At 39.0% G+C, this 144,179-nt stretch overlaps 9 protein-coding genes, 1 non-coding gene and 3 pseudogenes across 10 annotated transcripts; 9 read left to right on the top strand and 4 right to left on the bottom strand.

Moving 5' to 3' along the window:
• Positions 1-15,789: 15,789 nt before the first annotated feature.
• Positions 15,790-16,727, bottom strand: LOC133067138 (olfactory receptor 10G9-like; annotated as a pseudogene).
• Positions 16,728-30,321: 13,594 nt separating this feature from the next.
• On the top strand, positions 30,322-31,287 carry LOC133067148 (olfactory receptor 10G6). The gene has a single exon (XM_061158337.1). The coding sequence runs from the start codon at positions 30,352-30,354 to the stop codon at positions 31,285-31,287; it is 936 nt and encodes a 311-aa protein (XP_061014320.1). The 5' UTR covers positions 30,322-30,351.
• A 12,321-nt stretch (positions 31,288-43,608) lies between these two features.
• Positions 43,609-44,577, top strand: LOC133068263 (olfactory receptor 10S1). Its single transcript, XM_061159485.1, has one exon. The coding sequence runs from the start codon at positions 43,609-43,611 to the stop codon at positions 44,575-44,577; it is 969 nt and encodes a 322-aa protein (XP_061015468.1).
• Positions 44,578-55,487: 10,910 nt separating this feature from the next.
• LOC133067167 (olfactory receptor 8B3-like) lies at positions 55,488-56,420 on the bottom strand. The gene has a single exon (XM_061158355.1). The coding sequence runs from the start codon at positions 56,418-56,420 to the stop codon at positions 55,488-55,490; it is 933 nt and encodes a 310-aa protein (XP_061014338.1).
• A 3,623-nt stretch (positions 56,421-60,043) lies between these two features.
• LOC133067158 (olfactory receptor 8B3-like) lies at positions 60,044-60,988 on the bottom strand (annotated as a pseudogene).
• Positions 60,989-67,381: 6,393 nt separating this feature from the next.
• On the top strand, positions 67,382-68,246 carry LOC133068270 (olfactory receptor 6T1-like; annotated as a pseudogene).
• Positions 68,247-74,021: 5,775 nt separating this feature from the next.
• LOC133068275 (olfactory receptor 4D5) lies at positions 74,022-74,966 on the bottom strand. Its single transcript, XM_061159511.1, has one exon. It carries the CDS (start codon positions 74,964-74,966, stop codon positions 74,022-74,024), a length of 945 nt encoding a protein of 314 aa, XP_061015494.1.
• A 2,770-nt stretch (positions 74,967-77,736) lies between these two features.
• LOC133041084 (U6 spliceosomal RNA) lies at positions 77,737-77,844 on the top strand. Its single transcript, XR_009689134.1, has one exon. It is a non-coding gene; the product is annotated as a U6 spliceosomal RNA (small nuclear RNA).
• Positions 77,845-85,548: 7,704 nt separating this feature from the next.
• On the top strand, positions 85,549-86,484 carry LOC133068280 (olfactory receptor 8D4). The gene has a single exon (XM_061159525.1). It carries the CDS (start codon positions 85,549-85,551, stop codon positions 86,482-86,484), a length of 936 nt encoding a protein of 311 aa, XP_061015508.1.
• Positions 86,485-98,228: 11,744 nt separating this feature from the next.
• On the top strand, positions 98,229-99,176 carry LOC133068284 (olfactory receptor 6M1-like). The gene has a single exon (XM_061159536.1). The coding sequence runs from the start codon at positions 98,229-98,231 to the stop codon at positions 99,174-99,176; it is 948 nt and encodes a 315-aa protein (XP_061015519.1).
• Positions 99,177-110,031: 10,855 nt separating this feature from the next.
• Positions 110,032-110,979, top strand: LOC133068291 (olfactory receptor 6M1-like). Its single transcript, XM_061159547.1, has one exon. It carries the CDS (start codon positions 110,032-110,034, stop codon positions 110,977-110,979), a length of 948 nt encoding a protein of 315 aa, XP_061015530.1.
• An 8,716-nt stretch (positions 110,980-119,695) lies between these two features.
• On the top strand, positions 119,696-120,643 carry LOC133068296 (olfactory receptor 6M1-like). The gene has a single exon (XM_061159560.1). The coding sequence runs from the start codon at positions 119,696-119,698 to the stop codon at positions 120,641-120,643; it is 948 nt and encodes a 315-aa protein (XP_061015543.1).
• A 16,872-nt stretch (positions 120,644-137,515) lies between these two features.
• On the top strand, positions 137,516-138,460 carry LOC133068304 (olfactory receptor 6M1-like). The gene has a single exon (XM_061159572.1). It carries the CDS (start codon positions 137,516-137,518, stop codon positions 138,458-138,460), a length of 945 nt encoding a protein of 314 aa, XP_061015555.1.
• Positions 138,461-144,179: the final 5,719 nt, after the last annotated feature.

The raw sequence follows: 144,179 nt of genomic DNA on the forward strand, positions 1-144,179 counted from the left end.
CTGATTGGTCCTAATTGGCAAACAGCAGTCAGTGTTAAGCGAAAGCTAATTGGTTGTATACAGGTGGCCTGATAATCTTACCAAGTAGGAAGGCCTACTCCTAATCCAAGCTGCGTTACTTCTGCTCGCCTCACAACTCTCAGACACAGAGAAACACACACAAATATATGTAAAAAAAAAAAAATAGGAGAAATCAATTTTAAATTTCCACTGTTGTATCATAAATATTGCTAGTTCAGTTAAGTTGCTCAGTTGTGTCTGAATCTTTGTGACCCATGGACTGCAGCATGCCAGACTTCCTTGTCCATCACCAACTCCCGGAGCTTGCTCAAACTCATGTCCTTGCGTTGGTGATGCCATCCAACCATCTCATCCTCTGTTGTCACCTTTTCCTCCTGCCTTCAATCTTTCCCAGGATCAGGGTCTTTTCCAATGGGTCAGCTCTTCGCATCAGGTGGACAAAATACTGGAGTTTCAGCTTCAGTATCAGTCCTTCCAATGAATATTCAGGACTAATTTCCTTTAGGATTGCCTGATTGGATCTTCTTGAAGTCCAAGGGACTCTCCACAGTGTTCTCCAACTCCACAGTTGAAAAACATCTATTCTTTAGCACTCAGCTTTCTTTATAGTCCAACTCTCACATCCATACATGACCGCTGGAAAAACCATAGCCTTAACTAGACAGACCTTTGCTGGCAAAATAATGTCTCTGCTTTTTAATATGCTGTCTAGGTTGGTCATAGCTTTTCTTCCAAGGAGCAAGCATCTTTTAGTTTCATGGCTGCAATCACCATCTGCAGTGACTTTGGAGCCAAAAAACAGTGTGTCACTGTTTCCATTGTTTCCCCATCTATTTACCGTGAAGTGATGGGACCAGAGGCCATGATCTTAGTATTCTGAATGTTGAGTTTTAAGCCAACTTTTTCACTTTCCTCTTTCATTTTCATCAAGAGGCTCTTTAGTTCTTCTTCACTTTCTGCCATAAGGGTGGTGTCATCTGCATATCTGAGGTTATCGATATTTCTCCCTGAAAACTTGATTTCAGCTTATGCTTCATCCAGCCCGGCATTTCACATGATGTATTCTGCATATAAGTTAAATAATCAGGGTGACAACACATAGCCTTGGCATACTCCTTTCCCTATTTGGATCTACTCTGTTGTTCCATGTCCAGTTCTAACTGTTGCTTCTTGACCTGCACACAGATTTCCCAGGAGGCAGGTAAAATGGCCTGGTGTTCCCATCTCTTTAAGTATTTTCCACAGTTTGTTGTGATCTGCACAGTCAAAGGCTTTGGCATGGTCAATAAAGCAGTTTTTCTGGAACTTTCTTGCTTTTTCTATGATCCAATGGATGTTGGCAATTTGATCTCTGGTTCCTCTGCGTTTTCTAAATCCAACTTGAACATCTGAAAGTTCACGGTTCACATATTGTAGAAGCCTGACTTGAAGAATTTTGAGCATTACTTAGCTAGTGTTGGTAAAGAATCTGCCTATAGTGCAGGAGACCCCGGTTCGATTCCCAGGTAGGGAAGATCTGCTGGAGAAGGGATAGGCTACACACTCCAGTATTCTTGGGCTTACCTTTGGCTCAACTGGTAAAGAATCTGCCTGCAATGTGGGAGACCTGGTTTCGATCCCTAGGTTGGGAAGAGCTCCTGGAGAGGGGAAAGACTACCCACTACAGTATTCTGGCTTGGAGAATTCCATGGACTGTATCGTCCATGGGATTGCAAAGAGTCAGACACAACTGAACGACTTTCAGTTTGCTAGCATGTGAGATGAGTGCAACTGTGCGGTAGTTTGAGCATTCTTTGGCATTGCCTTTCTTTGAGATTGGAATGAAAACTGACCTTTTCCAGTCCTGTGGCCACTGCTGAGTTTTCCAAATTTGCTGGCATATTGAGGGCAGAACTTTCACAGCATTACCTTTTAGGATTTGAAATAGCTCAGCTGGAATTCCATCACCTCCACTAGCTTTGTTCATAGTGATGCTTCCTAAGGCCCACGTGACCTCACATTCCAGGGTGTCTGACTCTAGGTGAGTGATCACACCATTGTGGTTATCTGGGTCATGAAGATCTTTTTTGTATAGTTCTTCTGTGTGTTCTTACCACCTCTTCTTAATATCTTCTGCTTATGTTAGGTCCATACCATTTCTGCCATTTATTGTGCCCATCTTTGCATGAAAGTTTCCCTTGTTATCATTAATTTTCTTGAAGAGATCTCTAGTCTTTCCCATTCTATTGTTTTCCTCTATTCCTTTGCATTGATCACTGAGGAAGACTTTCTTATCTCTACTTGCTATTCTTTGGAACTTTTCATTTAAATGGGTATATCTTTCACTTTCTACTTTGCCTTTTGCTTCTCTTCTTTTCTCAGTTGTAAGGCCTCCTCAGGCAACCATGTTGCCTTCTGCATTTCTTTTTCTTGGGGATGGTCTTGATCACTGCCTCCTGTATAATGTCATGAAGATCCATCCATAGTTCTTCAGGCACTCTGTCTATCAGATCTAATCCCTGATTTGATCATTTCCACTGTATAATCATAAGGGATTTGATTTAGGTCATACCTGAATGGTTTAGTGGTTTTCCCTACTTTCTTCAATTTAAGTCTGAATTTGACAATAAGGAGTTCATGGTCTGAGCCACAGTCAGCTCCCAGTCTTATTTTTGCTGACTGTATAGAGCTTCTCAATCTTTGGCTGCAAAGAATATAATCAATCTGATTTCAGTATTGACCATCTGGTGATGTCCGTGTGTAGAATCTTCTCTTGTGTTGTTGGAAGAGGGTGTTTGCCATGACCAGTGCATTCTCTTTCAAAATTCTGTTAGACTTTGCCCTGCTTTATTTTGTACTCCAAGGCCAAATTTGCCTCTTACTCCAGCTATCTCTTGACTTTCTACTTTTGCATTCCAGTCCCCTATAATGAAAATGTTGGTAGGTGCCCAATATGCTACTGGAGAACAATGGAGAAATAAGCCCAGAAAGAATGAAGAGATGGAGCCAAAGCAAAAGCAACACCCAGTTATAAATGTGACTGGTGATGGAAGTAAAGTACAATGCTGTAAAGAACACTATTGCATAGGAACCTGGAATGTTAGGTCCATGAATCAATGTAAATTTGAAGTGGTCAAACAGGAGATGGCAAGAGTGAACATCAACATTTTAGGAATCAGTGAACTAAAATGGGCTGGAGTGGATGAATATAACTCAGATGATCCTTATATCTACTACTATGGGCAAGAATCCCTTAGAAGAAATGAAGTAGCCATCCTAGTCAACAGAAGAGTCCAAAATGCAGCACTTGGATGCAATCTCAAAAATGACAGAATGATCTCTGTTTGTTCCCAAGGCAAACCATTCAGTATCATAGTAATCCAAGCTGAAGTTGAATGGTTCTATGAAGACCTACAAGACCTTCTAGAACTAACACCCAAATATATATATATATATATATATATATATATATATATATATGTTACTTAGCACCATAAAACAATTCAAATTATCTGTTTCATTCTTTCTATGGGTCAGGTCACCTGGGTTCTCTGCTTCAGATCTCACAAAGTTGAAAATCAATGCAATCTCATATGGGGCACAAGATCACCTACCTCAGTGATCTTAGTACAACTCATACACAATAGATAAGTAAGATAAATAATGTAAAGTAGTTAGCAAAGTACTGAATGCTTTGTAAGTGCTCAATAATAGATAGCAAATTATATGAAACTGTTGTCCTGTTTTAAAAAGCCATATAGGTATAGATAATATGGAGAGACAGAGACCGTAACAGAGAGAAGGAGGGAGACAAAATAAGTAAATTATCCTGTGCTGTAGAGACTTTGCAGTTTCAAAGCTACAGCTTCAGGGAAAATTTCATCACTGGTATTGATTGCTTCTGCTGTTTTCATTAACACACACCACCTGCTTATGTAGGAAATACTCAGTGCAGTTTAAGAATCTAAACTCCATACAGAATCCCTATAACCTCCCAAATGATCCAGAAAATACCAGCCCTCATAACACTGTTGGCTGCATGTTTGTCTTATTGTAGACTAGACTAACCTTTGTGGTTGTTCAATTACTCAGTCATGTCCGACTCTTTGCAACCCCATGGACTGCAGCACACCAGGCTTCCCTGTCCTTCACTGTCTCCCAGAGACTAACCTTTAGGAGGGTCTGAGAACATAAACTTCATATGTGTTCTCACAACTGTGATCCACTGGGTATAGGCTGGCATCTAATATACTGATGCATATTTCTATCTTAAATATCTAAGTATTTTCCAGTACAGTCTTTGTTAGTGATGATATCCCTCCCCCATCTTCCATTCCTCATACTCATAAAACACAGTGATGCCCTCATAAGAGAAGACAATTCCATCAAGTATCTGATTTTTGTTTAAAATCTACTCCTTGTGAGAAGAAATACAGAACCAACATAAGAGAAAGGGACCTATGTTACTTGAATGTCAAGAAAAGTTGGAATTGTATACATTGGAATGTGAGACAGATGTTCTTAATTTAATCCAAAATATAGTTGATTTCAAGATTGTTACTGTTTTTCAAGAAAAGACTCACCATATAAAAGAAATGAGGTTCTCTGCTCTTAGCAAAACCCATATACAATGGATCCTATCGCCACACAAAGTGCCTTAAGCTACATTAAAAGTCAGTTCAGTTCAGTTGCTCAATCATGTCCAACCTGCAACCCTATGGACTCAGCACACCTGTCCATCACCAACTCCTGGAGCCTACTCAAACTCATGTCCATCGCGTCAGTGATGGCATCCAACCATCTCATCCTCTGTCATCCCCTTCTCCTCCTGCCTTCAATCTTTCCTTGCATATATTATATAATGTATTAAAAATATACACTAAAGGTATATTGCCCAAATAAAAGTGTAAATAACAGAGACAATTACTTTAATCACCTATGTGGATATCAGAACTCAAAAAAGGAACAAATATGTCTCTTAAATTTCTACTGCACCAGTGGGTCCCATCTTCAGGATAAATCACATTTATATTAAGTATGAAATTTTTCATCAGGTGAATTGCAAGGCAGCTTGAAACCCAAGGCAGGAGTATCAGTGAGAGGTTTCGATGTTCAACCTGTATGTTCATGCCATAGCAACTTAGTCGCTATTTGTAGGTCCTTATTACTAGAGAAGATTCCCTGAAGGAGGGCATGGCAACCCACTCCAGTATTCTTGCCTGGAGAATTCCAAGGACAGAGGAGCCTGACAGGCTGCAGTCCATGGGGTCACAAAGAATCAGACGTGACTGAGCAACTAAGCACAGCACAGCACATTACTAACTGCATATATACAGATATGCATATCTGTGTGTATAAACGTACACATACATATGTATGCCATGAGTGTGTGTCTGTGTGTGCGTCTATATATAGAGAGAGAGAGAAAGAGAGAGTGAAAGCAAGAGCAAGAGGAAATGAGAGAAATCTACCTTTCTAAGAACTCACCGCCACTATGTGGTTCCTTTCAATATAAAACTCATTTGTGAGAACAGCATCAAAACATGTACATTATCTAGGGTGAAACAGATCACCAGCCCAGGCTGGATGCATGAGACAAGTGCTCGGGCCTGGTGCACTGGGAAGACCCAGAGGAATCGGTGGAGAGAGAGGTGGGAGGGGGGATCGGGATGGGGAATACATGTAAATCCATGGCTGATTCATGTCAATGTATGGCAAAAACCACTACAATACTGTAAAGTAATTAGCCTCCAACTAATAAAAACAAATGGAAAAAAAAACTCATTTGTGTTTATCCCTCACCCTGCCAAAATGTTTAACTTTCTACATGCTATGTCGAGGCACTTGTTTGCAAGTTAATACTCAAAAAGCTGGTGTACCTGTAGTTGTTTGTGGAGAGGTTCATATCTGTTCTAGGACCCCACTAGTTGAAGGGCAGAGAATGGAAACTCATAAAGCTAGACAGGCAGGAGCATAATTTGATTTACTTTCTCAGGGAATAGGATTACTCTTGAGTTTCCTGGATGATCAGAAAAACAACTGAAAGAGATTAATTAAAGGTTTTTAAAAGTCACACATATGTTTCCCTGTGTGTTTATTATCTGAACACTCCTGAGAAAAGTCCATGTACTTCTGGAGCTTGCAGTTTTACCTAAGAGGAAAGAAGGCTTCAGTGATCCTACCCCCTCATCAGTGTTACAGATAAACTTACAATGGTTTATTCTCAACACAAAATCACACAGAACCCAAAAGTGATCATCTCCTTTTGTACTCCCGTCTTAAATCTCACTCTCTCTTGCACCCTATTATAAGGTGATTTAAAACTGCTGAATTTCTAAACATTTTTAAAAGCTGAATTTATACATAACTATGGCATTCTTTATTACAGTTGTTTAGGTAAAGATATTTTAAAGAAAATAAAGAAGGCTGACCATAAAAAATGATGCATTGAACTATATTGATTACCTTTTATTTGGTTTTGAAACTTTAACGAGAAAAAATATATTAAGCTCAAGAACACTGTGTGTAGGGGGGTTGATTTCATTTTAAAATACAAATTTAGATGTGACATGATAGAGGTGCTAACTATTGATACAATGGCAATTATAGTATGTAAGTATATCAAGTCAACATGCTGTAAACCTTAAATTTACAGTGTTATATGTCAAATATATTTCAAAAGAAAGAACACTTGTGATGTAAATAAATGAATCTTTGAAGAATTACTTAAAACAAATTAAAAAATAAAATAAAAATTATGCAACTAATTTTCTTTGATCTTATGTAATACAGCTAGAGCTTAATAACCATACTACAGGTAGAGAAAAGAGTTGAAACCTTAAACCAGTTTTCTAAATACCACTTTAGTTAATAAGATAATTATAATTATAGTTCCTTATTTTGCAGAAAATACTGACAGTATGCTACATCTAAAATGAAATTAATTCCAGATGAAGTAAAGATTTAAATAAAGAAGGAAAAAACAAAGCATTAAGACAACATATAACAAAACTAGAAAATCTAGGGAAAACCTTCATAATGAATTTTGATATCTGGTCTTTCAAATCTTCAAGCTTTTCCTTCTCTAGGTTATCTATGCCATTTTGTGAGTCCCTTTCCATTTGAAAACACACTATAGGGTCCACATATCTACAGAATAAAGTGATGAGATTATATCTAGAATTTCATTGACTCTGTAAGCAATTTGAGGAGAATGAGAATCTTTAAAATTTTGTCTTTCAAGCCATGAGCAATTTATGATCCATCATTTCTTCAGCAACTTTTATATATCTCTCAAAAAACATTTTTCAGTTTCTATTGTTGTGGTCTTATACATCATTACTTATATTTTTATCCAGATCAAGGTTTTTTCAACCTCAGCACTACTGACATTTGGAGCAAGACCAGTCTTGTGGGGGTCTATCCCCGCGTAGCATCCATGATCTCTAGCCACTAGATGCCAGCCTCTGAGACAATCAACAACTTCTACAGACATTTTCAAATCACAGTTGAGAGCCACTGATCTAGATATTTAATAAACATTTGTTTTTTATTTTGAACCAAAACAGCTGTGCACAAATTATAAGTGCATAAACCATTTTCACATGTGTTATAGAGCACAGATTCTCTTTGCTATAATCCAATGTGTGGCTATACCACAATATGTTTTTAATCCAACAGTACATAGGCTGTTGAATAGCTTCCAGTTTAGCCTGTTAAAAATAGTGCTACAAAAAGTTAGAATATATGTTTCATGTGTATGTACATATGAAATTTTCTTTGGCAAGTCATATAACATATATAGTCTTATATATGTTATATATTGTAGGTTATATGTTATATGTCTTCCTTTTGAGGCTTCCCTGGTGGCTCAGTGGTCAAAAATCTGCCTGCCAGTGCAGAAGACGTGGGTTTGATCCTTAGGTGTCAGGAAGATCCCATGGAGAAGGAAATGACAACACATTCTAGTATTCTTGCCTGGGAAACCCCATGACCAGAGGAGCTTGGTGGGCTACAGTCCATGGGGTTGCAAAAGAGTTGGACACAACTGAGCGAATAAACAAAAACAGTCTTCCTTTTGGGTCCACATTCAGATTTTTATAAGCACACACATGCATTTCTATCAGATATATACCTAGGAATGGAATTGCTGAGTCACAGGGAATTTTCATCATCGTTTTAGTAGATTCTGCCACAGTTTTACCAGTTTATTCTCCCAGTGTCAGGGCATGAAATTTCCAGTTGTTTCACAAATGACCATCATTTGGCATCACTGGTCTTCTCCACTTTGGCAGCTAATGGGTGTGAAGTGATATTTTATTGGGGTGGAATTTTTCTCTTCTTGATGAAAAATGAAGTTGAGTATCTTTTAGTTATTTGATTTTTGGATGATATTTTGAATGTTATCTTTTTGAAATTTCACTACTATCTTTCATTCTTAAATTTATCATTTCTTTTATTACCAAGTCACATTAAGAGGGTGAAAGGCAAGCTGCAGAGTGGGAGATAATAATTGTAACACATATTTTTCACAAAGAACTTAGATCCAAAATAAATTGTATTCTCAAACCAACAAAAAAATAGAGAACCCCCTCCCTCTCAAATTGGAAAACTGAGCAAAGAATATGGATCAGCAATTCACAGTTGATGATTAAAATGACCTTGGAAAAATGAGTAAACTCATTACTAGTCAGTAAAATGTCAAATAACAGAACAGGTTACTAATTCATGCTCATTAGATGGACAAATAGTGAAAAACATCTATTGGTGGCCTGGATGAAGGAAAAAGCTTTATCTTATATATTGTTGGTATAAATATGAATAGTTTTAAGAAAGCAATTTGGTAATTGTATTGAATTTATATATATGTGTGTATATATGTATATATATATAATGTAATCCAGTAATTCCAGTCCAGGAAGTTACATCATAAAAGTAAAAGCACCAGTGCTAAGTATTTGTCCAAATATGTGTTAATAGATAGCTTATATCTGCAAAACAACTGAAAAAGAGTGAAAATTCCTAAAAAGAATGGTTGAATAAATCATGGTACTGCTAAGTCATGAAATATGTAGCAGCTAATAAAAGAATTATTTATAACCACACCAATTAATCTTGAGGGATTTTCATGATATTTTCTAATAGGAGGGCGTGTGGCTATCATTGTGCCATTTTGTAAAACAAACTGACAATGTGTGTATTATAGGAGCATAGAGAGAGGAGTAGAAAGATAAAATCAGGTTATTAATTATAGGCTGAAGAGTAGTGATGATAAAAACAAGCAAATATACTTTTAAGGATGAAATAATAATATGACATGGATAATATAACCTTATTACTTAATAATTACATGCATATATATGTAAAAAGAAACCAGAAAATAAAATAGCTGAATATTGATATGCAGGGATGATTACAGTGCATATTAAGTGAAAAAAGCAAACTTATAAAAGTTTTATAAAAAAACTTATAAAACTGATATAAAACTTATATCAGTTAAAACATACCCCCACATGCACAAACCCAGGTAAAAAGAAACTCAAAAAGCCGAAGAGTCAAACTTAAGGTACAGGGAACATGAAAGCCAGGCAGAATGTTTGCAAAATAATGCCAGAGGAATAACTGGTGAGGGTCCATGTCTGTCTCCATGCAGCTCAGCTCCTCAGATGGCCCACCAGTACTACAAACATAAACCAACCTCCTAAAGCATAGCTGCTACATTGTCAGCCCTTTCAAAATTCTACGTTACCCTTGCCATTTCATTTTGAGTTTATTTGCCAATGAGGAGATGTGGGTTCGATTCCTGGGTCAGGGAGATCCACTGGAGCAGGAAATGGCAACCTACTCCAGTATTCCTTCCTGGGAAATCCCATGGACAGAGGAGACTGGTAGGTTATAATCCATGGAGCCACAAAAGAATCAGACACCTACTGAAAAGACTGTATTTTCTACATTGTATAATCTTGCCTCTTTTGTCATTGTAGAGATGTGGATGGACTGAAAATCTGCCATATTGAGTGAAGTAAGTCAGAAAGAAAGAAACAACTATTGTATATTAATTCATATATGTGAAATCTAGAAAAATGGTACAGAAGAATCCCTTTGCAAGGCAGGAATAGAGAGGCAGATGTATCAAACAGACCTGTGGACACAGAGGGAGAAGGGGAGGGGGGAAAGATTCAGAGATTAACATATACATACCACCATGTGTAGTATCTACAACCTGTATGCAGGTCAAGAAGCAGCAGTTAGAACCAGACATGGGACAACAGACTGGTTCAACATTGGGAAAGGGGTAGGACAAGATTGTATATTGTCTCACTCTGCTCATTTAACTTATATGTAGAATACATCATGTGAAATGCTGGGCCATGTGAATCACAAGCTAGAATCAAGATTGCCAGGAGAAATATCAACAAACTCAGATATGTACATGACTGACACCACTCTAATGGCAAAGATGAACTAGAGTCTCTTGATAAGGGTGAAACAGGAGAGTGAAAAGGTTGTCTAAAACACAACTTTCAAAAAACTAAGATCATGTCATCCGGTCCCATCACTTCGTGGTAAATAGATGGGGAAACAGTGGAAACAGTGACAGATTTTATTTCTTGGTCACCAAAATCACTGCGGACAGTGACTACAGCCACCAAATTAAAGACACTTGCTCCTTGGAATAAAACCTATGACAATCCTAGACAGAGTATTAAAAAGCGTATAGTTAAAGCTACGGTTTTTCCAGTAGTCATGTAGGATGTGAGAGTTGGACCATAAAAAAGGCTGACTGTCAAAGAATTGATGCTTTTAAACTATGGTGCTGAAGAAGTCTCAAGAGTCCTTTGGACAGCAAGGACATCAAACTCGTCAATCCTAAAGGAAATCAGTCCTGTATATTCATTGGAAGGACTGATGCTGAAGCTGAAGCTCCAACACTTTGGCCACCTGATGTAAAGAGCTGACTCATTGGAAAAGACCATGATGCTGGGAAAGATTGAGGGCAGGAAGAGAAGGGATGACAGTGGATGAGATGGTTGCATGGCATCACTGACTCAATGGACATGAGTTTGAGCAAACTGCAGGAGATAGTGAAGGGCAGGGAAGCCTGGTGTGATGCAGTTCGTGGGGTCACAAAGAGTTGGACACAGTTTAATGACTGAACAGCACCTACCATGCGTAAAATAGATAGCTAGTGGGAAGCTACAGTATAGTGGAGGGGGCTCAGGTTGGTGCTTTATGATGACCTAGAGAGGTAGGATGGGGATGTAGGGGATAGAGGTCCAAGAGGAGGGGAATATAAGTAAATGTATAGCTGATTCAAGCTTCCCAGGTGGCGCTAGTGGTAAAGAACCTGCCGCCAGTGCAAGAGATATGAGAAACACAGGTTCGATCCCTGGGTCAGGAAGATCCCCTGGAGGAGGTCATAGCAGCCCACTCCAGCATTCTTGCCTGGAGAATCCGATGGACAGAGGAGTCCAGCAGGCTATAGCCCATAGGGTTGCAAACAGTCAGACACAACTTAAACAATTTATCAGGCAGGCAGGCATAGCTGATTCACTGTTATATATCAGAAACTATCACAACTTTGTAAAGCAATTACACTCCAATTTAAAAAAGAAAGAAAGAAAGAAATTCAAAGAGCATTTTACAGTAATTAACATATGATATTCATATAGCATCTTTTGGGTTCCATAAATGTTTCTTTCAAACTCTAAGCATGACCCCTGGTCACTTTTGATAGGATGGGTATCAAAAAGATGAGAACAATGTTCCTTGAAAATATTTTGCTGATGATAACCTTGATTGCAGAAAATGTCCCCCACATTTTACCAAAGAGGAAGAGATGTATTTTTGTCTTCATTTTGCCCACAGTGAGAAAAAGAGGATCACACTATAAACATTTGAGTTAACACCTTAGTGCAGTCCACCTAATGTTTCCACATGCCCACCACAGGGACAAGACAGGAATGCATCTATTGGCTTCTTGTGGTTGGATGAGGCAGGTCCTGGGCAATATGTATGCATGGTCTGGGCATTGAGATTATCAAAGACAGAGATCTGAAATGTTTTGAATTTAGCCTGTTGTGTCCAAATTTTCTCCCTGGAACTAAAATACTCAGAATGCATTATTGGCCTGCAGAGTAGAAGCTCTGTGAATTTGGGATAAATGCCCAAACACATAAACTGAAACAGACTTTGTGTTATTCATGCCCTACCTGTTATTATTATGATCTTTTATCTTCTATGTAATTTTATTTTCAGACTGTGACTCACTCAACCACCTAACTTCAGTTAGATGCCATGTGGTTTACTATGGCACCACGTATTCACTTTATGACATTCTAAACCTCACTTGTTTACTTATATGTTTTACATTTGGTGGTACACAGTACCAGAGTTTTAGAGCACAAATACTGTCTTGATGTTCTGTATTTCCTGTTTCTTAAATATAGTGGGGGGGGGGGGGGGGCGGTGGTGTGTGTGTGTGTGTGTGTGTGCGCACTCAGTCACTTCAGTCATGTCTGACTCTCTTCAACCCCATCGACTATAGCCTGCCAGGCTCCTCTAGGTCCAGGGGATTCTCCAGGCAAGAATATTGGAGTGGGTTGCCGTTTCCTTCTCCATAGGATCTTCCTGACAAAGAGATCTAACTCGTTTCTCCCACATTGGCAGACAGATTCTTTACCACTAAGCCACAAGGGAAGACCTGTTAGCTATTTACTTTTTATAATTTAACTATTTACTTCTATAATTTAAGATCCTTTCCAAGTACTAATTAACAGAAAATATAGTTTCAAGCAATCAATCATACATATCATGCTACTACAAACAATATTTTAAAATTTCAGGTTAACAGGGGAAGGACAATGATAATGACTCTCGGAGGACAAATTCAGTGCTCCACAGCAGTTATTTCAAGGAGGGACTCAAGAGAATGCATCAAAATATAGCATAATGTGTTGAAAGTTTTGCTCAGCTTTCGTCATTTCCTAAGTGGAAAGCAAACATCACTCTGAATTATTTGATTCCTTTTTATTATCATTAATAATGACATGGTGAAGTGCTTATACAATAAGGTAGCTCTAGTTAATATTTGATAATATAAAGGATTGTTGAAGTATTCTAATTATCCATTACTCTTTGTTTTCTGAGATCTTTCATTCCATCCCACCTCTATCATCTTTACTTATCTCTTCTCTTATCCCTTTTTCAATTGTATAAATTAGAAATGTACAAGGAATGATTATGGGCAGACCCTCTGAGTTTTAGGGTAACTTTTACTGCTTCAATCATAGCACCTACAAGCCAAATGAGGGAAAAGAGGGGGGAAAATTCAGACATAGGAAATTTGATACAATAGCTTTATCTCCTAATGGAAATACCTGACAAACAAGGATTTGAACAAGGAAGGCAGGAACAGCATGCTGAGAAAGAGAAGGCCCTGCTTAGGAGTGACATCTAATATTATGAGTGTGCATCAGAACTTGGGTCCCTCAGAAAGAATAAACATCCTGAGAAATGGAAAGAGCCTGTAACAGGGAGAACATCATAAAGAAAACAGACCAAGATTTCTGAAGGTGGATTACTACACAGGATAAGACAGTGTTTCTCCTTGAGGAATCCACAACTTAATGTGGAACATGTAAATAAGCAGTGTGATGAAGCATTTAGAATCTAAGTCAGGCAGAGGTAGGGTAACTAAGATATTTTTCACAATATATGAGGGAAAGTTGATTCAAAACCTACATTTGATATGTAAACTACACATAACTGTACAAAATTCTGTGTTTATTTATTTCAGTGGTTATTGACGTTCATTGATATTGCCCTGCTCCCCCAAAGTTAAAAGTTTCCTGATATTTAGTGATAGCAATGCAGGGTAGAATTTAACACAATGGGCTTTGGTGTCAGATATCTGGGGTTACGCCTTTACCAAATTCCTTACTAACTGTGAGAATCTGAGTAACCATCCTAATCTTCAGTTTTGACATCTTATGTATCAACAGTACCTATTTTATAAGGTTCTTATAATGGTTAACTTATAAAATGTCCAGTATATCCCAAGCTCAAAAATGTTTATGCTTTTGTCTCTGAATTATTCTGGAATAATCTAAGACCATATAATTTTAATGTTTCATGGATTTTATTATGGTTGAATTATGTGACAACTAGTAAATATGTGAATGCCAAATTTATCAACATAATTATAAAAATTACATTGTCAGTAATGGTGTTAATCATGACAGTAATTTATTATCAGTGATTTAAAGAAATGTATATTCATGCATCTTTCAAATATTATGTTAGTGGCTAGGGAATCATTGAAATAGCTCATGAAAGAAATGATTCTGAAAATCATGCTATCTGACTGGTAGTCCCAGGTTTGAATTTTAAAACTTTAAGAATTAATTGTGAATCAGTATCACTCAAAGCACTTTTACTTCTACTAACTCATTTAATCCTCCTGAAAGTATTGTGAGACAAGATCTTTCACAGATGAGAAATAGAGATACAGAGCATAAAATTATTTCTAAACTTATTTGAGCCAATATTTGCTTTTGTCTGCATGCAGTTATAGCACTGCGTCCATTACACTTGGAAGTCCACTTGTATGGGCTGTGTAGCTATTCATTGAGTTTTTTAGGGTGTTTTTTTTTTTTTACCAGGCCTCATTTTTCTAACTTGTAAAAGAAATATGTTGAAATTTCATACTACCAAGTGACTTAATTGCACTTTAATTTTTCTGCTTTCTAAATAGGAAGCACCCTTGGCTCCCTACAATTTAGAGTGTCCTTGTCCTAGAGAAGGTTGAGGTTTGGTGAATCTGAATTTCCAAGACTGAAATATTGAGAGTGGGTGCTCTCTGAGCAGCATGACCATCACCAACATCAATAGTGAAATGACCCAGCATAGAATGGTTGTGCTGAATATGAGCACCTGGTCCATTAATACAGGAATTTAAGGTCAGATTATGTGATGGAGGCTGGAGGTGTCTGACGGTAGCTTCCTCCTGATCACACTGACCAAACCTGAGAAATTTCAGGGCTCGCTGAAGGTGGTGATGGTTCCCAGTCTCTGAAAGGAGCCTGTCAGAGCCACAGGTTGTCCTGGCAGACCTACCTAGAGAGACAGCAAGCTGCTCAGAAGTGTGGGACTCTCAATGTGGGAGCACTGACCAGGGTCAAATGTGCTGGGAAGAGGACTAGTTACTTTGGGACCTTCATGTACAACTCACACATACATACACACAAACACACACACACACAACCACAAAAAGAATCGAGGAGACAGGTACACAACTGCGACCATGAGTAAGTCACCTCTGATAATTCATGCTATCCTTGAACAGTGTCCCCAAAATTCTACATCCCCAATTTGTGTGCATAAGACGTAAACAAAAAAGTATATTGTCAATGTAAGTATATATAAATAATTCATTCCTCTACATCCAAGATCCAGGCTGAACATTTCCTCCTTAAAAAGGTAAAAATGATGTCATAATTATAAGTCAACAAAACTAGGGAAAAAAGTAAAAAGAAACATGTTGCAGATAAATGAGTGAATAGCATATTCACTGTAACTTTAAAAATTGCAATTTTTAAATCCCTCAAAAAAATCTGTGAAACAAATATTTCTAAGTAGTTTGTTTAAAGTTTAATATTGAGAACTATTGACAAAATACATTTCACATTGAAGAAATTATATTACAATATTATACTATACTATATTTCTATGCTATATTATACTACTTAATACTATATTTTTTAAATGAGCAAGTCTACATTGCAGAGATCATTTGCTCTGTGAATACATTACTTTGTCTTTAAACTTCAACAGAGCTTTCTTCACTTCCTTGTTCCTCAGGGTGTAGACCACAGGATTCAGAAGGGGTGTCAGCACAGTGTAGAAAACAGCCACAATCCTGTCCACAACCTCCTCGGAGCCTGGTCTCAGGTAAATGAAAACAAGGGGAACATAGAAGCAAAGGACCACAGTGCAGTGGGAGGCACAGGTCTGGAAGGCTCTCCATCGCCCCTCTGAAGTGCGGATCTTCAGGATGGAACGGACGATGGACACGTAGGACAGCACAATAAGAAGAAAGCAGCCCAAGGCCACCAACCCAATGTTGACAAAGATCACCATCTCCACGGTGGACGTGTCTGCACAGGCCATTTTGATGATAGACGGTGCATCACAGATGTAATGCTGGATCTGGTTGGGTCCACAGAAAGGCAAACAGAACGTCGGTGTGGTCTGGGCAGCAGAGTGCAGAGAGCCACTGAGCCATGTGGTTGTGGCCAGGATGGCACACGTCCTCCCACTCATCATGCTGGCGTACCTGAGGGGGTAACTGATGGCCAGGAAGCGGTCATAGGACATGACGGTGTAGAGGAAGCACTCGGTGCTGCCCAGAAAGTCAAAGGAGTACGCAGCTGGGCCACGCAGCTGGAAAAGGAGATAGGACTGCCTTCTGGGGACACCAGGGTCATCAGCATTTTGGGCACAGTGACCGTGGAGTACCACATGTCAATGAAGGACAGGTTGGTTAGGAAGTAGTACATGGGGGTGTGCAGGTGGGGAGTCACTATAATCACCAGCATGATGAGGAAGTTCCCCACCACAGTGAGGACATAGATCACCAGGAAGATTCCAAAAAGGAATGTGTCCAGCTCTGGTGTGTGGGGAAGGCCCATGAGGATGAACGTTGTCACTAGGCTCATGTTTGTCATCTCTCCACGCTTTTGATCTCTCTCTATATATATGGGAATATCAAGAGCACCCAGCATTTAGTCGAGAATTGCCAACTCATTCTCTGTATGAAGTCTGCATCACATATCATACATAATTCTAGAGTTATACTCCACTTTGCTTATCACAAGTCTCCTTTGTAAAAGGAGATAGAATGTTTTCATCTTCTCTCTCATTCTCAATGACATAGAGGCATACACAGTTATATGCAAAAAAATTGGTATAAATTCATTGTAAACTTCTATTGGTGTATCATAATTATCACTAACTTAGCACCATAAAACAATGCAAGTTTTCTATTTGGTATTCTCTGTGGGTCATGTCAGCTTGGTCCTCTGCCCCAGGCTTCACAATGTTGAAACCAAAGTTTCAGCCTGTTCTCTAATCTCACCTGAAGCTCAGGATCACCTGTCTCAGTGCAGATGTCAGTACAAAGTAAGATAATAAACATAAGGTATTTAGTAAAGTGCCTATGTTAATAAGTACTCAATAAATGAAAGCAAACTATATGAAGCTGCTGCCTTATTTTTTTAAATATGTAGATATAGATATATGGAGAGAGAGACAGGACAGAGAGGTGAGTAGAGAGGGAGAATAAATTCTCATTGTGCTATAGAGACTTCTCAATCTCAAAGCTACAACTTTAAGGAAGATTTCACCACTGGTATTGGTACTGGCGTCTCACTAACACCACTACCTGCTTTTACAGGAAATACTCTCAGAGCAGGTTAAGAATCTAAACTCCATATAGAATCCCTACAGCCTCCCACATGATCCAGAAAATAGCAACCCGCATAACACTGCTGGCCACACGCTTGCCTTATTTTAGATAGTCTTGTGTGAGGCTCTAAGAACATAAACTTCATATGTGTTCTCCCAACTACAATCCAGTGGGTAGACCCTGACTTTCAGTATATTGACACATATTGCTATCTTAAATATCAAAGTATTTTCTTGTATTGGCTTTGTTAGAGATGATATTCCTCCCCCCACCTTCTACTTCTCATATTCATGAATCCAGGTGATGCCCTCACAAGAGAAGACAATTCCATCAAGTATCAGATTCTTATTTAAAACCTACTGCTTGTGACAAGAAACACAGAACCTTTGTAAAAGAAAAGGACCTATGTTAGCATAACATCAAGAAACATTGGAATTGTGTACTATGGAAAGTGAGGCAGAAATGATGGTTTTCATTTAATCCAAAATATTGTCAAGGTCAAGATTGTTAGTATATTTCAAGTGAAGATTCACTAACATGAGAGAAATGAGGTTCTCTGCTCTTAGCAAAACCCATACACAATGGATCCTGTCTCCACACAATGTGCCTTAAGCTACATTAAAGCTGTATTTCAAATGAAAGAGTAAATAACAGAGACACTGACCCTAATAACCTATTTGGATATCAAAACTCAAAAAACAGAACAAATGCAAAATTTCTCTAAAATTTCTACTGTACCAGTGGGGTCCCATCAAAAGGAAAAATCACATTTAGACTAAAGTATGAAAATTTTCATCAGTTGAATTGCAAGGTAACCTGAGACCTAAGGCAGAAGTATCAATGAGAGGTATCAGTGTTTGACTTGTCTTTTATGCCATAGCAACTTAGTAACTATTCATAGGTCCACATTACTAACTGTAAATATACAGATACGTATATGTTGTGTGTATATATATGCGTGCAGTTTGTATATATACATACACACATACAGAGAGAGAGAAAGAATAAATTAGAGACAGAGTGAAAGACTGACAGACAGGACTTGATAACCACATTTAGAAGGAAATCTAACAATATCTTATCTCTGAATGGAAGCTTAAGAAGGAAAGCAAGGGGAAATGAGAGAAATCTACCTTCCTAAGAACTCACCTGCACTATGTGATTCATTACAATATAAAACTCATTTGTGTTTACCCCCCACCCTGCCAAAATGTTTAATTTTCTACATGCTACATCAAGGCACTTGTTTGCCAGTTACTACTTAAAGAGCTGGCGTACCTGTGATTGCTTGTGGAGAAAGAGCAGTTCATTTCTGTCATAGGACCCAACTAGTTGAAGGGCAAAGAATGGAAACTAATATAGCTAGACAGACAGGAGCTTAATTTGATTTACTTTCACAAGGAATTGGATTACCCTTGGGTTTCCTGGATGATCAGCAAAACAACAAAAAGAATCTAATTAAAAGTTTTTAAAAATCACGTGTATATCTCCCCATATGTTTGTTATTTGAACACTCCTGAGAAGAGCTCATGTCTCTCTGGAGACATGTTTTGCCTAACTGTCTGGAGACAAGTTTTGCCTAAAGGGAAAGAAGGACTGTTACCCTATTCCCTCATCAATGATGCAGATAAACTCACAATGGTTTATTCTCAACTTAAAATTGCCCAGAACCTACAAATTATCATCTCTTATTTCTGCGCTCCATCTCCTATCTCACTCTTTCTTTCAGCACATTTTAAGGTGATTTAAAACAACTAAATTCCCAAACTGTTTTACAGCTATTTTTAGATATCTGTGGTAGTCATTACTACATTTGTTTAGGTACAGACATTTTAAAGAAAATAAGCAAACAAGCCAACCATAAAAAATAATGCTCTGAACTAAATTGATTGCATTTTAAAATATAAATTTTGCAGCTCATTCTCTTTGATCATATGTTATAAAGTTAAAGAGCTTTATAATTATACTATAAGAGAGAAAATAAAACAATTGGGAACTTAAACCAATTTTCTAAATACCACTTCAATTAATGAGATAACTACAACTATAATTCCTGATTATTATAAAATAATGGCATCTTTATATCATATCTAAAATACAGTTAATCCCAGATGAAGTAAAGATTTGAATAAAGGGGAAACTCAAAGCACTAAGATAATACATAAATAAAACTTGGGAATATAGAGGAAACCTTCATAGTGACTTTTTAAAAATATTTTAATGTACTTACTCATTTATTTTTGGCTATGCCAAGCCACATGTGGGGTCTTAGTTCCCTAACCAGGGTTCAAACTCTGGTCCCCTGCAATGCAAGTCCAAGGTCTTAACCTACTCAACCCCCAGGGAAGTCCACATGGTGCCTTTTGAAATCCGGTATTGTGAATCTATTAATTTTTACTTCTCTAGATTATCTTGGCCATTTTGGGATCTCTCTCCATTTGAATATACACTATAGGTAGCGTCCACATGTCTACAGAATAAAGTGCTGAGATTATATTTAGAACTGCATTGAATCTGTTAACAGTTTGAGGAGAATGTGTGTGCTCGGTGGCTCAATTGTGCCCGACCCTTTGTGACCCCATGGACTGCAGTCCACCAGGCTCCTCTGTCCATTGGATTTTCCAGGTGAGAATACTGGAGTGGGTCGCCATTTCCTCCTCCATGAGCTCTTCCCCGCCCAGGGATCAAACCCCAGGGATGGAGACGTCTCTGATGTCCCCTGCGTTGGCAGGCAGATTCTTTAACACTGAGCCATCTGGGGAGCCCTTGAGGAGAAAAACAATTTTTAAAATCTTGTCTTTCAAGCTGTGAAAGTGAAAGTGTTAGTCACTCAGTCATGTCCAACTCTTTGCGACATTATGGACCCGCCAGGCTCCTCTATCCATAGGATTCTCCAGGCAAGAATGCTGGAGTGGGTTGCCATTCCTGTCTCTGGGGGATCTTCCTGACCCAGGGATCGAACCTGGGTGTCCTGCACTGCAGGTAGATTCTTTATCGTCTGAGCCACAAGTGAACCCCGAGCTTTGAGCAATTTATAATCCATCATTTCTTCAGCAACTTTTATAGATCTCTCAAAAATGTTTTGCAGTTTCTATTATTGTGGTCTTACACATCTTTGCTTACTTTTAGATCCAGATCAAGTTTTCTCAGCCTCAGCACCATGGACACTGTGAGCAAGAACAAGTGTCGTGAGGAAATGTCTTATGCATCCGGAGATGTGTAGCAGCATCCATGACCACCAGACAGAGACGCAAGTACCAAAGACAATCCACAATTTCTGCAGACATTTTCAAATCACAGTTGAGAGCTACTGATTTAGACATTTAACAAATATTTGCTTTTTTAATTAGTTTGTTTTAATTGGAGGTTAATTAGTTTGCAATATTGTAGTGGCTTTGCCATACATCGGATGAATCAGCCACAGGTGTGCAGGTGTGCATGGGTCCCCCCCCAACCCAAACCCCGCCACCTCCCTCCCCATTCCATCCCTCTGGGTCATCCCAGTGCACCTGCTTTGAATGCCCTGTTTCATGCATCGAACTTGGACTGGTAATATACACATTTTAATATTTTGAACCTAATCATACATAAACAAATGGACACAAATCATAAATGCATAAGCTCACTTATACATGAAGTTGCAAGGCACAGATTCTCTTTGATATATTATGGTACATTGTGTGAGTATACTACAATTTATTTTTAATTCAACCGTAGATAGGCATTTGAATAGTTTCCAATTTTGCTTATTAAAAACAGTGCTAAAAAATTAGAACATACATTTTGTGTGTATGTATATATGAAATTTTCTTTGGCAAAACTATATATAATGTATCGTGGTGGTAGTATAGTCACTAAGTCATATTGAACTCTTGCAATCCCATGGGCTGTAGTCCACTAGGTTCCTCTGTCCATGGGATTTCCCAGGTAAGAACACTGGAGTGGATTGCCATTTCCTTCTCCAGAGGATCTTCCCATCCCAGGGAAGATCTCCTGCTTGGCAGGTGGTTTCCTGCATTGCAGGCAGATTCTTTACTGCTGATCCACCAGAGAAGCCCCCATAATGTATTACATATAATATTATATATTATATGTTATATAGTGTAAGTTATATATAATATCTCTTCCTTTTGGATACACATTTGGAAATGTATAAACATATACATGTATTTCTATCAGCTATATACCTAGGAGTGGAACTGCTGAGTCACAGGGAATTTTTATCATCATTTTAGTAGATTCTGCCACAGAGTTTAACCAGTTTATCCTCCCAGCGTCAGTGCATGAAATATCCAGTTGGTTCACATACGACCATCATTTGGTGTCATTGGTCTTTTTCCCTTTGGCCCTGTTAAGGTGTGTGAAGTGATATTTTATTGTGTTGTAATTTTTCTCTTTCTGATGAAAACTGAAGCTGAATATCTTTTAATTGTTTGACTTTTCGATGATATTGTAAATGTTATCTTTTGAAATTTCATTACTAGCTCTCATTCTTAAATTTATCATTTCTTTTACTACAAAGTCTCACTAAGAGAGTGAAAGACAAGCTGCAGGGTAGGAGATGGTATTTGTAATACAGATAATGGACAAAGAACTTAAATTCAAAATAAATCATTCCTGGAAATCAATAAAAATGGAGAGCCACCTCTTAACTTTGAAAACTGAGCAAAGAACATGGATCTGCAATTCACAGTTGATAACCTAAATGACCTTAAAAATGATTAAATCATTATTAGCTAGTGAAGAGATAAATTGGAAGATTGGAATCAACACATACACTCTACCATATTAAAAATAGATAATTAATAAGCACCTACTGTATAGCACAGGGAACTCTTCTCAATACTCTGTAATGCCCTGTGGCGTAGAAACCTCCTAAGAGAGAGTACTTGATCAGGAGACAGGAAGGACTCCTTGCATCTCTCTGTGTTTTAATTTCATCATCTGTCAATTGAAGATAATGCTTCCATATCCAGTTATCCTATAGAGGTACTAGGGTTGGAATTTGAATGAACTTTAAAGCCAAAGATGCTATTAATACATGAATGTCACATACTACTTATTGTAAAAATGCCCTTTGAATTTAACTCAGATTGAACTAAAGGTGGCAAAAATACACAGAAGAAAGATACAAAAAAGAGCTCATGACCCAGATAACCACAATGATGAGATCACTTACCTAGAGACAGACATCCTGGAATGTGAAGTCAAGTAGGCCTTAGGAAACATCACTATGAACAAAGCTAGTGGAGGTGATGGAATTCCAGTTGAGCTATTTCAAATCCTAAAAGATGATGCTGTAACAGTGCTGCACTCAATATGCCAGCAAACTTGGAAAACTCAGCAGTGGCCACAGGACTGGAAAAGGTCAGTTTTCATTCCAATCTCAAAGAAAGGCAATGCCAAAGATGTTCAAACTACTGCACAATTGCACTCATCTCACATGCTAGCAAAGCAATGCTCAAAATTCTCCAAGCCAGGTTTCAGCAATATGTGAACTGTGAACTTCCAGATGCTCAAGCTGGATTTAGAAAAGGCAGAGGAACCAGAGATCAAATTGCCAACATCTGTTGGATCATCAAAAAAGCAAGAGAGTACCAGAAAAAAAACCTACTTCTGCTTTATTGACTACGCTAAACTTTTTACTGTGTCCGGCACAACAAACTGTGGAAAATTCTTCAAGAGATGGGAATACCAGACCACCTGACCTGCCTCCTGAGAAATCTGGATACAGGTCAGGAAGCAACAGTTAGAACTGGACATGGGACAACAGACTGGTTCCAAATAGGGGAAGGAGTATGCCAAGGCTGCATATTGTCCCCCTGCTGATGTAACTTATATGCAGAGTACATCATGTGAAATACCAGTCTGGATGAAGCACAAGCTGGAATCAAGATTGCCAGGAGAAATATCAATAACCTCAGATATGCAGATGACACCACCCTTATGGTAGAAAGTGAAGAAGAACTAAAGAACCTCTTGATGAAAGTGAAAGAGGAGAGTGAAAAAGTTGGCTTAAAACTCAACATTCAGGAAACTAAGATCATGGCATCTGGCCCCATCACTTCATGGCAAATATTTGGGGAAATAACGGAAACAGGGAAAGACTTTATTTTGGGGGGCTTAAAAATCACTGCAGATGGTGACTGCAGCCATGAAATTAAAAGATGCTTGCTCCTTGGAAGAAAAGCTATGACCAACCTAGACAGCATATTAAAAAGCAGAGACATTACTTTGCCAACAAAAGTCCATCTAGTCAAAGCGATGGTTCTTCCAATAGTCATGTATAGATGTGAGAGTTAGACCATAAAGAAAGCTGAGTGCTGAAGAATTGATGCTCTTGAACTGTGGTGTTGGAGAAGACTCTTGAGAGTCCCTTGGACTGCAAGGAGATCAAGCCAGTCCATCCTAAAGGAAATCAGTCCTGAATATTCACTGGAAGGACTGATGCTGAAGCTGAAACTCCAATACTTTGGCCACCCGATTGAAAGAACTCACTAGAAAAGACCCTGATGCAGGGAAAGACTGAAGGCAGAAGGAGAAGGGGATAAAAGGGATGAGATGATTGGATGGCATCACTGACTCAATGGACATGAGTTTGAGTAAGCTCCAGAAGCTGGTTATGGACAGGGAAGCCTGGAATACTGCAGTCCTTGGGGTCACAAAAAGTAGGACATGACTGAGTGACTGAACTGAACTGAGGACATTGCACTATTACAGGCTACACCATTTCAGGCAGCACTGTCTAGATCATCCAGTATACAAAGAAGAGACTAAGCTAGATGGAATTTGAAAAACTTGGCAGTCCCTTAAAAATCAAACATATTTAAAGCTTGGACAGCCCTTAGAGGAGTGACCTAGAGCACACCCCCATTTTATCCTTGAAAAAAAGCAACTTCTATAGAGAACATGGACTTTTCCAAATACGAAAGGACATACTGCTTACTTAGTGGGTAAAAATTCCACATGAGGCTATGTAAATGCATTATATGGAGTCCTTTAATTATGATAATAGAGGAATTTGTAGTTCTGAAATAATACTGGGTAATGAATAGATCAATAAATAATTGTTAAATATCTTTTTCAGTATGTTTTATTTACTTTCAATCATTGTTGGTGTGCATTTTTTAAATAAGTCATTTTATTATTATTTTTTCCTTCCAGTTTTATTGAGATATGATTGCATATAGGACTGGGTAAGTTTAAAGTGTACAGCACTGGTGGATGGAGTTGGATCCTAAGGTGGTTGGCTGGGGTTCTAGGGGGCAGAGACTGTGTAAGCCAGGGGGCTGGCAGGGCTGGGTCCCTTGTCTTCTGTTGAACAGAACCAAGTCCTAGGGCAGCTTGGGGGCTCAGAGGGGTCTACTGAGGACTTGCAAGTGGTGGACCTGCATCCCCATGAAACTGGATGGTTGGCCAGAAGTGGTATCAACTGGCTGATGAGATGGGTCAAGCCCCAGCCACTAATAAACTAGAGGAAGGACTACAGAATGATACTTGCCAGCATCAGGGTCCTCAGGGTAGAGTGAGCTCCCCAAAATGGCTGCCACCAGCAGGTCCTCAGTAGCTGGGTGAGTCCCACTTGCCTCCCACCTCTCTGGAAGGCTCTCCAAGATCAGCATTTGGATCTGACCCAGGTTCCTTTCAAGTTGTTGCTTCTGCCCTGGGTCTTGGAGCTTGTGAAATTTTGTGTGTGCCCTTTCAGAGTGGACTCTCCATTTCCTACATCCCTCTAGCTCTCCGGAAAGCAAGTCCCATTGGCCTTCAAAGCCAGATGTTCTGGCAGCTCATCTTCCTGGTGCCAAGACCCCTGGTCTGCAGAGCTTGATGTGGAACTTGAAGTTGTAGCTTCTTGGGGAGAACTTCTGCAATTTTGATTATGCTCCCTTTCATGTGTTGTTCATCTGGGGATATGGGTATATGTCTATACCCCTCCTACACATTTCATTGTGATTCCTTTTTCACATCTTTAGTTGTAGAAAATATTTTCTTCTAGGTGTCAGGTCACTCTGATCAATAATAGCTCCGTAGATAGATGTAATTTTGGTATGCCAATGGGAGGAGATGAGCTCTGGGTCTTCCTACTCCACCATCTTGGCCACTCACCTTTTTCACTATTTTTGTTTTTTAAAATTTTGTATTGGAGTATAGTTGATTTACAATATTGTATTAGTTTCAAGTATACAGCAAAGTGAATCAGTTATACATCTATCCACATGCTCTTAGGAGGACACTATGCTACAGGGACACTACAAGCAAGTAAGTAAACTTCCTGAGTAGCCACAGTTCACATTTCACTGCTAACAAAGCCCACTGAAGCTTATTTCTGGGCAAGTTAATAACCTCTGGAGGGTGAAGCAGCAGTGACATCAGCCCCCTTCCTCCACCCCATGGGGAATACAGGAAGGAAGAGCCTACTTGCCAGAAAGGGAGACTCCAGAGGTCAAAGCCTTCAAAAAAGCTAAAAAGAGGACGGTGAGCCAAGAAACGTGCACCGAACGAGCTCAGTGACAAAGCCAAGAAAGAGCATCTCACAAGAGGGAACCAGGGAACCTGCTGAGCTCAGAAAGGAGCCTCTACAAAGAAGAGCAAAGAGCGTAAAAAAGCTGCGGCAAGCAATGAACAGTGTCCCCGGGGCAGAGTCGCATCCAGGTAGTGGCGGTCAGCAGAGAAGACTCTGGGAGGGAGATAGAGGGCTAGTAACAGAACTCCCTGGGAGACACGCATTTATTAGAAGTATGTTAGAGACTTTGGAAACAGTGCAGACAGCTGAGGTCTCTTCCCAGCATTAGGCTTTACAAGTGAGGGAGGGAGGGACCTTATACTCTGCTCACTGAAGGCCAACTTACCTCTCAGTTTTTAAACCCTGGTAAGCTTCAGGATCTATTTCAAGCCTAGCCCAGTTCATACAGGAAATAAATGGCCAGATAAAGCTAGTATGTGTGTACTCATGTTCTTTTCCCAAGCCTGCTTATGGAAAGTGCTTCTTTTCCCATTACACAGATGAATATAACATACGCTGATAATATAATGTGGTACTGACTAAACTGTTTACACCACAGGACTGGAGCAGTTTTAGCTTTCAATAGGAAAACCACTGATAGGGTATTCTCTCCTTCCAGTGGGAAAATGATTATTGTGCAGTGAAAGTAAGTCGCTCAGTCATGTCTGACTCTTTGTGACCCCATGGACTGTATGGTCCATGGAATTCTCCAGGCCAGAATACTGAAGTGGGTAGCCTTTCCCTTCTCCAGGGGGTTTTCCCAACCCAGGGATCAGACCCAGGTGTCCTGCATTGCAGGCAGATTCTTTACCAGCTGAACCACAAGGGGAGCCTAAGCACACACGCATGCATCTACATTACGGGGAATCTAGCGGGGTTGGGAAGAGGATCTGAGCTATTGTCAGCAAGAGCTGGCAGAGAGGCTGTGTGTTTGATTCATGCAGAGACGAGTAGGATGTTTCACTGTTCTTTCATGTGGCATACAGTATTGTGCAGAGAGAACAATAAATTATAAAAATTAATGAGGACTGAGATGCCAAGGCAACTGGGAGACAAGAGAAAAATTTATAGTACAGAAGAGAATTGAGGCTAGGAGGAAAATTGATTTTCTGTATGTGAGAACAAAACTTAAAGTGTGAACCTTTACTGATATAGAAAAGATAGCTATTTCTTTTCAGGTAAGAATCAGCACAATCTCCTCCTTTCTCTCTCTCTCCACTCCCCCGCCCCCTCTCTCTCTCTTATAAATGAGAAGCCAACATTAGGCATATTAAGAAATTTGCTCAAAACAATATAGTAAGTAGTGACAGTCTCGGTATTGGAATTCTTATGATTTGGGAACTTAGATTATAAGACATAACTGATTGTCATCCCAGATTAAGGGTCTAGATAATAGGGAATCCAGACAAGACAGAGGGGAATCCTTGTTTTCAATAAAACATAAAAATCTTTCTATGCAAGTTATGCTATAAATTTGGTATGAAAAGAAATATGAAACAAAGTCCCTATAGGAATTCACAGCCTGATGGGTGTAGGTCAGGCACACAGAGGGTAAATTGCACCTTGCTCAGTAAGCCTATGATGGAAATGTGAATGAAGTACTGTGGCGGCTACAAAGAATGAAAGGCCTTTGGGGGGAAAGGGAGGCAAGGCTTTACTTAGTACATCACACATGAATGAGATCTTGAAAGATTAGTAGAAATTTTTCAAGCATCAGTGGAACAGGGCCAGTACATATTAAAGGGACTAATGTATAAGAAAATGGGGGAGGGGGGGAATGTTTGACTACAGCACAGATTTGTGGAATGGAGCACAGAGAGAAGAGGCTAAGGAAGCATGTGGACATCAGGTTATGAGTGTCTCTGTTCCATAGGGCATGCCAGTATGTTTGAATTTTCGCCTGGGCACTGTGATGCCAGTAAAGGTTAGTAGTCAAGGAAATGCCCAGGAAACCTCTAAGAATTTCCTCTGAAGTTGCTTCAGAACAGATTCTGTAGCTACATGTGGGGAGATTATTTAATTTCCATGTGGTTTGAAAGAAAGTGAAAGTCACTCAGTCATGTTCTACTATTTGTGACCCCATGGGCTGTAGACCACCAGACTCCTCTGTCCATGGAATTCTCCGGGCAAGAATACTGGAGTGTGTTGCCATTCCCTTCCTTCCCCAGAGGATCTTCCTGACCCAGGGATCAAACCTGGATATCCTGGGTTGTGGGCAGATTCTTTGCTGTCTGAGTCTATGTGGTTTAGACTCTTACTTAAGGTACACACCTGTCTTGGTTTGCCCTGGACTCTCTTAGGTTTAACAAGGAAAATCTCATGACCCAGGAAATTCCTCAGTCCCCAAAACACCTGTTTTCACTGATGAGTCATCCCTGTGGCACTGATGAAGACTGAAAGGAATAAGGTTATGGATACACAGTGATTCACGGTGTAGAAGGAGAAGATTAAGAGGTCAGCCACAGCTGCCATCTTGGTCCTTTTGCCTGCTAGCTGTCCAGCTGGAAGCCAAATTTCATTCCACACTTTTCAAAGCCTTCTGAGTGATTCTGGGTGACCCCTGAATTCTCAAGAAGGTAACACTGGATATGAGAGTTGGACTATAAAGAAAGCTGAGCGCTGAAGAATTGATGCTTTTGAACTGTGGTGTTAGAGAAGACTCTTGAGAGTCCCTTGGACTGCAAAGAGATCCAACCAGTCCATCCTGAAGGAGATCAGTCCTGGATGTACATTGGAGGGACTGATGTTGATGCTGAAACTCCAATACTTTGGCCACCTGATGAGAAGAGCTGACTCATTTGAAAAGACCCTGATGCTGGGAAAGATTGAGGGCAGGAGAAGAAGGGGACAACAGAGGATTAGATGGTTGGATGGCATCACCGATTCAATGGACATGGGTTTGGGTGGACTCTGGGAGTTGGTGATGGACAGGGAGGCCTGGAGTGCTGCGGTTCATGGGGTCACAAAGAGTCAGACACAACTGAGTGACTGAACTGAACACATTATTTCAGATACTTGCTTCCAGTTGGTAAAAGACTATTAGAGCTAATACTGGTGGGGAAAGGGGACACTTAAGGAGGATACACTTCCCATAACCCCTCGGTGTCTGAAAGAGCTCTAGCACCCTCTTAGCCACTTTCCTGATTTCTTCGTTTCACTGTGGTTGATCCCTGTCACCAGTAGTCCTGGGAGAAAAGCCTCTTTGTGATGCTGCTGCAAATTTTGAGAACTCAAATCTACTATTTGACAACTCACTGAAAGTTACAGGTTCACTTCAGACCTGAGGCAAAAATGCAGTGCCTGAATTTTCTAATACAGAAGCCTGACACATAACAGGTAAAGTTATTGAGGGTTACTGTGAATTACGTAAATTTGTTTAATCCTTACAAGAGCCCCATAAAGTAGACACTACAGTTGTCCCCATTTCTAGAAATAGGTAAAGAAAGATGAAATGGCTTTTCCAAGATCGTTGTTTAGTCATTCAGTCGTGTCTGACTCTGTGTGACCCCATGCACTGTAGCCCGCCAGGCTCCTCTGTCCATGGGATTTCCAAGATTTCCAATGAGTCAGCGTGGAAGAGCTAGGATGTTTAAATCAGGTCTAACTTCAGCATCCATGGTCTTAAGATACAGTATAGAGTATATTATTGAATGGGCATATGAACAGACAGATGCATGGTGGATGGATGGATGGATGGAAAGATGGAGGGCACTTAGGCAGAAGCAGAGAGTAGAGATGACAACAGGTATCCCGGGGCTGAGATTTTGTATTGCTTCACTAACCTGAACGATTTAAAAGGGTTTGTGTATTTTTGAAATAGAATTTATAAAAATAGATATTCCTCACATAATTTCAAAGATTCTGAATATTTTATGTTTGATGTATAAACCAGATGGTGCATTTTTAAAAATACACACAGTTTTCTATTTGGCAAACTTACATTAAGTAATTTAATTCCAACTCTAGTAAATAAATAAGCTGTAACCTACCTCTCTAGTATGTAGATCAGAGGTCAAACTGAAGGAAACAGTCATTTCTTCTTAGACTGGTTTAGGTATTAGATGATTGTTCTTCTTTCTGACATGACTATCTCTGTGTATGGTCTTTCCTTCACTTTCCAGAACTATATACACATAATCTGTTACATGGGTTTTAACCATGGAGAGAAAAGTTGCTGACTGAAACCAAGCAGAATCTCAGAATCAGGGGTTGAGGAGAAAGAATGATTCAGAACAAGAGCTAGAGAAGATGTCTCTTTTGGAGATCCTTTTCGGTCCACATTTAGCAGTGACATAGAATATATATCCCATGCCTACAGAATTTACAGAGCATCGCTTTTTCCCCTCTGCTGCTTCTTTTGGCAGATGTGAACAGCAAGGAGATGCAACGTGGAAATCAGACTTCCGTGTCTCACTTCATCTTAGTGGGGCTGCACCACCCACCACAGCTTGGGGTACCGCTCTTCCTAACCTTCCTTGTCATCTATGCCCTCACCGTCTCTGGAAATGGGCTTATCATCCTCACGGTCTTGGTGGACACCCAGCTCCACCGCCCCATGTACTGGTTCCTATGCCACCTCTCCCTCCTGGACATGACCATTTCCTCTGCCATTGTCCCCAAGATGTTAGCTGGCTTTCTCTTGGACAGCAGGATTATCTCCTTTGGGGGCTGTGTCATCCAGCTTTTCACATTCCATTTCCTGGGCTGCAGTGAATGCTTCCTGTACACACTCATGGCTTATGATCGCTTCCTAGCCATTTGTAAGCCTTTACATTACGCCACCATCATGACCCGCAGCGTCTGTAACTCTCTAGCCATTGGCACCTGGCTGGGAGGCACCCTCCACTCCCTTTTCCAAACAAGTTTCATATTCCGGCTGCCTTTCTGTGGTCCAAACCGGGTAGACTACTTCTTCTGTGACATTCCGGCCATGCTGCGTCTGGCCTGCGCTGACACTACCATCAACGAGCTGATCACCTTTGTGGACATTGGATTCCTGGCCCTGACCTGCTTTGTGCTTATCCTCACTTCCTATGGCTACATAGTGGCTGCTATCCTGCGAATCCGGTCGGCCGACGGGCGCCGCAACGCCTTCTCCACCTGCGCCGCCCACCTCACTGTCGTCATTGTCTACTATGCGCCCTGCACCTTCATTTACCTGCGCCCTGGCTCTCAGGAACCCCTGGATGGAGTGGTAGCTGTCTTCTACACAGTCATCACTCCCTTGCTCAATCCCATCATCTACACACTTCGCAACAAAGAAATGAAGGCAGCCTTATGGAGGCTGGGAGGTTGCAAGGTCGTGAAGCCTCACTGACTCCATGCATCACAGACATGCAGGAAATGCTAAAATTTAGGGTATCAGATGGGACACCAGATAACTGGGGAGCTCTAAGATAGAAATAGAATGAAGAATTCATACAGAGAGTTGAAGACTCCTAGATATGAAGGTGGGAACCTTGGAAAGTTCTACATTGTAACCTACTTTCCAACATGATTTTTCATGTTTCCTCCTTGAATAACAATGGAAATCAATCAAAACACTCAACAAGGATGATAACATGCAGGAAAAAAATCTAAGATAAGCAAACTGTCCACATAAAAACTCTCTCTTTGGCATCCATCTACATGTGTATTACTGCTTCTAACCCCTGAGTTGATACCCACATAGCTTTTTACAGGTTACAAGTAACCTTCATGCAAACCATATAATTTGACCTTGACAACAATTATATGAGGTAAGCATTATTCCCATGTAACTGTGGGAAAACTGAAGTTCAAGGAAGTAAGTGGCTTTCCCATACTCACTCTCTGCCTTTTACTTTGATAAAAAATGGTCCATGGACTCTGACTTGAGAGGGCACTTTCACTGCAAAGTAAGGGAGCCATGATATGTGCACTGCATCATGACCGGAGTATTCTGGCCTTCTGAGCTTGCACAGAACTCTACTTTGGTAAAAATGACATGGGTGTATCAAGGATAAACTTCCTTGTGACTAGATCTCCCTGTTGATTTCCTGGATATTAATTAAACAGACCATATGAGATGGTAGAAGAATGCATGCTACCATATCCTGGCATTTTCCACAACAACTGAGTATGAGTGAGGAGATGCAAATGGGATGGGGCATATACCTATTTGCAAGAAGATGAGGTCTGTTCTATTAGTCCTTTTTTGTGATAATGTTGCCAGGGTCCAAGGAGGGCCCCCCCCATCCCAGAGTACTCAAGATGTTTTGTTTTGATGTTTGAATTTTTATGTTTTGAATATACATGGTTAAGTATAGCCCACGAAATATGATGATATTCTATTCCAAAATCAATTCTACTTGTTAAAAAGCTGGCAAAAAGAAGGAGAACTGATTTATGTGTACCAGACATCTTCTGAGCCTAGATGTGTGTGTTCAGTGATTTTTCTTGCTGTCTGCTCTAACAGCAGAGATGTAAGGTTGAACATCAAAATATGCATGAATAGGCAATTCCATTCAAATCAACAAAACATATTCAGTGTAACTCCAAAATTATAACATTGTCGTCTATTCTAAATGCATCTATGATCTTATGAGCAGAAAATACATTTATACATGAGCATGTAAATAAACTATCAATATATGACTAGAAAGGGCTTCCCAGGTGACACCAATGGTAAAGACTGTGCCTGGCAATGCAGTAGATGCAAGAGGCATGGGTTCAGTTCCTAGGTCTGGAAGATCCCTGGAGAAGTAAATGGCAACCCACTCCAGTATTTTTGCCTGGGAAATCCCATGGAGAGAGGAGACTGACGGGCTACAGTCCATGGGGTTAGAGCAGGACACGACTGAGCACTCATGACATTCCATGACTAGAAATTGAAATTTAAGATTGGTTTATAATTCAGTGTAAAATTAGTACTGCAGTAGTTCAGGAAAAGGAGTTAGAGAAAGATAACTGGACCTGGAATTTATAAAGCTGGCACCCTGGAAAGTATAGGATGATCTACCGTTTTCAGGTCTAGTAAAATCTACTCAGAAAAAAAGGAGTAAATAGATGGAATTTTTCATGTGATAGGAACAATATAAACCCTAAGGATAATCCTAAGAGAAACCCCTAGAGACGTTTAATTAGCTATCTTGGGTGGAGAGGCCCCGGGGATGGGAAAAAGCAGTTAGTTACAAACGCTATTTGACAAACATAAAACACCACAGTGCTACAGGCACCTCAACATCCCACCGCACAAACAGAAGCAGGACTCAGTTAATAAGCCTCCTGGGTCAGAACAGAGACCTGAAAGTTGGATTAAAGCAAACATGGCATCTCTTTTCTCATCAAGACCAATGATACCTCATGCAAAAATGAAGGGTTACATAAAAAACTTAATTTTTTGTTTAACTGTTAATCGAGAAACATAAACTATATCTCATCACTTTAAATTAAGAAAACAGCATAAAAACATAAAATCATTAAAAAAATCATAAAAACAGAAAGCAACAAATTTTACTTTATCCTCTGTGTGTGTGTGTGTATGTGTGTGTGTGTGTGTGTGTGTGTGTGTGTGTGTGTGTGTGCATGCACGTGTGCGCTTAGTCATGTCTCTTTGTGACCCTGTGGACTGTAGCCCACCAGGCTCCTGTATACATTGGATTCTCCAGACAAGAATACTGGAGTGGGTTGCCATGCCCTCCTCCAGAGGATCTTCCCAACCCAGGGACTTTATCCTCTATTCACAGTTAAGACAACTGCAGAGCCAATAAGTGAACTTAAGTCTATCTGAGTCCAAAATTTGAAACCCTCCTTTAGAAAGAACTATGTAGGTTAGTATATACTTTTTATACAACTTCAACTCTTAGGAGGAAATTTCGTTTTCGAGTTCATTTTGAGGTTCTCTAGGCTTAAAAGTGAGAAAAAATAAAGCAGAAGAGAAAAAGTAGTTAATCTGAATATTCAACCAGTGTTGAAAACAGTAATTAAGAACAAGGTCCTGTTTAGAGTTCGAATAAAGTGTGATTAATTTTACTTTGGGTAAGTCACTTTTTTTTTTTACCAAGTTGGTGTTTAAAAATGGATGAATATATATTTGACTTTTTTTTTTTTAATTTTAAAAATTGAGACGATATTCTAGTTTCAGAACTTTGTATGGGCTATTGTAGGAGTGCGCCCTCTCGTGACGTCAGCAAAGACTTGCAAGTGAATAAGCACCTAAGTCTTAGACCTTAACTTAACTTGAGGAATTTCCAGTTTTCCTCTGAAAGTGAGAAAAGAATTGACCCATCTGATTTTAACCTTAAAAAAATAAGCTGCCCTTCAAACGCTTATACCACCAAGTTCAGTTTATCTTTTTTAAAATTTATTTATTTATTTTAGTTGGAGGGTAATTACTTTACAATATTGTGGTGGTTTTTGCCATACACTGACATGAATCAGCCATGGGTGTACATGTGTCCCACCATTCTGAACTCCCCTCCCACCTCCCTCCCCATCCCATCCCTCTGGGTTATCCCAGAGTACCAGCTTTGGGTGCCCTGCTTCATGCATCAAATTTGCACTGGTCATCTATTTTAATATGGTAATATACTATTGGTAATGCTATTCTCTCATATCACCCCACCACTTTTAAAGAAGTTTTATTTACTGGAATCTGTGCAGTACTCTATTACTATAATTGTCAATTAGCTCAAGTTGGTGGACAGCATTGTTTCGGTCTTTATTCTCCTGATTTATTGTTACATTTCTGATTAATAACTGACGGGGGAATGTTAAATTTTTCAAATATAATTGTGGCCTAATGAAAATGGAATTTATGCTTTTGGCTGTCTGAAAAAAATCTTTACTTCACCTTCATTATATAAGATATTTTAGCTGAATAAGGAATTCTAGGTTGATAGTAGGTTTTTTTTCTTTCATTGCTTTAGAGGTGCTCCCTCTTCTTCTGGCTGGCTTAACAGGTTTCTAAGGTTTCATATCATTCCTATCTTTGTTCCTTTAGCATAATGAGTCTTTTCTGTCTCTGTCTTCCTGTTCCGTTTTCTCTTTCTCAGCAAATTCAGTAGTTTGTTTGGGGTGTGTGCCTTCATGTGGCTTTATTTATGTTTATGCTATTTGTTGCTCATTGTGTTTCTCTTATCTGTGGGTCTATTGTTTTCATAAAATTTGAAAATTTTCAGGTATTATTTATTCAAATATTATTTCTACTTTCCTCTCTCTTCTTCTGAGACTCCAATTACATGCAAATTAGATTGCTTAATACTATCCTACAGTTGATCGAGGCCCTGTTCTTTTTAGTTTCCGGTTTTTTTCCTATTCAATCTTGATAATTTCTAACACTTAAAATTCTCTGATCTTTCTCTTCCCCAATATCTAAGCTGCTGTTCATCTTACTATGTATCCTTTTATTTCAGTTGTTATACATTTCACCTCTCAGATTTCCATTTGTTCTTTTTATAACTAGGTAAACAACAGCTTTTATTCTTGATCTCATAAACCCTCAAACTAAGGCACTAACCTTTGAGGATTTTAACCAATACTATATGTATTATGGGTTTCTGAATTACAGAAACTGTCTCCAGGCATTAAGTTCAGACAATCTCAGGACTTACTTCATTTGTTTCCCCTATTCCAGAAATCATATTCCTATACTGTCTTTTGTCCAATGTCTAAAACGAATTAATGTATAGATTTTTGTCTATTTTTCTAGACTTTTACAGTTGGAAGGCATTTCCTGTAGCAGTTAATTTTGTAGTAACAGAGCAGACAGATAGTCTTGATTTTTGAATTGTTGGTTTCATACTAAAAATGGTTGCTAAACTATCTTATTTGCCATAATGAAATGAAAGAAAACCGAAGGGTTATCTTTCATTTTCTTTTTAAACCTCATATCTGGAATAAAAAAGAAAAAAATAGCAAGAAATATTTATAAATCTCCTTTTGCTCAGTGTTATTTTATTAAAAGGAACAATAATTATGAAATATGAAATATGAGGAAAGAACTATCTCACTGAACTTGTGAATATTGGTTCACTCAGATACAGTGCTGTGATATGCATGATAAATTGAAATTAAGCAAAACATTTTGCTTATCAGATTAAACAAGTCAAAGCAATATTCCATTGAAACTAAATTTAACTACCACCTGTCCTATAACCTAAATACCGTATTTTATCTTTCAGGCTTTTCTTTCATTCACCTAAAGAGATAACTATTAGCCAACTGGTTCTATAATGTATAAGACTAAGAACCTATAATGTACCTTTAGCCCCTAACTTGATGTAATTCATAGAGCCTATAATTTTCCCTTTTTCACAATAAATAATGAATTTGTCGCATGTTTATGTATTATTGCACATGCATTATAAACACACAAAAATGTATTTAAACTGACCATTTGCTTTTTATTATTCAATGAATGCATGGAGTATTTATATTTTCTGTAAAAAAAATAGTTCTAATTTTAGAAAGAAGTTTCTTGAAATTTCTCAAAGCAACTGCTGATTTTTAGAACTCAGATACAACTCTTGTTTGTTTCTAAATTAAAAACAAAGTTTATTTCTTTGGCACAATCTTTTCTCTTTTTCCTATTTGATCATGTTGACAAGGATACTTATAAAATGCTAAGTAGTAAAGGATAAAGGAGATGTTCTTGATTTTACCTGACTTTGAGGGGAATACAAGTAAATTGTCACCTTTAAATGTGATTGTCCCTAAAAATAATTGTACCCTTTATTTTGTTTTAAATTATTATTTTACTAAGATATTCTTTTCATAATGACTATTGAGGCTTGTTTCCTAAATTTATTGGGTAATATTTTCTTCTCCTATAAATTTCTTAATGTGGTGAACTACAATGAATTGTTTCCTGATACTAAAATATCTTTATGCTCTATGCAAATATTACTTTATTATGACATGCATTTGCTTCTATTTGATTATTTGCACTTATGAATATAAGTGCAAATGATTCATAAGAATTTATATAAACAAATTCATGTAAATGTATATGAATTAAGTTTATAAATTATAAATTTATATAAATAAATTCAGAAGAATTTATATTCATAAATGATATTAGTCTATAAGTTTATTTTGTTTGCTGTTTTTATTTGAAATTGATATCAAGGTTATGTTAATGTTATAAATAGATATATAATTTTAAAATCTAGTCTCTGTTATATTTTATAAAGTCAACTCTAAGATATCCTAAGCAAATCTAAGACACTACTAGATTTCAAATATGAAGATAAAACCATCAAGGACTTCAACCAAATGATTAAATAATTTACAAAAGCAAAAGAATTAACTAAGACATCAGACACTGAAAAAGCAAAATGCAAAGCAAAGAAGCAATGGTACAACATGTTTTTAAAAACTCAGTGAGAGAAAGTATAAACCAATGATTTTATATGCAGCAAAACTATTCCTTCAAAGATCATGAAAAGATCATGCCTCCTTCAAAGGCAATGAAAAAACACCTTTCAACACATTAAGTACTTAAGGAATTCTGCATTCATCAACCCTTCCTAAGGAATCTACCAATGAAAGAACATCAATCAATCAAAAGATAATTGAGAAAACTTCAGCAAAAAGACGATTGTCAATATTTTAAATTATATAAATGTACACGTAAGACTGAAGCAAAGGAGGAATGAAGGTGGAAAACTCATGCACAAAGGTTATGTATTGTGATAAAGTTGAAATAATACAATTGAAATATGAGAGAAAAATGAAAGGAAAGAAATTAAAGAGCTTATTTTTGTACCGGCAATAGATGTACTTTAAAAGATACTGAAAATAACTAATAAGCCTGACAGTAAAGAATAAAATAATAAAACAGAAGTTTAAACTCAATTTTTAAAATCAGTATAAGAAAGAAAATTGTAGAGAAATAAACTCATAAATGTCAATTCAAAATCACTAAATAAAATATTTGCAAACAGAATCCAATACCACATAAAAGAAAATAATACATCATAACCCAGTGGGATGTATTGGAAGAGGAGGTTGTTTTAATGTTAGCTAATCAATTAATATCATACTCCATATTAATAAGTGTGGGGGGAAAGGTCATATGACTATATTAACAGATATTTAACAAAGTCTTTGACAAAATTCAATGCCCATTATGATCAAAATTCTCAAGAAAATTGACATGAGAAATACTTAACATGATAATATATAATAATATTTTATATGTATAATAAGAAATGCAGGCAGTTTCTTATTTAATTGGACAACACTAGAGGCATTTCCAATTAAAACAAGATCAAAGTAATGATACACATTCTTTTTTCTAATATTTGATGCTATATTAGAAGTATTGGGCTTCCCTAGTGGCTCAGACGGTAAAGAATCCGCCTACAATTAGCTAATACAATTAAGCAAGAGAAATAAATTACAGAACTATTAGGGGAATAAGAATGGGTAAAGAATAACTAGAACTATCTCCATATGCAAGACTGAGATTAACATATACACACTACTATATATGAAATAAATAACTAATAAGGACCTACTGTATAACAGAAAACTCTTCTCAGTACTCTGTAATGATCTTTATAGGAAAAGAATATTTAAAAGAGTGGATATATGTATATGTATAACTAATTCACTTTACTGTACAGTAGAAACTGGCACAACGTTTTAAATCAACGATACTCCAATAAATTTTTAAATATAAATAAAAAATAAAAACTGCATAAGCATTAAAAAAGAAGTATCTCCATATACAAATAATAGATAGGACATCTGGAAAATCCCAGAAAATCAATAATAAAACTAACTCAATTTAAAAGAGCAATAATAAAAAGGGATTTAATATGCAAAAATCAAAGTCTTCATATACACAAGCCAAACAAAATTAGGTCCATATCTCTTCTACCACAGAAAAGAATAAACTACAAACAGATTTGGAATCTAAATGTAAAATGTAAAAACTTACAAATAATAGAAGAAAACATGGGTGAATTATTCTTCCACCACGATATAAGGTAATAATTTTGTATTATGACTCAATAGCCAAAAGCAATTAAAGAAAACAATCTAATATGGAACTGACAAATTTAGGTAATGAGAAGTAGGTTTCTCACTGTTGGAGAGAGAAACAACAAATAAAGAGAGCAAAAGTAGTGTGGGATTGGAATTTGGAAGTATCATTATAAATAAATAGCTTTTAAAATTATGGTGATAAATTGATACAGAAATAAGTATAGATGCATATTTTGGATGGGTTAGTATTCATACATATATTTCCTGTTTGTTGAGGGTCCCTAGGAGTAAAGACATCTCAGTAGCAAGAAGTGCACTTAGAAATCAGATTTGGTTTCTAAATTTTAATGCAATTCTCCAATAGAAAGGCTCTTTAGAGAAGTTGTGGCATCTAGGGTTGGAGAAGGGAAACTACAAGAGCAGCCTGGAATATCCTGTTGTGTCGGGAAACAAGGACATGTATGAAAAAGATGAAGCATATCAATAAGATACTGATGACAAACTGAAGGAGCCCCAAATGGTCAAAATAGAACAACTTGAATAACAAAATAAATATTACACTGCATTATGTTTAATCACAGAATAAAATACATATTCATGAATCTCTACTGATATAAATAATTGAATAAATTAAAAAACCGGAAGAAGAAACTGTTCTTCCACACAGAAGCATTCCAATCATCAATAATAATGTACAGGATTGATGGAATTTTTTAAAATCACCATTAGACAAACAACAAGATAATAGTGTTCCCTGACAAAATGGATGATTCTAAAATTGTTGAGTGAAAATTTGAAGAGATACAAAACATACGCATAGTCTCAAAGTATCTCCCCTGCAAGACATTTAACATAACCAATAGTAAGACATATTGACATCACATACACCCTGAAATGATGTATACCTGGAAAATGATACAATATCACTTCTGTGGTATTGTGCCAAAACTGCATAATCTCAATCTACTCAAGAAAAGACATCATACATATCCAAATTGAAATATGTTATATGAAATAATTAATTGGTACTCATCAAAAGGGTAAAAGTCATTAATTACAAGGAAAGAATGAGGGACTGTCACAGATTAGAGATGACAAAGATCCTCTTTTGGGTCCCGGAAAAGAAAAGTGATATTGGAGAAGCACTGGTGAAATTTCAATGTGGTCTATAGTTGAGTTTATGGTATGGTACTAATGCTAATTCCCTGATTCTTATACTTTTACAGTGGCTTATAAACTGTCAACTTTAGGAGAATTTAGCACAATACATGTGATCTTTTCTATTTTCTAATGTTCTATAAATTTAACACTTCAAAACAAAAACATTTTAAAAATTAGAAGGAATTTAAATACTTTATTATACTATCCTTAGCAAACAGTATCTGTCCATTTATTTAAATCATGTTTTTCGTCACTCGGCAGACTTTCTTCCTTTTGATTTACTTCTTCCTTTTTTAATAACTCATTTTTGTACACCATAAAATTCACCTGTTTAAGTATACAATTCAAAAATTGTTAGTAAATTTACAAACTTGTGCAATATAACACCAATCCAGCTTTAGAGCATTTTCTTCACTTCAGAAAGATTCCTCATGACAGTCTGTATTCATTCCCTGGTCTCACTCCAGTCTCATGTATCCACTAACCTTTCTCTTTTTATAGATTTAAGAGAATGTTTCCTTAAAAGCATACAACATGTGACCTTTCGTGTCTGGCTTCTTGCACTGAGCATCATGTTTTTGAGTACTACCCATCTTATAATCTTCATTAGCATTTTGTTTCTCTGTATTGCTGAGTGGTATTTCAGTGTGCAGATACACTTTAAAAAAAAATCTATTCACCAGTTAATGAACAACAAACGTGATTGTTTCCAGGTGTTGACTGTTACGATTAATTCCATTATAAACATTTATGTTTATATACACATGTTTTCATTTCTCTTGTATATCCCTATAAATGGAAATTCTGGATCATATAGTAAAATTCATGTTTAAGAAACTTCTCAAAACAAGCTGTTTTCCCTAGTGGACTCTACCATTTTGTATTCTGAATGCCATTGTGTAGAGGTTTCAGTTTCTCCACAACCAATAACACTTGTTACTGTTCATCTACTTTAAAAATCATATCCATTCCAGTGAGTGAGAAGAGGACAAATCTAAACCTAACTGGTTGAAACATCCGGCATACATACATACAGCTGATGTAAAGGACATTAGAATACATCAATCTACCCAACACTGGAATGAGCTCTCTTATGAAATAGGGAATACTCCCATTGCTGAATTTGTTCAAGCAGAATCTATGCAATTTTTCATCAGGAGCCTTATAGGAAAACTGAATAAATTAATGAATATGAATAAATTTAAGGTCATATGCTATATGTCCTACTCTATTCTAAGTAAACTAATATCTGTCACAAATAATAATATCCCCATTCAAAATTTGATGAATGGAGGAACCAAGAAATTTAGCACAACTATGGTTCCCCTTCAGCTATTAAGTGATTGACCAGAGACTTAAACTTAAGTTTGTCATCATTGTTGTTTAGTCACTCAGTTGTGTCTGACTCTTTTGTGACCCCATGGACTACAGCCCAACAGGCTCCTCTGTCCATGGGATTCTCCAGGCAAGAATACTGGAGTGGGTAGCCATTTCCTTCTCCAGGGGATCGTCTTGACCCAGAGACTGAACCTGAGTCTTCTACACTAACAGATGAGTTCTTTACCACTGAGTCACCTGGGAAGCCCTTAAATGCTGTTCAGTTGCTAAGTCGTGTCTGACTTTTGCAATCCCATGGACTATAGCCCACCAGGCTCCTGCATCCATGGGATTTCCCAGGCAAGAATACTGGAGTGAGTTGCCATTTCCTTCTAAACTTAAGCTTACAAGCATCCAAATAAACTTGGCTCCTTGCTATTTCAACTTCTCTATACCAAAAACATTAAATAGAAACTTGATAAGGTGCTATATAACACAGGGAGTTCAGCCCAGTGCTCTGCGACAACCTAGAGGGGTGGAATGAGGGGTGGGGGGAAAGAGACTCAAGAAGGAGGGGTTATATATAATACTTATGGCTGATTCATGTTGTCATACAGCAGAAACTAAACTCAACATTGTAAAGCAATTATACTCCAATTAAAAATAAATTTTTAAAAAAGAAACTAGATAAGGCATAAGATATTTTCTCTATGTTCCTCTTTGAAAGACATGATATATGCACATGGAACACTAAGTCCAAAGAAGGCTAAGTCTGAACATTTATTGTTCTAGAAGCCCTTTATAAATATTTTATTTCACATCACCTTATTCATCCATGAAACATATAGTATTTAGGATAATTATTAATAATGCATAAGCATGTATTTTGGTATAATTATTATTAATAATTATCCTAAATACTATATATTTCAAGAATGAATAAAGTAGTGTGAGATAAAATATTATTTATAAAGGGCTACTAGAGGAATTAATGTTCAAAATTAGCCATAGACAGTAGATTAGTGAAGGCAGAGACAAAAAGAATTCCATTCTCATTCTAAGATGGAATGCTGTGATGAGATGAGGGGGAGATCATGGCAAATTGAGAAAAGGTAGACGGCAACCCTAGATAAGAGAAGTTTCTTCCTGGGACTGCAGAAGATAAAGATTTTGTGCTTATAATGGAATCAGTTTGCAGATAATTTTGCATATTGAAAAGAGAGTTAGTTTATGCCTTAGAAAGAGAGGAACAGTAAAGGGGAGAGAGAAATTAAACATGTTGTTTTAAGAAAACCAACAAGTGGAATACAGAACATTTGACATATTAGAGAATTGAGAGTTAGGACATAAAACACCTTTGTGTAAATTTAGGTATGAAATATGCAGAGGAAGCCTTAGGTAAAACCTATAGGAATTGAAGATACAGCAGAAATAAGCAGTTTAAAGAAAATTTTCATATAATTTAACATCTAATTAGGTTTAAGAGATAACAGATTGAAAGAATTAAAGAAAGCTTAAATTTCATTTTAGGCTTAAAAACAAAGGAACAGGAAAACATTTCCCCAAAGGCTGAAATAAAAGTTTACAGGAAGAGCATGAAATGAAACTGAACAATTGTCCTGATAATTATTAACTAAATTCTCTAAGGCTACACCGTCCTACACTTGAGAGTTGATTGTGGGTGGCTAAAGAACTCCCTCTGGATGAAGTATGCATGGGACTGCCGTGTTCCTAGTTGATGTAATAGCTCCAAAACTCTGGACAAGTCTCCCAGAAGATGAGATGCAACTCCCTGATGACTCAAAGCAATAAGAACCTGGTCATCCACATATGCAGTATGGCAGAGTAAATCAGGGGAGCAGAGGCACCACAGTTCCAAACTCTGCAAAAAAAAAAAAAAAAAAATTTATATATATATACATAGGCTCCATGAGAGTAAGATTTATAATCCGTATTTATCTTGCCATTGTTAGGGAGTGTACTTTTTCCAAATAATCCTTACAGTTCTTCATGTGCCTCAAAAAGATAGTGTTTCCCATATTGAAAGACTCATTTTGAAAGGGCAGCAAGAAAACACCAGAACAGGCCAAAAGAGTGAATTGAACATGTATATCCATGACATGGACCAACTGGCTAATGACACTTCAGGGAAGGCAAATGGCTACTTATTCTGCCTGCTGATGTCAGTCGTCTCCTGCCTGAGCAGATGATCGGGGAGACAGAAGCCCCCAACCAGACGGTGGTGGACTACTTCTTCCTTGAGGGTCTGATGTACACAGCTGAACATCCTAGCCTGTTCTTTCTGCTCTTCCTCCTCATCTATAGCATCACCGTGACGGGGAATCTGCTCATTCTCATCACCGTGGGCTCTGACCCTCACCTCTGCTCCCCCATGTACCACTTCCTGGGGCACCTCTCCCTCCTGGACGCCTGTCTGTCTACGGTGACAGTGCCCAAGGTCATGGCGGGCCTCCTGACTCTGGATGGAAAGGCCATCTCCTTGGAGGGCTGCGCGGTCCAGCTTTACTGCTTCCACTTCCTGGCCAGCACCGAGTGCTTCCTGTACACAGCCATGGCCTACGACCGCTACCTGGCTATCTGCCGCCCCCTGCACTACCCGCTGGCCGTGAACAGGCGGATGTGTGCAGGGCTGGCTGGGATGACTTGGACCGTAGGTGCTGTGCACTCCGCCCTCCATACCCGCCTCACCTTCCGCCTGCTCTACTGTGGGCCTCGTCGCATCGCCTACTTCTTCTGTGATATCCCGCCAGTGCTGAAGCTGGCCTGTGCAGACACCACCATCAATGAGCTTGTCATGCTTGCCAGCATTGGCATTGTGGCTGCAGGCTGCCTGATCCTCATCGTCATCTCCTACGTCTTCATCGCCGCGGCGGTGTTGCGCATCCGCACAGCGGCCGGCAGGAAGCGCGCCTTCTCGACTTGCACCTCCCACCTCACGGTGGTGCTTCTGTACTACCTGCCTCCCGTCTGCATCTACCTGCAGCCTCGCTCCAGCGGGGCAGGCGTCGGCGCCCCTGCTGTCTTCTACACCATAGTCACTCCCATGCTCAACCCTTTCATTTACACCCTGCGGAACACAGAGGTGAAGCAGGCTCTGCGAAGACTTCTGGGCCAAGGCGCCAGAGACTCTCCAGCAGACAGCCCACTCCGCTAACCTACGCTGCAATTCTCTTCATTTGCCCGCCAGGAAAGCGTCTATTCCCGTGTCACAATGGGAAAGGGGCATCATTCAAGTGGAAATCAGAAAAACTGAGTTTCAGCTCAGCCAAGAACGTTTTTCCCCTCCCTTCAGCCAACTGACTTGTGTCAACGTCTGTCACAAACTTTTCATCTTTAAAACCAAAGGACTGGGAGATTTCCCTGACGGTCCAGCGGTTAAGACTCCACTTCCACTGAAAGGGGTGTGGGTTCAGTCCCTGGTCGGGGAATGAAGATCTTGCCATGGCCTCGTGGCATGCAGAAAACTAAATGACTGGATTGGGTGATCCCCAGAAAATCTCCACCACCTAGATTTTATGGCTCAGAGGTATGTGAAATGCTATTCACAGCCTCATTTATTTTAGCAAATGTCTCTTTTTTTAACTGTGAAATAGTTGTATTAAATATAATACATATTTTTAAAATACTGATAACAAAAGTATAGGTATAGGCAACCAATTAATGTTTGTCTATGTATCTTCCAGTTTAAGAGAAGAAACCACAGTTTTTAGGATGATAAAATACAACTATTAGGAGAAAAGCAACTTGCCCAAGGTCACTTAGAAAGTGTCATTATCTTTATTTTCCCACTCTAGGTGGTTTATAACTAAGTGATAGAAGGACAATGGATATTGATGTCAAGTGGACCTACCAGTACTCCAATCCTGATTCCACTAGTCATTTGATATAAAATCTTGTGCATATTTTATGATAACTTGGTGTTTCAGTATGTTCTTCTAATGTGGTAAGATTAAAATTAACTACTTGGTAGAATTTCATGTGGGCTAAATAATATATTTATGTTAAACACTTGCTGCAAAATGGATGGTCCCATTTCTTATAAAGCAAACTAAAGAAGTCAAAGAATGCTTATTATACAAGCTAAGGTTTAAACTAAACAAAAAATGCAACTTATCAAAATTTATGCGGTGCTGCAAATACAAAGATCAAAGTGAAATATTCAGCATTAAATGCATATGTATTAATAGGGAAAAATATCTTACTAAGCTTCCAATTTAAGAAACTAGAGAAAGAAAAGTAATTGAAACCTAAAGTAAGCACAAGAAAATAAACAATAAAAATTAGATCAGAAATGAATAAAGTTATAAACAGTAGAGAAAAAAAATTTAAGCAAAAGTTGATTCTTTGCAAAAATCAATATAATTGATAAATCTTTAACCAGGATAACCAAAGGAAGACAGAAATAATCAATATCAAAAATGAAGGAGATATAGTCACTACTGATGATACAGATACCAGAAGAAGATTGTATACAACTCTTTTCCCACATATTTGATAATGTAAGTGAAATGGACTACTTCATATAAAGACACAAAGTACCAAAACTCATGTAGAACAAATGGATAACCTGAAGAGCTCAATATCTGTTTTTAAAATTGAATTCATAATTAATAACCCTCCCAAAAAATCATACCTGGATGGCCTAATTATTAATTCTATCAAAACAGTTAAGGAATAAATAACATCAATTATCTTCAGTCTCTTACAGAAAAGTGGAAGCAAAGGAACCACTTCTTAAATAATCCAGTGAGATCAGGATTATCCTAATCACTAAAGTCAGATAAAGACATTAAAAAAAAGAAAAACCACAAAACCAATAACTCTCATGAATATAAGCATGAAAGCTTCTGAATAAAATATAGGAAGTCAAATCCAACATATTAAAAATATATATATATGTGTATATATATATATATACACACCATGATCAAGTGGGATTTATTCCAGATATGAAAGACTAGTTCAACAGGCAAAAATCAATGTAACAGGATACAGAAGAAAAATCATATAATTGTATCAAGTGACACTAAAAAGGCACTTAACAACATTTAAAACTGATTCACAAAAAAAAAAAAAAAAAAACAGATTCATGATAAAAACTCAGCAAACTAGGAATTAAGAGAGCCTACCTCTCTATACTTGATAAAGAACTTGATACAAGAACAGACACAGGAAAACTAAAACTAATGTCATAATTACTGGCAAAATAATGAGCTTTCTGGCTAAAATCTGGTGGATATGTGACACTGTATTGTTAAAACCCATAGTGATTTACAGTACAGAGTGAAACTTAATGTGTGCAAATATACACATTAATTTAGGAAACTGGAGATTCTAGGAAGGAATGCCCAACATGACAAAACAACCTCTGTTACAGATATACCTGGCAGCGCCACAGGAGGGGACAGTGACTAAACATGCTGACCTAAGTAACTTTGGGAATAAATGTAAGCCGAAGGTTTAAAGCGAAAATTAAAGTTTCGTGAGCACTGTACTCTGGTTAACAAGGTGATTTCCCACAGGGGTAGAAGTTAACAATTCTGAAACCACTATACAAGCATGCTGAGACTGAACAAATCGGTAAATTAGTGGCTGATGGTGAGTCAGATATCCTACCATGAGAATGGCAGAATAAACAAGTTAGGGGAGAAAGGATGGATTATAGATGGAGTCATTAGTATGCAGTCATGTTTAACTTATTATAGCTACAAATGATTACATATAAACATATTTATAGACATGTATATATACATACATTTCCTTGTTCTCTCAGTTTAGAGGGCCTAAAAGCAAGAAGTACCTCTAGTGCTCAGGTATGAAGTTTCTAATAATGTTCTCCAATAATAGAAACCAGGACAGGAACTGGAGAAAGAAAGGTTTAAGAAGAAACTGGAGCATCTTTGCTAGAAAGTAAAGAAGCACTAAAGTACACACACACACACACACACACACACACAATGGGATTATGACACAAACAGGAGCCAGTTGAAAGGGTTCTCAGTGGTCAAAACTGGAATAACTTCACCAATACATTAAATGAAGTGGTATTGGATTATAATTTAAAATATAAAATAACCATGAGTCCATAGTGATATAAATAAATGATTGAATGACTAAATAAGAAAGAAAGGAAGAAAAACAGAAAAATTCCTTTTGCAGAAGCTTAATGAAAATAGAAGAAAAGAAATAATAAGGATAAGAGCAAAAATAAGTGAACAATATAAGAAAAAATAAATGAAAAATAAGTGAAAGGAATTCGCCAGGCTCCTCTGTCCATGAAATTCTCCAGGCAAGAATACTGGAGTGGGTTGTCATTCCCTTCTCCAGCGAATCTTCCCAACCCAGGCATCAAACCTGGGTCTCCCACATTGCACACAGATTCTTTTTTTTTTTTTTTTTAAATTATTATTTTTTTTATTATTATTATTTTTTTTTGGTCATACATTGATATGAATCAGCCATAGATTTACACGTATTCCCCATCCCGATCCCCCCTCCCACCTCCCTCTCCACCCAATTCCTCTGGGTCTTCCCAGTGCACCAGGTCCGAGCACTTGTCTCATGCATCCCACCTGGGCTGGTGATCTGTTTCACCATAGAATAGTATACATGCTGTTCTTTTGAAATATCCCACCCTCACATTCTCCCACAGAGTTCAAAAGTCTGTTCTGTATTTCTGTGTATTACTCAGCCGTTAAAAAGAATTCATTTGAACCAGTCCTAATGAGATGGATGAAACTGGAGCCCCTTATACAGAGTGAAGTAAGCCAGAAAGATAAAGAACATTACAGCATACTAACACATATATATGGAATTTAGAAAGATGGTAACGATAACCCCATATGCAAAACAGAAAAAGATGCACACAGATTCTTTACCATCTGAGCCACCAGGGAAGCTCAATCAAAACTATACTGCAATTTTTTTAAAAAAAAAGCATATATATATAGACAGAATTATATGCTACAACCAAGTAAGGTTTATTTTAGGGAGTCAAAGATGTTCTGTATTTGAAAAATATCAATAAAGGCACTCTATCACAAGAATAGGCTAAAGAAGAAAAAATATATGATCATATCAGTTGAGACAAGAAATATCGAAATCCAACAGCAACTTATAATTTTTTTAAAATCATCAAAAACTGGAAATAGAGGAAAATTTCCTCAACTTGAAAAATAATATCTACAAAAAAGAAAACTCTGGTGAACATTATACTTGATGATGAAAGATTGAAAGCTTTCCCATTATTACTGGGAATAACACAAGGATATCCATTTATCACTTTTATTCATCATACAGAAAGCATTGCTTTTATGCATTCTACAGAAAGCATTGTTCAATGCAATAAAGCAAGAAAAGAAAATGGATTACATACAAGTCAGAAACAAATGATACTGTCCTTAATTTCAGGTAACATAATTTTCGGCGAAGAAAATCCCAATGCATCTGATTTAAAGCTCTTATATTTTAAAACTGATTTTAAAAATATATATATATATACCCTTGTGTTTATTGCACTACTATTTACAATTCTCAATATATGAAAATAACCTAAGTGTCTACTGACAGGTGACTGGGTAAAGAAGATATGTATATACACATACATTCAATGGAATATTATTCAGTTATAAAAAAATGAAATCTTGCCATCATGACAACAAAGATAGATCTAGAAGATACTATGCTAAGTGAAATAGGTCACACAGACAAGGACAAATGCCGTGTGTTCTCATTTATATGGGGAATCTAAAAAATAGAACAAATGAACAGAAAAACAGAAAACAGACTAATAAATACAGACAGGTGGTTGCCAGAAGGAAGAAGAGTGGGAGGGTTGATCAAAATAGGTGAAGTGGATGAAGAGGTACAAATCTCCAGTTATAAAATAAATGTCACGCACATATGGGCTTCCTTGATGGCTCAGTGGTAGAGAATCTGCCTGCCAACGCAGGAGATGCAGCTTCGATCCCTGGGTCGGGAAGATTCCCCTGGAGGAGGGCGTGGCAACCCACTCCAGTTTTCTTGCCTGGAGAATCCCATGGACAGAGGAGCCTAGTGAGCTACAGTCCATAGGATCGCAAAGAGTTGGACATGACTGAAGCAACTTAGCATGCATGGTTGCAAGGAAGTGTAAAATATGTTCATGTATTCTAAATTAGGCAATAAACTGTGAAGGAAATGTCAAGATATTTTACATTTTTCTTAATTTAGAATTTTGCCTTTATCTTTGTTCAGATGCATTTTACTCACTAAAATCATTGTTCACTGATGTCACTGATTTTTGAAAGTATATAGTAAATTCTGTATATTTCTTTAACTTTATACATTTAGAATCAAAACAAAACACCCAAGTCCTAGTCTCAGCTCTACCACTTATAAATTGCAATTTGGAATAAGCATGAACATCTCTGAGCCTGTTTCATCATCCATGAGATGGGAACTAAGATCCCCTTCCCTAATTCCCTCACTGCTCTCCCCTGAGGAACACACTGCCTGACAGATGCAACAATGCAGAGAAAACTGCAACACGACTTCTAAGAGCAATCGTGACACCCAGCAAGTTCTCTCTATTAATGTGTGAAGTGGGTCTACTGAGCTTCATGTCACAGGGAGACTTCAAACAGCCCAGGTGATTCCACCAGCCTCCTACTCACTGAACAAGAGGATGTCTTTGCTTCAGGATGTAAGACTTCTCCACTGAGTGAGCTTTAATGTTTAAAGGTGCTTATTTTGTACACCAGACCCAGCATGTAAAGCAACAACTTCATCTGATTCCAGGCTGACTACACAAGGAAATGTCCCAGTGCTTGAGAGAAAAACCAATTGTGCCAGCTTTGGGAAAACACTGTCTGTCCTCAATATGTACAATACAATATTGTAATTAAATTACAATTAAAATAAATAAATGTATATTAAAAAACAAAATAAAGAAAAAGAAAACACTGTGTCTGTCCTCAATATGTGCATCAATGTACCAGAATCAAATTTCAGTAAGAATTTTGAATGCAAACAACTGATCTCACGTTCAACCCATGGGTAGCCTGCAACTCCACATTTTACAGAGAAAAACAGCCTCGACAACTTTCTCTCACTTCTGACCTACAGCTCACTGTACATATCACCAATAATGGATATTAAATGCGTGTTTTGTTTGTCGTAGTCACATAATCAAATGGGTAAATGAATCAACAGCCATTTCCTCTTGCTGGATGCAGCAAGTAGTTCCTGCTCAGCCTTGCCCCTCAGGCACTGGAGATAAGAACCACTTACCTGAATGAGGCTTGCAAAGATTAAAGGTGGGTTGTGTATCATGAATTGATGTTAGGCAGTGATCTCATAAAATACAAGACTTCAAGACATTGTGTGTGTTGGGGGGGAGGCCGTATAAGGAGAAGTGTGTAATGGGGTTCAGTAAAGTTGGGGGTTCAGGAATTATCAGAATCACTTTTACTTCTGGTTTTCTTTAGCCCTTAAGCACAGTACATCCGCGTCTTGCTCATTCCAAACCTGATCTTGCAACAGTAGCCCACTTACAGAAAGTTCACATTAAACACATTCATGATGTCGTCAGGGAACTTTCTGGTACCTAACTAGGAAGACAACTTTTGTTAAGCCTACAATATCAAAGCTTTTGGGCTGACCTAGAAACAGCTCCATCCTAGTACACAGGCACAGGAGAATCCCATGGCTTACCTGTTTGATTCTCAGCTGTACCAACTTCAATAGAATCATACTTTCCCTCATAACCCCTTTTATCCCATTTCCAAATTCTATGCTGTGTATATAAAATAACTGACGTGCTTCCTCAGACATATCCCTCCCTGTTAAAAGAAGTCCACCTAGCTATATACTACTTAAATGCACTAAACAAGAAATTAAATTGCCTCTATTAAAACTTAGCCACCCTTAACTTTTACAATCTGTAGGTATATCTGTTTTTCTGATTAATATTTGCAAAATAATCTGAAGGAATGAGACAATTTTTTGAAGTATAATTACTCTACAATATTGTGTTCATTTCTGCTATACAATGAAGTGAATCAGCAATATGTATACATATTAATATGTCTCCTCCTTCTCGAGTCTCCCTCCCACCCCACCCCATCCCACCCCACCCCTACCCCACTCTTCCTGGTCATCACAGAGCACCAAGCTGAGCTCCCTGGGCCAAACAGCAGCCCTCCCCTAGCTGTCTGTTTTATACATGGTGTACATATGCCGGTGCTACTCTCCCAATTTGTCCCACCCTCCCCATCCCCCACCGTGTCCACATGTTCACTCTACATTTGGATCTCTAGTCCTGCCCAGCAAGTAGGCTTATCTGTACCATTTTTCTAGATTTCACATATATGTGCTAATATATGATCGCTGTTTTTCTCTTTCTGACTTACTTTACTCTGTATGACAGACTCTAGGTCCATCCACATCTCTACAAATGACCCAATTTCATTCTTTTTATGGCTGAGTAATATTCCATTGTATATATGTACATCTTCTTTATCCATTCCTCTGTCAATGAGCATTTAGGTTGCTTCCATGTCTTGGCTATTGTAAATAGTGTTGCTGTGATCACTGAAGTGCTTAGATGTACAGTCGTGTCCAACTCTGAGACCCATGGATTATAGCCTACCAGGCTCCTCTGGGATGGGATTTCCCATGGGATTTCCCCAGCAAGAACACTGGAGTGGGCTTCCATTTCCTTCTCCAGAGGATCTCCCAACCCAGGGATCAAATCAGTGTCTCTTGCATCTCTTGCATTGACAGGTGGATTCTTTACCACTAGTGCCACCTGGGAAGTTCAAACATTCAGGTACATGTGTCTTTTTTGAATTATTGAAACCTAATTTTAAAGATTTCTTTCTGAGATTGAAACATGTTTCATTTGTATTTTGAGTCTCATCAAATGAAAGATTAACCACCAGTTTTAACCCACTCTTTGAGTCACCTCAAATGCTAGTAAAATATATAACAAATTGAACACAATCTTTGATGTCTACAAAGGCTCCCAAAGAGCAAGATACTATTTGCCTATTGAGATATATTTTTCCTTCAATATGGAAAGTAATTTTATGAGAACAGTTACTAAAAGAAAAGCAAAATGAAAAAATCCAGCCAAGATCAATTATTTCATATACATAGAACTAGTTAAGTGAAAATCAAACATACTAATATTGGATCAGGGGATGGGATATGAATGGTCAGTAAAACTGTAAGTCAAGAATTTAGCAATGCTGAACATCTAAAAACAAGCCAACAATCCAGCTATGCTAAATTTCAAAATATCTAAATATTGAATGGAGACTGGAAAACAATAAAGTAGTAAACATTACTACAGTTATTTTAGAACATGTTTAAATTGTCTCAACACATCATAGTAAAGATTTTTGAGTGGTTTTTCTTTTTCCTAATACCTCAAAAGAGAAAGATATCTTGTTCAAAATTTAGTTTATTTCCCAAATATTTCTTTCATTGTTCTCACAGCGGAAATTTGAGGCTTTTGTACTTTAAAATCCACATGAGAATAGCATGTGGAAGCCAACAAACAGGAATGTGTGTTCAACATTTTATAAGTATCAAATAACTTAAGCTAAAATTTAATCCAGAGAAATCCTGTGACCTCCATAATATTTCTAGAGCCTTCTAGAAAGGAAAAGAAAATCATAGAAAGAGTTTTCTTTTCTCATAATTTTATTCTCTATTCTTTCTTTCTAACTTGAGTTTTGATTACCAATCACTATGTTATCTCCTTAGATACTGTCCTGTCTCTAAGTGGTTCCCACAGATGTGGCCATAGCCATTGGTCTTCATCCTTCAAGCCACTATTAATGTATGGTCATTGTGTATGATAAGTTTTAATAAAAGCTTTATGGAGGAGAAGGAAATGGCAACCCACTCCAATATTCTTGCCTGGAAAATCCCGCGGACAGAGGATCCTGGCAGGCTACAGTCCATGGGGTCTCAAAAGAGTCAGACACGACTTAACCACTAAACAATAACAAGTGATAGCTAGTACTCAATCCTGTCTAGCCAAGACTAGCTTCTGTCTCCAACTCTTAAATTAAAATTCGTTGCAGTGCCAACTTTCCTTCTTTTCCTCTAAAAGCCTCTGATTTTACTCCTGAGCTGGGATACTGTTTGGGTTGGTACCAGAATCTTTTTGCCCCAAATTGCAATTTTTTTTATTCAAAATTAACTCTTTTGCTTTTTTTTTCTTAAAAAGCTTTATGGAATATGGAGGATAATTAAAGTACTCTACAGATAAGGAAACAAATTCAGGACGAAGTGTGACTTCTAAATCTCATTGTCCATCACTACTGAGGGACCTCTTATTTACTGGCCTTGTGTGAGGTACCTCTTATTTATTGGCCTTCTTTATTAGACCATGGAGTAATGACATATTCCTAGGAAACGTTTTATTCCCATGCCTGTTCTCTGAATTATAAGATCCTGAAAATATATATTTTTTTTTGGCAGAAAAAGTCAGTTTTCAAAACAAATGTTTTCTCATATCTTATGTTTGCTGTGCTAGGCTTAGTCACTTAGTCATGTCTGACTCTTTGTGATCCCATGGACTGTAGCCCACCAGGCTCCTCTGTTTATGGGGATTCTCCAGGCAAGAATACTGGAGTGGGTTGCCATGCCCTCCTCCAGGGAATCTTCCCAACCCAGGGATCGACCCCAGGTCTCCTGCAGTGCAGGTGGATTTTTTACTGTCTGAGCCACCAGGGAAGACTTACCTTATGTTTACTAAAGTAAAAATAAAATGAAGTAAACAGAAAGTATACTAGAAAGAGTAGTACATTTGAAATCAGAAGGTTAATAGTTTATTCCAGATTTTTTCAGAAAGAGATTGTGTGACTTTAAGTAAATCATTACACTTCTCTGAGTTTCAGTATTCAGTATTGTATTCATGAAATAAATATATATTGAAAATCTGATATGCTACTTTGAATATAGAAAATAAATATGAAATATTGGAGATAAACATGAAAGTAGCTTAATGAATAGTGTTTACAGCTGCAAAGTGGAGTATCTTTGATAGCCTTTATGGAATCTCCTTAAGGGTGAAACTATGGCATTTGGAGAAATCACATGCCTGACCACTGTAGGGAGAAAGAAAAAGGTAGGACAGATTGTCTGATTCATGCTTCCAGTGGCATAAGTGTCATTTAAGAAAGTGTTACCTTATTGAACATTCAAAATCAATGACTTTAAAGACTTTAAAGTCACACTAGTGTTACTTTATTGATCATTAGCAGAAACATTCATCTTTTTCCAAGTTAAAAAAAAGTCAAAAAAAAAAGTCAATAATAACAATAGGAAAAATAAATAGAAGGGAATTCTCTGGTGGTCCAGTGGTTAGGACTCTGCACTTCCACTGCAGGGGGCAGAGGTTCAATCCCAGGTCGGGGAACTAAGACCCCAAAAGCCATGCTGGGTGGCAAAAAAAAAAATAGGTTAGTTTCTTTCTTTATGTTATCCTTGAATGGGAAACATGAAGAAAAGGAAAGGATATTGCTAAAGTAGTAATAAAAGAAAGATGATCTACTCTAAGAAACTGGAAACAACTTGCTGCTACTGCTGCTAAGCCACTCAGTCATGTCCGACTCTGTGTGACCCCATAGACCGCAGCCCACCAGGCTCCCTCATCCCTGGGATTCTCCAGGCAAGAACACTGGGTTGCCATTTCCTTCTCCAGGAAACAACTTGAGAGAAGACTAAGCTTCCTTCCCTATGATGAGAAATCATCAGGGGTTTCCCTGGTGGCTCAGAGGTTAAGGCGTCTGCCTGCAGTGCCGGAGACCGGGGTTCGATCCGCGGGTCAGGAAGATCCCCTGGAGAAGGAAATTGCAACCCACTCCAGTATTCTTGCCTAGAGAATCCCATGGATGGAGGAACCTGGTACTCTACAGTCCATGGGGTTGCAAAGAATCGGACACGACTGAGTGACTTCACTTTCATGATGAGAAATAAATAAGGTAAGAAGGCTGCTACTACAAATATTGTAAATAAACACACAAAATCTCTCCCATCCTATGACCTGGACATAGAAACTGACTCTAATCAATACTTTCTTCTCCTCAGGGTTTTTCTCAGAGCATTTTTAACATCTTTGTTCCTCAGACTGTAGACTAAGGGGTTCATCATGGGAACCACATTGGTATAAAAGACAGAAGAGATTTTTCCCTCATCCATAGATCCAGTAGAAGATGATTTGAGATAAACAAATGCCCCAGATCCAAAGAACAGAGAAACAGCAATGATGTGGGAACTGCAGGTGCTGAAGGCTCTGGACCTGCCCTCCATGGACTTGATGTGGAGGATGCTGGACAGGATGAGACCATAAGAGACAAAGATGGTGAGACTGGGCACAATGATGTTGATGCCCGCCATGATGAAAACTACCAGCTCAGTGACGTAGGTACTTGTGCAGGAGAGCTGAAGCAGAGGGTGGATGTCACAGAAATAATGGTTGATGGTGTTTGCATCACAGAAGGTCAGTCGCAGCATGCATCCAGTGTGAGCCATGGCACCAGAAAATGCCATCAGGTAGGAACCAAACATAAGGCTGGAACACACCTTAGGGGACATGGCAGCATGATACAAGAGTGGGCTACAGATGGCCACATAGCGATCATAGGCCATTGACGTCAGCACATAGCATTCAGAAACGACAAAAAAACAGAAGAAGTAGAACTGAGTCATGCACCCCATGTAAGAGATAATATTCTCCTTCGATAAGAAATCTACCAGCATTTTGGGTGTAAATACTGAAGAATAACAGAGGTCTGTGAAGGACAAGTTAAAGAGGAAAAAGTACATGGGGGTGTGCAGATGTGAATTTATCCCAATTAGGATTATCAGGCTCAAATTTCCCATCACAGTAACCATATACATTAATAGAAACAGGAAAAACAAGGGAACTTGGAGATCCAGTTGGTCTGTTAACCCCTCCAGGATAAATGCAGTCACGAAAGACCCATTCCCAGGAGCCATTCCTCCCTAAGAAAATCTGTGGACATAGGAGAGATTTACATTGGGAACAGCTCAATCCTTCTGACAATAGCTCATCCTACAAGAGAGTGTACATACTGAGCGTGTCTGAGACTAGGCCAACCTGGGCCCGTAGAATCTGCCTTTACCATGGGCTTTCCATTTCCAGAATCTTGATAAGCTAAATAAAGCAAAGAGCATCACAGACAACCTACAGAGAGAAGGCAATGCTGCCATACAGATACATGCCTCTTGGAAAAACGAAGGGATAAGAGAGAGGGATCAAGTTAGAAAGTCCTTCTTCACTTCACCTTTTCTTCAATTGAGCCTTCTCCTCATCGGTAAAATTGTAGGCAGAGATCCCAGCTACATGGTGCTGGCTTCTGGTGCAGCTTAGAACCAATCTGGTGTAAGTTGGAACCAAGAAGACTGTCTCTAACCAAAGACTAAGGGATCGGAGGCTAGAGGAGGTTAAGTTATTGCCCAAGTAGAAGAGTGAGAGTCTGTCCATAGAAAAGGAACTTACTGACTGAGATACTTCTGCACCTCCTAACCTCTGAAGACTCTCTGATCCCCCTTCAATATAGTCTCCTAAGAGTTTCACTTGAATCTCATGACTGCACAAAATGGTGGGGAGACAGGGAGACAGGAAAATGGCAGATCTTATATCAACAGAATTCAGAAACTCACCCTTATGTGGCCAGAAAACTTATGTGGCCAGAGTTCTCTCTAGGTATTTGTCCTGGAAAGGTAGTGTCAGATCTGAGGCTCTGATTCATTTGAATATAAAATGAAAAGTCTGAGCAGCCCAGACTTATTTTCAGGTATGCCCTGGAAATCTTTCTGAACTACAAATATTAATTTTTAATTATGACTTTGAGTCTTCTCATTCAGCAAGGAAAATTTCACAGCATTGTTATCAGGTTTGCCACTTGATAATACACGGAAGATGGACTGAGTTTAATGATGTAGTACACTTGGTTATAAACAGGGTGGAAGCTTGCTTGGTCTCTCCCCAGGGAATAGATTCTATGTGTAAAAAAGAAGTAAGGGAGTTACATTTACCATGTTCTCTACTTAGGTCCTTAGGGACTCAATATTTTCACCCAGTTTACACATCACTCCAGGGATTGCACATCCCCCAGGGCAGAGGCGAAAGTAAGCTCCCATCTTCCTATCATCTTCATCACTTTAGAAAAATCTATTGTGCAGGTTCTTTCTCTATGTCTTCCCAGACTCTAAGAGGAAATTTTCCAGAGTCTATCTATGGGTTTCTTCATATCTTTACCTAAAATTTTACAAAGCCTCTAGTAACTCACTTCACTTGTTGTCTCTCATTGATTATCTAAAAAAGAAAATGCTAAATGCCTTTCTCCCTACTAAATTTTTTACATTTTAAACACCTACTGGAAATATCTACCTAGGGTTCCAGCTGGGTCCTTAAATGTATTATTTCATTAACTGAGGTCATCAATTATTTCTCATAGTAGAAAAGAGTGGGGGCTATAGAGTTAGAGGGTATGAGTTTGAGGCCTACCCCCATGCTTACTAACTTGGACAGTGATTAACTCTCCATGCCTCAGGTTCATAATTCCTAAAATATTGATGATAATAATAGCATCTCCTTCATTGGGTTATCTTGATGATTAAATGAAAAAAAAATACCAAAAAAATGGTTAGAATAGTACCTGGCATGTGGTATACAGTCAAATAGTGCCAGCTGTCTTCATATATGTTCTCCAGATTTTCTGTAAGTCCTCCATCATAACACCATTTTTCTCTTTAATTCCTATGTCTCCCTATAAATTATAAGTTCTATGAGGACTAACATCTCTTCTGTCTTATTTACCACTTCTCTAGTACTGCTGTGAATAGTGCAGGGACCTCCCTTGTGGCTCAGCTGGTAAAGAATCCTCCTGCAATGCGGGAGACCTGGGTTTGATCCCTGGGTTGGGAAGATCCCCTGGAAAAAGGAATGGATACCCACTCCAGTATTCTGGCCTGGAGTATTCCATGGACTGTGTAGTCCATGGGGGTCACAAAGAGTGGGACACGACTGAGTGACTTTCACTGGAACAGTAGGCCCTGCATAAATAACTCTGTAAGTTACATTGTTCTCTGGTGAAAGGCTTCCGAGTGTTTCTCACATTTCTCACATGCTCAGCGTTAGGGTCTACAGCCGCACTGACTCCCATTCTTTTCCCTCAGCCACCACGCAAGCTAAGGTACTTTTGAGGTTTTTATTGAACCATATGTTGAAATGTAATGATTCCAGTAACAATTCTAGCTTTTCTCACATACTCCCTCTTATTTGGCCATATACACAGCTGTAGGATAAGTTCTGAAAGCACACATCTCTCCCTTCCTTCTTTAAAACTTTCAGTGACCTTCAGTTACCCTGGGACACCTGAATCATTGTAATAAAACTATACGGCAACATTGTAGTAAAAATATAAGTATCAAAACTATGAATACTGGGCATATACCCTTTGAAAACCTAATTGAAAGAGACACATGTTCCCCAGTGTTTGTGACAGCACTTTTTACAATTGCTAGGACATGGAAGTAACCAAGATGTCCATCGACAGATTAATGGATACAGAAATAGCGGTACATATATATATACAATAGAATATTACTCAGCTATAAAAAAATAAGAATGCATTTGAGTCAGTCTTAAGGAAGTGGATGAACCTAGAGCCTGTTTTACAGAGTGAAGTAAGTTAGAAAGAGAAAGACAAATATTGTGCATTAACACATCATATGGAATCCAGAAAGATAGTACTGATGAACCTTTCTTCAGGGCAGCAATAGAGATGCAGACATAGAGAACAGACTTGTTGACACAGTAGGGGAAGGCGAGGGCGGGACAAACTGAGAGAAACATGGAAGTATACACATTACCATATGCAAAATAGATATATTTTACATAAAACAAGACATTACCTTCTTCATTCCTGACTGCTCTAAATGGTTATCTTAGTGTTTTTGTCCTTAGGAACTGAGAGCAAAAGACAGTCTCCCTTTACCATGCTTTCTTAAGACTAAATTGAGAAGATAGAGACAATGGTGAGAGAAGCACTTTTCTATTCTCCTTTTCTAAGAAACAAAGGAATCTACCAGACAAAATCCCCTCCAGCACTTTCAATAGAGGTTTATTAAATAAATGAGTAACTTACTGAAGCTTAAGTCCACAAAGTCCATATGTCCATGACAAAGCTTCACAGGAGTTCTGGACATACCTTAGTCAAAAATCTCACAACCTTACTGTTTCTGGATTCATCACCATTCACCTTTTTCTACTTAAAACCTTATCATCTCTGAAAATAAGCTTAAGCATGAAAGAATGAATTATAGTGTTGGGTTGGGTTGGACAAAAAGCTTATTTTCCAAATGAACTTATTGGCCAACCCAATACTTTCCTACTTTCTGTGAAAGGATGAATGGCTGATTCTCTTCTTCTTTATACTTTTTTTTCTTATAAAGTGGTTTTCATAAAAAATTTAGCTTGTCTTATTATTTAAATCACCTGGTTTTTTATTTTAATTCCTTTCTCTTTTCTCCATATCATCATACATTGTGTGCCCTTACTAAAATTTGACATCAACAGCTAACACAATTTCTATTCAGAACACCCTATTCCTAATAGTCTTACTCAGTGCAACTTGGACATCTTTGTTCCTCAAACTGTAGATGAAAGGATTCACCATTGGCCCCACAATGGTGTAAAAAACTGTGGACACTTTATCTTCATCCAGAGACCCAGCAGGAAAAGGCTTGAGATACATGAATGCTGCTGATCCGAAGAAAATAGAAACCACGATTATGTGGGAGCTGCAGGTACTGAAGGCTTTGGACCTGCCCTCTGCAGAACGGATGTGGAGGATGTTGGAGAGGATCAAGGAGTAAGAAACAGAGATGGTGACACTGGGCACTATGACATTGACACCCACCACAATGAAAATCTCCAACTCATTGATGGAGGTGCTTGTGCAGGAGAGCTGGAGGAGAGGAGGAATGTCACACATGTAGTGATTGATGATGTTTCCATCACAGAAGGAGAGTCGCAGCATGCACCCAGTATTGGCCATGGCACCCACAAGCCCCATCGCGTATACACCCACCGTCAGCATGAGGCAGACCTGATGGGACATGGAGACCTTGTAGAGCAGGGGCTTACAGATGGCCACGTAGCGGTCATAGGCCATTGACGTCAAAATATAGCACTCATCAATAACAAAGAAGGAGAAGAAGCAGAGCTGAGTGATGCACTCTGCATAAGAGATGATGTTCTGGCTCACAAAACTCATCAGCATTTTGGGGGTAATGACAGAGGAGTGGCAGAGATCAATGAAGGAAAGGTTGAAGAGAAAGTAGTACATGGGAGTGTGCAGGTGAGGGTTCAGAGCAATAAGAATAATCAAGCCAACGTTCCCCACCACAGTGACCACATAAATTGCTAAGAAAATGAAAAAGAGAGGCAGCTGGAGTTCTGGCTTCTGTGTTAAACCCAGCAGGATAAACTCAGTCACTGAAGAGTCATTCTCTGGGGCCATTCTTCCCTAGGACATACCTGGAGAACAGGACAGAGGGTAACGTTAAAATGAGTACCCCGCTCTCTCCACCCAACCCCACTCTAACGAGAGAGACCCAGAATGCGAGAAGGAACCCCAGCCCACCCCTCTGTGCCTTTGTTTTCTCTTCTGTATAAAGGCTGAGGGAATTTTTAAAGAAGTGTATCAAAAACACTATCAGGCAAGTTCTACAGGGATAAGATTCAGTGACCCTGAACCTCATGACAGCAGCCTCTCTGCTCCACTTCTGCTCTGACAGTCACCAGGCCCACCCGATGATCAGTGGTCATCTCAGCAGAGAGAAGACGTGTCATTTCAGGGAGTCCCAGGCTTCCACAGATGAGGTGTGGAAGACGAGTAACAGGACAGAGAAAATTCAACACTCACCCTTTTGCACAGAGACCTGAATGTTGGGACTTACTACCTCTGCTTCCTTATTCTCAATGGAGCAAGTGGCTCTGATGAATTTTAGAGATGAACATCCCAGAACAGAAATTCTTCTTTGCTATTGTTTTTGTTTTGAATGAGTTTTGGACTGAGAGAGTCAGAGCACAGACCTCGGTACCCCAGGCTCTGAGGTGCCATGAGTTACAGGTCATGACTTCCGATGGTGGCTCTGCCATAGTGTCCTCTCCAGTCTAGGGGGTGGAAATAGCATCTGCTGGTGCCCAGGGAGCCACCTGCTAATATGACCTAGGAGTTATTGTGAATTGGGAAATCCTGGGGACCTGATTAAAACTTAGAAGTCTTAGGTTTTCATTGTGTTTTCCCCAGAGATATGATTTGCAAGAAAATTACCCACACTGCATTTAAGCCGAATTCACTAGAATAACAGTGTGTGTTGGAAATAACCCATTTTGCATACATTTTGGTTTGTTGCCAAATGGGGCGCATCCTCAAATAGAAAAGCAGTGACTTTTCCTGCATCCACAGCTCTTAAGAAACACTAGTCACTTATTTGTTTATTTGGTGTGTCTTCTCACAACACAAACACATACATTCATACATTCACATTCATTTGAACCTAAGTTCCATAAGGGCAGAGATTTTGTCTGTTTTGTTCAGTACTGTTTTTGTAGCAATGTAAAGTAAAACCACACATATACAGTAGGTATTAAATAAACATTCATTTAATAAAAAATGAATGAATTTAATTAAAAATGAATGAGTGAAAAGTTTGAGCAAACCTTTCCCCCTTTTCCTCATTTCCCTAGGGACCAAGACTGGCTATCACAACAGAAGTACTGCCCCACAGGCAAAGGCTTATATAGGATCAGTGATTTTCCTTGTAGACCTGAGTGTGGGACTGGACAGACACCAGTGAGGTATGTGAAAGTCACGGGTAAACTCTTAGTGGCCATCTATAAGGCCTATAGATCAAAGTTACTGAACTCAGAGAAAATACATAGTTTCTGTCCTCCCTGAATGTCACACAGACGACTTCCATGGCTCCTAGAGAGGCCCCAGTGCCTCTTGGAAGTCTACAGCATAGACTCAGATCAGAAGGCAGATTTGGATCAGTTTGGATCAGTACAGGAGGCTTCCAAATGCCCAGATCAAGGTCAGCTCACTAGGGAGGCAATTAGGAACCGTTCAAAATCATTTCTTTTTTGGCACAGGTTTGAAATACTCAAAGTGCTGACTTAGGAAGAGTAATAATCTGGGCACTGGGAGGACAGACTAGAGTAAGAAGGACTGGAGGCAGGTCAGCGATGGGAGGCAATTACAATAGTCAATAAGTGATTTTAAATGCCCTGAGTTAATACTGCTACTGTCAAAAATTCTAAAAAGCAAACAAATGAGAGAGGAGGGAAGATTCATCAGGACTTCTCACAAAGGGGATCAGTCAGTTCAGTGGCTCAGTTGTGTCCAACTCTTTGCGACCCCATGGACTGCAGCACGTCAGGCCTCCCTGTCCATCACCAACCCCCAGAGTCCACTCAAACTCATGTCCATCAAGTTGGTGATGCCATGCAACCATCTCATCTTCTGCCGTCCCCTTCTCCTCCTGCCTTCAATCTTTCCCAGCATCAGGGTCTTTTCAAATGAGTCAGCTCTTCGCATCAGGTGGCCAAGGTATTGGAGTTTCAGCTTCAACATCAGTCCTTCCAATGAACATTCAGGACTGATTTCCTTTAGAATGGACTGGTTGGATCTCCTTGCAGTCCAAGACTCTCAAGAGTCTTCTCCAACACTGCAGTTCAAAAGCATCAATTCTTTGGCGCTCAGCTTTCTTTATAGTCCAACTCTCACATCCATACATGACTACTGGAAAAACCATAGCCTTGACTAGATGGACCTTTATTGGCCAAATAATGTCTCTGCTTTTTAATATGCTGTATAGGTTGATCATAACTTTTCTTCCAAGGAAAGAAATAGACAAAAAATTCCAAAAGATACTAGGCTAGGTATTTGGATATACTATGGTGTTACTACAAACAGAAGAAAACTCAGAAAAGAGTGAAAATATCCATAAAAATTATACATTTAGTTTCAAACATGGTGGGCTTGAGCATCTAGCAGGACACCCAAGTGAGTGAAAGTCATTCAGTAGTGTCCGACTCTTTGTGACCCCATGGACTAACATGTCCATGCAATTCTCCAGGCCAGAATACTGGAATGGGTAGCCTTTCCCTTCTCCAGGGGATCTTCCCAACCCAGGGACAGAATCCAGGTCTCCCACATTGCAGGCGGATTCTTTACCAGCTGAGCCACCAGGGGACATCCAAAAGCATACAATTGGGCAAATGCCTAACTAAGGCTAAAGTGCTTTGTTGGATGGCATCATTGACTCAATGGACATGAATTTGAGCAAACTTCAGGAGATAGTTAAGCACAGGGAAGCCTGGTGTGCTGCAGTCCATAGGGGTGGTAAAGAGTCCAACATGACTTAGCAACTAAACAACAAAGGCTAAAAGTAAGAAGAGAGGTCAGAACATGAGAAGGTTTGAGAATTGTTTCCATAGAGATTAAAGCCATGGGATTAGGCAAACTCAACAAGAGAAAGAAAAAGAAAAAGAGCAGAGGGTAGAAAAATACTTGGGAAATTCCCCAAATTGTGAGTATTGTACTTAGGATAATCTCTTAAACCCGATCATCACTAAAATGAGTCCCAATCATTTTTCTCAGACCCCTCACAATTACTAGGGGACCAAAAATTCCTCAAGCCAAAGTTGAACTCTATCCTACAAGGTAGACATTCCTTGACCTCAGCAGTGATAAAGAACTTGGAAATTTATTAAAATGTGTTTTCTATGGAAAGTTAAAAAAATCTTATTTAGGCAATACAATAGACAGAAATACTTCCTCTAATTTTATATCAAATCACATTGCAAGAAGAATTATATGCCAGCGTTCTAAGCTAGACTTGAAAAATCATTCTTTCATCTTTAATAAGCCACTGTAAATATAAGCAAACATGGAAGTAATACAGAGAAATTCTGAGCTTATCCTTAGATGGCAAAATTCTCATTCCCTTTCTTTCTTCTCTCTCCATAACCATCAAGTTAGCCTAATTCAGGTGTAACTCTCAAATGGTCACTCTCACACTGAGATATATTCCAAGGAAAGATTCATCAGGACTTCTCAAAAAGATACTAGAGACAGACAAAAAAAATCCCAAAAATAGTAAAATAGATGTTTGGATAAACTGTGGTGTTACTACAAATAGAAGAAAAACTCAGAAAAGAGTGGAAATATTCATAAAAATTATACACTCAGTTTTACTCATTCTTAACTCCTTTTTAAGTATCTCAACCCCAATATGTTCTAACTTGTCAAAGTTAGTGGTAATATAAAATTTATATTATACCATAAAGATGCATAAAACATAAAGATGTCTTTTAACTAAATGGATTTTTAATTGGCAGGATTATGTGACACTAAGCTAACAAGCTACAATCACCCAGAAATATTAACTAATATATTCTCAAAAGTAAAAGTATAACTGAGGTTATAATTTTTAAGCAGAATAAAACAAGTTATCAGATACTAATTTTATACAGATGACTGCTACTAATGTTTTTTAAATATCACAACTATGTCACTGACATTGATTCAGTCAAAATATTGACTGTTTCTACCATGGCCACAAGACTTCTTCGTGTTCCCTTTGATACCCACTTTTTCTCTCATCAGTTCAGTTCAGTTCAGTTGCTCAGTCATGTCCAACTCTTTGCGACCCCATGGACTGCAGCACACCAGGCCTCCCGGTCCATCACCAACTCCCGGAGTTTACTCAAACTCATGCTCATTGAGTCAATGATACCATCCAACCATCACACCCATTTTTCCTTTCATAGCCACGCCCACTTTCTTCCTATCCTATTCTTCTCTAAACCTTTGGCAACCGTGACCAACCAGGATCTCCATTTCTATAAATTTATCATTTCAAGATTTATGTTATATTAATTAATAGAAGCATACACAGTATAACATTGTATCTTCTATTTCTTGGCTGAGGTTTTCTTTTTAAAAAATTTGTTTCACATGCTTGTAATTGCTCAGTGAAGAATTTCTACAATGGCTGCGTTGAAATCTTTGTCAAATGATTCTAACACCTCTGTCATGTAACATGTATTTCTTGTCCTTTTTGCACTGAATTTGAGATCTTCTTTATTCTTCATATAAAAAGTGATTTTTTTTTAAACCTGGGAACTTTGTAAATTATATTATGAGACTCTAGATTTTATTTAAACCTTTTGTTTAGCTACTTTTCTTTGATATTGCTCTGCCTGGAGGAACAAGTCTACTCACTGCTGAGTGAGGGTTATTGTTTTGCTTCCCCTCATGGTCTCACCTGACAGGCAAGGGTGTGTGGGTTAGTCACTCAGTTGTGTTCAATTCTTTGTGACCCTGTGGACTGTAGCCTGCCAGGCTCCACTGTCCATGGGATTATCCAGGCAAGAATGCTAGAGTGGGTTGTCATTCCCTTTTTCAGGGGATCTCCCTTACACAGGGATTGAACCTGGGTCTCCTGAATTGCAGGCAGATACTTTACCATCTGAGCCAACAGGCAATGGGTGTCAGTCACTGCAAGCGGACAATGATAAGAGGCTTGATTCCCCTTAAGTCCTCCTCTGACATGACCTCATGCAGGGCAAGGACTCCCTCATTACTGATGGGTATTGATGGAAGTTCAGGCTTCCTCAATGGCCTCTCACCACGTAGGGAGCTCTTGTCACCCAGCAAGAATCAAAGCCCTGACTCTACATAGCACTCTCTGATTCCACTTTTACCAGAGAAAGTATTGGGGCAATCATTACATCCCATGAGGGAGGGAGTCTAAGGATTCCTGTTTGAACTTTGCTGTCATGGAGGGGGAGCTACAGGTTTTCCCTGGGGTTGGTCTATGGTACGGTGGTTATTGTACTAAAATTTTCTGTCTTACTAGGCTGCGCCTTTCCTGGTCCTTGGACTAAAAAAAGTTGACTTGTTTTTTCAGCTTTATTGAAGCACGCGCAAGTGCATGGTCAGTCACTCAGTCATGTCCGACTCTTTGCAAGCCTGTGGCCTGTAGCCCACCAAGCTCCTCTGTCTGTGGAATTCTCCAGGCAATAATACTGGATTGGGTTGCCATTTCCTTCTCTGGGAGATCTTCCTGACCCAGGGATTGAACCCACATCTCTTAGATCTCCTGCACTGACAGATGGATTCTTTACCACTGAGCCAACTTTTTTTGTTGTTGTTGTTGTTGATGACAAAAACCTTATGACAGGTAAGGGCTCTGAACAGTCCAATCCAATGTGGCTCTTTGGCTGATTAAGAAAAATAAAATCTGTAAAGACACTGAAAACCCAAACTTTTATTCTATTATTTTTATATTAAGCCAGGACACAGAAGGACTTCAAACACTAAAAGAAGAGTTCTTAATACCAATAAGATTTTGTTTGAGGTGTATTTATTCTGTAAGGTGTTCTCTGACCCCTCTACTCTTCTGGATACCCCTAAATCCACAGTACTCATGTGGTCCCCATCCTCATTGAAATAGGTCCAGTACTATGTGTAGTGGAGCCAGAGACTTGGCATGAAATCGTGTCTCTCACTCTGAGTGATCATAAAAGAGTTCCTTAAACTTCAGTCATCCTTTCCTTATCTGCAAGATAAGCACAGCACTATCTGTCTTTAAGGGCAGATGAGAGAGGAGATACCGGCTGTAAATTTCCTAATAAACAATTGGTGCTCAATATCATCTGTGTTATTACTGGTATTCTGGTTGCTATCGCAATCTGTTTCTCTTTTTGTAAGTAATCCACAGGCAAAAATACAGATTAAGTGTCAGAATGTAAGAAATTGCTAGGCACGCAATATTATGTCATTGATTGATTGAAGGATTGGTAGCTGTGGACCAGTTATGAATTTCTGTTCCATTTACCCAGTGGATAACTGGAAATGAGTACTAAAAACTGGACTCAGGTAACAGGGTTTGTCCCCCTGGGTTTCCCCAGGAGCCATATCCTGCAGTTTCTGTTTTCCTAAGGCCGCTGGTGATCTACGTTGTAACTACCACAGGCAACCTACTCATCACTGGATTCAGCTGGATGGACCAACGCCTGCACACACAGGTGTCCTTCTTGTGGACCCTGTCCTTCCTGTAGCTGCTGCTCATGTCTGTTGTGGTTCCCAAGATACTTGTCATCCTCCCAGTGGACCACTCCATCTCATTCGCCAGCTGCATCATCCAGTCCTACTTCTACTTCCTCCTAGGCACCACTGACTTCTTCCTCTTAGCTGTCACGCCTCTGGATCATTTCCTGGCAATCTGTAGACCTCCTGGCCAGCTGGGTTTCTCTGTGTCCTTTGCCCCTCCATCCTCATGGCCAGCCTACCGCTCTGTGGCCCCAGTGGTATTGTTCACTTCTCTTGGGACAGTTGGCCCTCCCTGAGGCTCTCTTGTGGAGACAATTGCCTACTGGAGCTGCTGGCTTTCATGCTATCCGCATCAGTGTCGCTGGGCTCACTGGCACTGACCTCAATTTCCTATACCTGCATTCTTTCCCCTGTTCTCAGGGCCCCCACAACAGTGGAGTGAAAGGAAGCGTTCTTCATTTGTGCTTCACACCTTACAGTGGTGATCATTTCTCACAGCAGCTCCATTTTTCTCGACATCCGTCTGCCAGAGACTCAGTCCATGCTGTTCAACAAAGGGGCCTTGGTCCTGAACTATATCACCATGCCCCTCCTGAAATTGGTCATCTTCAGTCTCTGCAATGAGAAGGTGAAGTGAGCCCTGAGAGATGACCTCAGGTGGAACTGACCCATGGCTGCGAGACACCATGAGGGTCACATGTAAAAGGACATATTCCTACTAGATTGGGCAAATATTTGAAGTTCAGGTCACACAGGCAATATCTTGTACTTTTCTCAGATAATGAAATAGGTCTTCAGCAAATATTTGAAGTTCAGGTCACACAGGCAATACCTTGTACTTTTCTCAGATAATGAAATAGGTCTTCATAAATATGCAATGTGGAGATCAGCCTTCGCTTTCCTCCCTCAAATCTTCCTTATGCCTCCACATTCACACAGAGAAAGCTGATCCATTTGGTCAAATTTCAAACCTCTGGTGATGACATGTTTCTTTTGAGGTGCTTAAACATTTAGCCTCCGTTCATGAAGGCTGCTCCTCTTTTTCCTCACATGTGTGTGCTTCAGTTCAGTTCAATTCAGTCGCTCAGTTGTGTCCAACTCTTTGCGACCCCATGAACCGCAGCACACCAGGTCTCCCTGTCCATCACCAACTCCCGGAGTCCACCCAAAGCCATGTCCATCAAGTCGGTGATGCCATCCAACCATCTCATCCTCTGTCATCCCCTTCTCCTCCTGCCCTCAATCTTTCCCAGCATCAGAGTCTTTTCAAATGAGTCAGCTCTTCGCATCAGGTGGCCAAAGTACTGGACACGACTGAGCGACTGAACTGAAGATCAACTCACTGTTCTAAGTTCCAAATACTGTCACTACCCTGTGGGCAACTTCAGCCGTAACAGTCTATTATGGGAACAAGGGTTATTAAGGATTTTTGTAGGAACAGTAAGGGGAGGGTGTCAGCATTTTGCTTATTGCTTTACCAGCTGTGCTGTACCAATTATTTCAGCTAACCCTAGACAATACATCCCCCAACACTCCCCTCCTAGAAGAAAGAAATGATAGACATACTCCACCTGTCAAGTATCTTCAAAATACTATTTTTATTATTAAAATCTCTTTAGTTTTCTCAGCCTCCTAAATTCCAGTGCAAGTCATTGTGTGCTAAGTTGCTTCAGTCATGTCCGACTCTTTGCATCCCTAGGGACTATAGCCCCCCATCTCCTCTGGCCATGGGATTCTCCAGGCAAGAATATTAGAGTGGGATGCTGTGCCCTCCTACAGGGGATCTTCCCAACCCAGGGATCAAACCCAGGTCACTTAGGTCTCCTGTGTTTGCAGGCTGGTTCTGTACCATTGGCACTCCCTGGGAAGCCAATGCAAGTAAATGCTACCTGAGCTCTTAGCATATGCCAGTAGACATGCTAACACTGAGTAAGCCATTTGCTTCCCATATTATCTCTGTACTCTTCCAGAACTTCTGCCACTCTACTCGGACAAAAAGAAGAACCCTTCAGTAGTACAAAGGGAAAATAGTCTATGAACAATAAGCTGAAGCATTTAGATTCCCTCCTTAAATCACGGTTTCATTAATCTTTCTAATCCAAAGGCTTCCTAATGAGACTCATAGATAAATACACAGAGAAAAAACAGAAACAAAGAAGACATCTATTAGTTTTGATTCTTTTGATCTTTTATCAAGATAATAGTCATGAAATTTGGGTTTGGCAGAGTGAAAGGATTTTCTGTTTTTCTTTAATGTCTCTTTGACACACTGGGATCTAGGCCTGATTACATACCAGAACATAGATTTTCACTTATGAAGGTCCTAGTCAGAAAGAGAAAGAGCAAAATATTAAAAGGAAACAAAAGAATACACAGGTAAAAGAGGCAGAGGGTCAGAGGGGTGTCTCCATATTCCTTCACTGCATTGCCTCTGAGAACAGAGTAAGGGGGATGCCGAGGGCAGAAGCCCTCTTCCTGCTCACGTTTAGGGCATTGAATGAACTGGCCCTACAGGCTGTCCACAAACCAACGTGGTATGTGGTCATGTGAAAGTCATCTGAGAGAAGCAGGGTAGTAAGGCAAAGGATGGGCTGGCAATATCGCTTTTCAAGCACCCTCAAGTTCCTTGTGATAATGGATGGACCCCAAGATCCCGTATGCTGACGAGGAGGGATCCAGTTGGGGTCTGAGCTGACAGTAAGTGAATGTGTCCTAGGTTCACAGTGGCCAGGGGTCACATAATTAAGCTCTGTGGGGTGAAAAATTTAGCCTAGGAATGGGTGGAGAAAGAGCAACAGCCTCAATGGGATCTATGACCCAAACCAGGGAATTAGGTGAGACTAAGCCTCTTGATGAAAGTGAAAGAGGAGAGAGAAAAAGTTGGCTTAAAGCTTAACATTCAGAAAACTAAGATCATGGCATCCAGTCCCATCACCTCATGGGAAATAGATGGGGAGACAGTGGAAACAGTGTCAGACTTTATTTTGGGGGGCTCCAAAATCACTGCAGATGGTGACTGCAGCCATGAAATTAAAAGACACTTACTCCTTGGAAGGAAAGTTATGACCAACCTAGACAGCATATTAAAAAGCAGAGACATTACTTTGCCAACAAAGGTACAACTAGTCAAAGCTATGGTTTTTCCAGTGGTCATGTATGGATGTGAGAGTTGGACTGTGAAGAAAGCTGAGCACCAAAAAATTGATGCTTTTGAACTGTGGTGTTGGAGAAGACTCTTTAGAGTCCCTTGGACTGCAAGGAGATCCAACCAGTCCATCCTAAAGGAGATCAGTCCTGGGTGTTCATTGGAAGGACTGATGCTGAAGCTGAAACTCCAATACTTTGGCCACCTCATGCAAAGAGTTGACTTATTGGAAAAGACCCTGAGGCTGGGGGGGCTTGAGGGCAGGAGGAGAAGGGGGTGACAGAGGATGAGATGGCTGGATGGCATCACCGACTCGATGGGCATGAGTTTGAGTAAACTCCGGGAGTTGGTGATGGACAGGGAGGCCTGGTGTGCTGCAGTTCGTGGGGTCTCAAAGAGTCGGACACGACTGAGCGACTGAACTGAACTGAAGCTCCAATGGGAGCTTCACCCAGCCTGACCAAACAGAGGAACCAAATGTCAGCCTGTCAGTCACAGACTTCAGCATCGGGGTCAGCAAAACATTCAGACATGGAGTTACTCTGGTGTGTCCAGTCACAAGCCTAAAAAGCAGCCCAGGTCAGCTACTCTGTAGCAGAAGACACTGTGTGCATGCAAGGCCTCAGTCTCACTTCAGCCCCATGGGGTCAAGTAAACTGCACTCCTCCTTTGTGCACTTTGGTATCACTTTACAAAATGCCAGGGCTTCCCTGGTGGCTAAGTGGTAAACAATCCACCTGCCAATGCAAGAGACACAGGTTCGATCCCTGGTCAGGGAAGCTCCCATAGCGGTGTAAACCAAACCCATGGACCACATCTCCTGAGCCTGTGCTCTAGAACCTGAGCACTGCAACTGCTAAAGCCTGCATGCCCTGCAGCCCATGCTCTGCAATAAGAGAAGCCGCTGCAATGAGAAGCCTGTGCACCACAACTAGAGAATAGCCCCCAGTCGCCACAAGTAGCGAAAGGCCCGTGCAGCAATGAAGAACCAACACAGCCATAAATAAATAAATATTTTTTTTAAAAAAAGGACAAAATTGGAAAGAAGGAGAGGCCAGAATTCTAAAGGACTGAGTTATTTTCTGGGGAAAAAAAAAAAGACCATTTCTTTTACAGAACTATTTGACTTTATACATAAAAGTAAATGTACTAGACTTGCCTAAATTTTAGCTATTTCCCCCTATTATTGGCTAGAGGACATGTTTAAGAAAATTATATCCATTGTTGAGAAATAAAGCTACATTTTATTTGCACATATAGCTTGTATAATTAAAGTTTGCTACAAGTTCAGAATATAAAACAAAAAGAATTAGATTTTTTGCTACTAAATTAACATACATTGAAAGAGGACTCTGACTTAACATCTCCTGATTCTGAAATTCTCTTTCCATTAAAATACACTCTCTATGAACAGTTTGTTTGCTCTATGCTGTCATGTCTTCTCTTAGAATATCCCAACTTCCTCTTTCAAGTCTGACCCATGATCTAGGCCCTGTTTGCCTTGTGGAGGGGAACTACACTTAGAGTAATTTACTTACTAATTTAACTTAATCAATTTACTTAGTAAGTTAATCAGTCAGTTAATTTAATTAATTTACTCACTAAGCAATGGATAATGACTTAATGCTAAGATCACAGACACATGTCATCCTCATCTCATCCCACATCCATGAAGGGTATCACTGATGGATTAAATACACTCAAGAAATTAAACAAGCATTGCTTTGCTTAGTTTTAAAGTTGATTCTTAGATATGGAAGTGAGATTAAAAATGCACAGGTCTTCTGACATAGATGAGAAGCCGACTGATTACCTTGGTGACAGGAAATGCAGGAGCCTGGATCAAGGAGTTAGGGTACTGGGGGGAAACAGAGATGATGAAGGAGAAGGCCAGAGTCATTTCTCCACACCCTCTTAATTTGAAGTAGAGCTACTAGGTGCGCTTATGTATTATTTTATATCACTCTTTATTTCGCGACCAGAGGATAATCTATCTTCCCACTTTATATCCCAATTTTGCATTCTTTCCTGGGTTTCAGATGTTTGCGCTCAGTCATGTCCGACTCTCTGCGACCCCATGGACTGTAGCCTGCCAGGCTCCTCTGTCCATGGAATTCTCCAGGCAAGAATACTAGAGTGCGTTGCCATTCATATGCTCTCATATCTGAGAGTCTTAGATAGTATCAAGAACTTGGGCTCAGAAGTTAAATAAACAGAAAAATTTCAGAAACAAGCTCTGAGGCTTTAAGTAAATTATTTAATGTCTCTAACCTGCAACTGATTGACTTTTGAAATGCAGAAGGTACCAACTTCATAAGAATGTTGAATGAATGAAAGTAAACAATAAAACTAAATCACTTGGTGCAATGCCTGGCACACAGTAAGCTCTCTTAACAAATACTACTTAACGATGGGGATGACCATGACTTTAAGAAATTGTGAGAAAGAAAGAAATTTGCCCAAGATGATTCCCTTTCTCTTCATCAACATTAAATTCAAACAGCCTCCTGAAATCATGATTTGACTTCTGACATTTATTTTAACCTACAGATCCCTCCTGTTTCCTGGAAGTTTAGAATTATTTTGAGCTCCTCAAATGTATTTTGTGTCCAAGAAGCAAAATCAGAAAAGAAAACCCAGATGCACCACCTCCACGCAAAGTGCAGTTTGAACGTTCTCAGCAGGGCCAACATCATAGGGGAAAGTGCCATCGAAGCTAAACATCATTTCCATGTAGCTCTTGAGGCTTTTTCTCTAGGGGAAACTTGAGAGAAGTTCTCAATTCCACTTTCTTTTTTAAAAATTTGTGTTTATTTATTTATTTTTGGCTGTGCTGGGTCTTCGTTGTCACACAGGCTTTTCTCTAGTTGTGGAGAGTGGGGGTTATTCTCTCATTGGCGGAGCATGGGCTTCTCTTTGCAGTGACTTCTCTTGTCGGCACTCAGGCTTCCATAATTGTGGCACGTGTGCTGAGTAGTTGCAGCTCCCAGGCTCTGGAGCACAGGCTCAATAATTGTGGTGCATGGGCTTAGTTGCTCCACAGCATGCGGGATCTTCACAGATCAGGGATCTAACCCTTGTCTCCTGCATTGACAGGCAGATCCTTTACCAACAGGGAAGCCCTCGATTCCATTTTCTAGCTTTGTTAAAAGTTCAGGTCAGCAGAACTGAGCTGAGGTTAAAACAGTAAAGAAGCAAGAGACTCACTAGTAGCTCTGGCTACTTCATGGGGCTTCTCAGGCAGGTTGCTACACTGAAGCAGAACTCGGATTCTCCCTGCTTCTGCTCATCTCGAGGTCAGGGCTCCAGGGGACCCAGAAGGTCCTTTTGCCTCCTCCGCAGCTTCTTCATGGCCATGATCACTTCCTTGTTTCTCAGGGTATAGATGGCAGGATTCAGCATGGGAGTGACCATGGTGTACAGCACAGAGACCACCTTGTCCATGGGGAATGTCCGAAATGGCCGTGCATAGATATTGACACAAGGCACGAAGATTAAGGTGACCACCACCACATGGGAGGCACAGGTGGACAGGGCTTTGCTTCGGCCCTCCCGCGAGTGGCTTCGGAGCATGACTAGCAGCGCTGTGTAGGATCCTAGGAGCACCAGAAAACACATCAGCGTCACCAGACCATTGTTAGACACCATCAGAAGCTCTAAGGCAAAGGTGTCTGTGCAGGCCAACTTGATCAGCTGAGGCACATCACAGTAAAAGTTATCCAGCTTGTCAGGCCCGCAGAATGGCAGCTGGACAGTCAGCGCAACCTGTGCGATCGAGTGGATGAAGCCCCCCACCCAGGAGGCTGCCACGAGGAGCCCACAGACTGTCCGATTCATGATAAGCATATAGCGCAGGGGCTGGGAAATGGCAACATAGCGGTCGTACGCCATGACCGTCAGCAGGAAGATCTTGATGCCTCCGATGAAGTGGAAGAAAAAGAGCTGAGTCAGGCAGCCACCGAAGGAAATGACGGGCTTCGGCGAGAGCAAGTCAGCCAGCATCCTCGGCGCCGTGATGGATGAGTAGCAAAAGTCCAGGAAAGAAAGATTGCCTAAGAGAAAGTACATGGTTGTGTGCAGGCGTGGGTCGGAGGTCACTACGGCCACAATCAGGAGATTTCCAGTCACAGTCATAAGATACACAACCAAGAAGATGATAAAGAAGAAAAGCCGGAGCTCCCATATCTGAGAGAGCCCCAGGAGGACAAAACCTGTCACCTGGGAATGGTTCGCTGCGGTCATCGGCTTGGTGTGGCCTGGTAAGCAAGCCTGCTGAGGAAAACGGGCACATTCACTGTGGGCTCCACAAGCTCCTCTGGGACAGTGTCTTCTGGCCTCCCTGGGGAATAGAGTTCTCGCCTGTCACTTAATACAAGAAAGTTGTAAGTGTTTCTACGGGACACCAGCATTTGAACATCATGTACTAGTGTAGTCAAACACCAAGACCATAAAAACAGCATAGCACTGATGGTATTTATAGTTCATGAGGATCACAAATCATCAGTCCTCAAAATTTAAAAAAACTGGTACTAGAGGCAATATTGCCAAACGGGGAGTGAATTTTGATTCTTTCAATAACTAGCAGTATAAACAATAGCAATCTTCAGAAATTCTCTAAACCTCACTTCCCACATCTATGATATAAATTAGCCATAATGCCTGAAAAATAACCTATAGTTTATCATTATATGTGGCATTTATGTAGGAAACCTGATAAATTTCCATGGCAGATATTTAGTTTCCTTGGGGTGACAGATTGCTCATTTATATCCCCAAACAAAAAAAAAAAGTGCAAGTTCCCACCATATCCCTGGAAAAGTATTCAGGTTCCTTTTGAGTTAGTTCTAACTTGGACATACATTTCCTGCTTTAGGATTTTCATCCTAGAAGGATGTTAAATCATGGGCGAGGGACAAAATAGAAAACACTGTTCCTCAGACTCACGGACTTGGAGAACGAACTTAAGCTTGCTAGAGGGGAAGGATGGGGGAAGGGAGAGTTAAGGAGCTTGTGATGGACAGGTACGCACTGCTATATTTAAATGTACACACGGCAGTGTCCTACTGTATAGCGCACAGAACTCTGCTCCATGCCATGTGGCAGCCTGGATGGGATGGCAGTCTGGGGGAGAGTGGATACATGTATAAGTCCGGCTGAGCCCCTTTGCTGTTCACTTGAAACCATCACAACATTGTTAATTGACATACTGTATATACAAAATACAAAGTTTTTAAAAAAACAGTGTTCCTCCACATTATAAAGATAATGACCTACTGCTTTTCTAACTTCTGATTAGAAAACATGTGGAAGAAAAGCTTTCTATCATGTGTCTCTGGGAAACCCAGGGAAGTGATAGTCCCCTGGGGAAACAAAAAAGAAGGGTGACTAGAACAGAGTGTGATTATCAATATTAATCTCAGGGTACTTATCTAAAGTGTAATTTCTTATATATATGAAAAGTTTCAGGAGAAGATCACAAATACTGATTTCAGGTTTAAAATCACTACCAAAATACAGAGCTGCCTCAACATTTGAAAACCTTGGAAATAAAAGAGATGTTTCATATATTTAAGCATTGTAAAAGATACTAAGAAAGCTAGCTATTTACAAGGAACCTGGAATACATCTCTTCACATCCCGTAACAGAATGGTCACTTATCAATTCAAGTTAAACTTAACTAGCTTTGCACTAGTACATGTGATCTGGGGAAAGTTACTTAACCTCTCTCAACTTTAATTTTCCTGCCAGTAAAATGAAAATGATGACAATATACCCAGTTTGCCTCACTGAGATATTTTAAGCATAATATGTAAATTAATATATAAGTATGATTTTTCCCCAGCCTTTGTATGGTTTTAAGCAGATTCTGTTACCAATGAGCCTAAGATAGGAAAGAGTGTACTCTCGTTTGTCATACCTGAAACGTTTCTAAATGGGAAATTCTGTGTAATATATCTTATATCTAGCACTGTAAATGTAAATTTTAGATTTTTAACTAATATAGTGGATTGTTCTTTAGCATACATTTTTAGGTATTTTTAGTTACAATTCTAAGCATACATGCAATGCAGGGGAACTGGATTCCACTCTTGGGTCAGGAAGATCCCCTGGAGAAGGAAATAGCAACCCGCTCCTGTCTTCTTACCTGGGAAATCCCATGGACAGAGGAGACTGGCAGGCTACAGTCCATGAGGTCACAAGGTCAGACACAACTGAGCAACTAAACCACCAAACCACCCCTAGGCATACATTTGTGAATTTTCTGTTCACTCCAATTCAGTGATCATTTATTCTCAGAATATTTTATGTAAGCAAAGAGTACTAGCAACTACAAAAATAGTGAAGAAGTAATATGTTATATCTTTACCTTCTTGTATCTTATTTTAGATGGAAAGTTGAGAAAATCATTTTGTAAATTAAGAACAAAGTAAAAATTTTAAATAAATCTAAAATGTGATATAGGTCTCTAAAATGTTGTAGATATAGTGCTATCGGGAGGGGAAAAAATTCCATCTCCTTTAAAGAATAAGCAACTGTGAGACCTCAAGGAGAGAAGTTGATTTCATTCATTTTAGGATCTCTACTTCCAGATACCTATGGTGCTCAATAGCCATAACTTTTGCCAACACTGTAAAAACCAGCTTGGATAGAGAGGAAAGTGTGTTCCCAGCATCACCTGTAGACCTTGGCTTTTGTACTGTGATCTCCTGGTTAAAGAATCTGAATTGTTCTGAATCTAGTGTGTATGGTGTGGGCAATGGTGCCTACGTCGCAGTTTTCAATATTGTAAAATGAGGACAACACTTCCCCTGTAGGGTTGATTTAAGCATGAAATTAGACAATGTATAGAAAGCTTTTAGCCTAATGCCCAGAAGAACACGAGATAACAATATCTTGAATGTAAAAAATAGTAGCTGTACCTTGAAATTTAGAAAGTATTCTTAACTCAGAAACAGGGAGGGAGAGAAATGATACATTTCAGAGGGAAGAGACATTAAGAAAACACACAGAGTGTTCGCTTTGGCAGCACATGTACTAAAATTTGGAACGATACAGAGAAGATTAGCATGGCCCCTGCGCAAGGATGACATGCAAATTTCTGAAACATTCCATGTTTTTATAGAAAACATTTTGTATAATAACTGTGTAACTGTTCTTGTTTGGCTTTTTATATTTTTTTAAGTAGCTAACTAGAAAAATAATTTTGGAAAATCTACTCTAGGACTTCCCCCGTGGTCCAGCGGCTAAGACTCCTTGCGCCCAATGCAGGGGACCCCTGATCAGGGAAATAGATCCCACTTGCCACAACTAAGGGTTCCCATGCTGCAGCTAAGACCTGGTGCAGCCAAAATAAATAAATATTTTTAAAACAAAACTCTATTCTAAAGATGTATATAATGTTGTCAAATATAAAGATGGTAAATGGCAAACCACCAAAAAAAAAGAAAAAGAAAATACACAGAGATGGGACAGTAGGGGGAATGTCTGGATAGAGTCAGAATGTCTTTCTTGAGATAGAAACAGTAGCAAGAGATAACATAGGAAAAGTAGACACAGGACACAGATCATAACTTCAGCTTTAGGTAAATGTCAGGTTAAGAAGTTCCTGTTTTAGATAGAGTTTACAAACAGGGGAGTAAGGAAATCAAAAAGGCATTAGTACTGCTTAGCTGTGCCATTTGAACACCTTATTTAAGTGAACATTTAAAATTTGTGAATTCTCCCTGGTCAGTGGAATTATAGATACTTAAACCTTTTGTTTACTCACTCCATTTAAGTGAACCTCCAAGAAGGAGGGGATATATGTATTCAAATAGCTTATTCACTTTCTTGTACAGTAGAAACTAATACAACATTTTAAAGCAATTATATTCCAACTAAAAAATAATAAAACCTACAAAAAAAAGGAAACAAATTATAAATCTTATTTCTCATCCTAAAAGTAGAGAGACCACAGCATGAAAAATGGTCTTAGACTTTAACGCAAAGTCACTCCAGCAGAGCTGAGGTGCAGAGAAGAAAAATGACTTGGTAAATTCTCAAGGTTGGTTAGTAGCACAGACTAGACCACGCTCTGCATCATGTCCTTCCAATGGAAATTTCAGGATCTACATCTCCAAACGGATGAGAAAAAGCCAAAGAACACATGAAATGGGAGTGGTTCACTTACCTGCAGCTTCCCATTTAAGAAATGCCAATAGCAAGTATAGATTTATAAATATGGGACAAAATATTTGAGTGTAAAGATTCTGCTGAGCCCTTGAGAGGGCTTTGGGGAATGGAACCTGACTGATTTTAGTGCAGAGGGATTATTAGCAGAACAGGAGGCAAATTCCAGGTATGGAGCAGGCAAACCTGCCCGATGCTCTCCAAAGACAAATGTCACTGGAGACCACACCAGGAACCAGAGCTTGGAAGGGCAATGGCTTGAGTAAACCATCCCTGTGGGATAAATGAACTGCTTTCCCTCTGACTTGAAAGATTTTTCTGCATCACCATATCATGGCACCATAATTCAAAAATTAAATTTGCAATTATTTGTCTCCAGTTTTCTGTTGTCATATCTTTCTCATACCCTATTTTATAATGTTTCTTAATTACCATACAGATCAAAGATTTAAATGCATAAAATAAATCAATGTGAGTGTTCACGGAGAAAGTAAGAGTTCAGCCAACTACCACAAACCTGCTGCTCCTCAATCTGACTTTATTGTTCCCGACCAATTGCTTTTTGTATATTGTCCTTGTTAAAGATTTTTAAGTTCATCTGTGTATTGGACAATATTTTATGCACATCAATAAGGCAAAGTATATACTGCATGAGCCCCTCAAATTTGTAGATGTTTTAGAACTCTCAGATATGAAAATTTTACTGAATGCTTGTTATATGTTTATGTTCAAAAAATTTATTCCAATTGATATATGTGATATACATACTCTCAGATATGAAAATTTTACTGAATGTTTGTTATATATATGTTATATATTTATTGTTTATATTTATTTATGTTATTTATTTTCAGAAAATTTATTGCAATTGATGTATTTGAGATGTTCAATCTCACCATATTTTTGCCAACAATAATTATCAATCTTTGCATCATTTTCAACTGAATTTTCTAGAAGTCTGATTTCAACATGCACTTATAAAATAGCAGCATAAAATTATTGAAGATAATTATTTTTTGTCTTAAAAATTCTTCCAAGATATTCATATTGATAGTGGTGTTTCTTTATTCTTTAGCCAGATGTTCCATGCATTATCATTTTTGTAGTTTTATCTTATGTGTGAACTATTTATTAAGAATAGAAATTCTACCTTTTACACTGTTGGTGGGAATGTAAATTGGTACAGCTACTATGGAGAACAGTATGAAGTCTCCCTAAAATCACTAAAAATAGAGTTACAATTTGACCCAGCAGTCCCACTCCTGGGCGTATATTCAGAGAAAAATCATACTTCAAAAAGATACATACACCTCAATATTTATAGTGGCACTATTTATAGTATCCAAGACATAGAAGCAATCTAAATGTCCATTGACAGATGAATGGAGAAAAAAGTAGTAGACAGCCCTCAGATTGGGAGAAAATAATAGCAAACGAAGCAACAGACAAAGGATTAATCTCAAAAATATACAAGCAACTCCTGCAGCTCAATTCCAGAAAACTAAATGACCCAATCAAAAAATGGGCCAAAGAACTAAACAGACATTTCTCCAAAGAAGACACACAGATGGCTAACAAACACATGAAAAGATGCTCAACATCACTCATCATCAGAGAAATGCAAATCAAAACCACAATGAGGTACCATTACACGCCAGTCAGGATGGCTGCTATCCAAAAGTCTACAAGCAATAAATGCTGGAGAGGGTGTGGAGAAAAGGGAACCCTCTTACACTGTTGGTGGGAATGCAAACTAGTACAGCTGCTATGGAGAACAGTGTGGAGATTCCTTAAAAAACTGGAAATAGAACTGCCATACGACCCAGGAATCACTGCTGGGCATACACACTGAGGAAACTAGATCTGAAAGAGACACGTGCACCCCAATGTTCATCGCAGCACTGTTTATAATAGCCAGGACATGGAAGCAACCTAGATGCCCATCAGCAGACGAATGGATAAGGAAGCTGTGGTACATATACACCATGGAATATTACTCAGCCATTAAAAAGAATTCATTTGAATCAGTTCTAATGAGATGGATGAAACTGGAGCCCATTATACAGAGTGAAGTAAGCCAGAAAGATAAAGACCAATACAGTATACTAACACATATATATGGAATTTAGAAAGATGGTAACGAGAACCCTATATGCAAAACAGAAAAAGAGACACAGATGTACAGAACAGACTTTTGGACTCTGTGGGAGAAGGCGAGGGTGGGATGTTTCGAGAGAACAGCATCAAAACATGTATACTATCTAGGGTGAAACAGATCACCAGCCTAGGTTGGATGCATGAGACAAGTGCTCGGGCCTGGTGAAATGGGAAGACCCAGAGGGATTGGGTAGAGAGGGAGGTGGGAGGGGGGATTGGGATGGGGAATACATGTAACTCCATGGCTGATTCATGTCAATGTATGACCAAAACCACTACAATATTGTAAAGTAATTAGCCTCCAACTAATAAAAATAAATGGAAAAAAAAAAGAATATGATAGGATATATTCTTAGAAATGTACCAGCCACTAAACCCCAGAGATCAGAATCCCCTGGGGGACGCTTGTTTTTTCTATCTCTAGGCATAAAATAATTGAACTGAGAACAGAAGTCACATTCACTTAAACCTGCTTCTTCATGTCAAGATGAAAAGGTACAATTGACTCATTTTTATTCTTAAAGTGATGAGAACGAGGAGGAAGGTGAGTTTCACAATTACAGTGCTCATGTTGTATAGGTATTAAAATAAACAGGTTTTAAATTAACTCCTGATTTTCCTGCAAACTGGAGGTTCAGGCCACCAAGACACAGGAAGGGAGAGAAGAGCCTGTGGACACCTATCTCAGACTCAGACTCCTTATCTGAGTAGTCTAGGGTCTAATGTGTGAATTAACCTATGAAGTCATCAGCTTCTAAAGTAGGAATTACAATATGGCCGTCTTTAGAAGTATTTATTATTTTTTATAGATTAAAACATGAAACTCAGAGACTCTCTGCTGAGTCAAACGTTACACTGTGTTAGAGTTAGTATTGAAACAAAACGTATTTGACTCATGATTCGCTGTTCTTTCTGCCACTCTGTGTTAATGCTTTCCTTCTTTAAAGGGGGGCAATTTTTGAAAATTAAATCCAATTTTTTAAGATATATTCTAGACCTGAGCTGTCCAATGCTATAGCCACTAGCTGCATGTGGCCCCTGAGCATTTAAAATGTAGTGTATTGAGGTGTATTGGTAAGTCAATCAGTGTTAGTCGCTCATGGACTTTGAACCCCATGGACTATAGGCCTACCTGCCCTGTCTGTCCATAGAATTCTTCCAGGCAAGAATGCTAGAGTGAGTTGCCATTCCCATTTCCGGGGGATCTTGCCAACCCAGGAATCGAACCCAGATCTGCTACATTTGCAGGCACATTCCTTACCATCTGAGCTACATTATAAATTTCAAAGATTTATACAAAAAATATAAAATACCTCATAAGAATTTTCATATCATTACATTAAATGTAATTTTTTTTGTATATACTAAATTAAATATAGTAGTAAATTGACTTTAGCTATTTGCTTTTGCTTTGTAAAAAAAGGGGGGGACTTCTAGGATATTATATTAATAAATCACCCTTGTGACTGCATTATCTTTTTTTTTTTTTTTGCATTATCTTTCTATCGAGCAATGCTGACCTAGACTTTACCTTTGAAAAAATACTATCAATTGTTTTAGTTTTAATAGCACTGTATGGTGCATGGAAATGTTTAAAAACTTACATTTTGAGTTGCTAAACTGAGAAAAAAATAAATTGCTAAATCACTTTTGAATCCAAAATTTACGTAAGGCCTGAATTAGCTGAGTCAGTGTGGTAGATTATTTCAAGGGGGGGTCAAACATACAACATAAAAACCTTTAACCCAGGCCTAGTAGAATTTACTGCTTAGTAAATGGTTAAATAAAGTCAATACTGGTTAGCATTATTCATTTTTATGTGGATTAAGATGTAATCTGTATAAAAATTCTTCCTATAAACAAAACATCCCAATTCTATGTGTTGTAATAAGCCATTGGAAGGCATATTACACTGCCATGGAGTCTCTGAGACTACGTGAAGGTGGAAAAACACTGAAATGTAAAATGGTACAGCTCTATCCTCCATCCAAAAGGCCCTTCTTGAGAGGATGTTTTCAAGAATGGGCTTCAAATGATCCTATAATGCTTTCTGGCACAGAAAAGAAGCAGAGAGAGGTTCGGAGGAGAAAATATGAACAAAGCAAAATGGTTCCAGTTCTAGGAGACAGAAACCTAGAATAGCACCTCTCCAACTTCAGTGTGCGCACACATCACGTGGGGATCTTGCTAAAATGCGGATCCTGACTCAACTGGTATGGCTTAGGACCTGAGACCATGCACCAAATCCCCAATGTGTTAGTGATATTCCATGTTGAGTAATAGGGACCCACAGCACAGAAATGTTTGGGAAGGAGAGGACAGAGAAGTGAGCTGGATTGAGTAGAGGGGAGACAGGTGCAGAGCCCTGGAACAGAACAAGGAACACGGGCAGAATGGCAGACATTTCACTGTGATTGAGAGCCCGGTAAAGATCAGAGGGCATGTGGGAGAATTAGACACATGAGGAGAGAGGTTAGTGAGGTTTTGACACTCAGGGCATTCTGAAGGCATGCTTGAAAAGACCTTATGGGCAAAAAGCTGAGTATTGGGTCTTCTTGAACATTCTTTTTCTGTTTCTGTATGTGGTCTCTAGGACTAGACTACACCTGTGTGTGTTAGTTGGCAAAAGTCAAAGGGGAAAGGAGGACTCATGAGTGTTTTAGCAACAGGCTCAGGGCAACTGGACAATCTCTCTTCTTCACATGGTTCCCCTGTCTCCATCCGTCAGGAGAGGAAAAGAAGAGCAGATGCAAAGTGTTCTGTAAAATCTGGCCACCTTGCTCAGAGGACAGCTGTTCAGTGTTAGGAAGCTCCTTTGTTTTAAACAGATTTGGGAATGCATGTGGCCAAAGGAAGTGTGCCCTGTCCTAATATGGCAGTAATGGATGGAAGTAAGAGACACAAGAGTTTCCTTAAGAGCCAGGGAGAAAAGTAGATCTGTGCCTGGCAAGTTGAGAAGATACTAAACCAGATGTCTGAGCATTGCCCTGTATAGCCTCTAGGTAGATACAAGACTGCAGACTGTAGGCAGCCCAATACCAAAAGAAAACGGGTCTGATTTTTCAGAGGTAAGGCCTTTTTTGACCCCAGGACAGGCATCTCCAAGTGGAGTGCCCTCTTTGCCTCCTTCTGGGGGAAGTGTGGGTGAAAGACAGGAAGCACTACTTGAAAGCCTCCAATGAAAACTGAAACCCCCAAATGGCAGCACCAGCAGTACTATATTGTCTTGCTCAGTACCCTTGGTGATGCAGGGAGGCTTAGCTCAGAGGACTGATAGAGGGTCGCAGGCAGAAATAACTGTAGGAGTGCTGCCATTCCACCATCATCAAGCTTTACCGAAGTATTAGAAGAATATGCTTTCTACCTGGAAATCAGCTTGTGATTAGATTACAATAGAATAGCAGAAATGAAAATACAGTTTCCTGAAACATGTTCTGAGCCACACTGGAGCTACAATACGATTGTTTTAAAGTGGAAAGGGGGCTGATACATGTCAATGTATGACAAAACCCACTGCAATGTTGTGAAGTAATTAGCCTCCAACTAATAAAAATAAATGGAAAAAATTTTAAAAAAAATAAAGTGGAAAGGGGATTCTATCATCAATTTAGTTTGGAAAAAATTGTTTGTTGTAGAGCTGTCCAGGAGAGTCTGAAATAGTCTTGGTTACAAAACGTCTTTAACTTCATGTAATTCTGCATGTCTGAAACCAGTATGATCCTAACATACTTATTTCATGTACACCCTGGAATTAATACTCTAGAACACCCCTGAAAACCTTGATGTGGACATTACAATTAATTTTAACAATAAATACCTTCTTTATAGGAAATCCTGGAGGCAGTTTCAGCCCTAGGCAACTATGTTATTAGTAGAAGTATTTTCTAAGCACATAGCTCTTCTTTATGTGCTCTTTCAACTGATTTGCTTTAGAAAAACCCTCCAATTTTCTTTAGCATTAGACTTATTTTTAATGCTGAAGTTAAAGGTTTTATACTTTGCTAAAAGAATTAGAGACAGTCAGGAGGATGTGAAAATTTATATATGATTCCTAAAATCTATGGGGGCTTCCGCAATGTTTCAGCAGGTATAGAACCCGCCTGCAACGCAGGAGATGCAGGTTTGATCCCTGGGTCAGGAAGATCCCCTGGAGGAGAGCATGGCAACTCACGCCAGTATTCTTGTTGGCAAAATCACATGGACAGAGGAGCATGGCAGGCTACAGTCCATGGGGTTGCAAAGAGTCAGACACAACTGAACCTACTGAGCACACAGAATCTACAGGGAGAGGATACTTACTCTCTTTTGTCTGAGACCTGACTTTTGATGGGTGTCTACCCATCAGTGGAAGCACAGGCTTAGTGTCAAAGGGTAAGAAAACCGGGGTGCAGTGTTTTCACAGAAAGAATATCTGGATTGTGAAGAACTGGAGAGGGGCTGGGACTGCCTGTCTAATTTGACTCTTCCCCTTTATCTCCACAGATTTCTCAGAGGAGAATGGGTGTAAGAAACCAATCCACAGTGACTGAGTTTCTTTTCACAGGATTAACGGACCAACCAGAACTTCAGCTGCCTCTCTTCTGCCTCTTCTTAGGGATTTATATAGTCACAGCCATGGGAAACCTCGGCATGATCCTGATAATCAGGTTGAGTTCTCAACTCCACAAGCCCATGTACTATTTCCTTAGTAGTTTGTCTTTTATAGATTTCTGCTATTCTTCTGTCATTACCCCCAGAATGCTGGCAGGGTTTTTATGCAGAGATAAAGCTATATCCTATTCTGGATGTATGACCCAGCTGTTTTTCTTCTGTATTTTCATCATTTCTGAGTGCTACATGCTGGCAGCAATGGCCTATGACCGCCATGTCGCCATCTGCAGCCCCCTGTTCTACAACGTCATCATGTCCCCCAGGGTCTGTTCTCTGCTGGTGGCTGCTGTCTTCTCAGTAGGTTTTACTGATGCTATGATTCATGGTGGCTTTATGTTAAGGTTGACTTTCTGCAAATCAAACATCATTAAACATTATTTCTGTGACATCATTCCTCTCATTAAACTCTCCTGTTCCAGCACTTATATTGATGAGCTTTTGATTTTTGTCATTGGAGGATTTAACATGGTAGCCACCAGCTTGACCATCATCACTTCATATGCTTTTATCCTCTCCAGCATCTTCCGCATCCATTCTAAAGAGGGTCGGTCCAAAGCCTTCAGCACCTGCAGCTCCCACTTGACAGCTGTCCTTGTATTTTATGGGTCGCTCGTGTCCCTGTATCTCAAACCTGCTTCCAGCAGTTCACTCACCCAGGAGAAAGTGTCCTCAGTATTTTATACCAATGTGATTCCCATGTTGAATCCTCTGATATATAGCCTGAGGAACAAGGAAGTAAAAAACTCATTGATGAAACTCTTAAGAAGAAAAATATCTCCATAATGAAAATGTTTTTTAAAAATTGATTGAGGTATAGTTGTTTTACCATATTGTATTGATTTCTGCTGTACAAAGTGAATCAGCTGTATGTTTACATATTTCCCCTCCCTCTTGGATCTCCCTCTCACCCTCCATCCCACCCATCTTAAGATTTATTTCTGTATTCATAATCATATGTGCTTGCTTGTATTTATGTCTTTGAGTCTTTAAAAATAATTTGAAATGAGGTAAAGTGGTTTTTCCAGTAGTCATGTATGGTTGTAAGAGTTGGACCGTAAAGAAGTTCAGTTCAGTCCAGTTGCTCAGTCGTGTCCACCTCTTTGCGACCCCATGAACTGCAGCACACCAGGCCTCCCTGTCCATCACCAACTCCCAGAGTTTACTCAAACTCATATCCATTGAGTCGGTGATGCCATCCAACCATCTCATCCTCTGTCATCCCCTTCTCCTCCCACCTTCAATCTTTCCCAGCATTAGGGTCTCTTCAAATGAGTCAACTCTTCGCATCAGGTGGCCAAAGTATTGGAGTTTCAGCTTCAACATCAGTCGTTCCAAAGAATAGTCAGGACTGATTTCCTTTAGGATGGACTGGTTGGATCTCCTTGCAGTCCAAGGGACTCTCAAGAGACTTCTCCAACACCACAGCTCAAAAGCATCAATTCTTCAGCAGCTGCACAGCACTGGAGCAGCAGAGAGGAGATACCCCACGTCCAAGGTCAGAGAAACCCCAGTAAGATGGTAGGAGGGGAGAATTCACGTTTAGAATCAAACCCCATTCCCGCCACAGACGCTCAGAGGGCTCAAACAAACCTTGTGTGCACCAAGACCCAGGGACCCACAGAGACTGAGACAGAACTGTGTTTGAGCGTCTCTGTGGAGGGACGGGTCGGCGGTGGTCTGCCACAGGGACAGGGGCTCTGGGTGCAGCAGACTTGGGTTTGGCATAAGCCCTCTTGGAGGAGGTCGCCATTAACCCCACCACAGAGCTGCTAGAACTTACACAGGACTGGGAAATAGACTCTTGGAGGGCACAACAGAACCTTGGGCACCAGGACCCAGGAGAAAAGAGCAGTGACCCCACAGGAGACTGTCCCGGACCATAAAGAAGGCTGAATGCCAAAGAATTGATACTTTTGAACTGTGGTGTTGGAGAAGACTCTTGAAAAGAGTCCCTTGGACAGCAAGGAGATCAAACCAGTCAATCCTAAAGAATATCAGTCCTGAATAATCATTGGAAGGACTGATGGTGAAGATGAAGCTCCAATCCTTTGGCCATCTGATGCGGAGAGCCAACTCATTGGAAAAGACCCTGATGCTGGGAAAGATTGAAGGCAGGAGGAAAAGGGGATGACAGAGAATGAGATGGTTGGATGGCATCACCAATTCAATGGACATAAGACTGAGCAAACTCTGGGAGATTGTGAAGGGCAGAGAAGCCTGGTGTGCTACAGTTCATGGGGTTGCAAAGAATCGGTCACAACTTAGTGAATGAACAACAAAGATTATATATATTTATCATATACGATATTATATACATTCAGATTACTAAATATATTTACACACAAGACTAATAAAATGTAAAACAAGTATAAAAGTAAGAAGTAGCAAGTATTTTCAACTTAAAGTTTAATATCATTCCTGTGATTGAAACTCAATTTCTATCCTTTAGAAATTCAGTTCCCTGAATCTAAGCAAAAAGAAAACAAAATCTTGAAATACTGTATAGTTATATCAGAAAAAAAAAACACACTAAATTCTTGTAGTATGACAAAGTCTTTCCTCTTATTTATTTTACTCAAAAGAGATTTTTCAATAGCAGTCTGCATAGGAAACATTGAACAGTATGGTAAAAATGATTACAACAACTTTGTAATAAATGAGGAAGAACTTTAATTTTAATAATTGGCTTATAAAAGGCCAATATTAAATCAAAATGCAATTTAATGAAGAAGACCGAGCAAAAGGCAAAGCTAATACAGTCCCAATATTTGGTCTCTGGTGATCAAAGGATAAAACTTAGAATATCTAGATTGGATATTTTTTTTTTTTACAGACTTATCTAAACATCCTGCTTTTTCCTGTGTGGCCAGTACACACGCAGTATTTTACAACTTCATTTGAGTTGTTTTTTCTTTCTAGGCTGTAAACCAGATGCCTTTAATTTCTTCCTTAGAAAATGTTTTGAATTAAACATAATGAAAAAGATTATGGTTTTCACTAATAAACTCATACACAGTAGACCAAGATAATGCACTGTGTGGGGAAAACGTGTAGAATTTCTGATCTTTTAAACTTGTTAAGGTGTGTTTTATGGTCCAGAATGTAGTCTATCTTGAAGAAAGGTCTCTGTGAGCCTCAGAAGAATGTGTATTTTTCTGTTTGGGGTTGAAATAGTCGGTGGATGAAAATTATACCTGGTTGATTAGTGGTGCTATTGAGTTCAACTATATACTTTTTCCTGGCTTGTTGGATTTCTTCATTTCTCATAGAGGGTTTTTTAATTCTCCAAGTATAATAGTGGACTCATCTATTTCTCCTGGCAGTCCTATTGGTTTCTGCCTCACATATTTTGACACTCTGCTGTTGTAGATAGGCATATATACAATAACAATTGTCATGTATTCTTTAGGTTTGACCCCTTTATCATTATGTAAAACTCCTCTTTGTCTTGTCACTCTTGGTTGAAATACCCTGTATGTTAGTTGAATCAAACTATTAATTGTATTATTCAAATCTTATTTATTGTTTTGTCTGCTTTCTATTTCTTAAGAAGCCATCTTATCTCTTAAGCATTATTAAACTTCCCTCTACAAATATGAGTTTGTCTATTTCTCCTACAAGCACTGTCAGCACTTGCTTTGTATATTCTGATGTCATAGTTTTGGTAGGTACAGATTTAGAATTGTTATATTTCAGAATATTCCAGTATAGCTCTAGTAACTTCTTGTCATAAAGTCTAGTTTAACATTAATGTAGCTACACTTACTTTTTTTCTTAGAGTTTGCATTATATATCTTTTTCAGTTCTTTCACTTTCAACAAGCCTGTGCCTCAGGCTGTGTAGCTGTGTATAGTTGGGATTTGTAACCAATCTGAAAATTTAGATTTTTAATTAGAAAATCAAACATATTTACATGTAATATCATCACATATTGACATATGTATGTCTTTAATTCCATTTCACATAATTATGATGATGAGTTTTTATTATAAGTATATTTAAAACTTTATGAAACCACTATAATTATTTTGTAAAGTCTAAATTAATTCACATTGCCCACCTATTTAACTTCTATGTTGTTCTTATTTTCTTTCTGCATATCTAAATTTCTCTTCTTCAATGTTAGTAATAATCTTTAGGTTTTTTTATGCAGATGTGCTGGCAATAAATATGTTCAGGTAACTTTTTATTTGAAAATATGAATATCTCTATTTCATTTTTTTGATGAATTTATTTTGGGACTTGGCCTCTAGGTTGACAATTGCTTTTCTTTTTTTTGTTTTGTTTCTTTTTTTCTTTTAAATACACATATACATTGTTAAAAGCAAAAATGAGAAATATTCACATTCAGTCAAGCCCATTTTTTCAAGTTCCCTGAGATGGCATATATAGATACACAACATAGCTCAAAGTAACAGCAGAAAGTCAATCATTTACAAAGATCATTTAGATTAAAGCCAAATTTCTTTTTCAACAAACATAATCTACAAGATAAATTATATCCTGATTGGGTTATTGCTATAAATCTATTCAAATCAGGAAAACCCGTCATATTTAAAGCTCTCCAAGTAAGTTTGGCACAAGTCAAATCTTAAAAGTTTTTTAAGTCCCTGAGCTCTTTAAAAGGCTAGCTTGCCTTCAGCCTGTTCCCCAGCTACCTTCCCCTACAATGCCTTGCGACCTGCCCGAGTCTCTCATTAACTGTAAGTCCAGGCTTAAGAATACAGCCTTTCTAACCGACCCTGCTCTGCAGAGGCAATAAATATGTTCAGGTAACTTTTTATTTGAAAATATGAATATCGCTATTTCATTTTTTTGATGAATTTTTTTTTTTGGACTTGGCCTCTAGGTTGACAGTTGCTTTTCAATAGCATAGGAGTCAATTTGATCATGTTATGATACATTAATAAACAACCCCCCAGATTTCATTGGCTAACAAAAAATAAGATTTAGAGACTTCCCTGGTTGTCTAGTGGTTAAGGCTCCAAGCTTCCAATTTCGGGGCCATGGGAACTGGGAAGTAACATCCCACATGCCACACAGTGCGGCCAAAAGATAGATAAGAAAGAAGATGTGTTTCTCGACCACATTGCATGTAACTGGCTCCCGATGTTCTTTGTCTTTGCCCCACATATGTCCTTATTCTGGACTCAGGAGAAAGCAGCAGCCTCTGTCTGGGACATGCCAATCTGGGACAGAGGGAACTGAGCAACAGCTCAAACTTTAGCTCAAGCCTTGAGCACTGCAGGTCCATTCATCTGCCATTTTCTAAAGCATGTCACAAGGCCAGTGTGAGAATGAGATGTGTAAGTGGAGACATGTAATCATCTTATAAAGAAAAGGGGTGCAAAATGATTAAGAACAATAAAGCAATCTACCAAAGTTGGTTCATGTTGCCTTGTGTATCCCTTTTCTTTCCCTTTATTTTTCAATCACAATTTCTACTTCTATTTTAGATGCGTCTCCAGTAATTTAAATGTAGCTGGATTTTTTTAACTAATCCAACAATTTCTGACTTTTAACAGTAAGCAGAAATGCCAAAGTGTCTAGGCTTTGACAGAAGGAAATGGAGGAGTCCCAGAAACTAAGCTTGTGATGTGAGCTAAATGGAGTGGACAAGAGGTACAATATGAAAAAATACATGGAAGAGTCCACTGGCTGACAGTAATGCCACATGGACACCTCTCTATTTCATGTCTGGCCTCTTTGGAGGGTTTCTACCCACTATCTTTTAGAAAGTACATTTGATCAATCTAGAAAAAGCCTGTGCTCACTTACTGGCACCTAAACTTACTCCAAATCACAGCCTCAGGATTTTTAGACTAATTTAAGGATGAGGTATACACAAAGAGGAGAGTGAAAAGGTTGGCTTAAAGCTCAGCATTCAGAAAACTTAGATCATGGCATTCGGTCCCATTACTTCATGGCAAATAGATGGGGAACCAGTGGAAACAGTGACAGACTTTATTTTGGGGGCTCCAGAAATCACTGCAGATGGTGATTGCAGCCATGAAACTAAAAGATGCTTACTCCTTGGAAGGAAAGTTACAACCAACCTAGACAGCATATTAAAAAAACAGAGACATCACTTTGCCAACAAAGGTTTGTCTAGTCAAGGCTATGGTTTTTCCAGTAGTCATGCATGGTTGTGAGAGTTGGACTATACAGAAAGCTGAGTGCCGAAGAATTGATGCTTTTGAACAGTGGTGTTGGAGAAGACTCTAGAGAGTCCCTTGGACTGTAAGGAGATCCAACCAGTCCATCCTAAAGGAGATCTGTCCTGGGTGTTCATTGGAAGGACTGATGTTGAAACTGAAACTCCAATACTGTGATCACCTGTTGCGAAGAGCTGACTCATTTGAAAAGACCCTGATGCTGGAAAAGATTGAGGGCAGGAGGAGAAGGGGACAACAGAGGGTGAGATAGTTGGATGGCATCACCAACTCAATGGACAATAGTTTGGGTAAGCTCCGGGAGTTGGTGATGGACAGGGAGGCCTGGCATGCTGCAGTTCATGGGGTCACAAAGAGTCCAGACACTACTGAGTGACTGAACTGAACTGATACACAAAGATGCTTCACAGGTGGCTCAGTGGTAAAGATGCAGGAGATTCAAGAGACACATGTTCAATCCCTGGGTCGGGAAGATCCCCTGGAGTAGGAAACGGCAACACACTCAAGCATCCTTGCCTGGAATATTCCATGGATAGGAAAGCCTAGAGGGCTACAATCCATGAGATCGCAAAGAATTAGACATGACCAAATATGTGTGCATAGTCAAAAATAATAAATGAAGACAAAGTCATCCTTTATTGGTCCTGGCAAGAACAAAAAAATTTTCTTCCATTTTAACAGAGAAAGAAGGGCACACTTATCATTTTCATTTTCAGAGCATTGGAATTGCCATTATTGCCCCATTCCTGGGAAAGGAAAACCTGGCATAACTTTGTCAATTATTTGAAAGCATCATAAATTACTCAGCCTCTAAAGAGAATGAAATAATGCCATTTGCAACAACATGGATGGACCCAGAGATTGCCACAGAGTGAAATAAGCCAGACAGAGATGGAGAAATACTGTATGTCATCCTTTATAAGTGGAATTTAAAAAGAAATGACACAAATGAACTTACCAAACAGAAAGAGACTCACAGACTTAGAGAGCTAACTTATGGTTGCCAAGGTGAAGGATGAGAGGAAGGGACAGTTAGGGAGTTTGGGATGGACATACACACACCCCTGTATTTAAAATAGACTACCAACAAGGACCTCCTGTTAGCACAGAGAACTCTGCTCAAGGTTATGTGGCAGCCTGGATAGGAAGGGAGTTTTGGGAGGATGGATACATATATATGTATGGCTGAGGTCCTTCCCTGTTCACTTAGAACTATCACAACATTGTTAATTGGGGTTACCCCAAATAGGAAAAGGAGTATATCAAGGCTGTATATTGTCACCCTTCTTATTTAACTTATATGCAGTGTACATCATGAGAAACACTGGGCTGGAGGAAGCACAAGCTGGAATTAAGATTGCCAGGAGAAATATCAATAACCTCAAATATGCAGATGATACCATCCTTATGGCAGAAAGCGAAGAAGAAATAAAGAGCCTCTTGATGAAAGTGAAAGAGGAGAATGAAAAAGTTGGTTTAAAGCTCAACATTCAGAAAACTAAGATCATGGCATCTGGTCCCATCACTTCATGGCAAATACATGGGGAAACAGTGGAAACAGTGGCTGACTTTATTTTTCTGGGCTCCAAAATCACTGCAGATGGTGATTGCAGCCATGAAATTAAAAGACACGTCCTCCTTGGAAGGAAAGTTTTGACCTACCTAGACAGCACACTAAAAAGCAGAGACATTACTTTGCCAACAAAGGTCCGTCTAGTCAAGGCTATGGTTCTTCCAGTGGTCATGTATGGATGTGAGAGTTGGACTATACAGAAAGCTGAGTGCCAAAGAATTGATGCTTTTGGGTTTTTTTTTTTTTTTCATTTATTTTTATTAGTTGGAGGCTAGAATTGATGCTTTTGAACGGTGGTGTTAGAGAAGACTCTTGAGAGTCCCTTGGACTGCAAGGAGATCCAACCAGTCCATCCTAAAGGAGATCTGTCCTGGGTGTTCATTGGAAGGACTGATGTTGAAGCTGAAACTCCAATACTGTGGCCACCTGATGCAAAGAGCTGACTCATCTGAAAAGACACTGATGCTGGGAAACATTGAGGGCAGGAGGAGAAGGGGACAACAGAGGGTGAGATGGTTGGATGGCATCACTGACTCGATGGGCATGGGTTTGGGTGGACTCCAGGAGTTGGTAATGGACAGGGAGGCCTGGCATGCTGCAGTTCATGGGGTCACAAAGAGTCAGACACGACTGAGGGACTGAACTGAACAATGGAAAGTTCAAAAAAAAATTTTTTTTTTAACATCTCCATGTGGCTTGTGGGATCTCAGTTCCCCGACAAGGGATTGAATCCAGGCCATGACAGTGAAAACTTGGAATCCTAACCACTAAGCCACTAGGAAAGAAAGAAAGTGAAGTCGCTCAGTCGTGTCCGACCCTTTGCGTCCCCATGGACTGTAGCCTACCAGGCTCCTCCGTCCATGAGATTTTCCAGGCAAGAGTACTGGAGTGGGTTGCCACTTCCTTCTCCAGGGGATCTTCCCAACACAGGGATCAAACCCAGGTGCCCCGCACTGTAGGGAGACACTTTACAGTCTGAGCCACCAGGGAAGCCTAAGCCCCGAGGGGACTCCCTCAAAAGTTTTCTGTGTTTCAGTTTCTCTGAAACTCTAAAGCAGGCCACCAAAATTTTATCAACTGAATAAAGCAAAAACATGGTGTGATTCCCCTAGAGGCCTCAACATGTGTATCTGGCATCTCCAACTAAATTTGTAATTGTAATTGTTTTTCAGGGTTAAAATTCTTTGATTATCATAATAGTAATTAACCTCTTTTACCTCATATTCCCAACAGTCATTCTCAATTAAATTCTTAAGAGCAAGCAAGAGCTTCAAATATCACAGCTTATTCATGGCCTATTTTCACAGAGAAAAGGACACATCACATCTTAGAAAAACTTCAAAGTTCCATTTATCTTATAAAGGATTTGGAGTTTCAGAATAAACACATGAAAACAACTGGTAAGCAGATTTCAAGTCAAAGTAATTTTGGATTTTGTGTCAGAGCTTAACAAAGATGTAATAGGCGATGCACAGTAGGTCTCAGGCTAGAAAAACAGTTGAAAAGAATGCTTATATTTAGCCCTTGGTAGAACTGTGTGTGTGTGTGTGCTCAGTCATGTCCAACTTTTTGTAACCCCATGGACTACAGCCCACCAGGCTCCACTATCCATGGAATTCTCCAGGCAAGAACTGGAGTGGGTAGCCATTCCCTTCTCCAGGGCATCTTCTTGATCCAGAGATCGAACCCAGGTCTCCTGCATTGCAGGCAGATTCTTTATTGTCTGGGCCACCAGAGGTTGCTTTGGTAGAACTACCTCATCCTAAATATCCTTTCCAATGCTAAGACTTTTCTGAATCTAAAATGTTCCAGTTACTCAATTATTCAAAGTAGTAATGAAAGAGGAAACAGACAAAACAGGCTCCATCTTGAAAGCAGGACTCCGTCTTGGGCTGGACTGTGGACTTTGAGCTGTATGCCCAGTAGCTATGGAAATGACATACCAACTGGAAAACAGGCCCCCTGGAAGGAAGAACCCCATGGCTTGTACCTAGACTCTCCATTGCCTAAAAGAATACCCTGATTATCTGTGTAACCGAATAGAATCATGCATTCTATTATGCTTATTGGGATATGACCACAGACCTATTGACAATTGTCCAGTTAACTACCTAGACTTAAGGCATATGAATCACGGGTTAACTTTGATTGTATCTTTCTTTTCCTTTGTTCAGACTAGTTTCAGGGAATTGGGGGAGGTGGGCTTGGGCACGTACACTTAAGGTGTATAAGATTTTCACAAAAACTGCTCCGGGTCCTTGGCTAAGAGGAGACTCTGCCTTGGGCCCACCGGTGTAACAAACTGCACTCCACTATCTGCATTGTCCTTCTGAGTGGGTTTGTTTCCCGGAACGCGTGGCTACAACAGTAAGAACAACATTCCCAAATACGGAACATGGCAATGAGAGTAACATTTTTGCACTAACTAAACTAGAGAAGTGAGTCTTGATCCAGGCTTATGTAACATATCATTTAGACCGTAACTGGGGCCTCCCTGACCTTTTTTCCCTCTCTACAAAAGTGGGAATAAGAATCCAGATTGTGACTTTTACTAAAGAATGCATCTTTGGATCAGATAGAACTGGAACTGAATCTGGCTTTGTCACACATTAGCTGTGTGACAGGAAAATTATTTAAATTCCGTAAATTTCAAGTTTTTCATGTGCAGAAGGTAAATCGCAACATCTACTCCCTACTTCAAAATGTTGCCAAACATACATATATGAAACAGCAAAACCTTGAAACAGATTAAAACAGCTACTGACAAAATGCAGGAAAATGATGACACATTCAACATCAATTATAGGGATGATTTAATAGTCACCTATCAGAAATTAATAGATCAAAACAAAAGACGATGTGGAAACAATTAGCGCAAACCTAAAAATCAGCAAGAAAATTTTGCATCTAAGTAGGCGATACATTTTTTGTTTTGTTGCTGTTGTTGTTCAGTCAAGTCCAACTCTTTGCAACCCCAAGGACTGCAGCACACAGGCTCCTCTGTCCTCCACTGTCTCCCAGAGTTTGCTCAAATTCCTGTCTGTTGAGTCAGGTGATGTTATCTAACCATCTCATCCTCTGCCACTCCCTTCTCCCATTCTTTTTTAATAGTATCTAAATTTTTAAAGCACTTAGCATATAGTAACCAGGAACTCAGTGTATGTTAAGTAGTATCCCAGCTACCCCTCGAGGCTCAGTGGCAAAGAATTCACCTGCACTGCAGGAGATGAGGGTTTGATCCCTGGATCAGGAAGATCCCCTGGAGAAGGAAATTTGCAACCCACTCCAGTATTCTTGCCTGAGAACTCCCATGGACAGAGGAGTCTGGTGGGCTACAGTCCATGGGATCGCAAAGAGTCAGATACAACCCAGCGACTAAACAACAACAAAAATCACAGCTATTACCTAAAACCTAAAAATAGAAATGAAGTCCTTTTGAGAAGAGTGACTTCATCTGTATAACACTGATTATACAGTACTTAGACCAACTGGTGAAAGTTTCTGGGGAAAAAGGTTTTACCTCAAGTTAATAAAGAATTTCTAAGAGTTAGAGATGATCAAATATGAAACAAGATACAATAATAAGCAACCTGTGTGTTTTCCACAAATGAAGGATTTTAACCATAGATACTTTGACTTTTTGGAGAGGAAGATATGAGAGGTTTGGACAAGTAGCCCCTGGACTGTGAAGCTTTCCAAGAAAATCAGAGCAAGAAAATAGTGCATCATATAGCATTCAGAAGGAATCAAACAAATATAATTCTGAAAACTTAAGGTTCTTTCTATGTCTAAATATACAAAACACGTGCTGAGAATTATGGGGTCAGTTTTGAATTGCCCACAGGGTATAAGAATGTGTGTGTTTATCTTTCATTTTGTTCTGTGGTAGAAGCATTTGCTGGAAGAAACATGACTTACAAGGTCAAATAGCTTTAGGGTCTTTACACTATCAAAAATTTTATTGTAGACAGAAGTCAGGCAGATGCAGCACAAATCTGAGTTTTCACATCTCCACTTCATTTTTCACATTTTTATTACTCATGGAAGGCTTCCCTGATGGCTCAGTCAGTTAAAAAAAAAAAAAAAATCTGCCTGTCAATGCAGGAGATGTGGATTCGATCCCTGGGTCAGGAAGATCCCCTGGAGAAGGAAATGGCAACCCCCTCCAGTATTCTTGCCTGGGAAATCCCATGAATATGAACAGAGGAGGCTGCCAAACTACAGTTCATGGGGGTCACAAAAGAGTCAGACATGACTTAGCAACTAAACAGCAATAATATATTTGGTTGTGCCATGTTTTAGGTGTGACATGTGGGATCTAGTTCCCTGAGCAGGGATGAACCTGGACCCCCTCCAATGGGAGCAAGGGAGTCTCAGCCACTGGACCACCAGGGAAGTCCCTACTTTTTTATTCTTGAACTGTATGATCAAAAGTAGTTGAGTAATTTTCAGTTAATTATATATTTCAGCTAGTTTGAATAAATTTGGGTTTAAGGAAGGAAATAAAGAGAAAAGAAATATATCAAATAAAAATCAAAGAGTTGAAGTTTAAAGGAATTTACAGAGTTGCTGTTTTCTGGGTTTTTTTCCCTAGCCCATCAATTACATAGATGAAAACTGAGGCCAAGTGATTTCCCTGGAGCCACATAATAGAGTCACAGACAGGACTAGAACGCCCTCCCTCTTGAACATTCTCTTTTACATCTAGCAAAATCACAAAACATTTGAAAGACATCTTAAACTGTTCTAATCTCCTTTGTTTCTTCCCCTTCCACACAGAAATGGCCACAAGAAACCAGACCACCATCACTGAATTCACACTTATCTCTTTTCCTGCTGTCGAAGGGCTTCAGACGTTGCTTTTTGTCATTCTCCTGCTAGTTTATATGCTCACAATAACAGGAAACATTGTCATCATTTCCTTAATATGGACCAATAATCATCTCCAAACGCCAATGTACTTCTTCCTCAGTAATCTGTCATTTTTGGACATTTTATTCACAACTACTATTGCTCCAAAGTTGCTAGCTTGCCTCTTAGAGGAGGAGAAAACCATATCTCTTGCAGGCTGCATCAGCCAAACATACTTCTACTTTTTCCTGGGGACAGTGGAGTTCATCCTGCTGGTGGTGATGTCCTTTGACCGCTATGTGGCCATCTGTAACCCCCTGCGCTACACCATCATCATGAACAGCAGGGTGTGTCTCCTGCTGGTTCTGGGCTGCTGGGTGGGGGCCTTCCTGTCGGTGCTCTGCCCAACTATTGTGGTGTCCAGGCTGCCATATTGCACTGCAGAAATTAGTCATTTCTTCTGCGACATTGCCCCTCTGCTGCAGGCAGCCTGCATAGACACTCATTTCATTGAAATGATAAGCTTCCTCTTGTCTTCTCTCATCCTCCTGACCTCATTGCTGCTCACCACCGTGTCCTACACCTACATCATTTCTACCATCCTGCACATTCCCTCGGCCCAAGGACGTCAGAAAGCCTTCTCCACCTGCGCTTCTCACATCACTGTCGTCTCCATGGCCTACGGGAGCAACATCTTTGTGTATGTGAGACCTAATCAGAACCACTCCCTGGAATTTGACAAGATAGCCACTGTCCTCATTACCATAGTGACTCCTCTTCTGAACCCCTTCATTTATAGCTTGAGGAACGAAAAGGTAAAGGAAGTCTTGAGAGAGTCAGTTAGCAGGATAGTTCTACCACATTCCAAAGGAACATGACACTCAGCAGTTTCAAGACGTCTAAGACATGCTTCCTCTATACATCACTTTGCTCTGCGTGAAGAATGACACAGAATCATGACCGAAGTCTCGCAATCTATAGGCAGGATGAGAAAGCATCACACATCACCAAGAGTCAAGCATTATGATCTTGCTATGGAAAACCAGGAATAAATAAGGACTCTTTGTCTCCTTAGTCCTTGAAGTATTTTGCATAAATTAATGTAGAAAGGCAGAAAGATTCCAGACTCTGAGTTCTAAGAGCTGATGTCTAGACATTTGTTCAGGCACTAATTTCAATGGGCTTCAGTAAGTTACTTCTTTAAGCCACCACTCGCTCATCTGTAAAATGGAGGCAAGAACTGCTGCTCTGTTTATCCTACCGGGCACTTGTGGCTACAAAATGAGATGATTTTCATAAAAGTAACATTGTTTGCACATGAAGAGATTGTTGAGATAGAAAAGGAAGCTTTCATCAGCCCTGAGATGCTGGAAGTTCTGACCCTGTTGCTGAGTATCCTAGAAGATAAGAAGCCCAAGGGGCTCAACAAATAAAAGTAATCGTATGAATCAAAGCAGGTTGGTCCTAGAGAAAGGTGCCTCACATTGCCACTGTAAGGAGGATTATATGAATAATATTTAAGAAAAAAATCAATCCCTGACCCAGAACTCATCTAACATTCACAAATAGGTCTCAGTGTTACTGCAAACTGATACAATGCTTCCATATCGTCATGCTTTTCACTTGTTGGACAAAAGTTGACAAAACATGCATTTCGCACAAGGTCACTGTGCAATGAAAAATACTAAGCATCCTCCTTTGTTGCCAAATGGAATGACTGCTACCTCTTTACCAGTTACATCTTTTACATACCAGTTACATCTCACTCTGTCTACCCTCCTTGCAGAAAAGATTTACTGAGCTACCCAATCCTAGAATTGCCACATCTTTCTGATAACACCCAATCCAGAACAAGCCCCTACTTTCTTAGGCTCATTGTTTCACTGAGACATTCCACATTCTCTGAAGTGTGAGTTCTTTCTCATTGGCAGTGAATAATAAGCCCAAATTTTTCAACTATAGATGTGTGCCTGGCAGTCTTTTTTTAATTTTTATTGGAGTAGAGTTGATTAACAATGTGTTAGTTTCAGCTGTACAGCAAAATGACTTCCTTATACCTATACATATTGTTGTTGTTTAGTTGCTCAATTGTGTCCAATTCTTTGCAGCCCCACAGACTGTAGCCCATCAGATCCCTTGTCCATGGGATTTTCCAGGCCAGAATACTGGAGTGGGTTGCCATGCCCTCCTCCAGGGGATCTACCAGACCCAGGAATCAAACCCTCCTCTCCTGCATTGGCAGGAGGATTCTTAACCACTGAGCCATGAGGGAAGTCACATATATACATATTCACTTTTTTTTTAGATTCTTTTTCCATATAGGCCATTACAGAGTATTGGCTATAGGCCATTAAGGCACCATAATATGCAGATTGTATTAGTTATGTCTTTGCATACCTCAATAAAAGGTATATAAAACTGGGTTTTGTTTACACATAAAGTTAGTTTTATTCTCTCGGTTATCAATAATACCTATGTTATTAAATCCCTGGCTTAAAGAACCCATTTAGGTACTGTTCATGCAGAGCATGTAAACAGAAGTGAGCAGAGTCATTATCTGCTTATGAGTTTGATGCCAAAGGTCCATGAGAGCACCAGTTACCAGAATGCTTTTAATCCATCTGGTAGGAAAAGATAATAGATCTAATAAGGAACTGCAGATAAATCTGTGTTATACTGAATACTCTCTCATCAGAAAAGCCCTATTTTGATTACTTCTTCCTCAAATCCTGTTTAGATTTTTATTTCTGCCTTGGAGCTGCCCACTTTTTAAATCCTATTATATTTTGCTTGCAGGTCCAAACTCTACACCCAAAGAGATCTGTTGGAATTCATTCAGTTCAGTCTGTTCAGTCGCTTAGTCATGTCGACTCTTTGCGACCCCATGAATCGCAGCACTCCAGGCCTCCCTGTCCAACACCAACTCCCAGAGTTTACTCAAACTCATGTCCATCGAGTCCGTGATGCCATTACAAATCCAAATTTACTAAACGGCTCCCATTTACTAGATTTTCTCATGCAATTTTGTGATAATTGGAAAATATTAAGTTGTCTAAGGCCTTGCCAGTTATAAAATCAATGATTTTTTTTCCTTTATTTATTTATTTATTTATTTTAATTTTATTATTTTTTTTATTTATTTATTTTTTTATTATTATTATTTTTTTTCCAGTGGGTTTTGTCATACATTGATATGAATCAGCCATGGATTTACACGTATTCCCCATCCCGATCCCCCCTCCCACCTCCCTCTCCACCCGATTCCTCTGGGTCTTCCCAGTGCACCAGGCCCAAGCACTTGTCTCATGCATCCAACCTGGGCTGGTAATCTGTTTCACCATAGATAATATACATGCTGTTCTTTTGAAACATCCCACCCTCACCTTCTCCCACAGAGTTCAAAAGTCTGTTCTGTACATCTGTGTCTCTTTTTCTGTTTTGCATATAGGGTTGTCATTACCATCTTTCTAAATTCCATATATATGTGTTAGTATGCTGTAATGTTCTTTATCTTTCTGGCTTACTTCATTCTGTATAATGGGCTCCAGTTTCATCCATCTCATTAGAACTGATTCAAATGAATTCTTTTTAATGGCTGAGTAATATTCCATGGTGTATATGTACCACAGCTTCCTTATCCATTCATCTGCTGATGGGCATCTAGGTTGCTTCCATGTCCTGGCTATTATAAACAGTGCTGCGATGAACATTGGGGTGCACGTGTCTCTTTCAGATCTGGTTTCCTCAGTGTGTATGCCCAGAAGTGGGATTGCTGGGTCATATGGCAGTTCTATTTCCAGTTTTTTAAGAAATCTCCACACTGTTTTCCATAGCGGCTGTACTAGTTTGCATTCCCACCAACAGTGTAAGAGGGTTCCCTTTTCTCCATACCCTCTCCAGCATTTATTGCTTGTAGACTTTTGGATAGCAGCCATCCTGACTGGCGTGTAATGGTACCTCATTGTGGTTTTGATTCGCATTTCTCTGATAATGAGTGATGTTGAGCATCTTTTCATGTGTTTGTTAGCCATCTGTATGTCTTCTTTGGAGAAATGTCTGTTTAGTTCTTTGGCCCATTTTTTGATTGGGTCATTTATTTTTCTGGAATTGAGCTTCAGGAGTTGCTTGTATATTTTTGAGATTAATCCTTTGTCTGTTTCTTCATTTGCTATTATTTTCTCTCAATCTGAGGGCTGTCTTTTCACCTTACTTATAGTTTCCTTTGTTGTGCAAAAGCTTTTAAGTTTCAGATTTTTAAATGTCTATGTTTCCCTCCACATTTTCAACATTTCATCATTGTTCTAAGAGAGCTGTTAGGCAATTACGCCAAATTTATTAGACATCAGTTCTCTAAACACAAGCTTCTACCCTGCACACTAAAAGCCTGAGTTGAAATTATCTTTGTTGCTGTTGTTGTTCAGACGCTAAGTCATGTCCGACTCTTTGTGACCCCATGGGCTGCAGCACGCCAGGCTTCCCCGTCCATCACCATCTCCCAGAGCTTGCTCAAACTCATGCCCATTTAGTCAGTGACACCATCCAACCATCTCATCCTCTGTCGTCCCCTTCTCCTCCTGCCCTCAGTCCTTCCCAGCATCAGGGTCTTTTCCAATGAGTCAGCTCTTCACATCAGGTTGCCAAAATATTGGAGCTTCAGCTTCAGCATCAGTCCTTCCAATGAATATGCAGGGTTGATTTCCTTTAGGATGGACTGTTTTGATCTCCTTGCAGACCAAGGGACTCTCAAGAGTCTTCTCAAGCACCACAGTTCAAAAGCATCAATTTTTTGGCTCTCAGCCTCCTTTATGGTCCAACTCTCACATCCATATATGACTGCTGAAAAAAACATAGCTTTGACTATATGGACTTTTTCGGCAAAGTAATATCTCTGCTTTGTAATACTCTGTCTAGCTCTGTCATAGCTTTTCTTCCAAGGAGCTAACGTCTTTTAATTTTGTGGCTGCAGACACCATCCACAATGATTTTGGAGCCCAAGTAAATAAAGTACTGCCACTGTTTCCACTTTTTCCCCGTCTATTTGACATAAAGTGATAGGACTAGATATCATGATCTTTGCTTTTTGAATGTTGAGTTTTACCAGCTTTTTCACTCTCCTCTTTCGCCCTTATCAACAGGCTCTTTATTTATGATGACAGGTGTTTGTTTTGTTTTTGTTTTTTCCTATTTATGGTTTTGACATCCTGGTGATAATTGGATTCATGTAGCAGTATCTAATTTCACTCAAGCATTTTAAAATGTCCAGATGGTCTTCCTTACTTTAAGAAGACTTACATCCCACTTAGCTTATACAGTGGAAGCCTAGAGGAGGGGCTATGTTCAAATGAAAAGAGGAAGGTGCTTATACTTTCACTAGAGAAAGTCTATGAGTAAATATGAAACTAAATAGTTAGAATATGAAGTTTCAAAACTCTTTAATTCATTCATAGTTATCTCACACATTAAAATTTCTTAAAGGCTGAAATAAAATATTCCAAATAATCAATACTGATTAATTTGAGTGATGCTTTAAAAAGGTGATTTTTTTTAAACACTCTACTGTTCTACATTTTCTATGCCTAGAATGCATATGTTTTAATTTTAAAATATTGGAATGTGAATTTTTCTGTAGAGGCTAAGGTTGTCTCTCTACTAATGCACTGGAACCTAAGAAGTGAATCCCGTATTTGGTATTTGGTATATAAATACAAAATTATTTTATTCACTCTGTTAAACTCAGGTCATGTTCTTAAAGTTGATGTCCATTGTAAAAGTAGCAACAAAAATATCTACAACTTTCTTTTAAAATTCCAATTATTTTCTGCCTTATTATTATAGTTAAACACTCTAAGGAATTCATTTTTTTCTCTTAAGTTTGAAAATTAACCCTGAGGGAAATGTATTAAAACAAACCAAACTGATTGCAACATTTACTATTTTCATACTATCTCCAACTGAAGTTAGCAATGAAGTTCTGAAATGACCATAGTAACTAAAAGTGAAGCTTGCTCAGTTGTGTCCAACCCTTTGCAACCCCATGGACTATACAATCCATGGAATTCTCCAGGCCAGAATACTGGAGTGGGCAGCTGTTCCCTTCTCCAGGGATCGTCCCAACCCAGATATCAAACTCAGGTGTCCCACACTGCAGGCAGCTTCTTTACCAGCTGAGCCACCAGGGAAGCCCAAGAATACTGGAGTGGGTAACCTATCCCATCTCCAGCAGATCTTCCCAGCCCAAGAATCGAACCAGGACCTCCTGCACTGCAGGCAGATTCTCTATCAGCTGAGCTACTAAAGAATACAGTAATTAATCAAGGACTCTAGACACAATATCCAATATTAATAAATCATAGCTACAAAGTAGAATTGAAATTAATTTAAAAGTCAAACCAATCCATCAACAAAGAATGATTATCATGATATGCAGAGCTCTACTTCAAGTGGCAATTCTCTAAACTTTTGAAAGTATGGCATTTTTTGTGATTATTTATGAAGCACAATCTGACAATCTGATACACTGGAGTATGATGTGCAAAACAGCACACCAATAGAGAATCTAAAGGGACTTCCCTGGTGGTTCCGTGGTTAAGAATCCACCTGCCAATGCAGGGGACATGAGTTCGATCCCTTGTCTCAGCAGATGGAGTAGATAAGCGCATGCGCCACAACTACTGAGCCCATTCACCCTAGGGCACACGCTCTGCAACAAGAGAAGCCACTGCACCCAGACGTCAGGCACACAGCAACTAGAAAGTAGCCCCTGCTGGCTGCAACTAGACAAAGTCCAAGCACAGCAATGAAGACCCAGCACAGCCAAAAATAAATGAAAGAATACACCTGAAGATAGCCTCCGGTGATTTTATGGTCCAAATTAGCTCTATGTGAGAGTCACAGAACTTTATAAAGATTCAGTCTAGCTAGGTGTGCCCTGCGGAAATCACTAATATCATTTGAGAACCAGAGCGTACAGTGCCTTGACAAGGATATGGAAAAAACGGAAGCTTTGTGCACCGGTGGCGGGATTGTAAATGGATACATGCACCATAAAGAACAATGTGAAGTTTCCCAAAAAAGTAATTAAAAACAGAACAATGGTAAGATTCAGCAATTCCACTCCTTGGTACATATCCTATGGAAATGAAATCAGCATCTCAAAGAGATATCTGGACTCCCATATCCATGGCATCAATATTCAAAATAGTAAAGGTATGGAAACAGCTAAGAGTCCATTGACAAATGAACAGTTAAAGAAGATGAAACATGTGTATGCAATGGTATATTATTTATTCACCCTTAGAAAAGAAAATCCTGACATTTGCCACAACATAGAAGAAATGAGAGGACGCATTAAGTGAAATTTGCCAGAAAGGGAAAAATAAAAAAACTGCATGATCTCACTTTTACATAGAATTTTTAAAATCTAGCTCACAGAAACAGAAAGTAGAATGGTGGTGAACAGGACCTGAGGGAAAAAGGGAGATGAAGAGATTCTGGTCAAAAGCTAGAAATGTTCAGTGACAAGACAAATAAGCTCCAATTATCTAATGTACAGCATGGTGACTATAGTTAATAACACTGTATTGCATGCTTGAAATTTACTAAGAAGAGAGATCTTAATCACTCTCAAAAAAAAAAAAAAAAAACACTATAACTATGTAAAGTGAAGGAGGTATCTTCCCAGGTGGCACTAGTGGTAAAGAACCTGCCTGCCAACGCAGACATGGGTTCAATCCCTGGGTCAGAAGATCCCCTGAAGGAGGGCATGGCAACCCACTCCAGTATTCTTGCCTGGAGAATCCCATGGGCCGAGAAGCCTGGTGGGCTACAGTCCATGGGGTCTCACAGAGTCAGACATGACTGAAGCGATTAAGCAGGCACGCAAGGTGAATGATGTGTTAACACTTAACCTCTTTGATGGTCTTTTCACACATACACATATGTCATATCATCACATAGCACACTTTAGATGCAATTTTGTCAAGTACCCCTCAATAAAGCTAAAAAATAAAAAAATAAACATTAATTAGATGATTCCACTATACATGATCTAATGGCTAAAAATAAAGATTGACAACACCAAGTATTAGCAAGAGTGTGGAACTATGGTACTCACAGACATGGCTAGTAGAAAGGACAACAATACATCAACTCTGGAAAACACTGGCAGCATCTGGCACAGTTAAACATATGCTTACCAAACAATAGAGTAATTTCTACTTCTAGGAACATGTCCAAGAGAAATGAAAACAAATATTCACCAAAAGCATGAACTCAAATGTTCAGAGAAGCTTAATTTGTAATAACTAAAAACTGTAGACAACTCAGGTGTCTATCATGTGGTGAATATATAAGCAAACTCTCATATAGCTACACAATCTATAGAGTAGATAATCTTCAAATACCACAAAGGAAGAAACTACTCATGCTGGAAACACTCAAAGTAAGTTCAAAGCACCAGATTAAGTGTAAAAAATCAAAGCTATACATTGTAATATAGAATTTATGCATTAGCTTAGAAATTCAGACTTACAGAAAGCAGATCCATGGTTGTCAGGGGATGAGGAGGGGAGAGGACAGCAATTCACTTCAAAAAGACACAAATGTTTAAGGTAATGTTAAATATCTCACACCATTGATCTACTGGTGGTGGTGGCTACCTGAATGCATACATTTGTCAAAACTCAAAAATTTATATGTTTAAATTTATCTCTTATCTGTAAATAATATCTCAATAAAATATTTTCCCCAGTGGATGTTGTTTTTTATTGAAGTATAGTCAATCTACAGGTTTTTTAAAATATGTCCATAGACATATATCTATGTAAATAGTTTCCGTTTGAAAAACAGTTGGTTTTAATATATGACGAATGTGTTTTTTTTAATTTAAATTATCCAAATTTTTAGTTTCTAGAGGCTTTAAGCAGAGCTATAAGTTTTTCTTTAAATAAATAAAATAAACACTCAGGAGAGTCTCCCAGGTGACACCTTAACTTTCTGTGACTAGTTACTTCACTTCTAACATCCTGGGATTGCACTACTTATAATTAAACTTTTTTTATGCCAGAATCCCAAGAGCCATTCTAAAGCAAACTCTCAAAAGAGAATTAAAGAATCATTAAATATCGCATTCATCCAGTCGTAACCACCTTAATATGCACAAGGTAGTATTACTTCCAGGAGAAAGTAAATTAAGTATATATATATATCTCTCTCTGAAATCAAGTTACAATATGGGTGATGAATGAACAGAAGTGACAAAAATAAAAGATGAAACTTCAGAGAGATAGTTCAGTCAGTGCAAATATGAAATTTTCTAACAATCAGGAGCAATAAACTAGAATGAGACCCTGTAAGAAACAGTGAGTTTCACATGATTAGCCAACAGAGACAGGACAGAATAGTTTGACACCAGACTGTCTCATATGCCTTTTAGTTCTCATCTCATCTGATAGTCTGTGATCCTGAATAGCTCCAAGTTTCTGAATGGATGCACAGAAGACATAGAAATTATCAGAACAAACATAAACTTACATGAAAAAAAAAGATCTGAAACTCGGAAAGATTTCAGTCACAAAGTCTTTCAGTCTTCTTGCCAGAGATCTAAACTAGAAGTCGGAGGACCTGCTCTTAATTCATTGGGTTTGATTTCTTGAGTCCTAACCAAACTCACCATTCTGGCTTTTTTGTCGGTTTTTTTTTTGGAAAACTGTGATCCAAAATACATACTACTTAAAACCTAGAGAAACATTCTAAGATTAAGATTCACTGAATTTATAAAATATTAGATTAAATGATAATACAACACTTGGAATTAATCTTAGTGTAAGTCGAGACATTTTTTTCTGCAGGGATAAGAAAAAGAATTAGGAAAAGTAATCAGAGCTTATAAAAGGACAGGTTATGTTTTATTGGTTTGTTTCTGCTTTTCATTCAAGTGAAGAAGATGAAGTACTTCAGCAAAAACTGAAAAACCCTTCGATGTGGTTTTGTAAGAGGGGATGTGTTATCATATGTGGAAGAGTCTCAGACTAAAACTGAGAGTTATATGGAATTCAAATAGAAGCAGTAAGAGAATTTAAAGAAAATGGACAGAAAGCAGTAGGAATAGCCAAAGTTCTTAACATATTTGAGTGAAGAAAATCCCAACTGTTCTACAATCAATATGATGTAAGTATATCTATTGCACAGTCATCTATGCATGCTCTGTAACTTCAGTCATGTGGGACTCATTGCAACCTCCTAGAATGTACCCCATAAGGCTCCTCTGTCCATAGATTTCCCAGGCAAGAATACTGGAGTGAGTTGCCATTTCCTCCTCCAGGGGATCTTCCCAACCCAGAGATCGAGCTTGTATCTCTGGCATCTCCTTCATTGGCAGGTGGATTCTTTTACCACTGAGCCACTATGAAGTACCCAGCACTGGTTTATATTTGGCTTGCTTTAACTTAAAACTAAAGGATTAGCCACTAAATTATACACCAAAGGAGTGGGTCAACTGTATTTTATAGACATGATATAAATGCTCAGCAAAGCTGAACAGTATCCAAAGATTAAATTGAGGGCTTCAAACACCATCTATCTGCATCCACTTTTTCCACTACTGTTAATAACCTGATCATCAAATGGCTGAGAAGAATATAAGGTATAAGGGTCCTCTCTGAGAGAACCTACAAAAATCAGTTGGAAAATGGGAGGTGAAAGTTACTCTACTGGATGCTGCCATAGATCTAGAATTGCAAAGAATAAAAAGATACACATTGATCATTTTCAAGAAAACGTGTTTCAAAATATATAAAATGTTTTGCAAATAATGAAATATGTATAACTGACCTCCTTGTCCTATAACAGTGTAGACATAAAAACCTTCTATCATTGTAGAAAAAAACAAAGAAAAATTATACACTTTTGATGGAGAACTCAACTACTATTATATCAAAAAAAACTTAGGTACCATCAGATACTCAATATCAATAACAAAAGTGAGGACAGCTGTTACAGATTCCCTTTTATTTGACTGTCCTGGTTAGTTTCGACTTTTCTGCTCTTTTATTTAGACAACATCTGAAAATTTGAAATAACTGAGAAAAGTAACTCAACTTTTATTAACATTCTCTCCATTTTCCAAACTGACAGAAATAGTGAAGTAGATTTCTCTTCGTAGACACAGAACTTAGCTAAGAAAATAGAAGTTTAGGAAGAGTGAAATAGAAGAGGGAAGGACTGTTGTATAAAAAAACAACAAAATCATAAAGACTAGAATTTTATGGAACCATGAAGACAACTTAATACAAAGAAAAAATTTAATGCGAGAATACTGAGCTTAGAAGTCATGTAATTTATCTAAGATGCTACACTTATAAGAGTAAGAGGCAGAATGAAAATAAATCACTCAACTCTATTCAAATGTTTTTCTACTGCATTTTATGAATGATATTTCATGCGTGCTAAGTCACTTCAGTCATGTCTGACTCTTTGCGACCCCATGGACTGTAGCCTGCCAGGCTCCTCTGTTCATGGGATTCTCCAGGCAGGAATACCAGGGTAGGTTGCCATGCCCTTCTCCAGGGGATCTTCCCAACCCAGGGATCTAACCATGCCTCCTGTGGCTCCTACACCACTGGGCCACCAGGGAAGTCTTATCAGTGATATTGACAGTTGAAAGTTTAAGTTGAATTTGATCTTTTTATTGTATTATTTTCTCAGAGACATGCTGCCCACCTTGCACTGCACTCAATGGATGTACAGAATCAGACCACAGTGACTGAATTTATCCTGACTGCCTTCCCTGCTCGCCAGAAGCTTCAGATTTTCCTCTTCATGGTCCTCTTGTTTACTTACTTGCTCACTCTAACTGGAAATGGTATCATCATTTCCCTAATATGGGCTGATTATCGCCTCCAAACCCCAATGTACTTCTTCCTCAGTAACTTAGCCTTTTTGGACATTTTATATACTACATCAGTTACCCCCAAACTGTTATCCTGTCTCCTAGAAAACAGGAAAATCATATCTTTTGCAGGCTGCATCAGCCAAACATACTTCTTCTTCTTCCTGGGGACAGTGGAGTTTATCCTGCTGGTGGTGATGTCCTTTGACCGCTATGTGGCCATCTGTAACCCCCTGCGCTACACCACCATCATGAACAGCAGGGTGTGTCTCCTGCTGGTTCTGGGCTGCTGGGTGGGGGCCTTCCTGTCGGTGCTCTGCCCAACTATTGTGGTGTCCAGGCTGCCCTTCTGCCAGAAGGAGATTAATCACTTCTTCTGCGACATCGCCCCCCTGCTGCAGGTGGCCTGCATAGACACTCATTTTATTGAGATGATAAACTTCCTCTTGTCTTCTCTCATCCTCCTGACCTCGCTGGTGATCACCACCGTGTCCTACACCTACATCATTTCTACCATCCTGCGCATCCCCTCGGCCCAAGGGCGTCAAAAAGCCTTCTCCACCTGCGCCTCTCACATCACTGTCGTGTCTATTGCCTACGGGAGCAACATCTTCATGTATGTGAGACCAAGCCAGAGTCATTCCCTGGAATTTGACAAAGTGGCTGCTGTCCTCACCACAATGATGATCCCTCTTCTGAACCCCTTTATTTACAGTCTAAGGAATGAAAAGGTAAAGGAAGTTTTGAGAGATGCAGTCAACAAAATTATATCCTTATTGCCCAGGAAACTTTGAAACATAATTCCACAGAAATCCTTGAAAGTTTGTTTGCTAAGAATGGCATTTTCACATCTTGGACACAGGGTGGAGTAAAGCATGCTTGAAGACCATAAAACCAAAGATGTGTGCAAAGAGATGGAAGAACTATGTGCCACACCAGGTGCAAAATATTATGGTCAGAGTCCAGGGGAGGCAGTTCAGCCACAGAGGAAATAACATGCTCTGAACTCTATTACTGGACCTTCTCACACACAGAATTTCATGGATTAATGAAAAACACTGAAGTCAGAAATTTTAAGCCCTCTCTATCACTTTTTTATCAGGTGACACTTAGCCTATCTGAACCTAACATATTATCTGTAAAGTGGGGAATATAGTCCGTGGTTCTTTTTCTTTCTGTTAATGTAGGCTCAACCATGATGGTCTAAGAAATGAAACCACATGTAATTAAAAGTAAGTACTTTTTATGGGTCTTTGCAGACTATTCAGGATGACGAGCTCCAACCCTGACAGCCAGATAATGTGGATAATAATAACAATAACAACAAGCTAAGGAAAGGAATAACATATTCCAATGTTTGTACAGTATACTCCAATATGTACATATATATCTCATTTAGTCCTCTTAACCTTGAGAATGTGATATTATCCCCATTTTACAGCTGAGAAAACTCGGACTCATTGAGATTAAGCATCTTACATCACTAGTTTTGAATATATATATATATATATATATATATGCAGATATATGTGAACTCTAGCCTACGCACATCACTGTGTCATGAAGTGTGGAATGGGAAGAAACTTAAGGGGAAAAGAGTTAACATGAAAAGCTATCCATGTTTTCTGAGATAAGAGCATTCCCCACCAGTTCTAATCATCGAGAAAACCCGCAGACCAAGGAGTATCAGATGAGTGAGAACAGATTGTGAGAGGCAATGTGTTGGAAGGAAAACCAATTATTCAGAGGCAGTAACTGACAATGAGTCCAGACTGATTGTCTGTGGCAACTGCCCAAAGTGGTCATCATCTACAGAAGAATATGTGTCCTAGGATGCATTTGGTTGGGGAAAATAAAAGCAGAAGAGTAAATCAAGCTAGCTTAAGTAACATTGGTATGTATTACAATAATAATTAAGAATACTACATAAAACCTCAGAAGGTAAGAAACAGCAAGACCTGCTAAGGACAAATATTAGTAGCTAGAACTCCTTAAAAATCCAAGGCAGACACCCTCTTCCCTCTGAATCTCTGATCTCGCTCTAGCTTTCTAGAGCAGGCTGAACGATGGCCCTGAAAGATATCCAGACCTAATTGCTGATCCTGTGGATCTAAGTAACATATAAAATTTATATGGCAAAGGGATTCTGCAGGAGGCATTCAAATTAAAGATCTTGAGATAGGGTGAGGATCTTGAGTTACACAGGTGGATACTAACTGTCATCACAAGTGTCATATGAGACCACACAAAAGAAGGTAATGTGATCATAGAAGCAGAGATTTGAAGTTGCTGTGCTGCTGGCTTTGACGATGGAGGAAGGAGCCACAGGCCAAGGAATGCACATCTCAAAGCTGAAAAAGCAAAGCAAAGGATTCTTTCTCCCCACAGAGCCCTTGGAATGGCCCAGCCAACACCCAGGTTTAGGCCCAGTGAAACTGACTTTGGATTTCTGTCTCCAGAGATGTAACGCAACACATTAGTGTTGTTGAAGCCACCATGAAGTAATTGGCTATAGCATCACAGCAAACTAGTACATACCAGTTTCATGTTTCTCTCTCTGCAGACTATTTATTTCCATTTCTCTGTGCATATGGAAGATAATGGCCGCTTCACTCATTTGCAAATATATATTTCAGGGAATTCCCTGGTAGTCCAGTGGTTAGGACTCCATAATTCCACTGCAGTGGGCACAGGTTTGATCCATGGTCAGGGAACTAAGATCCCACATGCTGTGTGGCATGGTCAAAAAAAAAAAAAATCCATCATAGGTATATTCAATATATACACATGTATGCTGAATATATTTAAATATATTGAGATATATATACAATTTACATGGATTTTTTTTTACTGTGCTGCACAACTTGCAGGATCTTAGTTTCTGGACCGGGGATTGAACCTGGGCCCACAACAATGAAAGTGCCGAATCTTAAGCGCTGGACCACTAAGGAATTCTCTATTTTATTTTAGGACATGTATTTTAAATTACCTGTATTCTAAATCCAAATTCCTTGAAAGGTTCACTGAAGTGAATGGTCTGATTGGTCTCACTGAAGTGAGATGATGTCTTCCCCAATTCTCTTTTTGTAAGAGGAAGGGGTTGGCAAAAGGTAAATTGCCCTCTGTCCACACAGCCCCTGAGCAGGTACAATGGGGACAAGCATCTAAAAAGGGAGCTTGAGAACAGGGAGAAAACAAGAGGCATCTCAAAGATCAAACTAGGTCACTACCAGTTTGGTCATGGGTCATCTAGCTTTGTAGACAAAGATGAAGACTTTAAGAATTGGCAGGAAACCCTCATGGGAGAGCAAGCAGAGAAAGTGCTATCTTCAGAATGGATTCAAATACTATAATATATTATAAAATAACATAGGCCATAAAAAATAAAGCAGTGAACAAATGTTTAAAGATCAAAAGAAAGTAAAACAGTATCACCAGGAATGAAGCACCCATATAATTTTCTGCTCTGTACTCATAATCAGACATTCATTAAGAAGAATTTTGAAAGTTACTTAGTGTCCCTAACAAAATTAGCAGTTCAAAAGAATACAAATTTGTTATCTTATAGTTCTGAAGTCAGAAGCCCAACACAAGTCATTACCAAGGCTGTCATCCCAGAATTGTACACCTGGTCCCTCCCTCAAGTGGAAACCAACTATTCTTATCTAAATTTCAGGAGGAAGCTGCAAAGAGGAAAACACTGGGTAGAACTAACTAGGCCCAAGCTGGCGGAAGTTTTGATCTTGAGCCTCACCACATGGTCATTATAATTCATTAGCATGCTAAATGACAATCCCACCAACACAATGACAGTTAACAATTACTAAGACAACAACCCAAAAAGCTCAAGCAAGGACCAACAATCAACAAAGTGAAAGGCAATCTATGCAACAGGAGAAATATTTATGAACCATGTATCTTGATAAGATGTTAACATCCAAAACTCATGAGGAACTAAAATATTGCAATAGCAAATATATATATAGTTATATTATTTATTTAGCAAATAATACATATATAAGTAATATATTATTTATTTAGCAAATATACATATATTTGCTATTGCAATATATAAATTCCTCATGTGTTTTGGATATTAACATCTTATCAAGATACATGGTTCATAGACAATATAAGATTGCACTTATATAATATTCTAGAAAATTCAAATTATGCTGACAGAAAACATCAGTGGTTGTCAGGTGCTGAGGTATGGAGGGAAAAGCATTTACTTGCAAAAGGTCATGAAAAATGTTTAAGGTAATGTTAAACCAATGTTGTACTGGTAATGGTGGCTACGTAACTGTGTACATTTGTCAAAGTTCAACAAATTATATACTTAAACATGTTTACTGTCTATAAATCTTATCTCAGTAAATTTTTTAAATATGTACATACACCTTCATCTATATAAGTAATCTCATTTTGACAAGCATCTTAAAACTTACTAAACACATTATAAATATTTTTTAAATTTTCCAAGTATCTAGTTCACTGAAACTTTAAATCAGATGTCTAAGTTTTTCTTTAGATAAATAAAATAAGCACCCAAGACAGTCTCTCAGGAGACTTTAACTTTCTGTCATTAGTAACTTCAGTTCTAATATCCCAAGATTGCAATAATAATAATTAACCTTTTTTAATGCCAAAATCCCAAGAGCCATTCTAAACCAAACCTCTAATGGTAAATTTTAAAAAATCTTTAAATATCACAGTTCTTCTAGTTGTAATCACTTTACAAATCACAAGCTAACATCATTTCCTAAAGAAAGCAAATAAGGTGAATATGTCTAAAATCAAGTCACAATATGCCAACTGAATGAACAGGAGTGACTAAACAAAGTGATGAAAATTTAGAAAGGTAGTTCAGTGAATGCAAATATAAATTTTTTCTAACAACCAAAACCAATAAAGCAGAATGAGATGCCTCAGGAAATAGAGAGCTTCACATCACTAGACAACAGAGGCAATGCGGAATGTTTTAGCACCAGACTATCTCATTTGCCCTTTAGTTCTCTTCTAACCTGACAGTCTGCGGTTTTGAATAGTTCCAAGTTTCTGAATAGATCCACAGAAGATACAGAAATTAACCGAATTGCCAGGTTATTACCTTTCTATATTGAAAAACAAGATCTGAAATTTGGAAGATTTGGGAAGAAAATCTTTCAGTCTTTTTGTCAGAGGCATAAACCAGAAGTCAGAAGACCTGCTCTTAATTTACTGGGTCTAACTTTCTGAGTCATCATCAAAGTTATCGTTCTGCCATTTTGGCAAAAATGTGATACCGATTATGTGTATTAAAAAAAGATTAAGTGATAACATAATGCTTGGACTTAGTACAAGTCAAAACTTAGACTTTTCTGTAAGAATAAAAGAAAACTGGAGAAAGTAATAGGAGCTTATAAAAGGACACTTTTTCATTCAAATGAAGCAGATGGTGTACTTTAGCAAAAACTGAATAACCATTTGGTGTGTTTTGAGAAAAGGGGTGTGTATTATATGGGGAAGAGCTTCAGAGTAAGACAGAGAGATTTATACAGAATTCAAAATCAAAGCAGTAAAAAAATATAAGGAATGATGGATGGAAGGCATAAGAAGAAGGACAAAATTTTTGATAATTGAATGAAGAAAATGCCACAAGTTCTACATTCAGGAAGATGTAAGTATATTTTATTATGCATTTACCCATATTTATATTTTAAGAATCTAGGTCTTAGTAAATTTGTTTATATGTATATTTTATGAGTTAAAGTCCAATTACTGCTTTGCCAAAAAAAATTACTTATGACAGAAGTCAAAGGTGATAGCTTTCCCATAATTATGTAAATTCATGTGTTTAATGTCCCTCAGCTACAATTAAACTTTTTCATATTTTCCTGATAGCAGCACAGATTCCCCATCCCCCCACCTACATCTTAGTCCTTTTCTGTTATCTGTTGAACACAAAGTATGTATAAATCACTGTGATATCTCCTGTGTTAGGGCTATCAATCTGCCATTAGGACTGTAACTCATTCTAGAGAGGAGGAAAATAAGACTCAGGTTGCTTATGAAAGAGTCTTATGAAAGATCTCAAAGCTCTCCATGGTCAAATAAAAAATATAACACAGGTTCTCCAATTTTGATACCTACGAGGCTCTTTTCATCATTTCACAAATTCCTGACTGAATTGGATTCTTGAAATGTGCGATTTTATGCAGTTTTGCAACGATCCACAGAAATGGTAATGAGAAAAATGGTCCCCAAAAGAAAATTCTCATTTGGCAAGGTTGTAATTAAATTGTTACACACAGGTTGTCGTGGTCCAGAACCGTTCCTCCTGGACATGATGGAATCCTGAGGGCAGAGAGATCATCAAGACAAAGCTAACACAAACCCAGGTTTTCTTCACTATCGTGAACTTGAGAGACTCCAAAAATGAGAGCAATGCTATATCTTTAGTTCTTCTCATAGAAGTTTATTTGACCAAACTACAACAGAATATAAAGATCCCAGTACCGTTTTTCCATAGTTATGTAATCCTATGACAATCATGGCAAATACCAACTCTGTGTTTGAACATCTCATATTTTTATTGTTGAAAAATGGCATAATGCTTTAAAGATACCAAGTTATTCACATTTTACAATAAAAGGGAATTCAAGCTCATATCAGGGTCATCAAAGACTATATAGCAAATGGAAAACATTATGGCAGTGGGGAAATAGACAAATGGAAGAAACAGTAGAATAGATGAGAAGCAACTTCTTGAGAACCCACAGTATTCTGTTATAATACTTATCAATATCTAGTGTTGTTGGTGATGAAGATGGTGACCTAGAAATGAAAGGTACTATCAAAGCAAGTCTACTTCTCTACAAAGTGTGCTCAATTCTACTACTGTACTAAGCCTCAATAACATTAACACTGGTTCACCCAGAAACTATTTCTCACTTTAATAGTTTGGAAGTTTATTATCTGGGTGCAGGAGCAGTAGGAGAGGAGTGAATATTAGAATATTTTGTGGTAGAAAGACTTCCTTCTGGTACCCAGACCCTGTGTCAATGGGTGAGACCCTTTGAAGACTTCTGATAGCCTAAAAGAAGGTGAAAAAAACTGCCTTATAACAATTTGGAAGGTTATTTGAAGAAATGAAATAATGGACTTTGCAGCTGTAAACTACTCTCTTTTATCCTAGGCTATTGTTATCTTCTTGTGATGCCCCCTACCTCTAAACCCTGAAAGATCAGATCTATCAGACTCATTGGCATTTGGGTCCCTTCCCCACATCCAGCATTAATATGGCAGCAATCAGTTTTCTAGAACTACATGGATCCTACACTTACAACTAGAGAAAAGGTGACACACGTCAGGAAGGTACAGATTATGGTAAAATCTGGATTTGATACATGAAAATGCAGACTCCTGAGTTTAATCTCGAACAGCTGCACCCTCATGCTTAAGCAGGGAGCTCCACCTTGCCGTTTTATTTATTTAATAAATAAATGAATGGGGCTTGTACCCAAAGAATGGGGGCTTAAATAGAGACTATGACTGCCTTTATGGAAAGCAAAAGATATTATTTAGACTGGAAGGAAAATGTAGATGATCGATACTCTTTTTTATAGATGTGGAAATTGGAGCCCAGGATTTAAGAGAAAGTAAATGAGCTCTCCTGTTAGTTCAACGGCAAGTCAAGCTGTTCAAATCCTATTACATTCAAAAAATATTCTGAGATGAACAGAAACAAGTATGCATTTGTAAAGGAGTTTATTCATCGACCTAGAAAAGTTAAAAATTCTAAGAAACCAATATTTCCTGGCTAGAACAGAGAAGGTGAAGACAAAACACTTGTTATTAAAATAAGAAGGATACATTGATGTGTGGGATAAACGAGAGCTGAATAGAAATAAAGAGGTTCCTACAGGACCACAGAAGTCACAGCCAACATTTCAAATGGAAATTTGTTCACCAGAAAAAAAAAAAAAAAAGCTGTCTTTAAGTCAAAAGGCAGTTACTAGAAGTTATTTACCCCAGGTAGAGTCCAAGGAAACTGACCTCCTTTAAAGAGGAACCAGATGGGCTCCAAACCCAGAAAGAATCCAGGGCAGGGTTCATGAGTATCTTGTTTTAACTTGATACTTAAGGAATAGTCACAAAATAATACAACAAATGACAGTAGGCAACTATGTTCTATACAGTAGATATTCAACAAAGTTGAGCAGTATCCAGAGATAAAAGTGAGTGATTCAAATTATCTGTATCCGTATTTGAAATACTATTAATATCAAACATGACCTTCAAATGGCTGAAAAGAACATAAGAGATGAGTGAGAGAACCTATAAGAATCAATTGGAGGAAAGGGGGCATCCCTGGTAGCTCAGTGGTAAAGAATCCACTTGCCAATGCAGGAGACACGGGTTCGATCCTGACAGGGATCGAACTGCAGATCAACGCAGATCTTGCCGCAGAGCAATGAGCCCCTGCACCACAATTGCTGAAGCCCACACACCCCAGAGCCTGTGCTCCACAACAAGAGAAGTCGCCACATACCACACCAGGGAGCAGCCCCCACTCGCTGCAGGTAGGGAAAAACCCACACAGCAACCAGGACCCAGCACAGCCAAAAAACAAATAAATAAATTTTAATTAAAAAGATTAAAAAAAGAATCAGTTGGGAAATGGGAGGGGAAATTTTGTTATTCTTCTGGATGCTGCCATGGATATAACACGACCAAAAAAGAACCACATTGACCATTTTCCCAAAAACAATTTTTCAAAATGTATCAAATCATTTTTGCAAATTGTGAAACACAGACCATTGACCTACTTGTTGCATAACAGTGTAAACATAACAGTGTAAACATAAAAATTTATATCATTATGGAAAATAAAAACAAAGAAAACCTCTGCAGCCTGATGGAGAGATCAACTACTACTACAGCAAAGTAACTTGGGTACAACTTGATACCCAATATAATATTGATAATGAAAGCAAGGAGAGACAGAAACAAGTCCCCTTTCATTTGACTGTCTAGTTTTCATTGTCTCTGCTCTTTGATTTAAACAATACCTGAAACATTGAAATACCTTTGAAAAAAGCAACTCAGTTTTATTAACATTTCCTTTTTCCATTTTTCAAGTTGACTGGTTGGATTCTCAGTTAAGGAGGCACAGAATTTAGCTGGGAAAATAACATTAGGAAAGGTGAAAATGAAAAATGGAAGATTTGTATAAAAAAAGAATAAAATCATGAAGACTAGATTTTTATGGAATCACAAAGATAATTCTATTCAACTAAAAATTTTAATATGAGAACACTGAGTTTAGGGAACTCAAGGCATTGATCCAAGATCCTCCCTTTAATGGGGTTACAGAGAGAAGGAAAACAAATCACCCTCGACTCTTCATTCAGATCTTTTTCTACTGCATCTTAGCAATGATATTGACAGTTGAAAGTTTAAGTTGAATTTCATCTTTATATTTTATTATTTTTTCAGAGACATGCTGCCCACCTTGCTCTGCACTCAATGGATGTGCAAAATCAGACCACAGTGACCGAATTTATCCTGACTGCCTTCCCTGCTCGCCAAAAGCTTCAGATTTTCCTCTTCGTGGTCCTCTTGTTTACTTACATGCTCACTCTAACAGGAAATGGTGTCATCATTTCCCTAATATGGGCTGATAATCGCCTCCAAACCCCAATGTACTTCTTCCTCAGTAATTTGTCATTGCTGGACATTTCATACACTACCTCAGTTACCCCCAAACTGTTATCCTTTCTCCTCAAGGACAGGAAGACTATATCCCTTGCAGGCTGCATCAGCCAAACATACTTCTTCTTCTTCCTGGGGACAGTGGAGTTCATCCTGCTGGTGGTGATGTCCTTTGACCGCTATGTGGCCATCTGTAACCCCCTGCGCTACACCACCATCATGAACAGCAGGGTGTGTCTCCTGCTGGTTCTGGGCTGCTGGGTGGGGGCCTTCCTGTCGGTGCTCTGCCCGGTTATTCTGCTGTCCAGGCTGCCCTTCTGCCAGAAGGAGATTAATCACTTCTTCTGTGATATCGCCCCTCTGCTGCAGGCGGCCTGCATAGACACTCATCTCCTTGAGATGATAAGCTTCCTCTTGTCTTCTCTCATCCTCCTGACCTCGCTGGTGATCACCACCGTGTCCTACACCTACATCATCTCTACCATCCTGCACATCCCCTCGGCCCAAGGGCGTCAGAAAGCCTTCTCCACCTGCGCTTCTCACATCACTGTTGTGTCTATTGCCTACGGGAGCAACATCTTCATGTATGTGAGACCCAGCCAAAATCAGTCCCTGGCATTTGATAAAGTGACTGCTGTCTTCACTATAATGGTGACCCCTCTTCTGAACCCCTTCATTTATAGTCTAAGGAATAAAACTGTAAAAGATGTTTTGAGAGATGCAGTCAACAAAATTATATCCTCATTGTACAGGAAACCTTGAAAGCCTGTTTCCTAAAAATGACACTTTCAGGACTTGCCTGGTGGTCCAGTGGCTAAGACTCTGTGCTCCCAGTGCAGGGGGCCCAGGTTGGATCTCTGGTCAGAGAACTAGATCCCACATGCTGTAACTAAAGATCCTACATGCCTAACGTCTAATAAATCAATAAATATTTTTAAAAAAACAAAAAGCAAAATGACAGTTTAAAATCTTGGATGCATAGTGGAGTAAAGTATGCTTGAAGACCATAAAATCAAAGATGTATAAGAAGAAATGGAAAACTTCATGCCATATCAGATGCAAAGTCAAAGTCTAAAGGAAGTAATTCAGCCACAAAGGAAAAAAAAAAAAAAAAAAACAGGTTCTAAACTCTTTTACTGGACTGTCTCACACACAGAATATCATTATTAAAGAAAAATACTAACCAGGGTCAGAAAACCTGAATGTTAATCCTGACTCTAATGTGTTTTTTTAAGCAGGTGACACAGCCTCTCTGACCTTCATTTCCTTCTGTAAATGAAGGAATGGGGAATACAGCTTGTGCTTTTCCTTTTTGTTAAAATAAGCTTAACTGAAATAGTCTAAGACATGCCACCACATGTAATTAAAAGTGAACTCTTATTACTGGGCATTTTATCATTTGCAAGACTATTGGCTTCATCCCTCTCAGCCAAATACTGTAAATAATAAATGTGAAAAACAACAACAAAATGAGGAAGAAGAGTAACATTTCTCAGTGTTGTACAGTGTACTTAAACGTATGTATATATATCATTTATTGGAGAAGGAAATGGCAACCCACTCCAGTGTTCTTGCCTGGAGAATCCCAGGGACGACGGAGCCTGGGGGGCTGCCATCTATGGGGTCACACAGAGTCGGACATGACTGAAGTGACTTAGCAGCAGTAGCAGCATATATATCATTTAACCCTCTTAACAACCTTGAAAATCAGATATTTTTATCTCCATTTTACAGATGAGAAAACTGAAGTTCACTGAGCATCTTGCCCCAAACTACGTCACTGATTTTGACTATGTATGTGCAGATATATGTGAACTCCAGCCTACTTCAGCACTTCCTTATATCATGAAATATTAAATGGGAAGAAAGTTAAGGCAGGAAACAAGATAACATGGAAGTTATCCACTTTTTCTGAGATAAGAGCTTTCCCTGCCAGTCCTCATTATCTAGAAAACCTGCAGACCAAGAAGTATCAGGATGAGGGAGAACAGACTTTGAGAAGCAATGGACTGAAAGGAAAACCAGTTATTCAGAGGCAGTAACTGAGAGTCTAGACTGATCGCCTGTGGCAACTGGCCAATGTGGTCATCATCTATAGAAGAATTAATACCCTAGAATTCACCTGGTTGGGGGAAAACAAATGGGGAAAAGTAACCAATCGAGCTTAAGTAAAATGGGTATTTATTATAATAAGAAGAATACCGAATAAAACCCTAGGAGGTAAGAAATAGCAGGGTCTGCAAAGGAGCTAGAAACAGGATCTAGAAATCCTTTAAAAAGCACAAGGCAGATATTCTCTTCCCTTTAAGTCTCTCTCCAGCTCGGGGGCGGGAAAGGGGAGTGCTTAATTTATCTCTGTATTATCTGTTTTTTCCCAAATATCTTGTAGTAGGCCAAATGAATGATGAACCCCAAAGAACCCCTAATACCTGATACCTGCAAATGTAACACACAGAGCATGTAAGTAAAGGATTTTCACTTTGTAAAAGTGAATAAGAACTTGAAATAGGGAGAGGATACTGGATTGCCCAGATGGATACTAACTGTAATCACAAGCATCCTTATATGAGAGAGCAGAGGGGAGATTTTACCACACAAAAGAAGGTAATGTGATCGTGGAAGCAGAGATTTGAAGATGCTGTGCTGATGGCTTTGAAGATGGAGGAAGGAGCCATAAGTCAAGGAATGCACCTTCAAAAGCTGGGAAAAAGCCAGGAAATGAATTGCTTCTCCCCTAAAGCCTCTGGTATGGCATAACTGACAACCAAGTATAGGCCCAGTGAAACTGACTTTGGATTTCTCTCCTCTAGAACTGTAGCAGAACACATTAGTGTTGTTTTAAGCCACCAAGTTTGTGGTAATTTGTTATGCATCACACAGCAAACTAGTACATACCTGATTCATGTTTCTTTCTCTGCAGACTATTTACTTCCATTTCTCTCTGCACAAAGAAAGTAATGGCTGCTTCAATTGTTCACAAATGTATGTATATTTCAATCATAAATATATTCAACAAATATATAACTATATACATATATATATAGGATACATTCAAACATTTGAGATATACATTATTTATTTGTTGTTGCTGTTGTTTTTTACTAAGTTGTGTCCGACTATGTGCAACCCCATAGACTTTAGCCCACAGGTTCCTCTGTCTACGGGATTTTCCAGGCCAGAATACTGGAGTGGGTCGCCATTTCCCTCTTCAGGGGATTTTCCCCACCCAGGGATTGAACCTGCATCTCTTACATTGGCAGGTGGATTCTTTACCACTGAGCCATCTGGGAAGCTCCATAAATTATTTATATCAACATTTACTTTAAATTATCTGAGTTCTAAATCAAAATTTCTGAAAAGAGGATCAGATTGGTCTAATTGAGGTTCATGATGTCCTCCCTGATTCATTCATTTGTAAGAGTAAGGTGTTAGCAAGAGGTAAACTGCCCTCTGTCCACACAGTCACTGAGCTGGTGCAGTGGGTACAAGCATCCAAAAGAGAGCTTAGAAACAAGGAGAAAACAAGAGGCATCAGAAGACAAAATAGGTCACTACCAGTGTGACCCTGGGTCATCTAGCTTCATAGACAAAGATGAAGACCTTAAGAATTAACAGGAAATCCATCATGGGAGAGTAGGTAGAGAAAGTGCTGTCTTCAGAATGGATTCAGAATATTAAAAAAGAACATTGTCCATTGAAAGATCGAGCAGTGGACAAATGTGTAAAGATCAAAAGAAGGTTAAAAGGATCACCAGTAATGAAGCATTCATATAATTTTCTGATCCATACTCATAATCAAACACTAATTAAGATGGAATTTTGAACAATATATCTTAGTGTCCTAAGCCACCATAACAAAATTAGTAGCTTAAAACAATACAGATTTATTATCTTATATTCTGTAGGTCAAGAGTCTAATACAGATCTCACCCAGCTAGCATCCACAGGCTGTATTCCTTTCTAGGGGCTTTAGGGGAAAATCCATTTTCTTCTCATTTGGGTTGTTGACAGAATTCATTTCCTTGAAGTTTAGGACCAAGGCCCTATTATGTTGCTGGCTATCAGCCAAGGACCAGTCCCAGTTTCTAGAAGGTGCTGCAGTCCTTGGCTCATTCCGCAACTTCCTCCACCTTCAAAGCCAACAACAGGGCTGCAAGCCTCTCTCTAATGTGTCAGATCTCTGCCCCTTCTTCCATCTCCTCTCTGACTCAGCTGGAAAAAGTTCTTCCTTTTTAAGGATTTATTTGATTGGACTGAACCCATGCAAATAATCCACAATAACATCACCAACTCAAGGTTCACATCCTGAGCTACTTCTGTAAAGTCCCTTTTGCAACTAAAGTAGTATAGAGCTGACCCTCCACATCCTTAAGTTCCACATCCGCTGATTCAACCAACTGTCAATCAAAAGCATTGGAAAAATTAAATTCCAGAAATTACAAGAAAGCAAAATTTAAATTTGCCTCACGCTAACAACTGTTTGCATAATATTTACATTATTAGGTTTTATAGGTAATCTAGAAATGATGCAAAGTTTCAAGAGTATTGTGCACAGGTTTAGAAGCAAATAAAAAAAAACTGAAAGTTGCTCAGCTATGTCCGACCCTTTGTGACCCCATGGACTATACAGTCCATGGAATTTTCCAGGCCAGAGTACTGGAGTGGGTAGCTGTTCCCTTCTCCAGGGGATCTTTCCAAACCAGGTATTGAACCCAGGTCTTCTGCTTTGCGGGTGTATTTCTTTACCAGCTGAGCTGCAAGGAAAGCCCAAGAATACTGGAGTGGGTAGCCTACCCCTTCTCCAGCAGATCTTCCCAACCCAGGAATCGAACCAGTATCTCCTGCATTGCAGGCAGATTCTTTACCAACTGAGCTATCAGGGAAGCCCTTACTATGCCATTTTATATAAAGGTCTGGAGCATCAAGAAATTTTAGTATGGGGATCCTGTACCTAATCCCTTTCAGATACCAAAGGGATGAGTGTATTACAGATCATGGGTATATTATATTCACAGGACAAGGATACCTTTAGGTGCCATTATTCTGCTTACCAATGTTAAATTTCTAGTAGTAATGATGCAGAATGTAAGAGTAAAACTACATAGTAGGTTTATTTTTTAAGCAAATACTGAATCTTAAACTGTCTTTCATCACTTGTAGCCAGAAAAATTTACAAGCCCAAGAGGATGAAGAAAGACTGAAAAGGAGCAAAATTATTGGTAAGTTCCTATTTTAGTGAAGTGTTTGCTTTTATTTAAATTATTGTCAAGTAAAGATAAATATAGTTGGCCCTTTGTGCTATTTTAACTTTTCATTAATCCATTAATTCCAAAAGCCCATTCTGGTATCGTTTAAACAAAAAAGAAAATCCTGAACAAATGAGGTCATTTAAATATGAGGTAGGTACCCATATAGAGCGAGTCTCAGGTTAGACCAGTCTTGAAACTGAAAGTACAAGAAGAACTTCATAAACTCTGAGAAATCATATAAATATACTGTTTTTTATGTTGTTTGATATTATTCTTAAGATAAGTACTTACACTACCGGGTAATGATATTTATTCCTACAGTGATTGCAATTAGATTAACTTGGAAAATGGGACCTGCTTGTCCCAAATTTTAAGACAACTAGAAAATTCTTCCCTATTCCTATACTCACCTGTGGCTAATGCTTCAAACTATTGTTTGTCAATATGGGAAATGGAGGCAGAAAATATACCGAACTAACTTGTAAACATTTTAGACAGTATCCACCTGTTGGAAAATGTATATTCCTACAACTACGGAGAGGGGCTTCCCAGGTGGCATTAGTGGTAAAGAACATGCCTGCCAACGCAGGAGATACAGGAGAGGCTAGTTCCATCCCTGGATCGGGAAGATCCCCTGGAGAAGGAAGTGACAACTCACTCCAGCATTCTTGCGTGGAGAATTCCATGGACCAGGCATCAGAGGAGCCTGGAAGGCTAGTCCATACGGTCTCAAAGTGTCCAACTGGACTGAGTATGCAAAAACAGGCAACTACGGATAAAGGCCATCTTAACCAGAGAACCACTGTGTTATGTAAGGAACTCATCTATCCATTTATCAGCTAATTCTCACACATTCCTTCCTCCAGACTCAGCTGTAACAGATTTCTCAGTAAGAAGAACTGTGAATATACATCCCAATCAAATCACAAAAATTCTCAAAGGAGTCAGTGAACTATACCAAGGCATTTATTTGGAGTGTGTCCAAAGTTTAGCTAAGCAGTAGGCCCTCTGGGCGCGCATGACTCTGATGCTGCGCTGCGCAGGAGGGCACCACCTGCTCTGCAACCGGGCTCCTCTCCGAGGCACACCCCCACGGTCCCTGCCGGCCGCCCACCCTCTTCCTCAGAGACCTGCTCCTGTACCTGGACGAGCTGTCGCTGGGCCGCATGATGCTGGAGCTGCAGGCAACCATCCTCAGAGATAGAGAACTTCAGAGCCATGTTCACCGGGCAGAAGAGCTTCAGGTACAAACAGCCTTTCCAAGAGTAATTCTGTCCTTCCTGCACCAGGCTGGCGACCTCACCCACAACAAGGGCACAGGCAAGAGACATCCATGCTTGGAAGGCACGTTTCTGCAGAGAACTGCAAACTGAAGCACCTGTGGGTTCAGGCGTCCTGTCCACCATACCTGCAGGCCCCACCACCAGTGGGCTCCCAGGTCTTCATTTGTACCCTAAAGGTAAACTGGCTGGAAAGCAAACTTTGTGTTGTCAAAGGGGGCGTGAAGAAGATAGAATCTCAGCTCCAACAGTGGGAATGAGGTAGGAGACAGATGGGCCTCTGGGCCAGACACCCGGTGTTTGTCAAGTGGAGTAAAATTTAAACTTTGTTCTCACCCAGAAAGTCCAAAGACAAGTGGCAAAAGCTGAGCTCAGTTAAGGTAAAGAGATAAGATGTCTACCCTCAGAGGTCAAGGAAGACTTCCCTGTCTGCACATGCGCAGGAAGCCTTCTGGCGGGTCAAAAAGGGAGGGGGCCCCACCCTATAATAAGTGTGGACAGGAACCCACAGGCCTCTGCAGTGGGGTCCATCTTAGAGAAAAGTTGCTCATATATATTGAGGAGGGTTCACGGACCAGTCAGGTGTGAAGAAAGAAACAAGATAATTGGTCAAATGTAAACGGAGACCCAGAAGGACTGTCGTATGTAGGTGATTTAGGTCCCCTTACTGGGATCCTCATCCAGGTCTCCTGCACTCCATCACAGACTGTGGCCACTTGAGCTAACCCGCCACCTCTGGGAAGGGCTCTCAGAAACACTGGACCTCACCGGACCTGTTATAGCCAAGAACAAAATCTGACTGCAGGTAGGATTTTTGTTGTTGTTGTTTTACTTTAACCTTTGCTTCCCGTTGGTTTTGTTTATCAAAAGGATACTGTCCATACATAATGGCCTGCCCGGAGGAACCCGAATCTCTCTGCCTGAAGGTTAAACTAAAGTTCCTTTGTTCAGGACCGTGTCCACCTGTAGGTGGCAGCAAGAGAGAAGAAATTAACACTTCACCCCAATCCTTGCCTCAGGGCTGGCCATTCCAGGAGATATTTGCAAGATTAATAGTCCTTTTACTTTACTTCCTCACCTCCTCCTGCTCTGTGTTCAATAAAAGAAACTGGCATCCAGACCCCAGTAAGGTGGCTATTTTGAGACACTAGTCAACTATCTTCTTGGTCAGCTGGCTTTCCAAACAAAGTCGTATTCCTTTACTCAACACCTCATCTCCTGACTTACTGGACTGTTGTGCCACCAGCTGACAGAGTGAGCTTGGACTCAGTAACAGACCTACAAGGCTGCTTTCCCAGGACCCCGTTTCTGAACACCCTTCTTGGACACTGACACCACTCTTGTCAGGCACCACCTATGATCACCTGGCCCAAGTTCATCTGTGCCTTGGACGCCGGGGTGGTGGTGGCTTAACTTAGAAGGCAATTTCTAACTTTTCTTAGGCAGAGGGGGCAGGCCAGTTGCTGCAAAGGGCTGTAATATCTTTTTAATGTCGTCTTCCTAAATTAGAGTAATTTAACAAGACTGCCTGGAGGACTTCCCTGGTGGTCCAATGGTTAACACTCTGCTTCTACCGCAGGGCATATGGATTCTATCCCTGCTCTAGGAACTAAGATCCTACATGCCATGCAATATGGTCCAAAAAAAAAAAAGTTAACTGAAGCTGTGGCATTAACTGCTCCATGCTTTGGTCTGACCTGAGTTGATAAAATAGAACAGATCCCCAAAACTTGGCCTTTGGAGCACAATTCAGGCTTTTTTATCACATAGAAAGTGAAGTCGCTCAGTCATGTCCGACTCTTTGCAGCCCCATGGACTATAGCCTACCAGGCTCCTCTCTCCATGGAATTTTCCAGGCAAGAGTACTAGAGTGGATTGCCATTTCCTTCCCCAGGGGATCCTCCTAACCCAAGGATTGAACCCAGGTCTCCCGCGTTGCAGGTAGACGCTTTACCGTTTGAGCCACCTGGGAAGCCCTTTGGGTCACATGGCTGAATCCCAGCACCATGAATCTCGGTGGTTTGGAATGAGTCCTTGGGGGTAGAAGCAACTGGAACCTGGGAACAGACCTGTGTTTGGTCAACGTGAGTTCCCAAGTTGAGAACAGAAATGGCCTGTAAGTGCCTGGTACTCTGGAAGGAAGATCGTAAAGAATCTGCCTGCAATGCAGGAGACTTGGCTTCGATACCTGGGTTGGGAAGATCCCCTGGGGAAGGGAACGGCTACCAACTTCAGTATTCTTGCCTGGAGAATCCCCATGGACAGAGGAGCCTGACTGGCTACAGTCCATGGGATCACAGAGAGTCAGACACAACTGAACGGCTTTCACTTTTTACTTTCACTCTGGAAGGAACTCAGTGCATATGTTCTGGTGGGCTGTGATTTTTTGTGTGTGTGAGTTTAATACATTAAATCTACTGATTATATACACAATATACTTAATTTAGTTTTTCTCTGAACACCTCTCTCAGTTTCCATTTTCAAATTTATAACTAAATTAAATATTCTTTGAATTTTTAAATTTTTTATTGAAGTACACTTGATGTACAATATGAGTTCCACATATACAACATAGTAATTCACAATTTTTACAGCTTATTGTTAACTTATATTTTTTCTAAAATATTGGCTATATTTCTTGTGTTATACAATATGTTCTCATAGCTTATTCATTTTGTATGTAATAACTTGTACTTCTGAATTCTCTACCCCACTATTCCTTCTCTCCCAATCCCTCTCCCCACTGGTAACCACTAGATTTTCTATATCTATGAGTATGTTGCTTTTTTCTTAAATTCACTTTGTTGTATTTTTTTAGATTTCACACATAAGTGAAATCATACAATATTTGTCTCTGTCTGACTTATCTCATTTACCATATTGTCCTCCAGGTTCCTCCATGGTGTTTCAAATGGTAAAATTTCTTCCTTTTTTAAGGCTGAGTATTATTCCAGTGTGTGTGTGTGTGTGTGTGTGTGTGTGTGTGTGTATCACATCTTCCATTTGTTGATGGGCACTTAGGGTGATTCCATATCTTGGCAAATGTAAATAATGCTACTATGAACTGTGAACATGGGGTGCCTGAGGTTTCCTCAAACATCACAGTGAAAGCTATTCACTCTTATGAGGAAGACTGAGAGTGATCTAGGGGGTTCAAGATCGTCAGTTTTATCTAGATACACCAGATGTCTCCACATCAAGTTGCCATAAAGGAAAAATTCTTTATGATCCTGATCCATTATCACAAATCAGATGATAACAGGTAGAGATGGAGCCCAGTTCAGTTCAGTCACTCAGTTGTGTCCAACTCTTTGTGACCCCATGGACTGCAGCACACCAGGCCTCCCTGTCCATCACCAACTCCCGGAGCTTACCCAAACTCATGTCCATCAAGTTGGTGATGCCATCCAACCATCTCATCCTCTGTCATCCACTTCTCCTCCCGCCTTCAATCCTTCCCAACATCAAGGTCTTTTCCACTGAGTCAGTTCTTTGCATCAGGTGGCCAAAGTATTGGAGTTTCAGCTTCAGCATCAGTCCTCGCAATGAATATTCAGGATTGATTTCCTTTAGGATTGACTGGTTGGATCACCTTGCAATCCAAGGGACTCTCAAGAGTCTTCTCCAACACCATACTTCAAAAGCATCAATTCTTCGGTGCTCAGCTTCCTATATAATCCAACTCTCACATCCATACATGACTACTGGAGAAACCATAGCTTTGACTAGTTGTACCTTTGTTGGCAAAGTAATGTCTCTGCTTTTTAATATGCTGTCTAAGTTGGTCATAGCTTTTCTTCCAAGGAGCAAGTGTCTTTTAATTTCACGGCTGCAGTCACCATCTGCAGTGATTTTGGAGCCCAAGAAAATAGCTGAGAAACACAAATTGATAACTGGCAGACATGTAATTAGAAATTCAGAAAGAGAGGTGGTAGAAGGAAAAAAAGAGTAAGTGCAATACTTTAAAGTGATAATGGCCAAGAATTGAAACTTCTCCAAAGAGGTAGGGGTAGAGTCCAGTATATCCTGTATTATTTTGGCTACGTACAATCCAGCATGTATTATAGTAGAAGATGGCTAGTGACTTAATCCTTGTAGAACTGGATGACAAGTGACACTTCTTGCTTTACCTACTTAAATAGCCAAGGAAGGCATACAAATAACCAACAAGTACATGAGAAGTGCTTGACATCACTAACCAACAGGGAAAGCAAGTCAAAGCCACAATGAAATAACACCTAACACCTCTTAGGATGGCTGTCATCAAGAAAGACAACAGATAATAAATGTTGACAAGCATGAAGAAAAAGGGAGCCCTTGTGTATTGTTAGTGGGAATGTAAATTGGTATAGGTACTATGGAAAATAATATGTAAGTTCCTCAAATTTTTTAATAGAATAATCATAAGATCCAGTAATTCAATTCCTGAGTATATATTCAGAGGACAAAATTGGTATTTCAAAGATATAGCTGTAATTTCATATTCACTAGCCAAAATATGGAAACAACATAAGTGTCCACTTATGGATGAATGGATAAAGAAGATGAGATAGATGATATATAGATAGACAATATTATTTATTATCTATTCAAACTTTCAAAGAAGAAAATCCTGACTTTTGCCATAGCAGGGATGAAGCTAGAGGACATTATGCTACATGAAATTATCCAGAAAGAGGGGATGAAACTAGAGGACATTATGCTAAGTGAAATTAGCCAGCAAGAGAAAGAGAAAAACTGTATGATCTCACTTATTACATGGAATAAAAAATAAATCAAGTTCATTAAAATAAGAGAGTATAGTGTTGGTTACTAATGTCTGGGAGAGGGGGAGATACGAAGATGCTGATCAAAAAGCATAAATTTTCAGTTATAAGATGAATAACCTCTGGGCATTCATAGATCATAGTGACAGTAGTTAATAATACTGTATTATGTGCTTGATACATGGTAAGATGGTAGACTTTAAGATCTCATACACATAAAAATAATAACTATGTGAGGGGAGATCTGTTCAATAACCCGACTATGATATTCATTTCACAGAGGATGTGTATGCCAAATCATCACATTGTACACTGTAAACCTATACTGTCAAATATACCTCAACAAAGATGAAAAATGAAGATAAATTAGGTGATTCCACCATCTATGCACTTAAAAAAGAAATAACTGAAAAGACCAAGTATTTGCAATGGTGTGGAACTACGGGCCTCACACAGTGGCTGAGACAAAGAAAAATAATAGAACAACTCTGGGAAACACCTTGACAGTTTCTTACAGCGTTAAACATATTTACCATGTGACTCGGTAATTAAACTCCTAGGAATGAGTCCAGAAGAAAGGAAAACAAATATTCATATAGAAGCATGAACTCAAATGTTCATAGAAGCTTAATTCATAATAAACAAAAATTGAAAATAACTCAGGTGCCCATCTTCTGGTGAACAAATAAGGGAACTGTGTGATGAAGAAACTACTGACACCTAAAACACTCAGATTAATCTTGAAGCCCCAGATTAAGTGAGAACTATATTCTGCAGGTTGAATTTATGTTCAAAATGCTGGAAAAATCAAAATTACACGTACAGAAAACACATCAGTGGTTGTCAGGTGCTGAGGTAAGGACGTGACCGCATTGACCTGCAAAAGGTCACATGAAATATTTGAGGTAAAATAAATATTTTAAACCATTCATGTAATGATGGCGGTGGGTATGTGACTATAAATTTGTCAAAAATCAACAAATTATATCCTTAAAAGTGCCTATTGTGTATAAATCACATATCAATAAAATACTTTTTAAAAATATTTATGTGGGCATATAGCATATAAATCTCAGTTTGAAAAGCATCTTAATATTTCAATACATTGTGAATATTTCCTATGTAAGTGTTCCAAGTTTTTAGTTCATTAAGGCTTTAAGCATATCTCTAAATTTTACTTTAAATAAACACCCAAGAGAGTCACTCAGGAGACCTTAACTTTCTAACTGTGATTAGTAACTTCAGTTCTAACATCCCAGGATTGCAATAATAATAATTAACCTTTTTTTAATCCCAGAATCCCAAGAGCCATTCTAGACCAAATCTCTAAATATGACTGTAAAATCTTTAATACTGGAATCACTTCAATATCCAGAAACTAATATTATTTCCAGGGGAAAGAAAAAGTAGGTCTGTCTAAAATCAAGTCACAATATGCCTGATGAATGAACAGGAGTGACTAAACAAAATAAAGGAAGTTTATAGACAGTTCAAATGCAAATATGAATTTTTTGACGATCAAGATCATTGAAGTGAAATGATGTGCCTTTAAAAATAGTTTCACATCACTAGACAACAGAGACAGTACAGAATATTTTAGCACCAGCCTATCTCATATGCCTTTAGTTCTCTTATAACCCAAGAGTCTGTGGTTTGAAGAGTTCCAAGTTTCTGGATAGAGCCATAGAAGATATAAAAATTAACTGAGTAGACAGGAAATTGTATCTCTACAAGTGAGAAAAAATAATCTAAGATTTAGGAAGATTTCAGTCAGAAAGTCTTTCAGTCTTTTTGCCAGAGATAGAAACTGGAAGTCAGAGAACCTACTCTTAATGTACTGGGTCTGACTTTATCACTAAACTCACCATTCTGCTTTGTTGGCAAAAATGTGGTCCAGACAACAAACTGCTTGAAACTCAGGAAAATATTCTGGATTGAGATTCACCGAATGTGTAAAATAGATGATTAAGTGATAAAATAACACTTGGAATTTAGTATTAGTCAAAACTTAGACTTTTTTCCTGGGACCGGACATTTTAGGACAGATTTTCATTCAATGGAGGTGAATGAAGTACTTCAGCAAAAACTGAATAACTGTTGGTTGTGATTTTGAAGAAAGAGATGTATATTATATGGAGAAGAGTCTCAGAGTAAGACTAAGAGAAATGTATATGGAATTCAAAGTTGAAGCAATAAAAGAATATAAGGAATAATGGATGGAAGGCTTGAGAAGAAATATCACAATTTTGAGGTTCTTAACATATTTGAATAAAGAAAATATCAGCTGTTCTACAATCAGTATGATGTAAGTACATTTTATTTTGCATATATCCATATTTATATTTTATACAATCTGAGTCTTAATATATGGGTTTGCATGTGTATTTTATAAGTTAAAGTCCAATTACTGCCCTGCCAAAAAAATTAGTGATGGCAAAGTCAAATGTAATACCTTTACTATAACTATGTAAATTCGTGTGTTTAATGTACCTCGGTTACAATTGAACTTTTTCCACATTTTCCCGATAGCATCTCACATCTACCCATCTCCAAATCTTAGTCCTTCTCTCTTCATCCTTCCTCAGCCCTGTGTTCTTAAAGACATATTGAACATCAAGGTTAGGACCCTCAATCTGACATCACAGCCATCTTCATTTTAGAGATGAGGAAGACAAGACCCAGGCTGCTTTAGAGTCTTATTAAAGATCATGTACTTCTAAGTGGCCAAAGAAGAAATACAACACAGGTTCTCTGATTCCAAGACCTACTATACTCTCCATCTTTTTCCTACAGCCAAATTCTTGAAATGTGCAATTTTATGCAAATTTTCAGGATCCACAGAAAAAATGGTACTGAGGAAAATGACCAGAAAAAGAAAACCTACATTTGTCAAGGTTATAATTAAATTGTGATACACAGGTTGTCATGGTCCAGAACCTTTTCTCCTGAACATGATGGGATCCTGAGATCTAATAGAAACCATTTGTAATAGAAAAGGCTAACACAATATATACCCTAATACTTGGGGTATTTTTTCACTATCATGAATTTGAGAGCCTCTACAGAGGAGACCATTTTTAATTTTTCTCAGAGAAGTGTATATTACCTAAATAAGGCAAAATAGAAAGTTCCCAATGCCATTTTTTCCCAAAGATATATGATCCTGTGACAACCATGGCAAAGAGCAACTCTGATTTCAAACATCCCATATTTTTATTGTTAAAAAATGGCATAATGCTTTGAAGACATCAAATTATTCAAATTTTACAATATCAGAGGGAAATTAGGTTCCTATCAGGGCCATCAAAGGCTATATAGGCTAGAAGGAAAATAGAGGATATTATAGAGGAGGTGGAACGGTTTACTAGATAAATGGAGGAATAAATAGAATAGATGAGATGTAGCTTCATGAATATCTACAGTATTCTGTTAAGATACCTGTCAGTCTCCAGTTCAGTGATAAAGGTGTGGAGGGCTAAAGAAAGGGAAAGTTAAAATGTTTCTACTTCTCTATAAAGTGTGCTCTATGTTATTACTAGACTAAACCTCAATATGAAGGACTTCCCTATAGCTCAAATGGTAAAGAATCAACCTGCAATGAAGGAGACCAGGGTTCGATCCCTGGGTCAGGAAGATCCTCTGGAGGAGGGAATGGCAATCCACTCCAGTAATCTTGCCTGGAGAATCCCATGGACAGAGAAGCCTGGCGGGCTACAGTCCGTGGGGTCGCAAAGAGTCAGACACAACTGAGTGACTAACATACACACACACACACAAACCTCAATAACATTAATACTTTTTCACCCAGATACAGTTATGCCTTTCCTGCAGTAGTAAACAGCTGAGAGGTTTATTATCTGCGTGCAGGAGCAGTAGGGGAGGAGTGAATATTAGAATATTTGTGATGGAAAGAGTTCCTACTGGTATCAAGACCTTATTTCAGTAGGTGAGACTCTTCGGAGAACTTTGATAACACGAAAATGAAACAAATTGCCTTGAAACAGTTTGGAAGATAATGAGAGAAATGGAATAATGCATCTTGCAATTGTAAACTGTTCTCTTTCATACTAGACTTTTTCCTTCCTGAGACCCTGTCTCTAAACCCTGAAAGATCAGATCTATTAAGCACCTTGGTGTTTGGGTTCTTTTCTCAAGCCTAGTTTTAACATTTTAACAATCAGTTATTTATTAATAGAACTACATGGATGCCACATTAACAGCAAAAGAAAAGATGACACTCACCAGGAGGATACAGTTGTAATACAATCTGTATTTGATACATGAAAACGCAGGCTCCTGAGTTTACCTTTGCTGAGCAGCTGCAACTTTTTGCATGGGGCGAGCGCATCAATTCTGATTTATTTATTTAATAAAATATGAACGCTGTTTGTGCCCAAAGAATAGTCACTTGAGTAGAAAGGATGCAGACCCTCACTGGAAGTAAAAGACGTATTTAGACTAGAAAGGAATATGTAGATAATCAATACTCACTTATAGATGTAGGGCCAAGGATTAAAAAGAACATAAACAGAGCTCTCCTACAAATTCACCAGCAAGTCAAGCTGTTCAGATCCAATTACATTCAAAATTTACTCTTAAATAGATGGAAGCTATTATGCATTTTGTAAAGGAATTTACTTACCCAGAAATGTCAAATAATTCTACGAAACCAACATTTCCTAATTTAAAACAGGGAAGGTGAGTACTAAACTCTTACCATTAAAAAATACAGATTGTTTGATTTGTACAATAAATAAGTATTGAACAAAAATGAAGAAGCAAATGAAGGAGCAGAAAAAGTCACAGTCAAATTTTCAGATGGAAATTTGCTCAGAAAAGCATGTCTTTAAACAAAGACAGCAGCTAAGAGTTATGTATCCCAGCTAGAGCCTGAGGAAAATGCTTTCCTTTAAAGAGGAACCAGGTGGGCTCTAAGCTTAGAAAGAACCCAGCTCAGGGTTCATAATTTTCTTCTTTTAACTTGAAACTAAAAGATTATTCACAAAATATTACAACAAAGGACAATGGGTCGACTGCACCCTATAGGCATGCAATAGATGTTCAGCAAATTGGAGCAGTATCTAGAGATTAAGCTGAATGCTTCAAACACTATCTGCAACCTTTTTATTTATTTTTTAATTTTTGTCTGCAATGTGAAGCCATGTGGGATCTTACTTCCCAGACCACTGGACCATGAGGAAAGGCTCTCTGTGCCCATTTTTGAACTACTATTAATAATGTGATCGTCCAGTGGCTGAAAAGAGTATATGGTATAGAAGTCTTATTTGTAGAAACCTGTTAAGAGTCATTTGGAGAATGGGAGGGTAATGTCTATTCTCTATGTAGCCATAGACATAACATTGCAAAGAACAAAAGAGAAGAACACTGACCATTTTCCCAAAGATGTTTTTCAAAATATATAAAATTGGTTTCACAAATTATGATACATATATTATTGACCTTGTATATTATACATACATATATATGATACATATATTATTACTTCCATAACAGTGTAGATATTTTAAAACATATATGATTATAGCAAATTTTAAAAAAATAAAAACCATGGGGAATTCCCTAGCAGTCCAGTGGTTAGACTCAGTGCCCTCACTGTCGGGGTTCAACCCCTGGTTGGGGAGCTAAGATACTGCAAGGCTCGAAGCAAGGCCAAAAAAAATTAAATAAATAAATACCACAGAACTTTATGGAGAATTCAGTTACTACTAAATTAAAATAATATGTGTCCAACCTGATATTGTATTACCTCAACACATATAACAAAGGTAAGTATAAATAGAAACAAATATGTTCCCTCTCATTTGACTGCACAATTTTCATTTCTCTGCTCTTTGATTTAAGAAATACCTGAAAACTTGAAAAAAACCTCAAGAAAACTAACTCAGCTTTATTAGCTTTCCGTTTTCTCCATTTTCCAAATTGATTGACTGGATTCTCAGGTAGGTTTCTCCTCTTATGCTCAGAACTTAGCTTGGAAAACAGTAGGTCAGGAAGAGGGAAGTAGAAAAGAAGCATTGTATAAAAAAAGAATAAAAAGGTCATCAAGCTTTATGGAACTATGAAGATAATTTCCATCAACCAAAAATTTTAAATATGGCAAGACTGTGTGGAGAACACGTGTCATTTATCCAAGATCCTACATTTATTAGGGTCAGAGACAGGATGGAAACAAATCACTCTTGACTCTCCATTCAGAGCTCTTTCTACTGCATCTTCTGGATGCTATTGGGAGTTTAAAGCCTATTTAATCTGACTTTCATCTTTATATTCTGTTATTTTTTTTTTCAGAGGCATGCTGCCCACCTTGCTCTGCACTCAATGGATGTGCAGAATCAGACCACAGTGACCGAATTTATCCTGACTGCCTTCCCTGCTCGCCAAAAGCTTCAGATTTTCCTCTTCGTGGTCCTCTTGTTTACTTACATGCTCACTCTAACAGGAAATGGTGTCATCATTTCCCTAATATGGGCTGATAATCGCCTCCAAACCCCAATGTACTTCTTCCTCAGTAATTTGTCATTTTTGGACATTTTATTCACTAGCTCAGTTACCCCAAAACTGTTATCCTTTCTCCTCAAGGACAGGAAGACCATATCCCTTGCAGGCTGCATCAGCCAAACATACTTCTTCTTCCTGGGGACAGTGGAGTTCATCCTGCTGGTGGTGATGTCCTTTGACCGCTATGTGGCCATCTGTAACCCCCTGCGCTACACCACCATCATGAACAGCAGGGTGTGTCTCCTGCTGGTTCTGGGCTGCTGGGTGGGGGCCTTCCTGTCGGTGCTCTGCCCGGTTATTCTGCTGTCCAGGCTGCCCTTCTGCCAGAAGGAGATTAATCACTTCTTCTGTGACATCGCCCCTCTGCTGCAGGTGGCCTGCATAGACACTCATCTCCTTGAGATGATAAACTTCCTCTTGTCTTCTCTCATCCTCCTGACCTCGCTGGTGATCACCACCGTGTCCTACACCTACATCATCTCTACCATCCTGCGCATCCCCTCGGCCCAAGGGCGTCAGAAAGCCTTCTCCACCTGCGCTTCTCACATCACTGTTGTGTCTATTGCCTACGGGAGCAACATCTTCATGTATGTGAGACCAAGCCAGAGTCATTCCTTGGAATTTGATAAAGTGACTGCTGTCCTCACCATAATGGGGACCCCTCTCCTTAACCCCTTCATTTACAGTCTAAGGAATGAAAAGGTAAAGGAAGTTTTGAGAGATGCAATCAACAAAATTGTGTCCTTATTGCACAGGAAACCTTGAAAGGTTGCTTGCTAAGAATGGCATTTCCAACTCTTGGACAGAATATGGAGTAAGGCATGCTTGAAGACCATAAAATCAAAAATATGTGAGAAGAAATGAAAAAGTTTTGTGCCTCATCTGATGCAAAGTATTACAGTCAAGGTCCAGAGCAGACAAGTCAGACATCAAGAAAATAACATGGTCTGAACCTTAATTGGACCATCTCAAACACAGAACTGAATGAAATAAAGAAAAATACTGAACTAGAGCCAGAAAACCTGAATTTTAAGCCTGATTCTATCACTTTTTTGTCAGGTAACAAGTAACCTCTCTGATCTTAGTTTCTCATCTGTGGAATGGGCAATATGGTTTGTACTTTTTCTTTTTTTAGATAAAGTAGGATTAACAGAGATAATCTAAGTCATGCAACTACATGTAACTAAAAGTGAATCTTCCGAGTGTTTTAAGAATTTACAAGATGATGGGAATCATCCCTAACAGCCAAATACTGTAAATAATAATACAAAAAACAACAACAACAACAACAAAAATACAAAAACAGGGAAAAGGGTTAACATAAACTTGTGTTTGTAGATGTAATTAAGTATATACATTTAACCCACTTAACAACCTTGAGAAGCAAATTTTTTTTTTTTGGGGCCACTCGCCACCTCAGCTTGTGGGCTCTGGGTTCCATAACCAGGAATTGAACTCTTGACAGTGAAAGCATGGAATCCTAACTACTGGACTGCCAGGGAATTCTTAAGAAGCTGATGTTTTTATCTCCATTTTACAGAGGAGAAAATTGAGATTCACTGAGATTAAGTGTCTTTCCCCAACTAGATCACTAATTTTGAAAAAATATATATATTTATATGTATATATACAGGTACAATGGGGACAAGCATCTAAAAAGAGAGCCTAAGGGGCTTTCTGAGCAGTCCAGTGGTTAAAACTCTGTGCTCCCAAAGCAGGGGACAAGGGTTCAATCCCTGGTCAGGGAACTAAGATCCTGCATCCTGCATGGAATGGCCAAAAAGATAAAAAATAAATTTAAAAAGAGAGAGAGTTTAGGAAGAGGGAGAAGACAAGAGGCATCTCAGAGATCAAAATTAAGTCATTACCAATGTGGTCATGAATCTTCCAGCTACACAGACAAAGATGAAGACCTTAAGAATCGGCAGAGAATCTGTCATGGGAGAGCAGGAAGAGAAAGTACTGTCTTCAAAATGGATTCAGAATATTATGAAAGAACAATATCCAAAAAGAAAGAATATTGTCTGTCAAAAGGTAGAGCAGTGGACAAATGTTTACAGATCACAAGAAGATAGAAGGGGACATTTCCTGGTGGTCCAGTGGTTAGGACGCTGCACTTTCACTGCCGAGAGTCTGGGTTCAGTCCCACAAAAATAGAACAGAATCATCAGGAATGAAGCAGTAACATAATTTTCTGCTCTGTATTCATACTCAGACATTAATTAAAATGGGGTTTTGAAAGCTACTACATTTGTGTCCTATTGACGCCATAACAAAATTAGCAGCTAAAAAAATACAAATTGACTATCTTAGAGTTCTGCAGCTCAGAAGTCCAATACAGGTCTCACCAAACTAACATCTGCAGACTGCATTCCTCTCTAGGAGCCCTAGAGAAAAATCCATTTCCTTCTTATTTTGGGTTGTTCTTGAAGTTTAGGACCAAGGCCCTAGTATGCTGCTGCTGCCAGCTATCAGCCAAGGACCAGTCCTAGTTTCCAGAAGGTACTGCAGTCCTTGACTCATGGCCCCCTCTTCCTCCACCTTCAAAGCCAACAACATGGGGGGCAAGCCTCTCTCTGATGTGTCAGATCTCTGCTCCTTCCTCTTCCATCTCCTCTCTGACTCAGCTGGAAAACGTTCTTCCTTTTTAAGGACTCATTTGACTGGACTGAGCCCAGGCAAATAATCCACAATAATGTCACCAACACAAAGTCCACATCCTGAGTTACTTCTGTAAAGTCCCTTTTGCAACAAAACTAGCACACAAGTGACCCTCCACATCCATGGGTTCCGCATCTACTGATTCCACCCACCATCAATCAAAAGTATTCGAAAAAAATTAAATTCCAGAAAGTACCAAAAACCAAAATTTAAACTTACCACATGCTGGCAACTATTTGAATACCATTTACATTATTAGGTGTTATAGGTGATCTAGAGATGATGTAAAGCTTCAGGAGGATGTGCGCAGGTTTTTAGGCAAATACTAAGCCATTTTATATATGGTGGCTTCCCTGTTGGCTCAGCAGTAGAGAATCTGCCTGCCAATGCAGGACACAAAAGAGACACAGGTTCAATTCCTGGGTGGGGAAGATCCCCTGGAGAAGAAAATGGCAACCCACTCCAGTATTCTTGACTGAGAAACCCCATGGACAGAGAGCCTGGTAGACTACAGTCAATGGGGGTCACAAAAGAGTCAGACGACAATAAAAACAACTATGCTATTTTATACGAGGATCCTGGACCTGACCACCTTCGAATACCAAGGGACAAGCGTACTCATAGATTCTAGAGATTGAACAGGCATTACCTTTAGGTGCCATTATTCTACTTACCAGGGCTTCCCTAGTGGCTCAGATGGTAAAGAATTTGCCTGCAATGCAGTAGACCCAGATTCAATCCCTTGATCGGAAAGATTCCCCGGAGAAGGGAATGGCTACCCACTCCACCAATGTTAAATTGCTAGTGCTAATAATACACAGATGTAAAAGTAAAGAACAGGATTTTTTTTAAACCAATACTAACTTCTACACTCTCTCTCTTTCATCACTTGAAATCAGAAAGATTTACAAGCCCCAGGATATGAAAGATTAGTGAAAAGCAGCAAAATATCTGGAAAATTCTTATTGTAACAGTTATGTTTGTTTCTACTTAAATCATGGTTAGGTAAAATTTTATAAATTCATATTGACCAATATTTGAGAGAAACCTTATCTGTAAATTTTTGATCACCCTCTAATTGATTCATCATTTCCAATGGACTATATTTATGCTTTTGAAAAAATTAATTTATATGCAAAATGAAAATTAATTTTATATAATGCTATTTTAACTGAAGTGTTAAATCAGAAAAACCAAAGGTAAATACAGGTAAAAGATAGCTGAATAAAGGTTGAAGAACAATTTTTGTAACTCTGCTTATATCCTAATTCACTAGTAAATCCATTGCCATTATTTAACCTGAATTGTTATTAAAATGCAATGATTTTGCAACCAAAAAAAATCATTGTTAGGTGACAATAAATATAGTTGGCACGTTTCACTGTTTTAACTTTTTAATGAATTCCCATGTTACTCAAAAGTCCCATACTGAGATCATTAACATAGCAAAGAAAGTCTTCAACAAATAAGGTAATTTAAACCTAATTCAGTGGGGCTGGCCTGGGGTTGGACCAGCCTTGAAACTGAAAGCACAAAGACTTCATAAACTCTTAAAAATAGTGTAAATATACTGTTGCACTTTTTTTTCATTTTTTTTTCATGTTGCACTTTTTTGTTGATTATTATTATTACCAACATTGTTATAATTGCAGGTAATGATATTTGTTTAATCAGTGTGATGATACAGTGATTCTAATTAGTTAAGTTACTTGGAAAATGGGAACTACTTGTCCCAAATTTGGGGACAGCTAGAAAATTCTTCACTCTTCTTATACTCACCTGTAATTAGATGTTTCACACTATTGTTTTTCAGTATCAGAGATGGAAGGAAAAAATATACCAAAATAGCCTGACCTGTAGAGATTTTAAACAGTATCCACTTGCTAGATAAATTATATCCCTCCAACTATGGATAAAGAGCATTCAACCAGAGAACCACTGTGTTATGTAATGAATTAATTGACCCTTCCACTTACCAGCTAATTCTCACATATTCCTTCCTCCCAACCCAGTTGTAAAAAACATGATCATCTGTCCCATAAGATCACAAGGATTCTCAAGGACTGTAGCAAAATGTGCCAAATAATTTATTTTGGGGTTTGTCAAGAGTAACACAGTTCTCCATCAGCCTTCTCTTGCCCTTGGAATGAGATTTATGCTATTGGCTCTCAGATCCTCAGGTCTTCAGACTTGGTCTAGAATTACAGCACCAACTTTCCTGGGTCTCCAGCTGCAAATGGCAGAATTGAAACTTAACCTCCATAATCATATGAGCCAATTCTTCATAACAAATAAATATGTGTGTGTATAACAAATCTATCTATATATATATATATAACAAATCTATATATAAAACAAATCATCATATAATAAATATATACATACATACACACGTGCACACCCCATTGGTTCTGTTACTCTGAAGAACATTGTCTAATACAGTAATTTTCCTTTTTTAAGAGCTTTTAAATTTTTGGAGCTTTTAAAATTTTGGAATCTTGTGTTAATTTATAGTATAGAAAAAATAATAAACATAATTTTCACACAACATAAAATATATATTAGAAGGAAATCAAATTCAGGTATTCCCTGGAGCAAGAGTTACATTTAATAACTCTTATTTACAATTCAGGAGAAAAAATTCTGAAAAAAAAATTATTATTGAGACCCCTTCATAATGACCGATTACAAATCCTTGAAAATTTCTGCATTTTAAGAGCCCAGTTATTTTTAAATTATTAATGTGATTAAATGTTCAAGGAATTGAATGTTTTTATTCTTGAAATTATGAATTAGAAAACAGAACTTGAGGAAGGTGTTCTGAAAAAACCTAAATGGAATGTTCTTTAGTGGCCATTTCCCATTTCTTGCATTGCAGAAAATATGTGACAGTTATTTGTTGATACACAGTTCAAATTTTTTACAGTAATCTAGGACTGTATTATTTCCAATATATTTCCAATAATACAGCCTGCAAAGTATCACCATTGGGAAGAAGTTAGCCTCACAAATGAAAGGTTGAAATTAGACATCCATCAAGAGAAGACTGTCTAGGTCTTGGTTAACTTAAAACGTACCACGCTGGTGGTACAGTGGTTGGAAGTCCGCCTGCCAAAGCAGGCAACCCAGGTTGATCCCTTGTCCAGAAAGATTCCACATGCCTTGGGGCAACTAAGCCCTTGCACCACAACTACTGAAGTCTGAGAGCCTAAAGCCTGTGCTCTGCAAGAGAAGCCACTGCTATGAGAAGCCTAAGCGTGGCACAGAAGAGGAGCCCCCTCTTGCTGCAACTAGAGAAAGCCTGAGAGCAGCCTTGGAGACCCAGTGCAGTCAAACATAAATAAATAAATAAACTTTTTAAGTGGCATGAAAAAGGTGACAATAGATGGAATATCTACTATTTACTTTATCACTGTAAGATGTTAGGTAACCTCGATGTTCTACCAACTCCTCAAACTTCTAAAAGAACCATGATGGATTCACTCAATTTATACCAACTTCGATAAGATTTTCAATGGGAGGAAATGCATAATACCTGCATAATACCTTCAGTACTAGTGCTGATTAACACGGTATGAGGCAAAGGAGATGATACCAATCTGAGTGACAGGAGAACCAAGGTCTCTTGGAACAAAACCCAGCAGAAGACTGGAGTCAGTTTGCACCAGCCGAAGTGAAACAACCTGGTGAAGAAGATTTGCTGGGACTGTGAACATTGGTACAATGTGCTATCGGACTTCGATGTAATGAAGAAAAGGTAAAGGATATTCCCATTCTGACCAATGGGACTTAACAGACAGCACGGAGTTAGGGCCACATGTGT

Source organism: Dama dama, chromosome 2, assembly GCF_033118175.1.
Source record: "Dama dama isolate Ldn47 chromosome 2, ASM3311817v1, whole genome shotgun sequence".
Classification (NCBI taxonomy): Eukaryota; Metazoa; Chordata; class Mammalia; order Artiodactyla; family Cervidae; genus Dama; species Dama dama.

What these genes read in the sequence shown, in the direction of transcription:
- LOC133067148 (XM_061158337.1), top strand. Translation starts at nt 30,352, where the DNA reads ATGCAACGTGGAAATCAGACTTCCGTGTCTCACTTCATCTTAGTGGGG.
- LOC133068263 (XM_061159485.1), top strand. Translation starts at nt 43,609, where the DNA reads ATGATCGGGGAGACAGAAGCCCCCAACCAGACGGTGGTGGACTACTTC.
- LOC133067167 (XM_061158355.1), bottom strand. Translation starts at nt 56,420, where the DNA reads ATGGCTCCTGGGAATGGGTCTTTCGTGACTGCATTTATCCTGGAGGGG.
- LOC133068275 (XM_061159511.1), bottom strand. Translation starts at nt 74,966, where the DNA reads ATGACCGCAGCGAACCATTCCCAGGTGACAGGTTTTGTCCTCCTGGGG.
- LOC133068280 (XM_061159525.1), top strand. Translation starts at nt 85,549, where the DNA reads ATGGGTGTAAGAAACCAATCCACAGTGACTGAGTTTCTTTTCACAGGA.
- LOC133068284 (XM_061159536.1), top strand. Translation starts at nt 98,229, where the DNA reads ATGGCCACAAGAAACCAGACCACCATCACTGAATTCACACTTATCTCT.
- LOC133068291 (XM_061159547.1), top strand. Translation starts at nt 110,032, where the DNA reads ATGGATGTACAGAATCAGACCACAGTGACTGAATTTATCCTGACTGCC.
- LOC133068296 (XM_061159560.1), top strand. Translation starts at nt 119,696, where the DNA reads ATGGATGTGCAAAATCAGACCACAGTGACCGAATTTATCCTGACTGCC.
- LOC133068304 (XM_061159572.1), top strand. Translation starts at nt 137,516, where the DNA reads ATGGATGTGCAGAATCAGACCACAGTGACCGAATTTATCCTGACTGCC.